The 126,641-nt window shown below is 38.0% G+C and overlaps 4 protein-coding genes and 1 long non-coding RNA gene across 23 annotated transcripts in view; 1 reads left to right on the plus strand and 4 right to left on the minus strand.

Annotated features, from left to right (window-relative positions):
- The window catches only part of ephb6 (eph receptor B6), a 143,190-nt gene extending 141,197 nt beyond the window's left edge, over positions 1–1,993 (minus strand). Inside the window, exon 1 of the mRNA XM_073925915.1 lies at positions 1,944–1,993. Coding sequence (XP_073782016.1) covers positions 1,944–1,980 — 37 coding nt within the window. The 5' untranslated portion in view covers positions 1,981–1,993. The remainder of the gene's footprint in view (positions 1–1,943) is intronic.
- Positions 1,994–6,395: 4,402 nt separating this feature from the next.
- On the minus strand, positions 6,396–22,743 carry slc2a3b (solute carrier family 2 member 3b). 9 transcript variants are annotated; one of them, XM_002667123.7, is made up of 12 exons: positions 22,693–22,743; positions 20,951–21,094; positions 14,295–14,396; positions 14,048–14,208; positions 13,722–13,962; positions 12,283–12,445; positions 10,291–10,478; positions 9,926–10,030; positions 9,647–9,748; positions 7,839–7,910; positions 7,508–7,708; positions 6,396–7,414 (listed from the first exon to the last, which is right to left on the minus strand). In XM_002667123.7, the coding sequence occupies exons 2-12, from the start codon at positions 20,972–20,974 to the stop codon at positions 7,169–7,171; spliced, it is 1,605 nt and encodes a 534-aa protein (XP_002667169.3). In that variant the 5' UTR covers positions 20,975–21,094; positions 22,693–22,743; the 3' UTR covers positions 6,396–7,168. The 9 variants fall into 9 exon arrangements, with proteins under 9 accessions (XP_002667169.3, XP_073782018.1, XP_073782022.1 ...); XM_073925917.1 differs by lacking the exon at positions 22,693–22,743 and adding an exon at positions 21,619–21,666; XM_073925921.1 differs by lacking the exon at positions 12,283–12,445.
- A 5,132-nt stretch (positions 22,744–27,875) lies between these two features.
- On the plus strand, positions 27,876–94,487 carry rasip1 (Ras interacting protein 1). Of its 4 annotated transcripts, XM_073924517.1 has the most exons (17): positions 27,876–28,091; positions 44,347–44,717; positions 49,207–49,328; positions 52,389–52,837; positions 59,297–59,557; positions 61,117–61,343; positions 69,810–69,971; positions 70,332–70,536; positions 75,692–75,990; positions 77,057–77,218; positions 81,590–81,630; positions 84,169–84,323; positions 90,338–90,450; positions 90,525–90,813; positions 90,913–91,076; positions 91,161–91,302; positions 93,923–94,487. In XM_073924517.1, the coding sequence occupies exons 3-17, from the start codon at positions 49,207–49,209 to the stop codon at positions 94,099–94,101; spliced, it is 2,970 nt and encodes a 989-aa protein (XP_073780618.1). In that variant the 5' UTR covers positions 27,876–28,091; positions 44,347–44,717; the 3' UTR covers positions 94,102–94,487.
- Positions 31,786–39,452, minus strand: cox6b2 (cytochrome c oxidase subunit 6B2). Of its 2 annotated transcripts, none has more exons than NM_200506.3 (4): positions 39,393–39,452; positions 38,756–38,882; positions 36,515–36,615; positions 31,786–32,365 (listed from the first exon to the last, which is right to left on the minus strand). In NM_200506.3, the coding sequence occupies exons 2-4, from the start codon at positions 38,859–38,861 to the stop codon at positions 32,312–32,314; spliced, it is 261 nt and encodes an 86-aa protein (NP_956800.1). In that variant the 5' UTR covers positions 38,862–38,882; positions 39,393–39,452; the 3' UTR covers positions 31,786–32,311. The 2 variants fall into 2 exon arrangements, with proteins under 2 accessions (NP_956800.1, NP_001269021.1); NM_001282092.2 differs by having other exon boundaries at positions 38,756–38,885.
- Positions 51,251–99,971, minus strand: LOC137487882 (uncharacterized). Of its 7 annotated transcripts, XR_012392040.1 has the most exons (9): positions 99,324–99,722; positions 96,882–96,967; positions 95,862–95,987; positions 93,106–93,263; positions 88,407–88,598; positions 84,147–84,298; positions 70,458–70,548; positions 59,242–59,487; positions 51,252–52,796 (listed from the first exon to the last, which is right to left on the minus strand). It is a non-coding gene; the product is annotated as an uncharacterized lncRNA (long non-coding RNA). The 7 variants fall into 7 exon arrangements; XR_012392041.1 differs by lacking the exons at positions 51,252–52,796; positions 59,242–59,487 and adding an exon at positions 88,788–89,030 and having other exon boundaries at positions 70,460–70,548; positions 99,203–99,333; XR_012392037.1 differs by lacking the exons at positions 88,407–88,598; positions 95,862–95,987 and having other exon boundaries at positions 96,886–96,967.
- Positions 99,972–126,641: the final 26,670 nt, after the last annotated feature.

Raw genomic sequence — 126,641 nt, forward strand, 5'->3', positions numbered from 1 at the left:
TTCGTATGATCTAATTCGTACAATTTAGTATGATTTGCTCATCCCCCAATTATGGTTGGGTTTAGGTGCCACACCTTTTTAAAAATCGTACAATTTCGTACAACTGAACTTGTACGAATTCGTACGAATTAGCCACTAAACTGGCAAAACGTAAAATGCTTATGTTTTCTTGTGAGATCAGGCTGTAAAAGCCGCTTACATGCACGGGATCGACAGGATCAGCAGGGTAGCGCTGAAACATTATTGAAATTACTGGGGTACATATTTTAAAGAAATGGCGCAGGAAAATGTAATTTAATGCAGTGCTTCTTGTTCAATCTGAGACCCACTTTATATCGTATTTCAGGCAGTGAAGATCGCTGATTTTTAAAGAAAACAGACCTTAAACAAGCCAATTTTGTAACGGCATACAGTTCACCAGAAGCGCTTGACCCAGGTTCTTGACAAATTGAAAGTCCTTCTGCATACTACTGCATATACCCTATGGCAGGGGTCAAACTCAATTCCTGGAGGGCCGAAGCCCTGCACAGTTTAGTTCCAACCCTGCTTCAACACACTTACCTGTAGGTTTCAAACAAGCCTGAAGGACTCAATTAGTTTGATCAGGTGTGTTTAATTAGGGCTGGAACTAAACTGTGCAGAGCTGCGGCCCTTTTGGAACTGAGTTTGACACCTGTGCCCTACGGGAAGGAGAGTATTATCAGATGTGACTCTGCCGTCTACAATTCATAAGCAAGAAGGTATTATGTGACCTACCTTTAGACACAATTTTGTTTTGTTTTTTGTTCTTTAAAGTAAAAAGGTTTTCAACACAATGCTCAAATCTGCATTTTGAACAAAAGTTGAATCAGATTACATATAATAAATATTAATAATAATAATAATAATAGAATGTCACAGTGGTGCAGTGGGTAGCATGATCACCTCACAGCAAGAAGGTCACTGGTTTGAACTGGGTCAGCTGGCGTTTCTGTGAGGAGTTTGCATGTTTGCTCTTTGCGTGGGTTTTCTCTGGGTGCTCCGGTTTCCCCAACAGTCCAAAGACATGCACTATAGGTAAATGCACTTTAAGAAACCCACGGGAACACGAGAACATGCTCCACACAGAAATGCCAACTGATCCACCGAGGCTCAAACCAGCAACCTTTTTGCTGTGAGGCGAACATGCTACCCATTGCACCACCGCCAGAAATACATTGTATGGGTTAAAATTTTGACTTATTTTATGCCAAAAATCATTAGATCAAAAAGCAAATTGATGGTTATATTTTGTAGATTTTATGCTGAATATATATCAAAATTCTTTTTTAATAAGCGTTTCTAAACATTTAGACAGCTTTTTCTCAATAGCCTGTTTAGTTTTTCTTCTTTTTTTTCTGAACCCTTAGATTGTATATGAATTAATGAAAAGGCATATTCATTCAGATTTAATGTCATGTATAAACCTTGATTTCCCGTAATTTACACTTATGACATTTTTGTGGTCCTCAGTAACGTGTGGAATATGCTTCCTTTTGGGTCATTAGTTGCAATGAACTGTTAAAAACATCTGTTTTCCTAATTTATCTGTGCAGTTAAAAAACAAATTTACTATTATAATTAAATGTACACAAAAGATGACCAAAAAATCTGTCAAAACGTATAGGCAACATAGAAAATTGTTTGTTTGTGTTGAAATTAGGTCTACACTATCCATAATTGAGCTATTTAACACGTCAAGCTTTTGAGTATGTGCTTTCATTAAATGTGTTGCACAATTAATTGTTTAAATGTTTTTGTAATTGCAATTCTCGGTGTAGGTCTAGCGTCAATTAGATGTGAGCTGATCGAAGAAGTTGCGCGAACTTTTAAAACTGTAGCAAAATAACCCCACACAAATCAGTCCTATTTAGAGTACACGGACAAAGTATTGCTCAATTTAAACGAATAAATAATGTCACTACCTTGAAACAAATGAAAGGTGTCTTGATTCAAACTCATCCAGTTTCCTCATGGTCATGGCAGGTGCGACGAATTAACGTAGATGGCAGCGCCCTCTGCTGCTGATAAAATAATCACAAAATTACTTTCTTGTAGACCTAACCAACGGCAATGTATTGGTTCTTTGTAATGAAAACGAAGAACGCATTATTATACGTATTTAATTAGTTTTAATTGGTGATACATTAGTTTGAGGCGTCAACCGAACGTCTCAAGAACAAAAAAGAAAGGGATCACTCTTATTATAGCCATACCATCCGGAAAATATTAACAGTTTGGTTGAAAACAAAATGAGGAGGAAATGTATTTATTCTGTCGATCAGGTTTAAAACATGCTTATTATTAGCTAAATAATAGCATGCTAGCACAAGATCAACTGTCACCTGTAATCTGTTTTATTAAATATCCTGTGGGAAGCTTGAGACGATATACGTATACGTGAACTGAAATGAGCAGGTAAAGTCACGAGCTGAAATGGATAGTTCAATCAAAAAGAAAAATTACCTCATCATTTATTTATTCTCCCTCATCTTTTTAAACCTTTATGAGCTTCTATCTTCCCTTAAAGACAAAATAAGATATTTTGAAGAATGCTGACAGCTGTCATCCAACTTGAAGTTACTTACTAAAATTACGGTGGAAATCAGTTGGTGCCAGCTACCAGCATTTTTTAAAATATCTTATTTTGTCTTCAACAGAAATCAAACAGGTTTTGAACATGTGAATGAGAGTTAATGGTGAATTGGAAAAATAATCTCTGACCTATCCCTTTAAATGAACAAGTACAGAAGAAAATTGTTCAAAAAAAAAAAAAAAAAAAAAAGATGAGATAAAGTATAAATCCAGCTTAAACCAGCCTAGGCTGGTTGGCTGGTTTTAGCTGGTTGACCAGGCTGGTTTTAGAGGGGTTTTGGCCACTTCCAGGCTGGTTTCCAGCCATTTCCAGCCTGGTCTTAGCTGGTCAGGCTGGAAAATGACCAGCCAAATCCAGCTAAAACCAGCTTGACAAGCCTGGTTTAAGCTGGATATAGCTGCTTTTGGCTGGGCTCCCAGCTTGGCTAGGCTGGTCAAGCTGGTTTTAGCTGGTCATCTCCCAGCCTGACCAGCTAAGACCAGGCTGGAAATGGCTGGAAACCAGCCTGGAAGTGGCCAAAACCCCTCTAAAACCAGCCTGGTCGACCAGCCAACCAGCCTAGGCTGGTTTAAGCTGGATTTTTCAGCAGGGATAATGATGATGTTGCTAACACTGTAAGTGTTAAAATGTTATAAACAGTTCTCTGCTGAAAAAAACAAAGCTGATTGGCTGGCTTTAGCTGGTCGACCATGCAGCCTGGTTTAAGAGGGGGTTTGGCCATTTCCAGACTGGTTTCTGCAATTTCCAGCCTGGTCTTAGCTGGTCATACTGGTTTTAGCTGGTCATCTCCTAGCCTAACCAGCTAAGACCAGACTGGAAATGGCCAAAAATTCTCTAAAACCAGGCTGTTCGGCCAGCTAAAACCAGCTTATGCTGGCTTTTTCAGCAGGGCTGTGATTAAATTGAAGAGCATATGTAGTGTAAACAATTTAATAGCCTCTCCTAAATCTGTTAATCACTTAAAATGCAATATCTCAAACATGACATTTCTGGATGATAGAAAGTGTCATGATGAGGAACAGGCCTGTCATACACATGACAGTTTTCTCATAAAAACATGCAGAACATATTTAGCAAACAGTAAGAAACACGTCCAATCAAATCATGTTTAATGAGAATATTTTAATCTGGTTAATCTCACAAAAATAAATATGTATCCAAGTTCTCATGGTATTACAAATACTAATAAGCAAATGTGAAATGCTGTAAGACATTTTAAAATGATAAATGCCATATGAAATATCCAAATATAAATACAAAACAATCTTTCACAAAGAGACATCTTTGGTGTGTACAAAAAACACGGAACATTTCAGTCATGAGAGTGCAAAAAAATATGTATAAAAACAATTGTAAACTAACAATACATATTTAGACAGTACAACCATACTCTTACAGTAAACCTTGTTATGTTTCTGTGTGCTTAATGAGAAATACTCTGTTGATGAATCACTCCATTTAGGCACTTGCAAATCACACTGTGATTTCGACATAAATACATGAATAAAAAAATGTAATAGGACTAAAAATAACAACAATATAAAAAATCCTAAACTAAAAATCTAAATTAAACAGCAAGATTACTACATTTAAGTTAACAATCAAATGCCTGACTGACCACGTGAGCTGCTTCGCACAAAATTACAGATGCTAACGGCCTGAATTGTAGCAATAAAAGCACAACAGGAGTCTAAAGGACAGCAGTATGAAAGGACATCAGCAAGTCTGATTAGCTTCAGTAAATTAAACTCAGAATGACTTGAGTCTTTGGACAATACAGACTAATTAATCATTTAAACACAAGTCGTAGCAATCAGTTTAACATCCCACATGATTATGGACAAGTGCTTAGTGCTCAGTAGAATTGATCTCAAAAATAAAACTATATCAAACTCAACATTCAGCAATCTATCATAGATGTGCACGACCACATGTAAATGACCACATAACTTTCAATAGTGAAAAGGCATTCAATAACATATGTTGCTGATCATGACCTCAGTGGTTTGTAAAATTTTCGAACAAAGCCAGTGAAACGACAATATAAATGTGATTATTATTACTATAAATGTGAATTATTATTATTATTATTATTATTATTATTATTACAGCAGCTGCTTTCTGTAACACTCCCACATAGTAACATTTTGATGTCAAAACACTGATGTGTAACAATTTTATCATCTACTAGATCAGGGGTGGACAACCCTGTTCCTGGAGAGCCACCTTCCTGCAGATTTCAGTTGCTACCCATATCAAACACACCTGAATCAATTAATTAGGACCTGAACACTACATGATAATTACAGGCAGGTGTGTTTGATATGGGTTGCAACTGAAATCTGCAGGAAGGTAGATCTCCAGGAACAGAGTTGGCCACCCCTGCTCTAGATAAATACTCCAAGATTTTTCTTTTGTAATTTATAGTTTTCACTAAACGTCACATTGAGGGCAAATCAAGGCTTTTGTCTATTAATTGCTATTTATTTGTCTTTTAACAAGTTTTTATCAGTACTAATGTAGTATAATAAAGAATAATATAAAAATAACACTTTTTTTTCTATGTAATTGTTGATTAAAACTATATACAAGTAAACAGGTCCATCCAATACACATTTTCCCATAGAAAATCTTTAAAATGGCTTAAATTATTTGTCTTAATGAAACTTTGATGATTGTTTGACATTTTGCTTTCTCTTTAGGCCAAAAACAGCTTGAAAGCATGGCCTGTTTGATGTGTTTACGTCACTTCAAGCGGGAGCATTATTAAATGTTTTCTGACAAAATAAAGAAATTAGAAGCCATTTGTGTGATAAGGCTTTTGTGTTCTAGTGCTAGTCTGATGTTTTGGTCCTAATATTAATATTTATTTGTGCAAAGCCTACATTAGAAACTGGGAAACCTGCCACAGCAATAATCAAAGTCTGCTTTATTTTGTTTGGCAATTAATGAGGATGAAGCCAGTTTACAGAACTGCATTCTCTGGAATCCTGTCAAGCAGTGGACTTCTACATTCCGATTGGTTGCTGACACACCACATCATAGCTCGTTACCATAAAGTAGAGTTGACCTGATTTCATCTCTCTTTGATGCCCACACTGCCCAATTCATTCTTGCTGGAGAATGCCGCCAACTCGCATTGAAATTAAATGACTTCTGACATCTTTGATGGCGGTGGGTATAATTGTGGGAAAAGTTTAATAAGATCGTTTTGTATCATTGTCTATTCAGCCCCACACATTAATTTGTGCATTTAGAAGAGTAAATATAAGTGAGATCCAAACACACCAAGATTTAGGATAAAATGGAGTAAATGTTGGAAATTAAATTGATTTCTGATTTACTTTGGAGTAATTAAGAAATCTGTCACTTTCTGCCACACTGCATTGAGTTTAGGCATGGGACGATAACCATTTTTAAGGGTATACCGCGGTTTGGAAAAGTCAAGGTTTTAAAACCGTCAACATTTTCTTCTTTATCGTTCCTTTGGTATGTGTATGATTTTTTTATAGACTTTTTCTGTTTGTTTTTTTAAGGACAACAGTATCGCCAGAGGAAGAAAAAAAAAAAAAATAAATAAATAAATAAATATATATATATATATATAAATAAATATATATATATATATATATATATATATATATATATATATATATATATATATATATATATATATATATATATATATATATATATATGCATTTTAAATGGTTAAAATAATATCTGTTTTTGAAATAAAGACAGCAGAAGTCAATAATTCTTTTAAATTATTTAGCCTGACATGTTTACTGTTCCAAAATATTTTAACTGTTTCTTAAAATAAAATATATTGTGTTTAAAAGGGGAAAAAAGTTGTTGTTTTTATGCCCAGACATTTAAATATATATATTTCAGAGCAGTAATCACAATACCGTAATAATTTTTATCCAAGGTTATCATACCGTCAGAATCTTACACCGGTCCATGCCTAATCCAGTGTTGACAGAATCGCTGGTGTTATAATGTTGTCATCTGTTGTATTGATTATTTTTAACTCATAAATCTAATATGCAGATCACATCAGTAAGACACTGTTCATTTGCTTGCTGTGACTTTGCTTTTAAACAAGACACAGGTGGACACAGTCATCAGTTGTGTATGTTTGAAAGAAGCCTATCACTTTTATGTAAATCTTTGCTAATATTATAAGTGGGCCTGAGAGAGTGTTATTAAATTTTAAAATAAATAGTTTATGACCCTTAGATGTTTATATTGTGAAATTATACGCTTTTTTTATTATATTAAGCCATGTTAATTTATTTTTTCTCCAAACATTATTTTAAATGTCTGTGTTGAGTTACTTCAATACTGCAACAGGTGCCCAAAACTTTTCTTCTTTGAGAAGTCATCTAAATATTAGAGGATTGAAATGAATGGAAACTTGTCAGATCTATTCCCCTCCATGTTTCCATGCGTCTAAAAACTTAGACGAATACCCATCATTTAGCTGCATCTGTTGTCTGTTGCAAGCGTCTGTTTAGAGTACTGTATATAGGTCATGTTCTGCACTTTTGTTCAGCTTTTCTCCTGTCCCGCCAGCTCAGTCATCTGAAACTTCTCTGATGATGGGGAAATTGGCAGAGAAACGGCGCCCTCTGCGGACTTGTAGTTGGCAGTGTTGGAGTCTGCGGCATTGGAAAATCCACTGGCTATGTCCTCGAATGTCCGACCTTTGGTCTCAGGAACACGGAAGTAGGTAAAAACAATGAAGACAACGAGGAGGATGAGGAATATGATAAACACGTAAGCCCCAATCTTTTTCTGCAAAGAAAACAAGTCAGACATTACATTTAGTAATAATACATTGAGTATCTGGGAATGTGATATTGTTGAATTCGATGACACAATTCTTACTGATAGTATTGGGAAAAGCAATCCAACAAGGAAGCTTGCGGTCCAATTGCAGCATCCTGCCACAGCCATCGCTGCTGGACGTGGACCCTGGGCGAATAACTCCGCAACTATGAACCATGGGATTGGTCCTGGTCCCATCTCAAAACTAGCCACAAATCCGAACACTGCCAGAATGGCCAGAACTTTGACTGTTGAAATTCCCTGATAGTCATGAATGGAATTTAAATCATTTGGGAGGAGAGAGAGAGAAAAGAAGCATTGAGGCAAGTCAGTGAATGAAAAATATAAGACATGCAAGTTGGCATTTATTAATGAGATCGCACACACTGACCTCTGACGGAGATGCAGAATCAATGATGGCAGTGCCGTTCTGAAGCAGTTTAGCCTTTTCTATTTCAGAGTCCTTAAAATAGGAAAAAGACAGAGTGAACTAAAAGTTTAACAAACATCTATTGCCTATTTTGTTATTTTCTTTATTCTATGGGTTTAATAGTTCAGCTAAAGAGAAATTTATGTTTTATTTTTCAAGGATTTGGTTGTATGAGGATAAAAATACGATTTATTTATTTATTTTTTTAAATAACTGATCCATTGAATAGAAATGACTGTCAGCAATTGAATGACTTGATGATGAAGAGATCATCAACTTCAGCTTAACCTCACAAAAACGGAAATGCTTGAAATTTCTGTCAACCCGACTCTACATCATAATCTTTCAATCCAAATGCATGGGGCAACCATTATTGCATCCAAAATGGTGAAAAGTCTTGGCGTAACAATTGATGACCAACTAAAAATCTCTGACCACATCTCTAGATTTGCTCGCTTGCAGATTCCTGCTCTATAACATCAGAAAGGTCCGACCCTTCCTATCTGAACATGCAGCTCAACTCCTTGTTCAAGCTCTTGTTCTCTCCAGACTGGACTATTGCAACTCTCTACTAGCTGGGCTCTATCAAACTTCTTCAGCTGCTCAAGAATGCAGCAGCACGAGTGGTCTTTAATGAACCCAAAAGAGCACGTCACTGCGCTTCTTATCCGTTTGCACTGGCTGCCAGTTGCTGCTCGCATCAAATTCAAAGCTCTGATATTTGCTTACAAAGCAACTTCTGGCTTTGCTCCTTATCTGCTCTCACTTCTGCAGATTTATGTGCCCTCCAGAAACTTGCATTCTGTGAATGAACGTCGCCTCGTATTTTCATCCCAAAAAGGGAAGAAATTACTTTCCCGAACGCTCGCATTCAATCTGCCCAGATGGTGGAATGAACTCCCTAACTGCATCAGAATGGCAGAGTCACTTGCTGTCTTAAATAAAAATGACTAAAAACTCAACTATTTAGTCTCCACTTCACTTCCTAATCTGCAATTGCCTCTCTGACTCTAACTGTAACTGCTAACTGTATTACAAAAAAATACTTTTGCTAGCTCTGGCTTTGCTTTTAAAAAAAGACACAGGTGGACCCAGTCATCAGTGGTGTATTTTTAAAAGAAGCCACTTACTTCCAAATTACGCTTTTAATTTTATGTAAATATCTTGCTTTTATTATAAGTGGAACTGAGAGAATGCTGATACATTTTTTAAATGGAGTTCATGAACCTTTGATGTTCATATTGTGGGCTTATATGCTTTCTTTTATATATTATATTTTATATATTGCCATGTTAAGCAGTTCTTACATTTAATAAAAATGACTGTCAGCTTCATTCATGTTGACTATTTTGAAACTACTTTGGACCATCAAAAATTGCTTGCATTACAAATTCTCCAAAATCATTTCGATTTGATGTATTTTATTATGTTACACATAATTAATGACCTGGTGTGAGTAAATTATCCAGAATTTTTGTTTTTGTGTGGGGAACTATTCAATTACTATTTACATTTAAATATCTATGATCCATCATGTTAAAAAAATGTAAAAATCATGTGATCAAAATGTTTGTAGTAAGTTGATTTGATTCAACTTAAATATGTTAAGTTGAGCATCCACTGATACAAATATATATATATATATTATTTTTTTTCTTTCTTTCTTATTGAAGCTTCCCGTCAAAACACAACTACAACAAGACTACACACCATAAAATCAATAATAAAAAAATTGACTTTTTCAGGAGCAATAATGATTTTTCACTCACCACAAGTTTAAGAGAAATGGTGACAAGCAGAACACAGAAAGTCATTCCAGTCAGTCCAATCAAATGCAGTGTTCTTCTCCCTGCTCTCTCCACCAGGAAGAGCTGTTGAGCAAAGCAGTGGAACCATCACTAACTGTCCATATTGCAAAACATTTCAGTAAACCCTTATATAAAAGGTAATTAACTTAGAGTATGACAGAATAAAAGGAATTGGCAACTCTTTCCATATAGTACCATATAGTTTTATATAATTATTTTAGCTGAGCTGTGCAAACTTACAGAGACGACAGTGAAGACAGTGTTGACTACACCCATTCCAATGGTGGCAAAGACCGGCTCAGTTATGCCTGCGTTTCTAAAGATCTCTGTTGAGTAATACATGACCTGGAAAGTTAACAAAAAAACTATTGTTTCAGTCAGTTAAAAACATTCAAATAAGCATGAAACATGTTAAGGACCATTAAAAACTCAAGGTTAACACAACCACTGGAGAAAACACCTTAAGCATTAATGTGTATTTATGTGATCATGTATTCCAATACAAATATATGAACATTTGGAAAACAACAAACATGTTACACAAAGACTGTATTTATAACAAACTGGTGTGGTGAATTGTGGCAAGTGTGCATTGTGAGACTCACAGCATTAATGCCGGACAGTTGTTGGGAAAGCTGCAGGATTATGGCAATAATAATGGGCTGTCTGTAGGCAGGGTTACGGAACAGCTCTGGGATAGACACCCTTTTCTCCATGGACATTTTCATGGCCTCATCCTTCATTTCACGAATGTCATCCTCCACATCTGAATGTCCCCTGAGACTGGTCAGCGCTGAGAGGAAAAAAGAAAAATAAGCATCATCATGTCCTGAAGTAAAGCAGAAGTGGTGTGTCTATAGAATCTATTTAGGCAAAGTTGCTTTATGGCAGGGCAGGGGTGTCCACACTTGGTCCTGGAGGGCCGGTGTCCTGAAGAGTTTAGCTCCAACCCTTATCAAACACACCTGAGCCAGCTAATTAAGCTCCTACTAGATAAACTAGAAACTTCCTGGCAGGTGTGTTGAAGTAAGTTGGAGCTAAACACCCCTGCTTTAAGGTAGTGATGGTGAAATGAAGCTTTCTGAACCAGTGACGCGCTCGACCCAATTGTATCGGAAAAAGGTTCGTTACTCGAAGCTTTCTAAATCAGAGCTTGATGAAGACCTCTTCTGGTTAACGTGTGGGAAAGCACTCTTTTGCAATAATGTCAAATGTTCACAACTGATCAACTCATTCATGTAGTAATACAACAACAGTAATATAAACAAATTACTCAATTACTGTAGTTTTAACACATAAGGTATGTAACATTACACCACCGATGACTGTAGTAAAATCCAAGGTATTCAAAATTACATTTATCGTATTCCAACTAGTCCTTCACCCACCCACTTGAACCAGCGGTTCCTGCATGGGAGGCGAATGCTCTAGGAGAAGGCTATGTGATTGATGCTTTCGGGTTGCATTTGCCAGCTGGTCTCTGTTAAACACAATACTGCGATATGCAGTGGTTTTCTTTAAAGATAGTTGTACAAAAATACACTAATACACTTTAGTATGGTTCAAAACCTTTTTACTGTAAATACTATTGTATTTTAATTTAATTACTGGTGTGTAGGAACGGTGCAGTGCTTTGAAACAGCAGAAATGTACGTAATCGATGCCTATCTCTCGCTATACACTTTACTAACCCATGAGGGTGTTTAAACCTTTGACTCAAAATTCGAAGCAGTGAAGTGGGTATAGACGAAAATGAAGCTTCGGACGTCACTGATCACGTGATGATGGCAAAATGAAGCTCAAGCTCCGGTACACTGCTTCACTGCGAGATGTATAGTTTTTTTGATACTTTAAGGCAAGTTATTTTAATATGTGAACACCTTTGAAACAATGGGGAATGAATAGGGAGACATGAAATTCTTCAAAACTGTTTGCCGCACAACTAAAACTCATATACTCATTGAATATCAGCGATGAAATTTAACAACAACAGGTCTCTCAAATTGCGTTTCTTAAAGTTTGAATAAAACTAAAGAGGTTGCACAATGTAATGCGCATGTGCACTCAATGGAGACAATATCATGACATCAGCTTCATTTATGGCTGTTAGTGGAGGATGTTATCAGATGTCATCCTGTCAATCAAACGAAAATACTGTAAGAATCAATAACTTGTTGCACATTATAATCCTCTGAATAATGCCTCATCTGACCATGTTTCCATCATGTGATCTGCATTTGAATGGTGGAAGCAGGAATTTATGAGGTCAGTACAGGACCAACAGTACCACACATTAGTTCCATTTGTTCAACATTTGTTTTTAAAGTATAGTTGGTTCATGAAAAACTTTACACTTCAAGTAGATAACTTTTTCATGTTTGTGAGGCAAGTATTCACTGCAATTCCAGTATGTATATTCCAACTCATAACAATAAAGCTGCAGAAACTGTCAAATGTCTGGACTGAGCCACTCCCCCAAAGAACTGTCAGTCAGTACTGATAGAAGATTGATGAGGGTGGGGTTTCCTTCAATAGAGCAGCTATTTTGACTATTATTGACACAAATTTTAGTCTCTGATAGGTCATAGTTAACTGACCTTGGCGGGCTTCATCCTCCTTGTTTAGGCTGATCAGCAGGTATCGAGGGCTCTCCAGGCAGAAAATCAGCATTATGCTCTGTATTACTGCAGGAAGTGCCGTCAGAGCCAGCAGTAATGGCCACAAAGTCTGAGATCCTAGCAGTGACTCCAGACCCAAGATCTACCAGAAAGCACACAAAAATGACTCTTTTATGATTATTTTCATGACTTTGCAGTGTATAAATCTATTAGTCCTGCTTTTTTATCTGCTGAGCAGTATATAGGGAATATTGATGTGATCAGACTTTAAAGGCCCCTGTATACTTAAAACATAGCTCTTTTTCATTCTTCATTTGAGGATAAAAATAAGTTTAACAAGGCTGAGTGAAGCTAACACTTCAATTCTTTGCATTTGTTGGACTTGTGTCATATTGCTTGCATTAACCTCTACCACAATGGTGGCTGAGAGTAAAGAACAGTTCCAGCTTCTCGCACACTAGACGAGAAGTCCCACCGCAGCGTGCCACATCTTTACAGACATATACTAATATATATTTGAAGTGCAGACTATTTCAACATATGTATTACACAGTGGATGCCCTTCCAGCCGCAACCCAGTACTGCGAAACTTTCATTCACACACACACACACACACACACACACACACACACACACACACACACACACACACACACACACACACACACACACACACACACACACACACACACACACACACACACACACACACACACACACACACACACTACCGCCAATTTAGTTTAGTCAATTCACATTGTCTTTAGACTGTGGGGGAAACCAGACACACAGAGGAAATCCTCGCGAACACAGGGAGAACATGCAAACTCCACACAGAGATGCCAACTGGCCCAGCCAGGACTCGAACCAGTGACCTTCTTGCTGTGAGGCGACAGCGCTTACCACTGAGCCACCATGCCACCCATATGCACTGCAGACATACACATAAAATCTCTCCTTGAGTGACCACACAGGTGCAGATACATCTGTATCAGCTCTGCTACTCAACTCTCCAGAGTATTCATGTTGTTTACTTAGTGTTGTTATGTTGGATGTTGTTTTCCTGTCTGAACTGAGGATATGAGAAACAAATCAAATCGCAAGTCAAAGAAAGCGAAGCTCCAGAACATACCCATCTATTGTATAATCACCACAGTTCAATGGTAGCTCAAAGATGTTCAAGAGCCAAAACAAACTTGCTTTATTGAGCTGTTTTGAACTGATGAAACAAACTCAAAACTTCACTTTAGCCAAATTTTGTCAAAGTCATTTCTGTTCATTCTTGATTTAATTTGAAGTGTATTGGGTCAGCCAAATTATAATAGCAAATGATAAGCGTGTAAATAATCAGAATGCTCACTTTTAAGCAAACTATCCCTTTAACGTATGAACTACATTCATCCAAAAGAAAATCTAACCTGTGCAACCAGGATGCCGATGACCACCCCGAGCTGGTGAAGAGTACCAAAAGCTCCTCGGAGTGCTGTTGGAGCAATTTCACCAACATACATGGGTGTCAGTCCAGTACTCAGGCCACAGAACACACCGATCACCAGTCGGCCCACTATCAGCAGCTCATAGGAAGAGCATATGCTAGATAAACCCATCAGGCCTCCACCAATCAGAGCCAGGATGTTGGACAGCAGCATGGACTTCCGTCTGAAAAGATAAAAAAAAAAGATAAGTCAAATCCAATATTTTAACAAATCCATTACATGTCAAAAGACATTTTGAATGTTCTCACCCTCCAAGCTTGTTAACCAGAGCTCCGACATTGAGAGACCCGATCATGCCCCCGAAATTAAAGATGGCAACAGCAACGCTCCACAATGTTGTGACTGTGTAATCATCCATCGGCTCTCCAGTGCGCACCAGAGTCACGTTCCTGAAGAAGTTCTGCACTTTCTGATCAGCAATACAGTGACACAGAGATAAGTGATTGTGTTTGTTTTTAATTTATTAAAATGCTACTCACTTAATAAGATATTTACCACATCAGGAGCGTTGATGACACCAATGTTGTAGCCAAATTGCAGGGAGCCAATGACGGCTGTGGACACGCAGAACATGAGGCACAATGTCACCTTCTTCCCCTAAACAAAAAGAAGTAATGCTACTATGAAAGGCAGTAAAAATATAAGAGTAGACAATGCACGTTTACTGGCTCCCAGTTGTGTCCAGAATTAAATGATCTTGCTGCTTTCTGGACTAATGGAATAAACCCTCCATATGGCTCAATTGGTGACATCTTATTATATCTTTAAATAATAAAAGAAATAAAAATCATGCTCTCTGTTCTTCTCTGGCGAATGGATTTACCAACTTCCTTTTTAAACATCTCACATCATTCAGGATGTAGACAAACCACTTCCGCTAGCACTTGCACACAACCTTTCACAATAAACCAAAGCACATGTTTTGGCAACAAAATGACTGAAAACACCTATTTGAAAAGACCAACTAAACTAAAAGGTACAAGGGAAGGCGATTTTTACCTTTAACTCAGTCTCAAGTTGCCAAAGAGTCATTCTCATTTCTTCAATATTCTCTTTTATCAGATTATTTGGCATTTTTGACATTAATGGTATTCACACGAGTACACTGGGGTAAACACACATTCCTAATATTTAATGCTGAGAAAGACTCTAACCTTGGAGCCTAGAAGGTGAACGGCACTCTCGCTGACCATAATGGATTAAGCTTGACCTGACTGTGTTTAGAGTTTTGGATTTTGTTTAAGGTTGGGGTGTGGTTGGATCCCCCTGTTCCCCCTATTACATGATGTCAAAATACACAAGACTATTTGTTTTTGGAGGGATACATCTTCACCACACTGCGTCCTTCCAATTAAAATGCACTCACACCTGCCTATTAGTCTCTTGTAGTCTTGAACACCTTGATTAGTTGTATCAGCTGTGTTTGATTAGGATTGCAGCAACACCGTGCAGAGCTGCAGACCTCCAGGAATCGAATTTGAGACTTAAGCTGCGGTCACACTGGGCTTTTCCTCCTATAGACTCCTTTTCATACGCACGCGAATGCATCAGACCAGAAACGCGGGGTCATGCGTCAAGTTTCCCTGCTTATGATGGTTGGCTGGTTTTAGCTGGTCGACCAGCCTGGTTTTAGAGGGGTTTTGGCCACTTCCAGGCTGGTTTCCAGCTATTTTCAGCCTGGTTTTAGCTGGACAGGCTGGGAGATTACCAGCTAAAACCAGCTTGACCAGCCTAGCCAGGCTGGGAGCCCAGCCAAAACCAGCTATGTCCAGCTTAAATCAGGAGGGTCAAGATGGTTTTGGTTGGTCACTTTCCAGCCTGACCAGCTAAGACCAGGCTGGAAATGACTGTAAAACTAGCCTGGAAGTGGCCAAAACCCCTCTAAAACCAGGCTGGTCGACCAGCTAAAACCAGCCAGTCATCCTAGGCTGGTTTAAGCTGGATTTTTCATCAGGGTTCGCAGGTTGCTGAAGTGCAAAGTTCAAGTTTGGTGAACTCTGACCTGTGAAATCGCATCACTTGACTGCGTGGACCAATCGAGGATCAAAACATGATATCTCTGGACAGAAATTTAAAACATTGAGCAATCGCTCTCTTTTTAATGTCTAATCATCTTGTTTAATCCCACCCCTTTTCACAATGCCACATACACAAACTCTAGTGTGACCGTAGCTTTATGTTTCTTCTGTTACACACAAAATTAGATTATTATAAAGCAGGGGTCACCAACCCTGTTCCTAAAGAGCTACCTTGCGGCAGATTTCAGTTGCAGCCCTGACCAAACACACCTGTGTGTAATTATCAAGTGCTCCTTTAGGTCCTAATTAATTGCTTCAGGTGTGCTTGATAAGGATTGGAGCTGGGGGAAAAAGTAGCCATCCATAGTAGAAACAAAAAATACTATGGAAGTCAATGACTGTAACTGACTCCACACAACTTCTTTTGTGTTCAACAGAAAAAAAAAACAGAAACTCAAATAGGTTTGGAACAAATGGAGAATGAGTAAATGATGACAGGATTTAACTTTTTTTCCTAACTGTCCATTTAAAGCTAAAACAAGCAGCACACCCTGGTGTACATCTCAACTTAACAGTTCAGTCAGAATTGATTTGAACTCTTAAAGACATGAATAATTCATTTTTAAAAGGCACATAAATCCTGATTTCACAATACAGTAATATCCCAGAGTTATATACGAAAGTGGAACAGCTGACATTTGATAGAGTAATATTTTTTTTTCTCCCTAAAATTATGTTCTGAAACTGTCTGTCAACTGAGACCTTGATGCCTGCTTCTCTCTTTCTCTCTCATTTAAAATAATGACCTGAAGTGACTGTCAGCTGCATATATTCTGTAGAGGAACATACTGTAACATAACCAGATCAGAGTTAAAATCCCTCAGACTTCCAAGTACATAATAGACAGAATAGACTGTCAGGTATCCAGAAAATCACACTTTCAGGTCAGATAAATAACTTAATCAAATAATTAATCTGCTGCTTTATTCCAACAATTACCATTGGTTTGAAGCTTCAGTAAATATTTCCTTTTACATATGAGCTACATTTTGACCATTGGTCATATGTGGAATGGTTGTGAATATTAATTATTAATAAATAATTAACATTAATATTAATTATTACACAAACATGTGATGTACTCTGAAATAAACAAGTGCAAAACAATCATACTTCATATTAACCTACAGTCTTTTGGCTTTATTGCTCTCCCTGCTTCTTCCTTTTTCAAAATAAGAGTCCCACATAATAAATTTTAAATTTCACTCCCTACATAAGCTTAGATAAACTAAGAAATAATAGCCTGTGCTTCGGCTGTTGAACTCATGCAGGTCTTGCGTGTGCTTATGCAGGTCTGGCTGACGTAAAACATAACCTAAAGTACATGCAAATGTTGAGGGTGTGCTAATTAATAGTACCATATGCATTGTAACGATTTGTGTTTTCTTCTGATAAGACTATTTTCCACCAGCTTTTTACAGGCTCATGGTTATAACATTTCCATGTAATGAACTCTTACTTTTTGTACTAAATATATTAATATATGGCACCTTTAATAGATTTGAATGGCTTTTTGTAACTAAGCCATTTCAATTAAGTGATTTTATGTAAAAGCATATTAAATCTGAATAAAGTGTCTTAATGTTTCAAATGAGAAAATCAAATGTCAAAACAAGGGTAAAATAATGTTTTGGTGTATCAGAAATGTTTATGAACAAAAAAAAACTATTTTGATCAGTTTGTAATAAAATATATAAACTAAAATGTGTTTTTACTGAATTTCAGTATATTTTAAATTATTAAAACCTTGTTAACAAATATGTAAAACCTACTGGTTGGCATGATAGTGACAAAGTACTGTATGAGGATTTTTAATTACAATTAATTTATGTTAATTGTACAATTCATGTTTAAAACACATTCGTTTTGGACACTTGAAGAGATTATTTGTTTATTTTTTGATGAGAGTGTTTTGTTTGTTTATGTTTTATGTCTTTATGTTCATTTGTTGTTGTCACTATATCTTTTGTGTGGCACTGTTATGAAATGAGGACTCTTCCAAACCAAATCCAATCCAAACCTAACCTAACCTAACCTAACCTAACCTAACCTAACCTAACCTAAACTAACCTAAACTAACGTTTTAATCATACACAACATAACTTTAGTAGACAATTTAGAATGACATTTTAGTGGGTGTCTGCGTATTGTGTTAATCAAAGTAAAAATGTACAATAATCATAGATTTTTTTTCCTCAGAAAAGAAATAAATACAATAAACTTGACTCATTCTATACAAGCAAATTAAATACAAATTAAATTGTTGCTGTGAATTATTGTTTGTTTGTTTTTTTACTAACTTTGACCCCATTGTATAATAAAATGCAACTCAATTTCTTTTAAACTCTTTGCAGACCAAAGCGTTCTACTATTAAAGCAAAAAGGAAACAGACACTGTGCGTATTAACCTGAGCATGTACATTTGTGCAATCTAATCTGATGTTATGATAAAGACTCAAACACATCCAAACATGCACAAACATACAGGTAAACAGAGCCTGAATCCTGGAGGACTTGCAGTGAACACGGATATGAATGTCAACAAGCGATCTTTAAAGAGACAGAGCCATATTTATATATCATTACCAGTCTTACATGGTCTCATATTTGGGTTTTCCTTTCTATCAGTCCATTCTAAAACAAGTACAAACCAGCTGAGATTCTGTTCATACTATATTCAAGTTTAAACATGCCATCTGAACCCTTGGCTTAAACATTCATTCCTGCTTTGCACATCTTAGTTTCTTACACAACATGGGATCCTTGTATTTCTCAATTTCGGATTGTTTGTAGGATCAAAAACACCAAAACAAGGGAACGATATTTTTATATACTTCCAAATCCGATTCTCTTGTTTGTTCTCTCGCACACTAGTTAGTCACCTAACATGGGTTTGTAGAGGTCAAAACAGATGCATACCAGATGGAAAGGGTAAAGTGTCTAGACAAGAACACATCTTACTGAATCACTGAAAATGCATTAGGGTTGTAAGATTCTGGGAAAATATGTGATATGTGATGTTTCCCCAAAATTAAAATTCTGTCAACATTTATACATTTTTTTCTTCTGTTCTTCTGAACAAATAAGAAGATATTTTGAAAAGCATTGGAAACCGATAACCATTGACTTCCATAGTATTTATTTTTCCAACTTTGGATGACAATAATTGCAGGTTTTTAGATTTCTTCTATAGGTTTGAAACCACCTGAGGGCAAGTAAATAGTCAGTACATTTCATTTTGGGTGAACTATACCTTTAAATAATATGATAAAATTTTTACACTTGCTTAACATTTCCCCAGAGAAATCCTATACACTGCAAGTCTTATACAGAATTTTGTCTTTCAAAGTTTCTCAAAATAAATATCTTAAATCAAGAAGCATTTTCTAGAACTGAAAAATATTGTTTTGAAAAAATAATAAGTTAAAATTGAGTGAGTTTATTTTCCTTAGAACAACTAAAGTAACATGCTGCTGGAAGGGCTTTTGCTGCGTAAAAACGTGCTGGATAAGTTGGCGGTTCATTCCGCTGTGGCGACCCTAGATTAATGAAGGGACTAAGCCGAAAAGAAAATGAATGAATGAATAAGAGCTTGGAAAAAAAATCTTATTAAAAACTCAAATCAAGATTATTTTATATTAAACATGCTTTTTGGTAGTAAAGCCATGGCTAATATTTAATAGGGGGTGGAACAAATAAACATGAATCAAAGTTACTGATAATACAAGTAAATTTAATCTATAATAAAAAACATATTACAACAATTTCAAATCATTACCTATTTGCTGAGTATTTACAGTTCTTGCCCAATTTACAGATAATTCAATTTAATTTATCTTTATTTGTATAGCGCTTTTACAATGTGGATTGTGTCAAAGCAGCTTTATAGTGAATTAAAACAGTGTCAGTTCAGTTTTCAGAGTTTAAATTCACTTCAGATAATTAATGTCAGCTTAACCACATGCACTTATTAAAAAAAAGATTTTTGCTGGTTTTTCAACCTATTTATTTAAAATAAGCTGAATCGGGTAGCTTTCCATCAGCATGCTGAAGTTTACGCTAAATGCCAAGTAAAGAGCCTTGACAAGTAGGTTTAACCCATACTCGAAAATGGTCCACTGCTTTTAACCCATTCACACACACAAACAGTTGATTCACTGCCCACCTTCAATTTCTACCGGGACCAGGAATTGAACCTGCAACCTTTCAATTATAAGTCCAACTCCATAACCATTAGGTCATATTTACACAGCACTATATTCAATTGTCATAAAATTAGCAGATTATATACACTACCGGTCAAAAGTTTGGGATCAGTTTTTTTTAAATCATTAATTTTATTTTTATTATTTTTTTTATTTTATTATTTTGAAATTATTACTCCAGTCATTATTTATTTTATTGCTATTACCATTAATAATAATAATAACAATAATAGTAATAATAACAATAGTAATAATTAATATTTCTATAATATTGTAGATTATTTTCATTCATTCATTTTCTTTTCAGTTTAGTCACTTTATTAATCTGGGGTCGCCACAGCGGAATGAACTGCCAACTTATCCAGCATATGTTTTAAGCAGTGGATGCCCTTTCAGCCACAACCCATCACTGGGAAACATCCAAACACACTCATACACTACGGTCAATTTTAGCATACCAAATCCACCTTTACTGCATGTCTTTGGACTTGTGGAGGAAACCAGAGAACACGGGGAGAACATGCAAACTCCTTACAGAAATACCAACTGACCATCCCGTGGCTCGAGCCAGTTACCTTGCTGTGAGGCGAACGTGCTACCCACTGTGCCACTGCGTCGCCTATAATATTTTATATATTATAATAATAATTTCTGAAGGATCATGTGACTGAAGATTGGAGTAATGAAGCTGAAAAATCATCTTTAAATCGCTGGAAAAAATTATTTAATTATGTTTCATAATTACGCCATTTATGATAAACAACATAATACTCAAGTGCCATTTCTGTTGAAGTTTTCTATTGTAGCCTTTTAGTACATTTATGCATCACTCACTGTATGACACTGGCAGAGGAGAAGAAGACCCTACCTTACTGTCTTTCATCTTCTCCATCTTGCTCTGTTGCGAAAGTCAAGCTATTGCGAAGTCTTCTGTTCTTCCTCTTCTTACAGCAAAACCAAACTAATGTCTTGTGTTTTCCGATTAATCACAAATCCGTATTTTCAAAAGGGTCTGGAAGGAATAAACAGAATATGAAAAATAGTGTTAGCTTTGCAACAGATTGAGAGAATCCGTCTTCATCAGGAAGCACCATAAATAGTTAATTTCATAAGGGCGGATGTCTGCTGAGGTAAGATGACAGTTTAGCAGCAGAATATTGTGCAAAGTGAATTGCGAAGTTTAAATGTGGAAGTCAAACACAAGTGCATCTCCATCAGCTCAGGACCGGCCTCGCTCTATATCACCAGCAGTGGTTTCATGGTTAAAATGAACAACCATCAGGATTTCCTGTAACTTCCATCTTAAAATAAACCACACTGACAACCAGTAAATACAATAAACTAAATGCTTTAGTTCTGTAGCAGCACTTATATTTTTACTTGATTCAATGCATTTGGAATATTGACTATTTTGGTGTTAGAGCTGCATTTATGTTTAATTGTTCACACAGACTATCAACTTTCATTTAAAATACTTTCGCAAAAACATTTAACTTTTCTTAAAGGGATAGTTCAGCCAAAAAATGATTTACCCACTTTTTACTCACTCTCAAGAAGTTTCAAACCTTTATGAGACTCTTTCTTCTGTTAAACATACAAAAAAATATATATATTAGCTTTCAAAGGGAAAAATATATAATATGGAAGTCTACATGTTTACATACATCTTCTGCGTTTAACAGGAGAAATAAAATCATAAATGTTTGAAAGTTACGAGTGAGCAGCCTAAATGATGACAGATTTTTGTTTTGTGAACTATATCCCTTTAACTTGTCAAAACGCTGTCATTTCACTGACAAGTTTCTGTTTTCTTCAGTAATAGATAAACTGCTATGGCAAGCCGTTTTAACTTTTATTCCTTCTCAGGATATGTATTCTTCATATCAACAATTAAATTTTTGATATCAACAATTAATATTCTTGATATCAACAATTCAGTTCTTGATATCAACAATTCAATTTTTGATATCAACAAATATGAATTAATTGAAATGAAATGAATTTTCACTAGTTAAAAGTCACCATAGGCTGCCATTCAAATTTAATTGTTGATATCAAGAATTGAGTTTTTACTAGTAAAAATGAACTTCTTGATATCAATAATTTAATTGTTGATTTGAAAAATATAATTGTTGATATCAATAATTTAATTGTTGATATCAAGAATTACATTGTTGATATCCATAAATAATTTTCAACTAGTAAAGATGCTCATTTTTGATATCAACAATTCTTTTTTCACTAGTGAAAATGTTAATTTCTGATATCATGAATGTAATTGTTACTAGTGAAATTAGTAATTTTAGATATCAAAAATGTAATTCTTGATATCAACAATTCAGTTTTTAATATCAACAATTACATTTTTGATATCAAAAATTAACTTTTTGATATCAAAAACTGAATTGTTGATATCAAAAATTGAATTGTTGATATGAAGAATACATATCCTGAGAAGGAATAAGTCAAAACGGCTTGCCATAGAACTGCATGCTTATAAATAAACATTCTAAGCAACAAATAAAGCAGCCATTGTATTTATCTAAGATCTCTCAAATTACAACATTTTATTAAAATAACCAGTCTAAAGAATAAAAGAACAATCTTTACTTGTATGTTTGCAGAGCTCGTGCGTGGTTCAGGTAGTCGCGGGTGTGTGATGAAACATGCCGGCGCTCGTGGGTTTTATTTAGATTGATGCATGACTTCAAGCACGTTGCGCTTTTTGTCGTCATGTCGTCAGATGCTCCCCCCTTCTCTGTAATAATCGAGTCATCGGATTAAACGGAAGTTCATTTCGAGACGCTCGCATCATTTCACTGGAAATTAAGACCACCTCTCAAAATTAGCGAGCGCACTACAAACATCTGAACATCACTTAACAAACAATGAGTGCTGATCTCATATGTTAATATTCGAACACGTCTGTGGTACCTGACAGAAAACCTTCACAAGGCATTCAGCTTTTGGTAAGGTTTTGAGACACGACATCCTCTGCTTTTATGTCCTTATTTGGTAACTCGCGCGTTATTCGTCACTCAGACTTGACGTGAATAGCGCTTCTGTTCCGCTCGCGCAGCTTCCCACCGGCTTCATCCCTGCCAAAAGTTACTGTCTGTCACAATGAAACAGTTCTCCTCATCATGTGAGCGTGTCTGTGAAAGAATGACGCCTTTTTGTTTGTAAACAAGCGCTCCTCTCTTTCGAGAATGGACAATTTGCGGGGTTTGCTGGCACTTCATTCAAAGTGTGTGATCTTGTGATAACAAATGTTTCGTTGCCTACACACTTATAGCTTTCGCTTGTTCTTTGAAAACTGGTTTGAGAGTATTAACAATTAATAGAAATTATTTCCTGTGGTGTATTTGATAGCCAGATACATCCCTCACAATAAGAAAGGTAGTGTTCAATTAATTCTGCAATATGGCAAAATATTTTTTCAATTGAACAAATGCATTTGAATGTTTTTGTGTGTATTGTTTGATACTTGTAGAAAAATAAAAGTTAATGTTTTACAACATTTGAAACGTGTGGTTTTTAAGGATTTAACACACTTAAGAACGAATAAAATCATGTTAGCATTACTTAAAAGCACAAGTTTCACTTAATACTAGTAACTTAAAATATTGTGTGGATTATTAGAATAAATAAGTAAATTTTACTTAAAAGGGGTTTGACAAACTTAAAACTACAAGTTGAAAATTGATAAAATTGAGTTGATGTTAATTGAAAGTGTAACTTGAGAACAGGCAAAGTCTAATAGGACAAACTAAAATGAAATGAGGTGACATGATGGCTCAGTGGTTAGCACTGTCCCCTCAAAGCAAGAAGGTCGCTAGTTCAAGTCTCAGTGGGTCAGTGGGCATTTCTGTGTGGAGTTTGCATGTTCTCCCTGTGTTCACGTAGGTTTCCTACGGGTACTTCAGTTTCCCCCACAGTTCGAAGACATGCACTAGGTGAATTGAATAAAGTAAACAGTGAATGTGTGTGCATTGGGGGTATGGGGGTTTATTTCCCAGTACTGGGTTGCAGCTGGATGGGCATCTGCTGTGTAAAGCATATGCTACTGTAAATTAGTTGCCAAGACTAAGAGACTAAGCTGAAGAAAAATTTATGAATGACAATAAATTGAGTTTGAAATGCTCTCTTTTGTTTCAGACATTTATCTGAAACAGAGCAGGTAGGGCTCTGTTGGTGCTGTCTTTGTCTTTTGCAGGTTGAAGTGGAGCAGAAGGACTCACAACCGGAAAGTTCAGCAAAACGGTGGAACTGCTTGAACAGACTGAACAGTTTCCAAAGAAATGTATTACGATTAATTAAAGACTTGATGGCTTTCTCTTTGACAGATTGGCACAGAGCATGTGGAGAAACAGGGAAACACACTTTAGTAATGACAAGTATACATCATAATTTAGAATTATATATTTTCATTTTTACAGACTAAGTTGGGTATTTCCTATACAGACAGACAGACAGATATATAGAAGGATGGATGGATGGATAGATAGATAGATAGATAGATAGATAGATAGATAGATAGATAAATAGATAGATAGATAGATAGATAGATAGATAGATAGATAGATAGATAGATAGATAGATAGATAGATAGATAGATAGATAGATAGATAGATAGATGGAAAGATAGATGGATGGATGGATGGATGGATGGACGGACGGACGGACGGACGGACGGACGGACGGACGGACGGACGGACGGACAGACAGACAGACAGACAGACAGACAGACAGACAGATAGATAGATAGATAGATAGATAGATAGATAGATATTGAACAAGCCGGTAGAGTTCTAGTGATGTTGTCTTTGTCTTTTACAGAGTGGAGACAGGGAATTTACACATCTCAGGAATGATAAGAAACTGATGGTCAGGTTTCACCTATTGATGACAGATGTGGGGGTGGTGGTGGGCTTAGATAGATGTTTTGTCTGTGCTAGGTGCTCATTTTTTAGGTATTGGACACACTTCAGGCAGAAGAAGGAAACTCACAAGAGCATTGGTGGAGATTCATCTGAAGAACACTGGAGAACAGCTTATGCATTACTGTATCTCAGCCAGCAAGTAGCTCAAACAAATAGGCTAATTAATAATAATAAAGCAAAAGTATTACAAGACTTAAAACATAATTTATTAAAACTGATGCGATTCTCCTCATTTCTAATTTCCGGTGATGCGACTGTAGGTTGGAGGGCAGATTAAAATCCTGAATGGCATCAAACATGTTTGATATGATCCGAGAGGCTTATGTTTCCCATCACAATCTGAGCACTTGCAGTCAATATACTTCACCTGCAGCTGTTTTTCAGTAATTTATATCCCTCATGTCCATGTCAGAGCTACAATTCACCAATGTTTTGTCCGTCTTTTGGAGATTTAGTCATTGGAGATTAAATATCAGTGGGTTAGTGTCTGCTTTTATATTTGGTGTCTGATTAATATTTGCTGGTAGGGAAAATCTATTTGTTCACTTCATCTAATTATACTTGGATTTGCATTTCTATTTATTTGTTTTTCCACTTAACTGCAAATTAGAATAGAAACTGTATAAAAAGCACACAAAGACACAGACAGTTTTACTGTACATCGTTATGGGTCAATGATGCTAATATTCTGCACAATTTCCTCTTTCTGGTCTTTTCTTTCTATGAATGAATGATGTAGAATGTGTCCATGCATGGTTCCTCCTCGGTTAGTAACGCTATATTTCATTGCCCAACAATTAATCTATCAGGCTTTTTGGCTAAAATATAGAAATCACGGTTTAATTTGTTATTATTAGATTGTTTTTAAATTTCACCTCTCCTGCTGTGCATAAGCTGTTGAACGGTCAGCGTATAAGGCGGTTAGGCTGACCTAGCTTCAATTTTGATTAAATTAATTTCTTATCTGTTGCGTATTAAGTCGTGAATATACTCCTGTAATGCATTCTGCAGTCCCTTTTTGTCTGGCTTTCTCGGATATCTCACCTGTTCACCAAAAATAAAAAAATAAAAAATAAAATGTATAATATGGCACATACATATTACAATAGACGTGCCAGGCACTAAAGCTTGACAGGCGTAGCAACAGTAACTAAGGGAAGCGGGCGTATCGAACGGTCAATTACAACTGACATTTTCTGAAAACAAAACAAATAAAATAAATTGCAAAGTTTTTATTAGAAATCTGGAAGAAATCCCATCAGAACTTTATAGAATAAAGCAAATATTACACAAATACCTAATAAATCCAGAGAAAGTGGTTTTATACACATTTATAGGAGTTTCTGGAATTTGATTGGCTGAAAACTGTGACGTCAGACTAGAGCTGCGTCCCAAATCGCATACTTATGCACTATTCTACGCCATTTTGTAGTATAAATAGTTTAAGTAGTGCGTTCACACTGAAAACTCTAAAAATAATAAGTGCACTTTAATTACCCGGATGATGCACTCATTCAGCCGCTAAAATGAAGTGTGTAATGCTGGACACTTCACGCACTCAACGACCGCAGGTTTGCTTACGTAGCGGAAGGGGAGGAGCTATCAGACGCACATGTTGAATAACTTTATTTATTTTGGATGGTGAAAGCAAAATTCTCCTACGAGAGTGATTATAGCGCCTTCCGATGGTGAATGCGGCAATACTCACGGCAGGTATTATCTGATAATTCGGTCGTTTATTTCACTGATTTCTCAACCGTCAAACGTCATCAGGGAAACGGTTTGAATTTCCGCTTAGTAAAAAAACATTAGTGTGCCATTTGGGACGACACTACATACATAAGGTGCGTTCGACATGAGGTTCAGCTGCAGCCGGTGATCAACGAGATTAGCCGAGCGCAGGCGGGGGAGGAGTTGAAAACGGAGCCGTCAAGACGGACAGCTGGACACTTCGGGACTCAAAGTTGCTGCAGTCATGATGACCGATTACATGGCGTCATCATAATTTTTTTGTTATTTTAGTTTATAACAACAAAACATTTACGAATAAAACAGAATACAGTTTCTACAAACTGTTGTTCCTTTTTAAACAATAAGAGAGAATTATGAATAAAATATATAACAAATGCATGAGAGAAATAAGAGGAAATGAGAGGTTAATATAAACATAAAAACGAACAGGTCTATTAAATACAAAGCAATACGCATAAATTCTAGGAGTTAAACATCAACCTTTAGGCTAATACTTCTTGTTTGAATATGCTAAAAAAGGGTTTACATATATGTACATTTATAGATAGAAAAATTTCCAATGTAAAAAGCAAAACAAGGTGTTTTGATTAGGTCTTAATAAATGACATTATTTTGGATAATGAATGAATTTTCAAAAAAGCATTTTAATCCAAAAAGATTGTGTTGAAAACAACAAAAGGTAAAATAAGTGAGCTATGTGGAAGTTTCCAAGAAAGAGCAGGTAACCTTTAAACTGCTAGACAGGAAATAAAATAGATATTTATATTATAATAATAAAACCATTTTATAATTATTTAATAAAATAGTTCATGGGGATGAATGCAGTAAATAGTCTGTATAAAAAAGTTAAAAATAAACCTGCGCAAACAAGCTAACCTTTATAACCAGATTATTTAACAAAAGATGATTACTGCAGTAAAATATTTGTAGTCTTTTAATAAGCAAGATGTGTACAGGATGGGTGTGAAAAGTGAATTGTTTGTTTTGAAACTTTTGAATCGGAATTTGTCCAATTATAAACCCGAAATACACGTGTTTGTTGTCATGTGGTGAACTCGGCCAATCATGTAATATCGGTGTCGTCATCAAAGCTCCTGCAGTCGCTCTTCAGAAGCTGCATGGTCTGAGTTTGCCGTCTGATCTCGGAGCGCTGTCGCGGTACTTTGATGCCACATGTGACAGTCACGTGGCGTCGGCGCAGCATCAATCCGGACAAGATTTCTAACCAGAATGCACCGCTTTAAGACAGATTTCGATCGATCTGCGCAGCTCTGCATGAAGTCGAACGCACCTATATACTACCCTGTTGAGTGTGTAAGTGCATAAGTACATAGTGCATGAGTGCATAGTGTATAGTGTGCCATTTGGGATGCAGCTGAGATGTCTGTGACTTACAAACAGGAACTTGCTGGAGGAAACACATTTACAAACTGATATGGTGTATAATAGCATCCTGTCACTGTTTTCTTTTTGTCAGTTTGAAAATTAAGCTTTAAACCCTTAAAAAGAACATTTATCATACCAACAAGAAAAGCTCTTTCAACTTAGTTTGTCTATTCGAATGTTTAACTGTAAATTATAGTTCAAATAAAATTCATGTTTACAGTGCATAAGTGAAATTGCATGTGAGAATGTAGGTGTTATATATTAAATGAAAACATCTAAATAAATCAATTGTAACAGGATGTGGAGCAATATATAGTATGAAACAAGTCACGACAGATGAAACTTGAATATGTATGTGTGTAATTTATATACTGTATAAAAAGTGTGTTTACTTGCCTGCTAATTTTTAACCAACTACACTTTATATCACAATGCCTGTTTATTTTAATTTTTCTTGAACTTTTACTTGGTTACCTTTCAGAAGCACAATTTAGGCACAAACAGTATAGTTCAACTGTGACCCAGGCCACTGCACTGGCAGTGTCAAGTTCACATCTTGATGCAACATTTCCTGTGCGTCTCTTAGCAAGAAACTTGACACCGTCGAACGTTTGACATCTTGCCCTCGTGTTTTACATCAGACAATTAAAAAAGATTTCGAAAATAAGGAATTTCTAGGTGCTGTGAGCAATCAGTATGTCATCACTGGGATTGCTACATTTTATCTATTGTAGCAATGGTTGCTATCACGATGCAGGCTACTTTAGCGCCACCTGCTGTTGAAAAAACGGGATTAAACAGAGCTGGTTTAATAACACAAGTTACCAAACTGGCACAATAACACTATGCTTATGTAATCACTGACCTCTTATGTCTTCCTGCTTGTTTAAACCGAATTAGCCTTTACGCCAAGCCTTATTTACGTACTAAATGTAGTGTTTTTAAGACTATTGATATTAAATTAAGCATGTGGAATGAAGAAACTACCCAGGCAATATGCTACAACAGGAAACACATTAAGATCTAGACCCACGGAGGATCTGAGTTATATTCTCATTTAAACTTGGAGTAATAAGTTATTAATCGCCATCTAACCATCTAGATTGGGTTGAATTAATATAGATAACAGTTATTGATCACTGTTCTCATTCTCTGAGAGACTAATTGAATACAATGCGTTTTGGAAAACAAGCCTGATTACAATACTTGTGTTTGATTGTTTTAAGGGTTATTGTCTGAAAGGTTTCCCCCAGTTTTTCCCCATATGTTTTGGACATCTCCAACATTCTGCTGCAGAAGGATCAGATGGTGAAAAAAAGTATTGAACATGATTTTTCCTGGAAATAGTAGAGAATTTAACCAGATTTTTCAGGAAAAAAAACATAAAAATTTGAAAGATTAGTTACCTGCAAAAACAAATGGAATGAATGACATTAAGTGAAAGTACTGAACTACTGAAATGTATTTAATACTTTTTGGGGATGGCAGCTTAAACACGACTCTAAAATGGAGAATGAAGTCACAGGCATTGCTCAGTTGTTGTTGTTGTTGTTGTTGTTGTTGTTGTTTTTTATCTTGATGGTTCTGAGGGTCTCATCTATCATACCTGGGGCCTGTTTCAGAAAGGAGGTTAAGTGAAAACCCTGAAATGAGAGAAACTCTGGGTTTTCCGTTTCAAAATAAAGCAGGGTAAGTCAAACCTGTTCTGAAAGAGAGGTAACTTTAACTCAGAGTCAGTTACTGTGGTAACTTACTTTGTGAATCTAACCTGGTCAGGAGCAGGTTTTATTCTCTAAACTCGAAGTTTCTGTCGGTCTCCTCCCCTTTTTAAAAGATGAAGCGGTATTTCTCGCATTAGCCTTACTTTTCCTCACACCTATTTTATAGCTCATTTTGGAGATGTGCATAAAAACGATTGATGGAAACGTCATGATGCACATAACCTTTGAAAATATGCATAAAAACATGTGCATAACTGAGTAGGATAAACTTCTATTTGATAAGAAAAGATGCGCATAAACTACGAAGGAAACACTTAACAATATGTGCATTAAAAAAAGGTTTGTTAAGAGATCATATGATGATGAAAATGTGTCTGAATGGACAAACCAGCAGGACACCTAAAATGTTGTTTTTTTTCATTCTAAAATTCCATTTCAGTATTAGTGTATATTATTAAATAATTACCTCAGAGCGTCTGGAGCGTGTCAAGAGTTTCCGCGTCTCATGGCTTCAAACGCCCCCACGTGTTCATTGTCTATCAACATATTCATCTGAGGCGCAAGTACATTAAATGAAAAAATAAAATAATTGACGCCGCCTCTTCTACCGCAGTAAATTCTGCTTTTACTGTTGATATTTGACGCATTTATGTAATATATTTGGATGGAAAATAGATATTGTCTACATTTTAGTCACACACAGAACAAAGTCACGTACAAGAATGGCTTGTCCTTTTTTCATAAATAATTAGCTCAAAAAAAAACTTTTTTAGCTCAAATTCACTGTCCTTTGACATGTACTGTAACTAGATTAATGGGATTATTATTCGTTCTAAAAATTTTAGTACTGCTTACCTTCTAAATGTTATATCAACCTCTATCACTTAATCGATAAAAAAGGCAGACACACAAGTGCACTTTTAAGTTTATTAAAACTGATAAACGTGTATAAAAGTTTAGAAAAGTGTTCATCACACATAAGATTACTCATTTTATTATACTTTAATATTTAAATACTTTAAACATAAAATTAGGCATTAACTTGAGCAGCTGTTTTCCCAGGCTAACTGTCTCTGTTTTACTGATAATTGCTTCTTTTTAAATATGCTCATATTTGCTATAACTTTGCATGAGCAGACCAAGTTCAGCTGGAGAAAGAAATGCTGATCGCATTTTTAAGATGTTGCCATGGTCACTCTTAATATCTGTGTTCCCTTGATAATGCCTTCTTATAGACACAGTGTGCGCGCTTAACTCTGAGTTGGACTACTCAAAATTTATTGACCCAACTCAGATCAGCTATTCTGAAACTGAACAGTTTTTAATCTCTCTGTAAATCAACTCAGAGTTTAAGTTTAAGCTCTTGAGTTGTTTGAACCAACTTACTAAAACAGGCCCCGGATCTTTATTTTCTATTTTTTTATCATAGGATTGAAGTCTGGTGACTTTCTAGGCCATTCCACAGAATGATTCTCTTTCCTTGGCTGTGTTTTGGATCGTTGTCTTGTTAAAATGTCCACCCTGGTGTTATCTTCATCATACTGCTAATGTAGATGTTGAACTTAAAAAGCTAATATTCATTTACAATGATGAAGGGCAGAGGGTTGCTGAAGAACTACTGAGAGGTTTTGGCTGCTGTCTGGACTTTCACTGCCTTTTCACATCTCCTTTTCTTCATGTGTTTAAAAAATACACTTTCCTTAAATCATTTCATTACACATAGCTTTACTTGTAAACCAATTAGTTTTGCTTTCTTTGCACATATGGAGTTCTTTAGTTGTTGCCAACATCTGGTGAAAATTTGAAGTGAACAGCACCTTCAGAAATATGTTTTCTGAGAAAACTGCTTGTGTTCAATACTTATTTTTCCCACTGTGTATTGAAAAATATGCTTTGAATTTTACTTTAAGGCCTGGAATAGTATTTTTTCCTCAACCAACCAGAATCTTTCCACCAAAAGGCTAATGTAGTAGTCAGTGACCTTCTGCAAGAGTATAACTGCTGTTGACTTGAGATTGTACACCAAGCAGCCTATGAATTTTTGCAAGTGTTGAAGCTTACTTCAGACTATTCTCTAGTCAGAAACTACTTTCTACAGTACATTTATGTTATTAAAAGTCTTTCTTCAGCCTACACTGTTCTCGTGTTTACCTGTAAATTCTGCTACACAAAAATAAACAAACATCAGTTGAAATTGTGCGCTTTTTTATTTTGTAAATTGCATAAGCAAGATGTAGAGTGACAGCTTAATGCTAACGTAGGACCTCAAACTGCTGTTGGTAAAAAGGTCATAACATTTCAATCTGAATGACCTTTCATCCTTCAGCAGGGCAAACCGATACTCAAGACATCAAAACAGAGTAATATATTATGAGGTACTCTACAAATAGTTGGGAGTTCATAAAATTCAAAAGTAACAGCGACCATTTAGATCTTTCCAGGGAAGCTTCCATCCTCGATCTGTGAATCCCATTTCCCCACCTGATGGAATGAAAAGACAAACATCAATTTTAAGTAAAGCTTTCAGTGGCTGGTCTTTTGTTTTATCAAAGTGAGAGGGCAAACACCACCAACAACAAATTGATTAAGGCCCTCTTTACACTAGTGAGTTTTAGTTTGAAAACGCCTAAGTTTTGCTACTGTTACGCCATCTGTCCACACTACGCCAGAGTTTTTGAGCGCCGAAAACGGAGCGTTTTGGAAACGCTGGAGAGGCTGTTTTTATTCTAAAACGCTGCTGCTTCCTCTCAGTGTGGATGAAGGAAAATGGAGACATCTGAAAATGGAGGCGTGTCTGCTGAGATTCGCTACCTGATTGGGGCTTTTGTGTCATTGCGTATCCTTCCCTTATTCGTCAAGCCCCTATCACATGACTGTAACACATGGCTTTATCGCTACTGGAAGACAGCGGCCCACCCTTCACTGTAAACAACAACATGGATACAAAAATGGGAGCATTGTTTGCACTACTGTGTGTTTTAGGCGCCATTGTGCAGTTATTCATTTGTTACATTTAGTAACAACTCGACCTCGACATCTGTCCACAAACATACCTCTCTTGCTTCCTTTGCCATCTTGTTCATTGTTCAACCGGCGTTTGTTGACTAACAATAACCAAATGCCGAGCGTGACACATGCTTTCTGTTTATACTAGAATGCACATGCCCAGAGTGCGCGAATGGTCACGTAATATACGTTTTTGGTGGCGTAGTGTGGACGGAGATATGTTCAGAAACGCAAGGTGAAACACTAGTGTGGATGCGGATGGTTTTTGATCTAAAACGCACTTGTGTAAACGGGGCCTAAGAATGCATTTCATTTGACTGAAAATTTACTTCAGTCATTCACAAAATCAAAATCAGCTTCTTTATTCGGACTATGAGGGTTATGTGCACATTTATTAACAGATCTTAAAAGGAGACCCATGTTGGCTGTGGAAACAATGAAATGTTTACAGTCATACTTTAGAAAGGCGATACTAGTGATAAACTTATGTCAGGGAAGATATTGGGTGTGTGACAAGAATGAAGAACAAAGAACTTTGTGCCAGTATGAGATTGAACTCTTGACCATACTCAAATCTTTCTCAGCATTTGGTGACTAATAAAATCTGGACACCATGCATCCAACGTTGACAGTAAATAATCAAAATAAATGAACCAAGAACAGTTTTTAGGAGCAATGATATTAACCAGCACTGCTAACAAATGACAAGAATCTGGTCATTTTTACATCATTCCCATATACAATGAATACCTCATGCTCAACGAGGATTTACAATGAAAGCAAAAAGAATCCATAAATAAGGGTGTTATTTTCTAATGTTAATGCATTAAAGTGGACTATGGCATAAATGGCAATGTTTACAAATTAACTAGTTCAGAGAGATTTCCTGACACTGCCTTTATTCTCAAAATTGTTTAAATCAAATATTTAATAATAAATTGTATTTGTAATAAGCCAGAATATATTTGAGTGAAGATCTGCTGAACAAAGTTTGGATGAAGATGCAAATAATCATAAGCAAATACCCTGAATTTGTATTTTTTTTAGCGATTCTCTGCTTTGTGTTGTGCTGGGATGCAACGATCCCTATACTTAAATCGGACATTCGTTCAACAACGCATATTTTTGCTGGATCGGGAATCGGCCAGCTGGTACCGATCCAAATCTGATCTTGCACGTGTGATAAATTGTGTAATTAATAAGACAAATGCCATGAAGGTAGCCTATTATAAGGGATTAGAAAGTTGTCATGTAGGCCTATTATATCCCAAATGTTCTGAAGCCTTTCTGTAGTTTGATGTGAAGCACAGATGAATATTGAGTGCTTAAATTCACAATACAAACAGGGACAAATTTATGACAATTCGAAAACTCTCCAAGACTATTAGTTCTTGTTAGTTTAAATATACAGTGGAGAAATGGAATTAGTTTTGCATTAAATGGGTCATTTTGAACTGCAGCAAGGAGTTAATTTCTGTTTCTATATCATGTTGAGATGCGTCTCAGCAGATCGCATTCGCAACACTAAAGAGGGTTATTGCCTGCTCTTCACACATAAAGTAGGCCTACCTTAAATTTTAAATGAGATAAGGCTCAATAATACATTGGACAGATAAGCCTGGTTTATACTTCTGCGTCAAGTGACCGTCGTAACCCACGGCGCATGCAAAGCCCATAGCTGTGCATTTATACTTCTGCGCGCTGTCTCTGTTGGTCTGCATTAACACTTCCGAAACGCTAGCTGGCAGCGAGGTGTAAATGTGTCTCTGTGTCAAGTTTCTTCGCTGGTATTTTGCTTTCCCTGAACACTTCCTGGATGTACAAGTGGCTCAAACTCGCTCATTTTGAGGCAGGAATCAGCGGACGTGCAACAACTTTAACTATGAGGTAAACACAAAACAAAACTTTCCATTCAGAGCTCCTTCACGGGACTCCACACTTGTAAACAATCGCTCGCGCCATTCGCGCGGCTCTCGCTCCCGCGCAGACTCGTCAGCGCTACCTAGCCGACCAATCACAGAGCTTGCGCTACATGTCGTAGCGATGTGTAGTTACAATTTATGAGAGGTGCACGTCAGTGACGCCGACGGCCATGGCGAAGGTCTATGCGTCAGCGCCGTAGCATATGCCAGCGTTTGACGCAGAAGTATAAATCAGCCTATACTCAACGCACTTTCCTTTGTGCAGCTAGGTTTTGAAAGTGTCTGCAAATACCGGAGGGCTGCGCGCTGTGTCTCTGTGATGCATCAATTGCTTCATTCATGCACCTACTAAGCAAACGCGATATGCGCTGCTCGATAAAATTATTCTCACAATGAGTTTGTTCTCTCATCCTTCCGACTGAGTTTATTCTTCCGAAAGGAATACTATCAGTGCTGCGAATAGTTTGTAAAGCCTGACTCATTGTGGTCAAAGTAGTAGATTAAATTAATAAAAGTGAAACTAACGGGAGCAATATGCATTGTCATTAACAGAAAAGGGAATGTTTATTAAATAAAATTGGCCTCAGACAGCATAGTTTAGTCTGCGTCACACCTGCAGGAAAATAACAGGCTTTGCTAAAATGCTGATAATTTTACCAGTGGTAGCCTATTACAGAATTTAAAAGAATCTTAATATTAAAAAAAGGAAACAAAGGCTGGACCACAACATATCAATGTCATAATGAATATTCAAATAATGTAGCCAAGTTTACAGCAAGCATCATGTTTTTAGTTATGCCATGTGTTATTTACAGTAGACCAATTTGTCGGTTATTTTTTACTAAAGATCTATTATTTGAGTTTATCACCAGAACTAAAAAAAAAAAAAGCACAGTATCAGGTTCAGATCTGTATTGGTCGATACTCCGAATTTTGGTATCAGATCTAAAAAAATGGTATTGGTGCATCCCTAGTGTTGTGGCATTGTATATTTGAGATGGAGAGAAAAATCTAATCCTGGAAAGCGTCTATTTGGGTGAGCAAAGGAGAAAGGAATATCTTTTTACTAGTCATTTTGTTCAAATTAGAAAAGTTAAAAAATTCAAATTGACAAACTATACATGGCTGAATTTTACATATACAAAGTAAAAACTAAAGGCTACAACTTTTTATTTCCAAGTTGATCATCATTTACTCAAACACAAAACTCTGAAAACTCCAGAACTCTTTACTAAACTGGAACTGATGACCATTTCCTCCCCCATTTTGATTTCTCAAGATAACATTAGACCTTTAGTTTTTCTGGACTTTCGGTGATTAAATTACAAGTAATAAGAAAGTTTGTCTAATTTTAAAAATAAAATTAACTATTTTCAAGTACACAATCCTTCACAGGCTACAACAACAACAACAAAAAATGTTAGGAAATGTGAATAATTAAATTTTTTCCACAAACATTGTTTTTCTTTGCAATTAATTTATTCATTCATTTACTGCCAAAAACATAACTATCTGTAATTTCTTGGTCATTCAATCAGATTTGTATATACACAAACAAAAACGGTACTTTCAAACAATAAACAATGGAAGGAAAGATCATTTACATGCATTACTATATTTGTAGAGATACATTCTCTATTTATTCAAACACAAGAAGAACATTCAAATTTGAAGAGAAGAGTTTGAAGTAGAAGAGACTCACCCAGCTAATTGGACACAGGCTCTTGTAGACTCTCTGATACCATTCACAGGGAGAGGTATCCTGCCCTTTGCTTGACAAAGCCTTATTACACCTGTGGAAGTCTGAGAGAAAGAAAAAGCATTATGCAAACACTGAAAGCTGACAGAAAATTATTTGACAAAAATCAAAATGATTAACTAGAGTATTTGTTCATCAGCAGGTTTGTAGGAAGAGTGGGGGACAAATCTGTTACTATGATATTATTATCTTGCTATGTAACAGATTTCTTTTTGACCTTCTGAAAATAGACAATGTAAAAATAGAAATAAATAACAGTGACAACAAATCAGTCTTGGATGTTTTCTGAGGTGTTTTGAGAGCATCAGTACTTTGACTGTGTGACCAGAGCCAAACATTTTGCGCTATGCCCTTGAGCACATGACTAACAGACATACACAAACAGAGATACATTTTAATCAACCCTGATTTGCTGCTGCGACCTTGAGAAAAAAAAAAAAAACGAAAAAAAAACTTGGAGATAGTTTGCCCAAAACTGAAAGTTCTGTCACCATTTACAAAGCCTTAACTTGTTCCAAAAACGTTTGACTTTCTTCTATTGAACACAAAATATATTTTGAAGCAATCTGGAAATCTGTAACCATTGATCAAGTCAGAGGTTTCAGGTTTTAATCTTTCTTCAAAATATATTTTATTTTCTTTTAAAAGAAACAAAAAGGTTTGGAACTATTTGAGGGAAAGTAAATTTAAATTTTTGGGGTGAACTATCCTTTTAAGTCCAGGCTACTCCAAGTGCAATATGACTTCACTATATTATACTATTAATACTCTGAGCTGGTTAAGCCTGAAGTGATTTTGTACATGCCTGTGTGAAAATCAAACTGCTCGGATTCATTTAAAAAACACATCTGCAAAAAGCAACTCAGAAAGCATCAGTGTCGACACTAATGACACAATTTAATACTTAAATTCTGTATACTGAAGACCTTAATAAAGTGCTAAAAAATAAAGTTCCTTGTTATATTCCGTTTTCTATAATTATCGTTTGTTTTTGTATTTTCGCTTTGAATATCTAAGTTGTATAATTTATAAATGTGTATTTTCTTTCTTTTTTGTTGTTGTTGTGAGATAACAGGCGATCATGTGTTTCGGAAGTGTACAAAACAGAGCACCTTACTGTAATGAACACTCTGAAGCACTGGGTGCTCAAAACATTACTAACTTAGCGTCAGCCTTTTTAATTTAATACTAGGGGTGTCAAAATTAATTGTTTCTTTGGTGCACCGCGATGCAGACGCGGACAATTCGGTATCGGTTCAGTAATAATCATAACCGGTTATTATGTACTGACGTCATTTATCTCCTATGCGCTCTATCGCGAGGGAGGTGAGCGCAGCATTTACAACACTCAGCCAACTCAGGGCCGGCCCTTGGCATAGGCACCATAGGCAAATGTTAAGGGCGCTGTATATCTAGAAGGGCGCCAGAAATGAGCGCGGTTCAGTTGGTTTTGTTTTCGATATTCTTGACACACATTCAGTTACAGACGGCAATAACTCAAAAACCTCTTACCCTAAAAAGATCTAAAGTGTGTTTCCTGTGTTTTTATGTTTCACAGCTGTCTTTTTTTTTTTTTTCGCTCCACACTAAGAGCACTGCTCCGTTTAAGCCTTCGCAATATGTGTTTAGCCGGGATAGCTCGCGCTGAGAGGAGCTCTCAGCAAGGGACCGTCGGAAAAGTGCTTCTTTTTTTGTTTTGGTTTTTCTGCTCCGCTCAGCGCGAGCTCTCCCTGTCGCGAGGGCTTAAGTGTGTGTGTGTGTGTGCATGTGTGTGTGTGTGTGTGCGTGCGTGCGTGTTTGTTTCTTTGGTGCTGTCTATGTTTGTTTATGTGTTTGAATGAGAGACAGTGTGGTGCTGTGTGTCTGTGTGTTTATACGGACAGCTTGTTATAGCCTCCCCTCTAATATATAACACTGTATATGGAAAGCATCGTCAATGCACCGTGATGCACCGAGGTATCGAATTGAACAGAAGGCATGATAATCGTAACCGAACCGAACCGTGAGACCAGTATAGGTTCACACCTCTATTTAATACAGTAGCATTTCTGGAGCTTTGGTGTTGCCTTTTTAAATATCTAATTTGCACATTTTCTAATTAACACACCCGGTTAAAAGTGTTGTGCTTTTCTACATTTTTTCATACTTAAATATAGATAATGTAATAATGTATTCTATACCCACCTAGATAATTCTGGTAGCAGTTCCTCGTCTGGTTGGTGTTTGGGAAACGGGCATCAAATGGAGCCGTTCTGTAGTTCTTGATCTTCTCCTCAATAACATCAGCCATCTTCAGTCAGATATAATGGTTCTGCTTGACATAATAAACATCCAGAGATTAACAACATGATCCATGTACTAAAATAAAGTGCATCGTACAAATGTCGTATTAGGAGTGCAATGAAGAAAATGCCTAAATTCTTACACAGACAATCTCAGTATGGAACAAGCTACAGTCAGTCATTCCAGGTCTCATACTGTGAGACCTTTAACGTTACTGTTATAATATTTTTTAAATACTTTAAACAAGCTCTTTCAACTTTAAGGAATTGCTTGTATATTGCAGTCAAGTCTGAATGCGTAAATTTAAGTGTATTACAGCCTTAAAACAACCCTGAAGTAACATAACCTTGATGTAACCGGTTTATGTAGCATGCCTGCTAACTCGCTAACAAACTCAAACGAATCATTCTCTTAAAACAGTAGTTGCTATTCTGTGTTTTTTGCAACAAGGTAAACGAAAAGCGACTATACAGACCTTTTAAGCTACAGACTATTCAACCACAACTTGCACTAAACAAATATAAATAGTTCGGCCTACCTCTGGCTGTGCCCTTATCGTAACGTCCTCTCGAAAGACTTGAGCGCAGTGAATTATGGGAAGTCAGAGTGTGTGGGCGGTAGTTTGAGGATGAGAGGAGGCGGAGCCAAAGACCACGAATTCTTTTATGATTTAATTTATATTTATCACAGTGTAATAATTTCTGTACGTTCAACATAGTTTACTATTCATTTATGCAACGTGAGGTAAATAACATTATAACACTATAGTGTACTATCATAGTAATAATAATGTAAAATAATATAATACATCTGAACAAAAAGCTGTAAACTAAAAAAGTTGCTTAAAAATATGATTTACAACATAAACATTAATTTACAATATTAATATAACCTAATATGTATCATTTATAACAAATTTGAATAACTTTAACAAATAATTTATTATTTTATGTGCTTTATTCACACATTCATTACATTTTTATGCAATTTATTTGAGTTTATACTGACTTGTTTGTTTTTATATTGATTTCTGTTATGTTTATACAGTTGAAGTCTAAATTATTAGTCCTCCTTAATTAATAACCTCCTTTATATTTCTCCCAGTTTCTGTGTAACACAAATAACATAAGAGTTTTTAATAAACTTAGTCATTCATTTATTTTCTTTTTGGCTTAGTCCCTTTAATAATCTGGGGTCACCACAGCAGAATGAACCGCCAACTTATCCAGCACGTTTTTACGCAGTGGATGCCCTTCCAGCTGCAACCCATGCCTGGGAAACGTCCACACACACACACACACACACACACACACACACACACACACACACACACACACACACACAATACGGACAATTTATCCTATACCCAATTCACCTGTACCGCATGTCTTTGGACTGTAGGGGAAACCGGAGCACCCGGATGAAACCCACGCAAACGCAGGGAGAACATGCAAACTCCACACAGAAATGCCAACTGAACCAGCCGAGGCTCGAACCAGCGACCTTCTTGATGTGAGGTGACAGCACTACCAGTGCCACTGCGCCGCCTGTTTTTAATAAACTATTTAATAATTTTAATATCTCATTTCTAATAACGGATTTATTTTATCTTTGCCATGATGACTGTAAATTTTCCAAGATACTAGTATTCAGCTTAAAGTGCAATTTAAAGGCTTAACTAGGTTAATTAGGCAGGTTAGGGTAATTGTCAATGTACAACAGTGGTTTGTTCTGTAGACAATCAGAAAAAAAATATGTATAAAGGGGCTAATAATATTGACCAAAATGCATTTTAAAAAAAAATTAAAAACAGCTTTTATTGTAGGGAAAATAAAACAAAGAAGACTTTCTTCAGAAGAAAAATCATTATTAGATACTGTGAAAAATTCCTTGCTCTGTTAAACATCATTTGGGAAATATTTGAATATATATATATATATATATATATATATATATATATATATATATATATATATATATATATATATATATATATATATATATATATATATATTTCCTGGAGGGCTAATCAAATTGCTGGGCAGCTAAAGTCATGATTTTTTGACTGACATATTCTTTGTCAAAGATTCATAATTTATTGATGTTGTGGCCACAGCAAATGAATACATAATTCTGTTTATTTATTTATAAATATATCATAAATGTCGTAATTGATACATATTTTGTATTTACATGCTTACTTTGCTAATAAACTTAACAAAGCATTTACCTGAAAAAAATATCATATGATCAATAAGTCATGACAACATATGTTTTTATGACTTAATCAGGTTTCTTTTTTTAAGTTAAACGAGCTGCCTTAGTCAGTTACATGTTGCGCAAGTTAAAATGGCCCAAGGTTCATTTAATTCAATTAAAAAATGAAATCAATTATGGGTAACCACATACACTGTAAACATTCTCCTTTACTTGATATTTTTTAGTTAAATCAAATGTAATCTTCATCTCTACTCACATCAGTCAAACTGACTAAAAATAAAGAAGTTAAACTTTGTACAACTTAAAAAAAATGTTAAAACCGGATTAACTTATTAAAACAAGTTCAAGTAACAATAGATAAAACATGGTTGTCATATATACATGTCTACGGTAAAAATATATTTGTCATATTTGTCAGCTGAACATCCATGATGTAAATCTACCGTTCCACCACATCCCAAAGGTGCTGTAATTGGATTGCGATCTGGTAACTGTGGAGGCCATTTGAGTACAGTGAACTCATTGTCATGTTCAAGAAACCAGTCTGGGTGATTCACGTTTTTATAACATGGTGCGATATCCTGCTGGAAGTAGCCATCAGAAGATGGGTACACTGTGGTCATAAAGGGATAGACATGTTTAGCAACAATACTCAGTAGGTGGCTTTGACACAATGCTAAATTGGTACTAATGGGCCCAAAGTGTGCCAAGAAAATATCCCCCACACAATTACACCACCACCACCACCAGCTTGAAGGGTTGATACAAGGACAGATGGTTCCATGCTTTCATGTTGTTGATGCCAAATTCTGACTCCAGCAGAAATGGAGACTCATCAGACCAGGCAACATTTTTCCAATCTTCTATTGTTCAATTTTGGTCAGCCTGTGTGAATTGTAGCCTCAGTTTCTTGTTCGTAGCTGACAGGAGTGGCATCCGGTGTGGTCTTCTGCTGCTGTAGTCCATCTGCCTCAAAGTTGGATGTGTTGTGCGTTTAAAAATGGTCTTCTGCATACCTCGGTTGTATCAAGTGGTTATTTAAGTTACTGTTACTGTTTTTCGAACCATTCTCTGTAAACCCTACGAAATGAAAATGCCAGTAGATCAGCAGTTTCTGAAATATTCAGAGATGCCATGTGATTGGCTGATTAAAAATGTGTGTGTGTGTGTGTGTGTATATATATATATATATATATATATATATATATATATATATATATATATATATATATATATATACATATATGAATGTATTACATTGATGTATTACAATGAATTAAATACATGAATGTAATGTAATGTATTACTATTAATGTATTACAATGAATACACTTAGAACCATCTTCAAATGCTCTGCAATAAAGGTGTTCGTTTTTTCCATTTATTTATTCCTGTGGTTCATTAGACCTGAATGCATCTCCAGGAGTCACAAGTATTCATTTTTGTTTTGCTTACATTTTTTAGACCTAAAATGCCAGCAACAGTTGACTTGCATTTTAAGAATAAGCAAAGACCACAGTTTCAGCAGCAACAACAACAACAAAAAATCTAATGTTTTAATGAAGAAAAATATTTGCATACAACAAGATGGCCTGAGGGTGAGCAAATTACCAGCAGATTTTTATCTTTAGGTCTACTATACTTTACTAAATTTCTACTTATTACCTGGACTACCTAGAAAGCAATTATAATGGAAGAGATTGCAGTTACTGTGCTTTGCCTTTGTAGGGCACTGCTGTCCTCCAAACCACCTTCTCCGTCCACAGCTGAAGTCGGAGTTTGAGAGATGATGTACAGTAAGAACCAGAGAGCGCGTGTTACTGTATGCGCATTTCATTCCAAACACATCCCCTCTGACCAGAAGCCAGCTTTCACTTACACACTAAAAACAAACATGGAAGGACAAGTCTGAATGACGCACACGAGCTTTCACAGGCTGCTGTCAGCGCTTCCTGTCTGACAGAACAACTGCTCACCAAGCTTTTGGGTTTTGGTCTGACATGATGCATGTATTTACATGTTATGCACGACTGCATGACGGTGTTAAATCTGGGAAAAATATTTTAAATAAGTGTTTTTGTCTATGAACATTTGCTAAACAAATAGGCTAATGGAAGAGCACAACCAACCAGACATTTGCTTGATAACTTTTTTTATTGTTGTTTTTTGCATTAATCTCACTACATGTAGTTAGATTTTAGTTTTAAACAAAAAGTAAACAAATCAGTGCATTCACTGGTAAAATATGTCCCATTTAAGTATTATTTTATGCAAGGAAAGTACTTTAAATGCAAATGAGCGTCTGTTTCAAGTAAAAAAATGTGCCTAGAATGATGTTCTATAATCATTCAAGCTATATATTTATGTAAAACATAGTAGTTAACATATATGAAAGAATAATTAATCATAGCCTAGAATTTTGCTAATCAATGTGCAAATACTAGTGGTTTGTAGAAGTCTTCTAATTTGTTTCTTGTTCCAAGCCTGACAAGATTTCTTAAATATATACTGAATGACTTTTCAATGGTCATCTTCCATAAATCTTGTATAATGGTCATTATGTTTTTCTCACAAAACTAAATTTACAGAAAAATTATTTTTATTGTTTATGCTGCTTGACAAACCCTGTTTGACCCTCATATAAATATTTGCATTGTACAAACTCAAATAGGATATATAGCTATATACACACATTCACATATGCGGATATACACATGGCTCTTCTTTCCTGACACATCATTCTGTTGTTGACGAGGTCAAAGGTTACAGGTGCCGCTCTGTCTTTGACATCCTGTCCCAGGTTTCCTGCTTCCTCTTTTTTTTCGAGACCCTCAACACAAACTAAAAACTGTTGGATAAAACATGCTGAGGCAAGAGTTAACTAGTCTTGTGCCCATTGTTGGTACTTTTTGGGTGGTAAACAAATATACTTTATATGATTTGCGAAAGTAAATATACTTAATTTCCAGAGTACATCCTGCAAGGTCAGTATAGTGCTGATAAGAATGAGATTGAAGTATTGATGGACAGACTTAGTGTGTGACAAAAAGTCTTTTTCAAAAAATCTGTGGCAAATTCAAAATGTCCTCCATCCTGACTCGGCCTACTGAGTTCTCCGACTGTCACACCATTTCCGGCTCTCTTCTGTTTTTGAATGGACATCCTGACTGGTGCTTATTCCATTTTTTTAGCCTCACACTCAATATGTACAACAGTGTCATTGACATGGCTTTATATGTATACTTCATATTCCCTCTCTCTCTTTTTCTCAGGATATAGGTGTTGTCCATTGGGGAGGAAGGAAATTCTGTCATTTAGAACAATGGGCCTGCTTCTCTATCTATAGACGCAGAAACGGGAGATCGAAGTGGAGGGAGAAATAGAAAGCAACCAAAAGAACCTTCTAGAACAACTTTACCTTCGAAAATGGAAAAAACAAACTAAAAACTGAGAGAACGAAAAGATACTGAACAGTGAAAGCAAGGCCCGAGGCAGAAAATGGACTGTTTAAGCCTAATACATCCGGAGTAAGACGACACAAATCTGACCTCCACTGATATTTTATCATCCTGAAACTTTCCGCAAACAACAACAGCTATTTTGAAGATTTATCCTGAAATAAAGAGGACGTCCATCACAGTGGGTAAGTCGCATTTATTTGTCTCCAATGATGTGTAAAGTCATTTTACCAATGCATTTTACAGATCTAGAGCTGCAGTCAGCACATCCTGAACGCCTTTCCCAACCCAAAGTTGTAAATTTTCTTTCTTGGTTGTTCTACATCCACCATTTACTCCGTAGAATGTGATGAAATCAATTATGGTCACCGAGTCAACATATAATAGTGAACTTCAGTTTTTTTGGAGGGACGACAGAGGGCAGATAACACTTAGGGGGTCTGCTCAGGGGTTTTCCCTGTCTGTCTGTGAGGATACATGGAGGTGAAGTCCACAATCAGGGCGGAGGACGAAAAAATGTATGTTATTATGTATAGCCGATGTTGAGCGCTTTTAATCAAAGGATGATATTCATAGAATGTGGTTTGGCTGCACGACGGATCCTCAGCAGTGATAGTTTCATGTCGGTTGATATCCTCGTCATGGCCTCTTGGCGAAGCCACTTGACTCTTACTTGACTTCCACCAGTGTGCTTAGCTCAGGAGCAACCGTGCCAAACCTCTGCTTTTCATTAGACATGTAGACATGAATGCGAAATAAATCTTTTTCTCAGAGCCATAACTATTCCCCGCCTGCACTGTCAACTTTGTGGCATCCGCTGCTAGTTGCACTGACGCTCTGTTACTCAGAGACTCTTAGATGACGAAGAAAGCATGACATTGCACATCCAGAATCAATGCGACATTAGCTTTCCCTTCCATTTTGAGATTAGATTTTAATAGGGTACACGTTACATCTTTGATTTCTATTGCTATTTATATGTATTTAAAGGAACATTAAGGAATTAATACAACTTCCGTGGAGTTAAACAGTTAGAGTTTTACCATTTTTTAATCCATTTAGCTGATCTCCAGGTCTGGTTGGAGCACTATTAGCGTAGCTTAGCATAAATAACTGAATCTTATTAGATCATTAGCAACTTGCTCACAAAATTGAAAAAAAAAATCTTTTGAAGAGCCCCTTGATTTAAAGAGTCCCTATTTTGCATTACAAAAGATTATATTTTGCTTTTGGGGGTCTCCAGCAACAGGCTGCTATGCATGCAAGGTCAGAATACCCTTTTACCCCTGCTGAAAAATACAACTTAAACCAGCCTAGGCTGGTTGGCTGGTTTTAGCTGGTTGACCAGGCTGGTTCTAGAGTGGTTTTGGCCATTTCCAGGCTGGTTTCCAGCCATTTCTAGCCTGGTCTTAGCTGGTCAGGCTGGGAGATGACTAGCTAAAACCAGCTTGACCAGCCTAGCCAAGCTGGGAGTCCAGCCAAAACCAGCTATATCCAGCTTAAACCAGGCTGGTCAAGCTGGTTTTAGCTGGATTTGGCTGGTAATTTTCCAGCCTGACCAGCTAAGACCAGGCTGGAAATGGCTGGAAACCAGCCTGGAAATGGCCAAAACCCCTCTAAAACCAGGCTGGTCAACCAGCTAAAACCAGCCAACCAGCCTAGGCTGGTTTAAGCTGGATTTTTCAGCAGGGATAATATGCATTTATTTCTAACAAATTATTCCAATGGACAGCTGATGATAGCCACAGCAACAAACAGCAGGAGATCGGTAAATTGGTAAAGGAAGAAGCATGCGTCACGTTTTCAAGTGGACGGGATATGTGAAATAGCCCATACAGATTTAACCTGAGAGATACAGTACAAGCACTGATCTGTAATAAATACATGATTACAAGCCGCGTGGATCGATTACAAGTTACAACACACAATTAAATACATATTTTGCAAATTACAGAAAATGAGGCAACCATTTTAATCACACGTAATGTTGTGTAGGAAGGAGTAACAGTTACTGACTAACTGCCATACGTCAATAGTATTTGCTGCTCCTTCCTTTAATAGCAAACGACCGGCGAATCCCGCGGTGCAGGGTAGGTTATTGAATCAATCAGAAAAATGACAGGAACAAACACAGCACACGGTTGGCTATACTGTGATGTTGTTGTGAAAATGAACTTTAACCCTTTATTTCCCACAGCCGGCTATCTCTCAGTGATAGTAATCTTCGTGTCATGATCAATCCATGATTCCTCACACTGCTAGTGTCTAAAAGAAAAGGCTCGTTCATGTTTTACCCGATCCACTAGTTCTTATTTGGCAATGTCCCCTTTGACGTCGATGTGAGCAGGCAAAAGATCCGAACAAAGGAAAAATCATTAATTTGACAACATTCGAGTCGACTTAATAGTATCAATAGTTTTTAACACGGTGCACTCTCATGTTTAAATCTCAGCTGGATTTTTCCATCCACTTAGAGCTGTTTCACACTGCATGGATGGCAATTTTCAAAAACCCATAATAGGGGCTCTTTAAAGCCTTATTTCTGTAGTTTACTAAGACTGACAGAAAATTAAAAGTCGCTTTTATCAAGGTCAATATGGCTAGAAAAACTATACCAAATTCTTGATTGTTATGCCAAAATGAGAGTATAGCTCCTAGCCATATCAGCCTAGACATGTAACTACAGAGAAGTCAAGTTTTAAATAGGAAGGTTATCAATTCGTTTAATTATTTAAAAGTAAGATGCTAATGGTCTAATCCAGTGTTTCTCAACCACGTTCCTGGAGGGCCACCAGCTTTGCACATTTTCCATGTCTCCTTAATCAAACACATCTGATTTAGTTCAGTAGCAGAGACTGAAAGACCTGCAGTGAGTGTGACATCCAAAACATGCAGTGTTGGTGGTCCTCCGAGGATGTGGTTGAGAAACACTGGTCTAATCCGATTCAATGATCTTATGCTAAGCTAAGCCAATAATGCCCCCACCAGACCTGGAGTTTGAATGAATGTTTAACTCTAGGAGAACCGTAAAATGAGCCTACTTCCAAAAAAAAAAAAAAAAAAAAAAGTAGAAAATCTTTTAGATGTTTATTTAAACTACTGTTAATAAGTTTGGTTAAGCCTTTAGATTGCACTTTAGGATGAATACTAGTATCTTGTATCTTGTGATATCATGGCAAAGATAAAAGAAATTAGTTTGTAAAAATTAGCTATTAAAACATTTATGTTTAAAAGTGTGTTATTGCGTTAAACAGCACTTGGCAAGTACAGTATACAAAAAAGAATTTAAATTTTACTGGAGAGCAATTATTTATTATTTAATTATTTGAACATATTTAAATGTTGAAATATAAAAAAACTAAATGGTTGAGCAAAATATGAAATTAAAATTTGTTTCTTTACACACTTTTCACTAAATGAGACATTAATGTATGTGTTCACCTGAATGCTATGTATATTTAGCTTTTTTGCTCTAACAATTCAAATATGGGGCAGAGCGGTGGCGCTGTGGGTAGCGATGTCACCTCACTGGAAGAAGGTCGCTGGTTCGAGTCTCAGCTGGGTCAGTTGACATTTCTGTGCGGAGTTTGCATGTTCTCCCTGTGTTGGCGTGGGTTTCCTCTGAGCGTTCCGGTTTACCCCACAAGTCCAAAGACATGCGCTATAGGTGAACAGGGTTGCGACTGGAAGGGCATCCTCTGTATAAGTATGCTGGATAAGTTGCTGGATGCTGGATAAGTTGGCGGTTCATTCTGCTGTGGCAACCCCAGATTAATAAAGGGACTAAGCTGAAAAAAACGAATGAATGAATTCAAATATGGGAAAAACATGTAAAAAAAAAATGGTTAAAAGGACAAATTCTGATCAGTTTAACCACGAAATTTGACTGTTTAAGCATTTTATTCTGGAAAAAGTCATAATCCATTGGTGTTTGAGTATCAAACACTGTTCAATCCTTTTGAGGCGGATTTCTACTGATTCCCAGGTCCTGCCTTTACTAACTGTCAGTCGATATGTACTGTAAGTGTGATTGGATGGTAATTTTGTTCATAGAATTATACTAAGACATGACACCGTTACCACTGATTAGCCTGTTTTTGTGTGACAGAAGTATACAACAAGGACTAATTTATTTCTCACAAACAGGAAAATTTTTCCCCACACTCTTTCATACCAGAAACAATGGTTTGAAAACTGTCACTGGAGTGGTACCTTTTAACACATTTGTAACTAAAGTGTCCTTATTAATATATCTCAAGGGTACACATTAGTACCTAAAAAGTACAAAAGTGTATGCCTACCTCTTGACATATTTAGGTGCTAACATATAGTTAAGTTACCGATATGGATCCTTTTAGTACAAATGTGTACCATTTGAAAAGGTACCACATCGCCTACCTTTATTAGTGAGAGTGCACAGTAAGTCGGTCAGCTATAAATAAGGCACAGCCTCAACAAAAAAAACTACAAAAAAATAAACAGTACGTCTGGTCAGCCTGAATTAATCTCCACCACACAAAACCTACTAAATGAAATCATTTAAAAATGTTCTTCTTGTGAATTTTCTGACTGTTAAGACATTTCCCTTTCTGGCTTTGTCCTGCTTCCCTTCCGATCCTTCCTTTCCCCATTTATTTTAGTCATTTTATCTTTCTCTTCTCTACACTCCCTCAGATGGAGGAGTCTGGCAGTCCCCGATTTAGGAAGCTCCATTTCCCAGTGGGCTTGTGGATTAATTCCCCACGGAAACACTTTGCCAAGCTGGGAGCTCGATGGCCCAGTGCTGCCTCAGTCAAGTTAGTACATTGAACCTGAATTTATTTATCTTGATCAAATAAACAAACCTGACATATACCCAAGGAAGTAAAGAGAAAGCTCATTTAAATCATGTACCAAGTTTTTAGAAATATATGCTTGATGTTTTGGTTTCATGACTCAAAAAAAAAAAAAAGAAAAAAAAAAACGTAATGTGATGTAACCAAGGATGAGAAACTAATCACAATGAATACAGGTGTATGCATCTTTGACTTTACTTTTAAAAATTTTTACATTTATTTTTAATACAAATCATGAATTCATTCACTTTTTTGGTTACTTAATGAATTTTAAACATCCATGAGGGCTATGTGTTAGAATGATCATTTATTAATATAATTTTAGTACATTGGTTTTTATTTAAACAATGCTTTTTAAAAATTAAAAAAAAATCTAAAACATGATATTTACATGTATCTCAGAGCTGTTTTTCCATTTTGACCTGTTTCCTTAACTTCTGTGATCTCACTGCTGACATTTTAATTGTTTATTTTATTTATTTATCAACAAATGAATCAGAATTTTGTTTTCAGCAGTGTACATTGCATGTAATGTTTCATAAAGTTACAGTGACTATAGAAATCATCATACCCCTTTGAAATAATGACTTTATTTGTCATACAGCAACAGAGTAACATTCAGTCTCATGCAAAGCCAATAACCTGGAGTTGAATGGAGGACACTTAATTGCCACCTGTGTCAGTAATAACAAGGTTTCTGAATTCTACATATAGCCCCTATAAGTGAAAGTTATTTTTAATTAATTCTGTTATAATTAATATATCATGTGCCGAGTGTGCTTTGAACAAAAATATGTCAAATTATGTGATACTTTAACAGAATTTTATTATTATTATTATTACTATATAAGAAAATGTAGGGATATTTTACATATTGACCATATTTCAACCCTTGCAAGTTTGTTTGTGGTGTTTTAAAACAATTACTACTTATTAGGAAATGATTCTAACTTCAAAAAACAAAAGCAAGGTCCTTTTTTTTAATAAAATCATCCTTTTAATGCAGTTTCCTTTTAATGCAGTATGATAGTAGGACAGTTGTACTTTAAAATTAAACAACATACTAAGATAGAATATATATATACATATATGAGCAATATGACACGAGTAGCAGTGCTATATGGCTGTATATCGGCACTGGTGGGAGGCGTGCGTTAGCACGAGGCCCCAGGCTGAGTGCCTTAGTGCCCCCACCAGTGCTGATATACAGCCATATCGCACTGCTACTCGCGTGATATTGCGTTTATACAACAGTTTGACGGCATAATTGTGTATATAAAAACAAAATCAAACATGGAGAGTCTCAAAAACCCTTTTGTATGAGGAACTACTTTCTTCCGCCTTAGATTCAAATCATAAGCTGACAATTAAACAGCTGAGCAAGCATCTTTTAAACTTTAGATCTGTAGTGTCTGCTTTTTGCTGGTTGTATGTGGGCGGAGTAATACACAAAGGGTAAAGAGGTTTTACGGGTGCTGATATTACTTTAATATATCATGGCTATCAGCCAATCAGATTCAAGAACAAGACAGAACTGTTGTATAAATATATATATATATATATATATATATATATATATATATATATATATATATATATATATATATATATATACTATTTTTCCATAATTAATAGAATTAAAATAAAATAAATTTAATTTTAAAATAAATATAATAATAAATTGTAATTGTGTTTTGTTTATGATTGAATTGATCTAGTAATAAAATAAAAGTAATTATATTGTCATTGGTCTAATTGTTCAGTACGTTTCCTATAATTGATTAATAAGTGACACAGGGTCTCTGTAATAACTACATTAACACTTCTTATAGGGATGGAAACGTTGTGGAAAGGTTTGTTGTCAAAAATGAAAAATGGACTTTCAGGCATAAACAAAATACTAAAGTTTAATGCATTTGCAAAACAGCTTTACTTTTTTCCTCTAGGCATTCAAATGTTTGATTTTCCGAAGCAAAAAAACAATGACTATAAAACACTTTTACACCGATTTACAGAAAACACTCGAAAATGTTCTTTGGTGTAACAGTTTATACACCACAGAATCTATTCTATTTATGTATCAAAGTGCTGCCCAAAAATACAAACTAATTGGAAATTAATTGAAACAATTTTAAATCATTACACTTTGCCAATGTCCTCCAAACCATCTATATGTCAGCAAGAAGGTCTTAACCATTTAAAGTGCAATCATATATCACACACTATTTTATATATTTTGAGATGTACAGGTAAGGGTAACTTTTTAAATTTGAGATAAATGTTACGCTGAACGACACTGAACCATTATTTTACCTATATCTTTCACATTTTGTTTTCACAAAATGTTTTTAAGCATTAAAATCAACACTTTAATATGTGTTCTATATAGAGTTGAGGGCTAATTATTAGCCCTCCTGTGAAATATTTATTCTTTTTTAAATGTTTCTCAAGTGATGTTTAATTGTGCAAGGAAATTTCCACAGTATTTCCTATAATATGTTTTTCTTCTGGAGAAAGTCTTATTTGTTTTATTTGAGCTCAAATAAAAGCCGTTTTAAAATGTTTTAAATCACTTTAATGTCAATATTATTAGCCCCTTAAGAAATATATTTTTCGATTGTCAACAAAACAAACCATCATTATACAATGATTTGTCTGATTACCCTAACTTACCTAGTTAATCCATTTAATCTAGTTAAGCCTTTAAATGTTACTTTAAGCTGAATACAAGTATCTTGAAAAATATCTAGAAAAATATTATGTACTGTCAGCATGGCAAAGACAAAATAAATCAGTTATTAAAAATAAATTATAAAACTATTATATTTAGAAATGTGTTGAAAAAATATCTCTCTATTAATAATGCTATCATAAAACTGTATATAATATGACTTTTGTAAACTAAATTTGATTCAGAAAAAAAAATGGGACCTTTCTTATCTTTGACCCACATACAGCACTGCATGTTTAGGTAGCTTAAAAGATGACAGATGTGGATCATCTTTTTTCTGTTGCCATCAGATCCACCACGAGCTCAGATGCCGCTTCACTGCACGAGGCCCCATCATCAGTCCCCTCCTCCCTCTCTCACTCCACCCCTTCTCTAGCCCCACCCTCTCCATCCCCTTCCCCCGCCTTCCTCCGCCCTCGCCCGGCTAATCAGCAATCCCGGGCCAAGCGTCTGTCCCACCTCTTTCTGAGGGGCCGGTCCAATAGCGACAGGGACCGGGCCATTGGAGAACGAGAAAGGGAGATATGGGCGCATTCAGCCACCCCTTCATCCCATCACTACCTGCCTCCGGCCTCCTCTAATGCTCCCGGGCTGGTCAAGATCTATGGAGATGCCCTGTCCAGTGGAGCCAACTACAGGAGCCTGCTGGCGAATATGCACTCCACTGCCCGCCAGCTCATTCAGCAGGTCATCACACGCTACACGGAGAGAGAGAGAGAGAATGAGAGTGAAGACACAGGTAAATATACAGTCATGTCAAATTATTTCAGTGTTCACAGCTGTCAAAACCTATATGTGACAAAAACATCATTAAAGTGCCAACCAAAAAGTGAAAATTTTGTATGTACACTGTAAAAGGTATTTGTGAAGTAGCAGTTTTCCATATTTTGTGATTCATGTTTTTATTTTTCCCCCTTTATTTATGCTTTTGAATTACATTTTAGGCAAGGCAAGGCAAGTTTTTTTTATATAGCACATTTCATACACAGTGGCAAAGTGCATTTCATTCAAAGTGCTTTACATTAACAGGAAGAAAAAAAGACAAGTATAAGAAAATAATAAAAATTACTAAAAAGAAAACTGATAAAAATGTATTTAAACAGGTTATAAAAGAATGAAAAAGAAGAGAAAAACTTAATAGTGCGATCTGTTGACCGTAGCACAGTGCTCATTCAGTAAAGGCACAGCTAAACAGATGTGTTTTCAGTCTTGATTTGAATGTGCCTACAGTTGGAGCACATCTGATCATTTCTGGAAGCTGATTCCAGCAGCGAGGGACATAATAGCTAAAAGCCAATTCACTCTGCTTTGACTGAACTCTTGGAATTTCTAGTTTATATGATCCTAAAGATCTGAGTGATCTGTTAGGTTTGTATTCAGTGAGCATACCTGTGAAGTATTAATACTTCAGTAATAATACTTTAAGGGTGCTTTCACACCTACACTTTTGTTTCGGAACGTGTCTCGTTTGCCCAGTTAGCGCGGTTCGATTGGCATATGTAAACGGCAATCGCGCTCTGTTCTGCGCCAAAGTAATCGCTCCGAGATCGCTTGAATGAGGTGGTCTCGGCTCGAGTGAAATGAACCCTGGTTCGATTGCAGTGAGAAAGCGATCCGATCTGAGCGCGGTTATATCACAGTGTTTTATGGATATGTAATAGGCTTACGGCTATATGAAGATAGAATTATGAGTAGGGCGGGAAGTTTCGCGAGTCTCTGGATGCCTGCAAACAAGTGATGATCTCCCGGTATTCTTGCGTCTCCCTCCCGGTCCTCAAATAGGCTACGTCGCGCACCCTCACCCCTCCCCACCGCGTCTGTCCTCAGACACGTCACGTGCGCGCACCCTGTCAATCACCACCAAACCATCACCTCTCCTGACAGCTTAGTGGGACACTGCAAAATAAACCCTGACACTCTGACCAATGTGAGGAGAGTTCACTCACACGTGACTTGTTTTAGCTCTTTTGGTCCGATTAGAAACTTTGCAGTGTGAAAGCGAACCGCTCCAAGAGCAAAGAGCAACAATGTAACAATTTTAATCTCTGTTTCGGAACAACTGAATCGATTCACAGGTGTGAAAGCACCCTAAAATCTATTCTGAACGTAACTGGGAGCCGGTGTAAAGACCTGAGGACAGATTTAATGTGCTCTGATTTCCTGGTTCTGGTCAGAATCCTGGCCGCAGCGTTCTGGATGAGCTGCAACTGTCTGACTGTCTTTTTGGGAAGGCCAGTAAGGAGAACGTTACAGTAACCCACCCTACTGCTGATAAAAGCATGAACAAGTTTCTCGAAGTCGTCACTGAATAAAAAGCATCTGATTCTTGCAATGTTTTTGAGATGATAGTATGCTGATTTACTAACTGCTTTGATATGACTATTGAAACTCAGATCTGACTCCAGAGTCACACCAAGATTCTTGACCTTATTTTTTGTTGTTTGACCCTTAGAGCCAAGGTATGCATTCACCTCGAGAACCTCATCTCTGTTCCCAAACACAATGACTTCAGTTTTTTCTTTGTTTAACTGAAGGAAGTTTTGACACATCCAACTGTTCATTTCATCAATGCACTGGCAGAGGGGGTCAATAGGGCGGTAGTCATTAGGCAGTAAAGCTGTGGTCACATTAGTGTTTGAGCATGCAATATTCTGTCATGCGGTGCTGCGAAAAGGGACTGGATTAAACAAGCTCATTAGACATTTAAAAAAGTGAGCGATTGCTCCATGGTTTCTGTCCAGAGAGGTCATGCTTTGATCCTCGATTGGTCTCACGCAGTCAAGTGATGCGATTTCGCAGGTCAGAGTTCACCAAGCTTGAACTCTGCACTGCAGCAACCTGCGAAACTTGACGCATGACCCTGCGTTTCCGGTCTGACGCATTCGCGTGCGTATGAATGGAAGTCTATGGGAGGAAAAGCCCAGTGTAACTGCAGCTTTAGGCAAAGTAGATCTGAGTGTCACCAGCATAGCTGTGGTAGGAGATTTGGTTCTTTCTCATAATTTGGCTCAGAGAAAAGGATACAAAGGTTGAACAGGAGAGCTGCTAGAATTGAGCCTTGTGGGACTCCACATGTCATGGGTGTCCACCTTAACCTATGGTCACTCATACTGACATAGTAACCTCTCCCTTCAAGGTGCTCATTAAGACCTTAATCTTTCTTTCAACAATTTTTAACCATGAAAAGTTTAAAAAAAGTGACTTATGAACATTTTTAATAGTTTAAAGTGCTATATTGTCTTGGTTGGTGCTCTTTATTATGGTAGAAAAACTTTGTAATAAACTGTCAACAAGGGGGTAGAATTGCCACATGGGTACATGTCGCTACCAATATCCACCAATTACTGAAAAATCCCCACCAATAATTGCCTTTAAAATAAAATAATGCTCTGTCAACCCTTAATAACCTAGAGGTGCTCAAAGGATTAAATCCATAGACATATATAATAGATAATAGGGATAAAAACGGTTCCATTTCATCACATACCTCTCTAAATTTCTGCACATTCATATCTCCTCAAACCCAGATTACAATAAATCATGTAAATTGACTTTTGCAGCATAGGACATGCTAAATTAATTGTTATTTGTATTATTAAGTGTTTAAATGTTTTTAAAAGCACAAAACAGAATTTGTGCTGTTAAGCACATGCGCTCTAGGGACGTACGTCCCCATCAATATTAAGAGCAAATCTATTCCTAAAGAAGTAAAAGCTCCCTTGCTTCTTTACATATTGTTTCATATACATTATATTATTTCAAACTACTAAAATGTCAATAAAAGTCACTTTGTAAAACTGTAGAGTTGAATTTTCAACATCAGAAGTCGACAGAGCAGAGATTAAGGTCCCATAATGCAGTTCACAACTGTAAATAAACAGAAAACACTTGTGAATCACAAAATACGGAAACTGTTAATTAACAGATATATTTAACAGTGTGCGTCACGGTGGTGCAGTGGCTTGCACAACTACTTCACAGCAAGAAGGTCGCTGGTTCGAGCCTCAGCTGGGTCAGTTGGCATTTGTTTGGTGTTTGCATGTTCTCCCTGTGCTGGTGGGGGTTTCCTCCACAGTCCAAAGACATGCACTAAAGATGAATTGGGTAAGCTAAATTGTTCGAAGTGTATGTGTTTCCCAGTTTTGGCGTAAAACTTATGCTGTGTAAAACATATGCTGGATAAATTGGAGGTTCATTCCGCTGTGGTGACCCCTGATTAATAAAGGGACTAAGGCAAAAATGAATGAATGAATTTTATAGTGTAGCTATGTTTCAATCCAACTATTGTATGGACATTTAGCACAATAGCTTAAAAAAGGCTAAATGGAAACACCAAGATGCAAACACATTTTGAAAATGTATGTAAAAAAAACTTATGTGCACAACTGAGTTGGATAAACATTTTATCCAATAAGTGAAAAGTACAAAAACTACAATGCAAACACATATACTGAATAAACTCCAGCATTCCATTCAATTACACTCAAGCTTATTTGAGAGGGCTTTTATTTCAATCTAAATCAGAACGTTAAGGTGTTGTGTATAGGTTGGACAGTATATAGTCATTCACCTGCAGTATACATAGTGTCATTTTCAGAAAGATGATATCTGCAGTGTGTGTATAATATCTTTTAATAAATATTGTGTTTTCCATGAAGTATAAAATTTGCATAAAAGTAATGTGATTTTGTGAGTCACATAACCGTAGCTAATCTATACTACACAATGGTAATCTGCTTTCATGTAGGAACTGGGTCAACATTAAAGAAGACCTTTTATGTTAAAATAATTTTTTTAAGGGGTTTAAACACAGTTATGTGGCAACAGTCTATGAACATAACCAGCTTCTAATAGTAAAAATGTATTCATTTTATTTTTTATAAATCACACTTCATAAAAACAGAAACAATTTGATTGACCTTCTCCCTTTGTACATCAAAGCAGGAATGTACACCCCATTAGTGACAATCTCTTCCTTATTAGCGCAGAACGTTAGTCTTGTTTTTGAATCTACCGCATAGGCATTTGTAGCTCCGCCCTCTTTTAAAAAGAACACAATCTCATTTAAATTTAAAGCGGCAGACACCAAATGGCACTATTAGGATCAAAGCCAAAAAAGGGGCAGTTCTTAAGCTTTATTTTGAAGCTTCTCGCACACTCTCTGGACCTCAGAGATTATTTGAAATATTAAAGAAAGGGGCATGATATATATGGACACACATTGTAAAACATCTGAAATTTAGTTTTGATCATCCTGAAATCTCTTAGTTAAAGTCTCATTAAAGAGGTTTAATATTTTACCTCCCATGCTCTGTCATGAGCATCTGCGATCCCAAAGAGCATCTCTGTCACGTTACAGTGATGAGATGAGGACAAAAATTTCCAAAAATAGGATTCAGGTGCAATTTTAATGATACAGTCTTCTTGGAATCTTAAAAGGTATCAAATAGACTAACAGAAAACTAATGAGACTCCACATAAGAAAACATCCACATGACATACAAAGACTCTGTGATAAACTTAGATAAGCAAGATAATTATAGTATAAATCCTCCTAAGACCCAAAGAAAAAAAAAATCTTATTTTTTTCTTATTTTTTTGTGATTTCTTACATCCTTTGGGTTAAAAAAAAATTCTAAAATTTAGAGTATTTACATTTTGTTTTTATTTTTAATTTTACAGGATGTCCACTGTAGTGGATCACAGGACCATTTTAATTCGAAACGACCACCACTCAAAACAAAACTGTACGGGTATGGCTGTAAAATAATATTAATTCAGTATTAATGTAACAAAAACAAAACAAAAGCCATTTTTTTCCTTTTGTATTGAAATTCCAGGAACAATTTAGTCTGAAAAAGAGCCAAACTAAAAAAAAAAAAAAAATGTTTATGGATGTTAATCCAAAATGGATGTTAATCCAAAACAATTTTTTTTGTTAATCCAAAAAAAATGAACATATAAGCGATTTAAAACTGATTGTCATTCTCTAAATGTCTGTAATTCTCTAATTGTCTGATTGTCAGACTCTAAATCAGAGTCTCCCTCAATTATCTTATAAAGAATCCTCTCTGCTTCAGTTCTGCCTCCTACAACATACAGTCATTAATTACATTAAGAAGTCCTGCTGTCCATTATAGTGGAAAAAAGGATGATTTTGAAACACAAACAAGTAAACAGCTTTAAAAGCTAAATGTATTGTTCCTGACACTTTAATAAACAAATATACATGTAATAATAATAGTTAAAAAAAAAACATTTAAAAAGCTAAATTTTACATGCCTCTCTTCTTCCAATAAAATGGGTTTTTTGTATGTCGGCCATTTTGGATGCAGTGTAAGAAGTGGTTCCTAGCATGCCAGCCAATCAAATGACAAATCACTAGAAAGCCCAGGATGTCCTCTGAACAGTACAACAAGACTTGACAGTGTAGCTCAAAAAATTTAAAGAAAATTCTTGAAAACGCAATGTCCACTACAGAGGACACAAGTCAACTGGCGGGGTCTCAGGAGGATAAAAGTAAAAGGCCAACAGTGTCTTCTCCGAACACATCGATTGTAATTCACAAATGTTTTATGCGATATTCCAGTTTTGCACATATACCTAATTCACATCTTTGGATGGAAACAGAGCTATTGTTGACTCACGCTCAACTTGTTCTATACCTGTTTGAGTCTCTTTTTTTTATGTTGAACCAAAAAGAAGATATTCTGAAGAATGTCAGAAACCAGTAGCCATTGACTTCCATAGCCATAGTATCTTTTTTATAGTATGGATAAAAAGAGTTCTGGTTTCCAACTTTCTTTAGAACATCTTCTTTTTGGTTCAACAGAAAAAATAACTCAAGAGGGTGAGTAAATAATGAGTAAATGTATAGTTTTGGGTGAACAATCCCTTGAAGGAGACACTTACTCAACACAATGTTGTGTGTTTTGACATTTCATCTTTTTAAAATCCATTTGATGGTGCTTTTGAGGTGTTTGAATTGTTGTTGTCATTGGTTTTGGAACTTTCATATAATTATGCATCCTAGGATTTATCTAAATCTTGTATTTCTGAAAAATAAAACATCAAAAGCAAGCCCCAAATAGTCAACATGCATTCTGAAACGTAACAGATTAGCTGAAGGAAGCTAGGCTTTACCCGCTCATTGTGCCTTTCCCTTCTGAATGTCCCGACTTCCTGTTCACCTGGTCAGCTCTCCAGAAATATTTCCCCGAGGACTTCCTGTTGTGTGATGTCATTGGAAAGCCCATTCACCAGGCAGATGGAGCTGTTAAATGGCAAACGGAGTGCCGGAGGGGTGTAGCGTCCTGGGAATGTCCCTTACAGCTGGTGGATATGTGGAGGCCCAAAGACGGTTTCGAGCGACGCTTCGAGATCCAGCGCCTGGATGAGTATGAGAGGGAGGAGAAAGAGAAGGAGAAGGAAAGAGAGAGGGATGGAGAAAGCTATCAAGGTTAGAACATCTTAATACACAGTCATGGTCTAAATTATTGGCATACTTAGAGAATGACAGCAAAAAATAACCATGCTTTCAAAAAAAAAAACATTCATTCAATTGAAACAATAGAAAATGGGATGCCTTATCATGAAATAAATACTTTTCTCTAAATCACATACACATTTTTGGCAGATCTAAACATATTCAATAGTGAAATATCTCTGAAGCATATTTACGTTCATTGTTTGGGTGAAAAAACTCAAAAGTGTTCATAGCTCTGTTTCTCAGGAATATAAATATAAAACAGAAAAGACAAATTCTGTTATTCATCCTCAATAATGAGTAAACAAAAGTGTACAGTTCTGATATGAAGCAGAAGATTGTTGTGCTTCCAAAATTTGAAAGTGTTTGACAGAATAAGCAGAGGTTTGAAAATTCCATTTTCATTGAAATTCCATTGAAAAAGCATTCAATTAAATCAAACCAATCCAATGGAAACGTTATGAATCTTTCGAAGTAAAGTCAACTAATTGCTTTGAACAGTATTTTGTTTAGATCACAGCAGCATCGCATTCTATCAAATACCAACATAAAAGAAAGCCTGAAAGCCTAATATGCTAGATGTCTTATAATGGCGAAGCCTTGATTGAATCTCTCATAATGACAATGATAAAAAAAAATATTCTCACTGTAAAAAATTAAATGACAAAAAGTCAAGACAACAATTTTTTTTGTTACTTTAACTTATTTTAATAAGTTAATCAGGTTTCAGCTCAATTGTAAAAGTTGTACCTTAATTTAACTTAATATTTTGAGTCAGTTTCATTAATTTAAGTTGAGATGACTAGAAAAGTACATTTGAAAAAATTGTGAAGAAATGTATATCAGTGTGCCATTAGCAGGCCAGTCTCCTTATTGGAAAAAAGCTGGAGAGGACCTGAACAACACAATCTCACGGCAATTAGTAACTTTTTCATTTAGTGGCTAATTCGTATGAATTCGTACGATCTAATTCGTACCATTTAGTAAGATTTGCTCATCCCCCAATGACGGTTGGGGTTAGGGGTGGGGTTAGGTGCCACGACTCCTTTTTAAAATCGTACCATTTCGTACGACTGAACTCGTACGAATTCGTACGAATTAGCCACTAAACTATACTTACGTTTTCTCGTGAGATCAGTCTGAACCTGAAATATAAGGATGTGAAGAGATGCTGTAAAGAAAAATGCTCTCTAATCTCTTTCCAGGTTTCCTCCAACAGGCATTTTAGGAAAACACTCAGAGATGTTATCAGGGCAAATGGAGGTTGCAATAACAAACAAACAAATAAACAAATAACAAAACAATTTCATCCAATATGTACTAGAATTTGTTTTAAATCAAAAGAATTGATTTGCACCCATTTTCATTTGTTTTATTTTAATGAATGATTTTTTGAGTATAAATTAAAAAAAGAGATTATTTAGCTCATATTTACCAAGGAAACTAATAACTGTGACTGTTGTGATCTCTATGTATGTACAGTATAAGTCAAGTCCATAAACAAACAAATGCGAGATCTGCTGTGGTGACAGGTGTGCGCTGGAGGCAGAGCCGCATGTCTTCTGGGGGCGGAGCTGAGGAAGAGCGAGGTCATCGAGGGCGGAACTCAGAGCTCAGGAGGAGCATCAGTGACATGAACCTTAGTCTGAGGCGCCGACAGGGAAACACTGGCAATGACCCTCGCCGCTCTGGCTGTGCCCAAAACAATGGACAGGACAGGAAGAATATAGTGAGCATGATCGCAACTGAAGGAGGAGAGGTAAAAGAAAAAAACAGGGCCACTTTTCAGCATGTCGCAAGCTCAATAATGTGAAACTGAACTGACAAGACTTATAAAAATAAAAATTAGTTTTGGTTCAGATTTGTATTTGCTCTTATGTCATTTAATTATAATAACAACATTTAATTTTGCATTACCTGTAAAATCTTACACATCAGAAGTTGAATCTTAAACTTCAAGATTATTTCTCATTAATTTTTAATGTTTACACAGCATGAACTAAGGTTCCCCTTCGGTTGGGGAACTTCAGTGCCATGAATGGGAGGATTCGGATCAGAAGCCGCTTATCTGGAGAGTATTGAGCGGGCCAATGAATGAAATTAATTGGCAGCGTAAGCTTGCGCAGGTGTGCGACATCTGCAATTATCTCAGCATATAAGCACACCTGAAGCCAGCAGACGCCATCCTTTTCGCTTCAGATCCTTTCTGAGTGAGTCGATGAGGGTTCCTCTTGCTGATCAGCACTTCAGAGCGAACGAGTGTGTCTCCCGGTCCAGAGTGGGTCTTCGCGGTGGCAGACGGTCGAGCTGGGTTACTCCCTTGCCTGCGGTTCTTTGGGTCCGGTCCTCCAGAGCGGTGCGTATAGTTGCAACTTTCCTAAAAGAGCAACACAGTCGTGCAGCACGTCCTTTTCAGGATGGCGCTCCGACTGTGCATTTCTGGATGCGGGGGTTTCCTGTCTCCGCATGATGGACACGATCACTGCATTGCATGTTTGGGGGTCCAGCATGTTAATGCGGTGCTCGCGGGCGGTTCATGTCGTCATTGCGATGCCATGACCGTTGCACAGCTAAGATCGCGGCTAACTTTCGTAAGAGAGCGAGCCACCCCAGTTGCCTCCTGTTCTAAAAAAGCAGCGGGCGCTCGGGCAGATCTGAGGGTTTCAGCGGGAGCTAATCCGCCGCCCACGGGCTCGCGGACCTCTCGCTCCTCACGGCGCTCCATCCAAGCTTCGGGTGGTGAGAGTGATCCGTCTAACCAGATGGTAGCTCTCACACTCGCTGACACCGGAGATCAGATGTCCTCCGCGGCATCGGAGGGTGGGCTTTCACTGTCCGACGAAGATCCGGACCCGCTCGCCCCCTCCGGGCAGGTGAGCGCTGTCAAATCGGATCCTGAAGCGGACATGTTAGCCGTGCTTTCCCGGGCTGCTTCGGCCGTGGGGTTGGAGATGGTTTATCCCCCAGCTCCGCGGCCGGACCGACTAGATGGGTGCTACGTATAGGGACCAGAAGGCGAAGCCTTCGAAGCCTCTCGTCCCCTTCTTCCCGGAAGTGCACAGTAGGCTCACGCAGTCCTGGAGGGCACCTTTCTCTGCCCGTGCTGCGAGTGCCTCCGCCCTCACCGCCCTTGACGGCGGAGCTGCCAGGGGGTATGAGGCGATCCCGTCAGTGGAGCGCGCTATCGCGGTCAATCTTTGTCCGCGCGGCGCCTTTACGTGGCGGGGTTTGCCCCGCCTCCCGTCCAAAGCCTGTAGGTTGTCTGCCTCCCTCGGAGCCAGAGCTTATAAGGCTGCGGGCCAGGCTGCTTCTGCTTTGCACGCGATGGCCACCTACCAGCGCTACCAAGCGCAGGCGCTGGCTGAGCTGCACAAGGGCGGGTCCAACCCAAGCTTATTACATGAGCTGCGCACCGCGACCGACTATGCTCTTCGGACTACTAAGTCCGCCGCGTGTGCGCTGGGGAGGACGATGTCCACACTTGTGGTTCAGGAACGCCACCTCTGGCTAAACCTGGCCGATATGCGCGACGTTGACAAAGTTCGCTTTCTTGACTCGCCCATATCCCAGGCTGGCCTGTTCGGCGACACCGTCGGTGAATTCACCCAGGAATTCAAGGCGGTGAAAGAGCAGTCGGATGCGATGGGCAATGTCATCTATCGGCGTGGCCGTAAGCCCGCTCCGCCCGCCGAGCCATCCACCTCCGCTGTTCCTCGCCGAGGGCGCCCGCCAACGAGTGCTGCCCCGCCCCCGCCTGCGCCTCCGGCCAAGCGGGCGCGGCGTTCACCTCGAAAGCAGGCAGCCCCTCCTGCCCAGGGCGCCGTTAAGTCCGGTAAACGAACCGCGAAGAGTCCCTGAGACAGGCCATCCGGAGAAGAGGAAACTTGCTCTTTCCCCGCTGGAGGGCGGGGCCCCGATAACAACGGTACTTTTCAGTGCCACCAAAACATCAGTAAAAGAGCACTTTTTCCCTTCCCCGGATGTGACTGCACGAGTTCTGCCAGTCCGGGACGCGCTGCCTTCCGGCTCGCAGACTCTACGTGCTTCGCCAGTGGCTCACGAGCGCTGGGGGGACGGTCTCCCTTCCCTCAGCCCTCCAGCCCCCTCTCCGGAGTCAGGGTGCGGAGCCAGAGCGAATCGCTCTCCTCCAGCTCTTCCGCGGGACCCTCGTGCTTCCCGGATCAGCACACCCACTCCGCGCTGCCCCACCGCTGGTACGTCAGCGATTGTAGCGATGACTCCATTAGCGAGGGCTCTGCCTGCCTGGTTAGCGCGGGCCAGCCCCTCGCGGTGGCTCATACGCACAATCAGACTCGGTTACGCGATTCAGTTCGCGAAACGGCCCCCCAAGTTTACGGGCGTGTATTTCTCCAGGGTCAACCCCCTGTCCGCCCCTGTCTTGCGAGAGGAGATTGCTGCCCTCCTGGCGAAGGGTGCAATCGAGCCGGTTCCTCCAGCCGAGATGGAGAGTGGGTTTTAAAGCCCATACTTCATCGTACCCAAAAAGAGCGGTGGGTCACGGCCAATCCTAGATCTGCGCGTTTTGAACCGCTGTCTGCACAAGCTGCCGTTCAGAATGCTCACGCAGAGGCGCATTCTCCAATGCGTTCGTCCTCGGGATTGGTTTGCAGCCATAGACCTGAAGGACGCGTATTTCCATGTCTCCATTCTTCCACGCCACCGCCAATTTCTGCGGTTTGCGTTCGAGGGTCGAGCGTGGCAGTACAAGGTCCTCCCCTTCGGGCTCTCTCTGTCTCCGCGGGTCTTCACCAAACTCGCGGAGGGTGCCCTAGCGCCCCTTCGGCTCGCGGGCATTCGCATACTCAGTTATCTCGACGACTGGCTGATTTTAGCCCACTCGCGGGAGCAATTGATTATGCACAGGGACGAGGTGCTTCGGCATCTCCGCCTACTGGGGCTTCAGGTCAACCGAGAAAAGAGCAAACTCGCCCCCGTGCAGAGGATTTCTTTTCTCGGGATGGAGCTGGACTCGATCACCATGGTAGCGCACCTCTCCGAGGAACGCGCTCGCCTGTTGCTGAACTGTCTGAGGGAGCTCGACAGCAAACTAGTGGTCCCACTGAAGTTCTTTCAGAGGCTCCTGGGGCATATGGCATCCGCAGCCGCCGTCACGCCGCTCGGGTTGCTCCATATGAGACCACTTCAGCACTGGCTTCACGATCGGGTCTCCAGACGCGCATGGCACGCGGGCACACACCGGGTCTCGGTTACTGCGCTGTGTCGCCGCGCCCTCAGCCCTTGGAACGACCCCTCGTTCCTACAGGCCTGTGTGCCTCTAGGACAGGCGTCCAGCCATGTTGTTGTTTCAACAGACGCTTCCAACACGGGTTGGGGGGCCGTGTGTCGCGGGCATGCGGCTGCGGGCCTCTGGAAGGGTGCCCAGCTGCATTGGCATATCAATCGCCTAGAGCTGTTGGCAGTGTTCCTCGCTCTCCACCGCTTTTTACCGGTGCTGGAGCGGCAACACGTGCTGGTCAGGACGGACAGTACGGCGGCGGCGGCGTATATCAACCGCATGGGGAGTATGCGCTCTCGCCGCATGTCTCAGCTCGCCCGCCGTCTGCTCCTCTGGAGTCACCCGCGGCTGAAATCGCTGCGCGCCATTCACGTCCCAGGCACGCTCAATCGTGCAGCCGATGCGCTCTCACGACAGCTGTTACGCCCTGGAGAATGGAGACTCCACCCCGAGTCTGTTCAGCTGATATGGGCGCGATTCGGGGAGGCCCAGATCGATCTGTTTGCTTCCCCCGAGAACGCTCACTGCCAGTTGTTTTTTTCCCTGACCGAGGGCTCTCTCGGCACGGATGCACTGGCCCACAGCTGGCCTCGGGGCATGCGCAAGTATGCGTTTCCCCCAGTGAGCCTGCTCGCGCAGTTTCTGTGCAAGTTCAGGGAGGACGAGGAACAGGTTCTGCTAGTTGCGCCCCTTTGGCCCAACCGGACCTGGATATCAGAGCTCTCACTCCTCGCGACGGCCCTCCCCTGGCGGATCCCTTTGAGAGAGGACCTACTCTCTCAGGGACAGGGCACCATCTGGCACCCTCGCCCGATCTTTGGAACCTCCACGTGTGGTCCCTAGACGCGAGGAAGACTTAGGTAACCTACCGACTGCGGTGGTTAATACCATCACTCAGGCTAGAGCCCCCTCCACGAGGCGCACCTACGCCCTGAAGTGGAGTCTATTCCCCCGAAATTGCCAGATTAGTGTTGTGCTCTCTTTCCTTCAAGAGAAGTTGGACAGCAGGCTGTCGCCCTCCACTCTCAAGGTTTACGTGGCCGCCATCTCCGCTTATCATAGCGCGGTAGCTGGCGGCACCGTGGGAAAGCATAACCTGGTCATCCAGTTCCTTAGGGGTGCTAGGCGAATTAATCCATCTCGCCCCCCTCTCATGCCCTCTTGGGATCTCGCCCTCGTTCTCACGAGTCTGCGATCCGATCCCTTTGAGCCACTCGAATCAGTATCTCTAAGATTTCTGTCCCTGAAGACAGCTCTGCTGGTTGCGTTGGCCTCCATCAAGAGGGTCGGGGACCTGGAGGCATTTTCAGTCAGTGACTCGTGCCTGGAATTCGGGCCGGATTACTCTCACGTTATCCTGAGACCCCGCCCCGGTTATGTGCCCAAGGTTCCTACCACCCCCTTTAGAGATCAGGTAGTGAACCTGCAAGCGCTGCCCCCGGAGGAGGCAGACCCAGCCCTTTCTTTACTTTGTCCAGTTCGCGCTCTGCGCATTTATGTGGACCGTACTCAGAATTTTAGATCATCTGAGCAGCTCTTTGTCTGTTATGGCGGTCGGCAGCAGGGAAGTGCCGTATCGAAACAAAGATTATCCCACTGGATTGTGGATGCCATTTCACTCGCTTATTCGAGTCGAGGTCAGCCGTGTCCCCCAGGAGTACGTGCACACTCCACTCGGAGCGTTGCATCCTCTTGGGCGCGTGCACGCGGCGCCTCTCTAACAGACATCTGTAGAGCTGCGGGCTGGGCGACACCCAACACATTTGCAAGGCTTTACAATCTGCGAGTGGAGCCGGTTTCCTCAAGGGTATTAGGTAACCCTTTGGTGATTGAGGAGACAACTCGGTAGGGTGTTGAAACACGCTTGCGGCGCCATTCTCCCTAAACACGGAGGTACGTGCGCCTTTTTTATCTGTCAGTAAAGTTCCCCGTCAGGTGAGCCCTGCAGATTCCTCCGTGGCCCCCAGCACTGACTCAGCGGAGGAGTCACTTGCTGGCCCACTACGTTGTAGGTCTGCCCGCTGGTCAGCCCGCGTTTTGGGTATAGGTGCCTGCTATGCGTGATCCCCACTAGGCGATCCCATATGCTTATTCCGCCACGGTTAAGTCCCCCCCCCTGGGCGGACCCGTGTCTTCCCTCTCCGCTAACCACTCTTTTGCTATGCGTACTCCCCCTTTTTAGGGCTAGTCCATAGGTAAATTCTGCCATCTATCCCCCCCTTGGGTAACGGATGGCCTCCGCAGCGTCCTCCCTATCGGGATTGCACGGTTCCCAACGTACTGTCGTATTCCTAGAATTATCTAGATGCTCACGACTTCCCAAAAAATATATCTAAATCCGTAAAACTTCTGTTGAAGTAGGATAAATTAGGGCCAGGGACACGTTGGAGGACCGCGCCCCCCATGATGTGGGTGCGTCACGCTTGCTTGACTATCTCCTCATCGGGGGTGTTGGTAAGGTGCAGTCATTATGGCGCTTTCCATATTCTCCCATTCATGGCACTGAAGTTCCCCAACCGAAGGGGAACGTTCGAGGTTACAGAAGTAACCCTTCGTTCCCCGAGGAGGGGAACGGAAGTGCCATATTCCGTCGCCATAATGACTGTCCCTTAGCTGTTTGAAAGTCTCTTCAGCTTAAAAGGATGGCGTCTGCTGGCTTCAGGTGTGCTTATATGCTGAGATAATTGCAGATGTTGCACACCTGCGCAAGCTTACGCTGCCAATTCATTCATTGGCCCGTTCAATACTCTCCAGATAAGCGGCTTCTGATCCGAATCCTCCCATTCATGGCACTTCCGTTCCCCTCCTCGGGGAACGAAGGGTTACTTCTGTAACCTCGAACGTTTTCTTGTTATAATTTTTTTCAGAAAACTTATTACTTTCATTTGTACTTTCCCCTCCATTAGTTCTCCATAAATATACACATTTTACATTGCAAATGTTATTTTTAAACTCAAGCATGTACAAACACAATATTTTAAAAAGTCAAGATCAATTTTCATAATTTTATAGTTTACACATTTTTTGTATTTTATAACCTGAACTAAATTTGTTTTTGTAAACTTTGACCTTAATAGTTGATAGTGCACTCTTTATTTTTCAATAGCATAAAATCTTAAAATATCTTTTTAGAAGTGTTTAAAACACAAGCTTATTTAATACTTTTTGCACATAGTTTTTTTTAATAACTGTAAACAATTTATTTATTGTTCTAATTATTGTATAAGTTGTTCTAATTATAGTAATTTAACAATATATACACATAAACACATAATACATATTATTTTCATTAAAAAAATCTCAAACAGAAATATATTCATAATCACAAATACATTCATAATCACCTCAAAAAACTCATAGCTGTATTAGATCAAAGCAGGGTTTCTGCAGGGTCTTAAAAAGTCTTAAATCTGAGTTAAAATCCAAATTTTAGGCCTTAAAAAGTCTTAAATGTCCTGAAATATTGAGATGTAGGTCTAAAATATTTTTTAAACAGGTCTTAATTTTCCTTTCCATGCATCGCTACTAAATCTGGCCAAAACCCATACAATTATCAACAATCATCTCAATAAAACTTTAAACTTTTTATATTTTACAAGGTATTTTTTTATTTCATTTATCATAATGGTTTAATTATTTTCCTTACAATAACATTTTTTTTAAAAGGTTCTCCATGTATTTGCTGCTGAGGAAACTGACCTGGACAGATTGTTGTCCATAGATTTAGTTTATTATAGTATTTTAAAAACTTTTAAAACATTTGATTATTTTTCTTTTATTTTAAAGAAAGTTTATATTGTAAAATGTGTATTGATACAACTGAAGCTTGCTTGCTTTTACACAATATTTAAAATATTTTGCTAAAAAATGTAAAGTAAAATATTTTACTTTTTAAAATAATAATGTATTATTGAATTATTAAATGTGGTAAATTATTTTTTAAAAATTTCATGGGGCAAAAAAAAAAAATCTTTTCCATCTGGGTGATTTATCTTAGTATATTAGAATATCTTAGTTTTTAACCCTTTATGGGTCTAAAATTCCATTCATAATGGTCTTAAAAATGTCTTAAAATGTCTTAAATTTAACTCTGAACTCTCTAAATGGTGCTTCCACTAAATACAGAACAAAGGGTCTAAATACTTCAGACCATGTGATATTTCAGTTTTTCTTTTTTAATAAATCTGCAAAAATGTCAACGATTCTGTGTTTTTCTGTCAATATGGTGTGCTGTGTTAAGATAAATGAGGAAAAAAAAAAGATTTCAGCAAATAGCTGCATATAAGAGTAAAAAAATTATCTGAATACTTTCTATACTCACTATATATCTAACTCAGTGTGTCAAACGACAATTCCATTAACAGCCCATGAAACTCCAATAGGGTATATGCCGAGCTAGTGTTTTTCCCATACTGATACACCTCCGGTGACCTGTTATTGTGAACTTTTTTACATTTAATACATTTCCTTTTACAGCATCGATGTTGTAATGTCATTAAAATACATTCAGTTAAACAAACTTTGGCATTCATTTAGTTGCTCAAGCGTAAAACGGGTCAAAAAGCCGTTTACTCGCACGCGCCCGTCAGAATTGGCAGGCTAGCGCAGAAGCTCCATTGAATATACAGGGGTAAAATAAATGCTCATATTATAAAGACATGGCGGGGGAAAATGTTATTTAATGCAGTGCTTCTTGTACAATCTGACACCCACTTTATATCAGATATCACTCAGCTAGTGGAGATCGTTGATTTTTAAAGAAAACAGACCTTAAAACGCGGCCGGTTTTTGCATTGGCATACAGTTCGCTGGAAGCGCTTAACCCAGGTTACTGGCAAATTAAAAGTCCTTTTAGCATGCTTCGGCATATACCCCATGGCAGCCTCAAACTTTAGTTAAACACCATAATGACACATTTTCATAATACATGATTAATGTCCCCCATTCTCATAACCCTTCTACTTTCAGGTCAGCGGGTCAAGAGGAGGCGTCAGCGAGTCAGACAGACGCACCCGCGTGGCAGAGGAAGACAAAGACACCTGCGACCTGGAAGTGATGTCGCAAAGCCTGATCCTTCCACCGACAGACCGGCCTTACTTCCTGTTACTGCAGGGCTACGACCAGAGCAAGGCTAGACATGCATCAGCACACTTATCTCACCGCCATCCCATGACATCATACCTGTATTCCTCTAATCGTAACATACCATCGATGCCTTTATACCTCTGAGTGCAATAGCCATTGAACATGCATACAGAAGCTCTATATACACACGCGGGACGGACAATACCAACACAAGCATGCTGTGTCTACCTCAATGACCTCACACAAGCACACATTGTCGAAAACTGTAACACTCTTCATTCCTTATCATGGCTGTTTTTCTGCAACTTAAGATAGGAGATGGCACAGATTGTCGTGAAGACCACAATAACAGCTTTTTTTGCTCTCCCATTCTCCTTCTCACTCTCTGGTTTATAATCTGTTTAGGACTTTGTGCTGTACATCATGGCGGGTCACACTCATGTTTTTGGCCGGAAGCCGACGTTTCGTGAGCGCGAGATGGACAGGGAGAGGGAGAAGAAGGGGAAGAGGCCTCTAAAAGTGGACACGTACCTCTCAGCTCCTGACCTGCTCGCCCGACACCTTCTGATCAGAAGAGACACAGCCGTCCCAGAGCAACCACATGGTCAAGGTAGCCTGACATCTAAGACAAAGAATGACAGCACAATACAACAACATGAAACAAAATTAAATCTTTGGGGTTTCTTTTGATGAAATTGATCTTGTAGTCGTAATACCTTTGGCCCAGTATATACCTGGTATTGAATAAAGTGCATTTTTTCTTAATCCAATACCAATTGTGACCACAAAAACAATCTTATATTGCACCGTTAAAGTAAAAACTGCATAGTTAGGACCAAAAACTATTTAAAAATTTTTTATGCCAACAATCATTACAATATTAAGTAAAGACAACATTATTTATGAAGATATTTTGCAAGTTTCCTTCTGTAAATATATTAAAACAATCCTCTCAGTATTTCTGAACCCTGAGATTTTTAGATTGTAAAATAATTAATTCTCAGCTAAATACTGTCCTACCCTAACAAAACATCCGTCAATGGAAAGATTATTTATTTGAGATGATGCTTAATTTCCAAAAATTGACACTTATGACTGGTTTTATGATCCAGAGACACTGGATGATCATAAAGCAGGGGTGTCAAACTCAATTCCTGGAGGGCCGAAGCCCTGCACAGTTTAGTCCCAACCCTGCTCCAACACACTTACCTGTAGGTTTCAAACAAGCCTGAAGGACTCAATTATTTTGATCAGGTGTGTTTAATTAGGGCTGGAACTAAACTGTGCAGAGCTGCGGCCCTTTTGGAACTGAGTTTGACACCTGTGTCATAAAGCAAACGTAAATGCAGTCTGAAATGTTTTGAGCTTTTTCACCATAATGAGCTTCTAAAGATTAAAAAAATTCCCAAAAAGAAAAATGTAACACTTTACATTAAACGGCCATATTCCAAACCGCCAGTGGTGTAAAGTAACAAATAACCATTACGCAAATGACTGTACTTGAGTAGTTTTTCTCAGAAATTGTAATTTACTAATTAGTTTTCCCTTTGATTTTATCTTGCAACCCAAGCTCATTCTGGAAACGTAGCCCCGCTGACGTTTCTGGAGGCCGCGATTTACGTGGCCGGAGGTACGTAAAGGCCGCGTTTGGTTTTTTTCGAGCGAACGCTGCGGGGCGGTGTGGCGCCGCTCCGCCCCTCCTTTTCGCGCTCGCCGGCCGACGGCTCGCCTCCGAGTGGAGGGCTTTCCCGATGCAATCAGTTTGTCCGCTTAGCTCACAGCATTGCGTCGGCGGAGCGGAGGCCCCGGACAAGGAGGAGGAGGAGCCGGCCGCGGTGGACGATGACTGGGATCGAGTCCGGGGAACAGCAGGTTTCGGAAATCAGGTAAGACAAAAAACGGAATCCGAAAAATAAGGGCGAGAACGCGGCGGGATCCGAAAACGCAGTCGAAATCGAAGACGAGGGCTTTGCTTTTTTTTTTTTTTTTTTTTTCCGATCCGGCGGCTTTTCGCGCGAGAACGGCGCGGGCGCTAATGCCGCGCGCTCCCGAGAGGCGCCCGCCCGAGACGCAAAAAAGCGCGCACAGCGGCCTCTCGCGGATCCGCGAAAACAAAAAACGCTCGAATACGTACCTCCCGGGACGTAAATCGCGGTCCGCAGAAACGTCCGCAGGGCTACGTTTCCACAATGAGCCCGGGTTGTTATCTGCAGTATGTTTTTAGTGCTGTACTGGTACTTTTACTTCACTACTTTCCTTCAACCTGCAGTCACTACTCAATTTTTCCTCGTCTATGGGGACTAAAAAAATCAGTCTTGTGATTCATGTTCAATCAAATTGCATAAAAGGTAAATTACACCATAATGAACTACCTCAAGACATGGGTGATTTATAATTGCAGCAAACTGTTTTGAAGCGTCAAAAGTGTCCCAGAAGATGTACAAAATCGTCACATGCAATGATTTAGAGACTGTTTAGATGCATGTCACTGATGAGATGACGGATGTCTACTGTATGATGACCAAAATGGCTTTAAACACCCAGCAAGCACGACATCAACATGATGTTAGATTGAAGTTGTTCCCCAATGTCGTGGGGATGTTGCGTTTTGTTGAAAATCGGGTTGACATCAGAAGTAAACAGGTTGACACCAATGTCCAACATCCAACCTAAAATCAACCAAATATCAACGTCTAATGATGTCACAGCTTGATGTTGTGTGGATGTTACCAACATATCTATCAGACGTTGGATTTCGGTTGCCATACCTGATGAATAAATGTTAGTATTTGGCGTCAATATGATGTTGCTTTAAGATGTTGGTTCGGCGTTGGATATTAGTCATTTTCCAACATAACATAAATTGAACCAAGTAATCTGACATTGTTATTGGATGTCAAAATAGCATTATCCTTAGACGCAGACTACACAATGAATTTTGGTCACCGGACATCACAACCTGAAAATAACCTAATATTAATGTCTTATGACGCAGTGTGCCTGCTGGGCAATGACTACAGTAAATGCACTACAGAATGATACGTTCACACACATGTAAATTACATGTAAATGCATCAGCTTTTCACAGCGTAATACTGGCTACTCACTACTCTTGAGTGCTTTTAAAAGGTCTCATACTCATTACTCATACTTTGAGTCATATTTACAACAGACACTATTACTCGCACTACGGTTAGGCAAATAATGGTACTTTTACTTAAGTATGATTTTTCAGCACTCTTCCCAGCACTGCAAACCATACAGCAAATGTTTAAACATACTACACTATCATCTACAGACCACAAACATGTGATGAGACAGTAGTAAGATGGACGATTTAAAAAGATTATTTATTCAGCTTGATTATTTATTTCAGATGATGCTCATTTTTAAAAAAAATTGACACTTGTGACTGATTTTGTGGTCCAGGGTCACAAATGTCTGCATACATCTGTGGTATGAAATGTATTTTTTTTACATGTGAATTCTGTTAAAAGTCCAGTATTTTGATTCGTTGTCTATTATCTGTTTAATACAATTTCAAATTACATAATAAGATCTTAATCTCTACTCTGAGCTCAACTTTTAATACTGGAAAGTTTAGCACATTGACTTTTATTGACAATTTTAGTAGTTTGAAATATTATTTGGAGTGGTCATGTGAGTTATGGTACAAAAACAGGCAATGAGCTGCCAGGACATGTTTTCAGTATTTTTTATGGATCATTTATTGTATATCATATCCTTTAAACTGCTAAAAGTAAAGGAATTAAAATTTAAAGGGCCACGCAATCCTTCCTGTCTAAGAGGGTGTTTTCACACCTTTAATTTGAAAAAAAAAAAAATTCAGAAAATTGAGTAATTCCAGCTTTAGGTGGGAGTGGCAAGTGGTGAAAACGGGAAGAGTTTGCATGAAAAGGGGAGTTTCATTACATGCACTACAGCTGATTTTCACACTGACAACACAAACACAGATGCAGGGGAGTGTTTGGGAGAGCAGCATTTACAGTGGATCTGAGAGATGTGTGGAAGTGGAGGATTTTCAGTCCATAATATTGTAACTATACTACTGTAAACTTAGTAACTAAATCATTTTGACTAAAGTATGTCTTTAAAAACTGAAAGAGTACTGCTAACAATACTAACTAACTCTGCCATCTGAATAAACAAAAAACATTGATCACACACTTACCAAATCCGTAGACAGGACAATCAAAACAAACTGAACCCCGCATCTTTTTCTTAAAAGGAGACGAGCGACAAATCCAGATTTCACCATTTCCAGATTCCAGCTCTTGAGTAAAAATGTTTCTTACAAACATATTTGTGTTGCATGTTAGCAGACCACTGAATTCCACATATGTGGCTTCTCATGTGAGCTGTGCTCTCATCGCGGTGAAATGGAAACAAAACATTCATTGAGGCACATTTATAAAGGCAACACTGCTGACCCATGTCTTCTAACAATTCCTCTACTACTTGTTTGAATTACAGTTGGCAACACAATGCGCCGTCTATCTGAACAACTATATCATGCCATACCTTTCAACCCTCCTGTTTTAACAGTTCTATTATCCCCTGAAGGTATTTCCCGTATTTCTCCTGTATCTTCAATCTTTCTGTGAAGGTTGGCAATAATACACGCAACCCATACCGCCGAACCACCAGAGGGCGACCCTCACTTTTAAATGCAAGTCTGTTCTGTGCTTTCATTTTATTTAGGCATGAAAACACTTTAAAATAATTATAAAAACGGCATGATTCCCTTCCTTTTCATTACTAGTGCTGTCACACCTCCTATGCAATCCTTAAAACAGTCATATAGCGGTGTGTTATGGTGAGCATTATCCTTAGCTTCACATCCCAATGTTGACAGGTATGTATCATGCATATTAATGAAGTTGCATCTCGTTCACAATAGAATTAATATCTCTTTCTCATAAATTAATGCACAGATGTGCTGAAAACTCAATAAAGTCACTTTGTACCAGCCAGTACAGACATCCAATCTCCACGCTAGAATTTACACAATGATCTCAACGCCGTGATGCAGCTTAAATTTCTTTTCAAACCAGAAGAAATAATTTGCACGAAATAACTCAAAAACAACCAATTTTCATATTTCACATTTAGCAATTTTTAGCTAAATATATGTGTCCTTATAGGATTTTTTAGCAAAGTGTGACATACATATGGACTGTGAAGATCTCAAAAAATGTGTTTTGGTGTTTTGTGACCCTTTGAACATAAAACATTTCGCAAAAATGCAACTGCATTTTTTTACACTACCAAACTGCTTTAAAAATAACAGTAGTCTGAAAGTTGTGTTGTGTGCATGTGTGTGTGTGTACACAAAAAGACCAGCAGACATTTAAAATAACACTACTAAGAGTAAACTTGCATTGCCAAATATATAATTATGCTAGCATATGGCCAATAGCTATCAACAATATTGCTGCAGCAACAATGCAGTTAAAACGTATCAAACAAGTATAGAGTGTTTGGCTGTACACTATAGGCTACTAAATTACTCCTGAAGTATACTGGAGAACCCAGCAAATACCTTTTCCAAATTTTGATTTATTTAATTATTAAAGGTTGTCTATTAGAGTTGAGTATTAAAACACATCAACTTTGTTAAATAAAAGGAGATTAATGGTACCAGCAGAAGGGACTACCTTTATAAATTTTGGGTTTTCTTTATTTACATAACCATAACATCATATTTTGAACTTCATATTCTTCCCTCACGCTTCTTTCCTCAGCCCTGGCACGTCCATTCAGAGGAGGACAAGCTACTCTTAATGGAGCTCCACTCTACAGAGAAGCAGTCTTAAAGCCAGGAGACCTTCTTGGTCTTGGCAGCCACTTTCTTTTCCTGTACCGTGACCCGCGTGTGACTCCCGTCCCGCCACTGGCACTACCGCCACCATGGCAAGGTGACATGCCGACTTCCTTCGGGCCCGGCGGGATGACAGACAGACAGGAAATGCTTCGGCTGTATCTTGGGTCCACAGAGTCCCTGCTGAGATACCAGGCCAAACATGCTGATGCCCTGCTGCAGGTAAACACTGATAGAATCTCATTTATCTGCCGTAAAACAAACACCAGTGCATGCCAATACACAACTCCCCTATCAAAACAGCCGTTTAAGGCAAAACTGTTTTGTCAAGCACCTGTCAGTTTTGACATTCTGTGCTTTTTATTTTTTTGGTCCGATGTGAAGAAGCAAACACGTTTAAGTGTTTCTTTTGTCACAGCTTATCAATTTGTTTGTGTATATTTCAAATTCAATGCATATTTTTAACAGTAAATTAGTTTATTCTCTAGCAATGAGCCACAAATCTCCACTTCAGCAGCACTTACATACAAAAAAAACATCGGTTTTAATCATATTCTGTTGTGTTTTTTAACTGAGGGACATAATCTCCTGGACAATGAAATGAAAAAACATATTTTTTTAAATTATGAAGTAAAAACATTTCCAAAATCCTCACTGTAAAACTTCCTCCAATGTATGGATTTGTGTGCTACAAATGTACACTCATCGGCCACTTACTTAGGTGCACCTTAGGTAACCCTGTTTGCCTTCAGAACTGCCTTAATCCTTTGTGGCATAGATTTAACAAGATTTAACACCTTTCTTCCCCATTCTGATGCTCGGTTTGAACTGCAGCAGATCGTCTTGACCATGTCAAAATGCACTGAATTGCTGCCATGTGATTGGCTGATTAGAAATTTACGTTAACAAGCAGTTGGACAGGTGTACCTAATAAATTGGCCGGTAAGTGTATACAAATATTTAGTGAAATAGTGGCCCATTTGCTTATGTGGACAATTAATAAAACTAGTAATACAAAGTTTTATGCAGATCTTAACGAAATCAATCAACAGAGTAAATAAGGTAACAGTTATTAGCTATTTATATTTACCGGCAGTGTTTTGCGTTCAAAAGTCAGATCAGCCACAATTTTTGCATCATCGTTTAAAATATGTCATGATTCATGTACAATGAGGAAAATATTATCACTGGTAAACTGGTGTGAAAAATACTGCAGTAGTTTCAGTTTTGCCATGGCTTCATAATATTTATTTAAATAAATCAGTTACTGCTTCTGCTTTCATTTCAGGAAATTATTTTAAAGAACACGAGCCCAGATTCAGGGGGCGGAGCTTTGGCACCTGCATATCTTCTGTCACTCATGATTGACTACGCCTCTAAACATCTGGATCCCGAATTAACACCACAGCTGCTTTTAAAGGCAGCCAATCAGATCAAAGGGATTGTTTGGGTGAGTATCTGAAAGTCTAAAGCGGTGAATCACAACCAAGGCTTTACATCTGTGATTTTTCATGTCATTTTTCATCCCACTAAATGTCTGCCAAACCAATATAAACTAAATGGAATAATAACAAAAACGTGGGACTTTTTTTTCACTTGAAATAAAACATTTTTTTGCATTTGTTTTAATGAATAATTTAGTCTAGAGCAGTGATCCCCAACAATCAGATTTTTCTTTATACCATTTATCTTAAACATACAAAAACAATAACAGTTTTAAAATGAATATATAAAGTAAGTATTAATGATTTATATTAAATTTATTACTTTTAAATCTTGTGCTTTTGTTAACTCGCAACTTTGCAAAATAAATTTGATCACTTTTTTATTTCTTACATCTGTCTGCAAAATCAATATGAAACTAAATGGAAATACAGCTGCAAGCAGCAATCAAGGGGCCAAACAGTTCATGATATGTGAATATGTTCGCAAATTAGATCTTTTTTGTCAAAAATCTAAATTGCAGACGCCTAAAATGGCTGACTTGGGAAAACCAGACAGCATTCAACTTGGCATGCTCTGTCGGATGTGAAGAGACCAGTTTTATGAGTTTTAGACAAAAGGTTAAAAAATCATAAGCAAAAAGGCTATTTTTGTGTCTCCAAACCACTAGGGGGCAATGCACTGAAACGTGGCAGATAACCTCAGACCATGGTTGTCATAACACACACCAAGTTAGATGTGAATATGTCAATGTGTTATGGAAATATTGCCTCAAGTCCTTTTCGCAAGCTCTATGTTAGATTTGTTCACAAGTTAAACAAAAACGGTTTGAATTCCATAACCTTTGGTCACCATGTTCTGTAGATCATGTGTTTAAATTTTGGTGAAAATCGCACAAATGGTCTAGGACGAGTTAGGTCAAATAGCCTTTGCGAAAATTAAAAAATATGAAAAAAATTACATTAAAAAAATGATGTCATAGGAAGTATTTTGATTGTAGTCCATTCGGTTCAAAAGTTTTAAAGATAAACAAAAGTGAAACTTTGGACAAAACATTGTGCCAAATTATACAACTTTCCTCTATATGGTTATACGGGCTACCATTCAAATCTGGCGAAAAAGAATCGGAATAATAATAATAATAATAATAATAATAATATTAATAATAATAATAAAAATAGGAACGCTAACAAAAATAATAGGTGCCTATGCAACTTTCCTGCTTGGCCCCTAAATATAATGATACTATATGGGACTACATTATTAAACATAAAATTCTTTTATGAAATTACAGTATATATTAAATGATACATTAAATACATTTATTTATACATAAATAAATACAAATACAATTAGAACATAAGTTTTTTTTCACCAATAGTACATTTAAAATTAGTTTTTTCTAAGAGTAATTGCAGCAATAATTTTAATGCTAATGTTAAATTTAATCCAGGATGAGTAAAGTCTGGAAAGTTCAAGAAGAATCCCAATGTCCTAAAGTATGAAATCACCGGCTTTAGGAGGAGTAAAGTGGTTTGGCTGTTTTATAACAACACTGAGACAGCTCTTTTTAAGTTTAGCCAAGACTGATCACACCAGTTCTACTGTATGCATCATACGCCTAACAACATCCATAGAAAACCAGATTTCACAAGTAAAGCATTATAAAATGATCAATATTACTTATTGTGCGCAGCTGCAGCCAGATCCACTGCAGCTCTGTTTGCTCTCCTCTTTGCAGGGTCTTATTACGTTTGTATACTGTATCTACCGTAAACAGCACCACTAATTATAATTGATTGTACTTGCTTTTGGCGCAACACAATGCTGTAGTCAGGGGTAGGCAAGAGTTATGCTGCGTTCACACCAGACGTGGATGAAGCATCAAGCGTGAGTGATTTACATGTTAATGATGCGATTCGTGCAAATGTAGCGGCGCAAGATGAGCGTTTTGCACGAATCGCTCGTGTTGAAAATCTAAACTTTAGTGGACATTCACACCGCGTTGACCAATCAGGAGCTTTCTCTTGTATGGGGCGTGATTATGACGTAGCACCTGTTGTTAGTGTCCTGAGTGGGAAAATCCTCTTGCTGACACCGGACAACAGTTCATCAAACAGGGCTCGGCTCAGTCGGAAGCAGTGTTGCCAGATTTAGCTGATACCAGCCCAAAAAATACGCTTAAAAACAAAAAAAAACCACCCCGGAAGTAACGTTAAAGGGTGAGGGTTACATTGCAAACCCGCCCAAAAATTTTCTATACCCGCATATGTCATTTTTGACCCACACGATTGTGTTTAAAACTAGTCGGAAGCACCGCTGAAAGCCTCGGTATAGCTTCCGGAGGAGTTGAGGAACTCACAGAGCTGGGTGCACCTCTGAAAGGATCTTGTCTAGTAGCCTCGGACACGGTGCCAAATGAATATATATGCTGTTTTTAGCCTTCCCAAAGCACACAAACACAGCCATTCTCTCAATAAAATCCATGTTAGTCATTTAGCGATGAAGCTAGAGTCACCGGGCAGACAGAAGCCCTGCCCATGACGTAAATCTGCGTCTATTGTAAAGTAAATTTGACGCGTGAATAAAGCGAGTAGACTCAAAATGTTCATGTGTCTATTTATGCATTAATATTGAGATTTATTTTTGCGCTCCACATCTGGTGTGAACAAAGGATTAGTTACTGACTAACTAAACGTCAATGGGTAGAGCTGGTGCTAGTAGGCAACGTCTATGCAAATATACGCTTATTTCAATCGGCCGGAATTTTAAAGAACCAAAGCGAGGCTTCAGTGGGAAGAAACCCAGAAGTATAGGTGCAGAACTGTAAACATTGCAGTAACATGCTGTGGACAACAAACCTCCAGCTGTTGCCGAGATTTCAAAATGCAGTAATGATGTAAACATCACTTAAATATCATTCAGTAAGTTTAATTTAAACAATTAAAAGCAATTTAGCATCAAACAACATCTGTAAGAGTAATATGCTCAAGTGTCCTCCTGGGTTTCAGTTCATGGCAGCAGGAAAACACCCTGGAGACACTTTCCGGCTTCAGCCTATGTAACTTGGTGATTGATAAAACACTGCAGTCCTCTGTAGCACATCCTCGTGTTGTCTGTAATACTGTTATCCTGGTACTGAAGTTTTAATACCGTCTTTTTCACGCTAACATTGAAGCGCCGCTGAGCGCAGATGACTCGACTGATCTTCACGGCTGCTTTGCACTCCAGTCTTCGTGTATCTGTGTTTGCACTCAGTTTACTGCTCTTCACCCAGTGCAAACATAGGTACACGGACACTGGAGCGCGAAGCAGCCGTGAAGATCAGTCTAGTCATCAAGCAGATCGCTTGTCTGTGTTTGTACATGGTAAACAGCAGAGGGTGAACTGATGACCTTCTTGGGCAGTCACAAGCAATTGTGTTAGGTAAATAAAAACACAATGGCAAATCAGCGCTGTTTTAAGAAAGCCATCAACTTGCCTTAAATTTTAGCGGGAAATTGAGTTTTTTTCTTTTTATTCAGAATCGTGACACATCTAATATAGTGAAAGAATCAGTTCATCAACTTGAGTCTGATAAATGCCATCTAAAACGTGTTTTTAGGAAAGAAAACGTTAGCTATCTAGTGCCATTTCTCTTAACCTAGCTGAAAATGAGCTCTGATGTCCCTTTTTATTTTCACCTTTCATTCAGAACAGACCTTCGGGTCACTCGGAAGGCGGTAAAATTATCAATTATTGTCACTTTCTCTTTGCTGATAAGATATACAGCCAGGTACACAATGTTCCTATGTAACTCCCAACGATACTTCCGGGTTTCTTCGCACCACAGCCTCGATTTCGCTTTTAAAAATGGTGGCGCGTGAAATCAGCCTATATGCACTCCTGTGACATCACATTCAGCTTCATTGGCAGACAAGTCACTTTTACAGCTTTATTAAATAAATGCTTGGTTTATAATGAGGATGTTTCAAGAGTTGAACCCTGCAGGATGTTTTAATGTGTACAAGTGCACTTATTTGTCAAAAGATCAAGGTGAATTTGAATTCTCATGTCATGACGCCTTTAAAACAGCAGCAGCAGCAGTAATGGTTTATCTACAAGGCTTCAGACACTCTCTCTCTCTCTGCACGGAGCGAGTGCTGTGGTGGAGGAGCCGCAGCTGCAGACACAGATGGGCTTTCACTGGAATTTCGCCGTAGTTTGTAAACAGAGGTTGACTGATGTCATTTCCACCCGTTTGGAAAATGTGCTGTCATTGTCCGGACACATCAGCCAAACACTCCCGCCCATGCATTCATCCGAGTCTGCTTTAATCTCAGTCTCTCTCTCTTTCTCTCTCTCTCTCTCTCTCTCTGTTCCATTATTCATCTTTCAGGACAAAATTAAAGAGTTCGGTGACAAACATCCAACACAAAAGTAAGAACCTGCACCACCTCTGCATGCTGCACTACATCTGTATACACTGTTGAAACACTGTTGCTCAGTGACAGACCTGTAAACAGCAGATTCCTCTCACCTTACCAACACTGAGCTTGAGTTATGCCATTCTTCACTTAATCCTGCACTCTGAAATGTCTGAGCATGCATGCCTTGAATATGTACATTCCAATAATAAAATAAATTATAATATATTAGATATAAATTAGTTATGGTAATTAGAAATTAAAAATGAAATACTGAAATATAATTGGCTATACTAGCTTTGGGTGGGTTAAAGACACCAAACCCATATATATATATATATATATATATATATATATATATATATATATATATATATATATATATATATATATATATATATATATATATATATATAAATATATATTGTTCTTATTGTTTCTTTTTTTAAATATTTCCCAAATGATGTTTAACAGAGCAAGGACATTTTCACAGTATGTCTGATAATATTTTTTCATCTGAAGAAAGTCTTATTTGATTCATTTCGGCTGGAATAAAAACAGTTTTTAATTTTTTAAAAACCATTTTAGGGTCAAAATTATTAGCTACTTTAAGCATTTTTTTTTCTGATAGTCTACAGAACAACCCATCATTATACAATAACTTGCCTAATTACCCTAACCTGCCTAATTAACCTAGTTAAGCCTTTTATTGTCACTTTAAGCTGTATAGAAGTGTCTTGAAGAATATATAGTCAAATATTATTTATTGTCATCATGACAAAGATAAAATAAATAATTTATTAGAAATAAGTTATTAAACTATTGTGTTTAGAAATGTGTTGAAAAGTTACTTTTAAAAGTAATGCATTACAATATTGAGTTACTCCCAGAAAATTAACTAGTTGCATTACTTAATTACTTTTTATAGTAAGTTATGCGTTACATTTCTTTTGAGGTACTTTGTGTTACTTTTTCATACCTGGCTGATGCTTGATCTCTCTTAGAACTTGCAGGGATTTTTTCCCATTTTTTTATATATAGAGCTCTGCAATTAACAACATACTGTATAACCTTCATTTACTAAAAAAAACACATCTTTTTTTTTTTATATAAATAAATAATCTTCTGACTAAGTCCTGACCAAGAGCTATACATGTCATATATACAGATTAATAAAAGTTTAAGAAATGTGTTTTCTACTTTTAAACTTGATTACTTACTAGTTACATAAAATAACTGTCCATTAAGACAATCCCCTTTTCCTTTTTGTCGATGCATTCAGAATAATGAGAATACTTACATTGCAGAAATTTCAGGCTCAGCCATCTTCGTTTGTGGATGGCGCATTCTTCCGTTGAGTGCGGGATTCATTTATAATTCAGCCATTTTTTGAGATCATTAATTAAACAAACTAAAAAGCAAATCGCACTACATTTAAAAAAAAGTAACTCAAACATTATTACTAATTTTTTAAAAAGTGATTTAAAGTTACTTCACTCATTTCTTAGAAAAGTAATATTATTACGTAACTCCCTTTAACCAAACACTGTATAGTGTCCATAGATTATTTGAAAAAAGTGAAAACAATTATATATTATATTTGTGTAGTGTACACAAAACTTTATATTTAAATATTTTAGAATAACAAATGTCAAAAGTCAAAACAAAATTGACGAGTAAAATACACTAATTTTCTACTGTGTTTATATTAGATATAAATTAGTTATGGTGATTAGAAACTGAAAATGAAATACTGAAATATGATTGGCTAAACTAGCTTTTGACGGGTTAAAGACACCAAACCCCTATATTATTAGCCCCCCTTTGAATTTTTCCCAAATGATGTTTAACAGAGAAAGGACATTTTGACAGAATGTCTGATAATATTTTTTTCATCTGGAGAAAGTCTTCTTTGTTTTATTTCGGCTAGAATGAAAGCAGTTTTTAATTTTTTAAAAACCATTTTAGTGAAAAAATTATTAGCTCCTTTAAGCTATTTTCTTTCAATAGCCTAAAGAAAAAAACATTGTTATACAATAAATTGCCTAATCATCCTAACTTGGCTAGTTAACCTGATTAGTTAAGCCTTTTAGTGTCACTTTAAGCTGTATTAAAGTGTCTTGAAAAATATCTAGTCAAATATTATTTACTGTCATCTTGACAAAGATAAAATAAATCAGTTATTAGAAATGAGTTAATAAAACTGTTATGTTTAGAAATGTGTTGAAAAAATCTCTTTTTTAAACGGAAATTGGGGAAAAGAACAAACAGGGGGGCTAATAATTCAGGGGGCCTAACAATTAAGACTTCAACTATATGTTTTTTAGTGTATGATTTTTGATCCCAATGAGACTTTGAAAACATTAGAACTAGAACTGTCCATATAACCTAAGCTTTTTTTTTTTTTTAGCCACAAACTAAAAACTTCAGATGTTGTCCAACCATGTATCCATATTTTAAAAATATGTATGAGAACTGCGCTTTAAACAGCTGTGTGTGGATTTCGTGCACCATCCTGAGGTTTTGTACCATTTCTCTGATGTGTGTTCAGCTCGGCAGATGCTGAGGTTGATCTTCCTCCACCGAGCGCTCAGAAACTGTCCTCTGACCTCCGGCCTCTCATGTTCTGGATGTCCAACGCCACAGAGCTCCTCAACTTCTTCCAGGTCAAAGTTGAAGCCCTGGAGAAAGAGTGGGAATTTGAAGGTGAGCAAAAGAGATCTTCACAATGTGCCATATCTTCTGCTTTCAATATCTTGTGTATGTTGTTAGACTAAATCAGTTTATTCTCATCTTTTATTATGACATCTTTTTGGCAATCCAGCTAGTCTAAGCAAACATCATGCCCCGCAAAATAGGACTTTATAAGCTTTAACAAGATTTATAATATGTTAAAACTACTTTATTACTACTACTTTTGTTTCATAAAATTATATTTATGGGATATAAATTGTTTGGGGCTTTGTATCTAAAATTTTACTCACTCAACTTTAACCTCATTTGTTGAACTGTTCTATAAAAGTAACAATTTCATAGGAAATCATTGATTATTTGTGAAAATTGCATTCTATTTTGAGTGATATTATATTACTTAACTGTTTCATGTCTTAATAAGATAAAAATCAACCCAAACTATAATTCTAACAGCATTTCGATTCATTGCATAGTATATACTTGTATTTTTCAAAGTAAGTGAAATACTCAAATTAATCTCACACATTATTAAATATATATGTAACCCCACCGGTCCTACGCCACCCAACCCGCTCTGAGCTGAGATTAAACCGACGACCTTCCACATGGGAGTCGATTGCTGTACCAAAGAGGTAGGGCTGGGCGATTTTTCTGATTTTTTCGATTAATTCGAATTTACGTTTTAAGACGATTTAATTTTGAATCAAATCGAGAAATCGCGATTTAAAAAAAAAATAAATTGTTATACATTATAATGGCACCAATGCGCTTTGGTTCACTCTATGAAGCAGGAAGCACACCAGAAGTGCCTCTCAGCGACGCACTGCGCAGCACCAGGCAGCGCCATGGATTTTAGAATTCTAAACAGGTTTCTATACACACACCGGCCCCGCCCAGCCACGATTCACGAAGCAGTTCATATGTCAGCCTCGCCACAGAGCGCCATTTGATTAGTTTCATGGTTAATATCATGCGAATGTGCGCGTTTGGTGTGTGATAGTTTAAACTGTCATGTGCGCGCCATGTCGCGGCGCATCTGGTGTACGACCTGAATGAGTCATGTCTGTATGGATTGTCAAGACATTCCCTCATCCAGTCGATAAACTCGATCTCAACATGTATGAAGGACGCGATGTGTATGAAGTATGTAGACACACATCTGGTGCTTGTATTTGCTCCTGCTATACGTCCACAACTTCACACATTTGGTTAAATTAGGCTTTACAGTTTCCATGTTCAGTCCTTTACTTCCACTGTATTTTTTTTTAAGAAAAAGGCTGCAGCTTTACAACCTGCCATTTAATCAGAAGACAAAGTCAAAGCCGAGCTGACAGCCAATCTTTCCTGGCTCAGCAAAACTTGCAAAAAATACCTCTGTATTCCTGCAACTGCAATATTTACACAAATATTTCTTATTCAAATCTTCAGCAATGATATTTAACTCGTGAATTTGTTTTACATTTATTTACAACTTGACCGATTTTTGTATGACATGGCCATTAAAAATACAATGTTCCTTAACCAGATGTTTTTTTAAGTTACTTTTAATGAGAATGTTACTTCAGTCATGTTGTTGTAATGTTTTGAGAAGACTAGTAACACAATAAAAAAAAAATCGAAATCGTGAATCGGTCAAACTTTATAAAAAACCTAGATTTTTTTTTTTTGCCAAATCGCCCAGCCCTACAAAGAGGCTATACCCATACAACTTCTTTTTGACCATGGCCTCTAGTGCCTGACCATGGCCTCTAGTGCCTGTCGCTAGAGCATCTTTAGAGGTCAGAGGAGTGAGGTTTACCTGCATAGCACTCACTAGCTGGCCTCCGTTACACTCACGCCCCTAAACCTCACTCCCATCCGGGTCACGGCACCAATATAACCCCGCCGGTCCTACAACCACCCAACCCGCTCCGAGCTGGTATCGAACCGGCGACCATCGGCATGGGAGTCGGGTGCTCTACCAACGAGGCTAAAGACTATGGCCTCTAACATCTGTCGCTAGAGCACCTTTAGAGGTCAGAGGAGTGAGGTTTACCTGCACAGCACACACTAGCTGGCCTCCGTTACACATACGCATTGCACACCTACTTGGCAACTAGCAGTTGCTAATCTTTCGAAGATGATCTTGTAAAATAATGCATTTTACTGTCAATAAATACTAAAACAAACTCATCAGATCAACAGCTCATTAGCCGAAACAAAAAGAAATGTTATGGGTGTGACAGACAAAGGAGATATTCAAAACATGGGGTCCTGCAGGAACGTGGTTGAGAAACACTGAACTAATCTTTTTTTTTTTTTGTAAAATTTGCAGGAAATAATAAATTTGTGAAAGTACAATTAGAAGTATACTGTCTAGTAGATTTGTTTTATTATGCAGTTCTTTTATGCTGTTACAATTTAGGGGGTTTTACGCCTTTAATTTGAAAGGACAATTTTGGGATTGGGCAGCATGGTAGTTCAGTGGTTATTATTCCTTATATATATTCCTTATATATTATTCCTATATATATAGCGCTTTTTCTGGGCACTCAAAGCGCTTTACACATAGGGGGGAATCTCCTAATCCACCACCAGTGAGCAGAATCCACCTGGATGACGCGACAGCAGCCATTTTGCGCCAGACCGCACACCACACACCAGCTAATTGGTGGAGAGGAGACAGAGTGATCAAGCCAATTATGATATGGGGAGGATTAGGAGGCCATGATGGACAGAGGCCAGTGGGCAAATTTGGCCAGGATGCCGGGTGAAACCCCTACCCTTTTTCGAATGACATCCTGTTATTTTTAACGACCACAGAGAGTCAGGACCTCGGTTTAACGTCTCATCCGAAAGACGGCGCTCACTGAGCGGTATAGAGTCCCCATCACTATACTGGGGCATTAGGACCCACACAGACCGCAGGTTGGGCGCCCCCACTAACCCACTAGCCTCACTAACACCACTTTCGGCAGCAACCTAGCTTTCCCATGTGGTCTCCCATCCAGGTACTGACAGGATGCAGCCCTGCTTAGCTTCAGTGGGTGACCATGTGGTAGTTGCAGAGAGCTAGCTGCCGGCTAAAGTTAATTAAGTGCTGATTACCACTGTCACTTCACAGCTGGCTGGGCCAGTTGGCATTACTGTGTGGAGTTTGCATGTTCTCCCTGTGTGTGTGTGGGTTTCCTCTTGGTGCTCCGGTTTCTCCCACAGTCTAAAGACATGTGGTATAGGTGATCTACAGTAAATTGGCTTTAGCGTATGTGAATGTGAGAGTGTATGGGTTGTGACTAAAAGGGCATTTGCTGTGTAAAACATATGATGAATTAGTGGCTGCCTCATTCCGCGGTGCTAACCCCTGATAAGGGACTAAGCCGAAGGAAATTAATGAATAAATGAGTTTTGAGATTGACAGGAAAACATGGGGTGCTGACAGGCCAACAGCATCGGTAAAGGACTTCGAGCCAGAATTTAAACTTGGGTTGCAACAAGAACCGTAGCACTATATGTCAGTACACTAACCACAAGGCTACTGACGCGTACTGAAGCGTTCTTAGTGTGCTCTTAGTTAATTTGTACTTTCTAGTAATTAGTGCTCTCCATGTGTCTTTACAAGTGCTCTTTTAGTGTACTGTTAGTTAACTAGTAGTTTTCTAGTTTTATGATGCAAGTGTACTTAACAAATTTGTTTCACTGAGGTAGGCTTTAGTTAAATTAGATGTTATTTTCCGTAAAAGTAGCTCAAACATGCATTTTAATCCAGGACTTGTCTTTAATCATTGTCTATGAAACCATGGATGTAGCCTATGTCATATTATGCTGGGGAAAAACATCATAGGCCACTAAAACAAGAATATTCATTAGATTTATATATATATATTTAAATAAGTGGTTGTAAACAATTTATATGGGCTGAATTTAAACAAACAAAATATGTTGAACATAAATTTAATTTGTTTATCTAAATTCACCTTTCATAAATTGTTTGCAACTACTAAAAAAATTTACAAAATCCGATGAATCATTTTTTTTCAGTGTACATCTCAAGTATACTTACTGTAGGATATATATTTATACTTTTAAGTCAATGAACAAGAATAGGCCATACAATACCTGACAAATGTAGATCCCAGTTGTAAGAGCGACAAATATTAACTTGACTTCTAGTTGATCATTTGGAAAAGTGGCAAAAGCTAGATTTTTCTGATGAATCATCTGTTGAACTGCATCCCAATCATCACAAATACTGCAGAAGACCAATTGGATCCTGCATAGACCCAAGAGTCTCATACAAATCCGTCAATTCTGGTGAAGGAAAAATCATGGTTTGGGGTTACATTCAGTATGGGGCATGCAAAAAAAATAAAAAAATCTGCAGAGTGGATGGCAACATCAACAGCCTGAGGTACAGTATTAAGACATTTGTGCTGCTTATTACATTGCAAACCAGAGGAAAGGGCAAATTCTTCAGCAGGATAGCGCTCCTTCTCATACCTCCACATCAAAATTCCTGAAAGCAAAGAAGGCCAAGGTGCTCCAGTATTGGCCAGCTCAGTCACCAGACATGAACATTACTGAGCATGTCTGAGGTAAGATGAAAGATGAGGCATTGAAGATGAATCCAAAGAATGTTGATGAATGCTGGGAGTTCTGCAAGAAATCTTTCTTTGCCATTCCAGATGACTTTATTAATAAGTTATGTGTCCTTGCAGAGATGAATGGATGCAGTCCTCCAAGCTAATAAGAGTCATACACAATATTAATTATTCTTTTACTGCACCACGACTTCATATTATTTCTGTTTAGTGACAAGACTTTTGTCGAAGCAAAGTCAGACCTTACTGTCCTAATTAAATAATTCAAAATCAAGGCATGATCATATTTTATTTTGGTAAAATAAGCATAATCTAGAGGCCTTTGCCTTTCATATAAGCCACTTCTGAATGATCAACTAGAAGTCAAGTTATTATTTGCTGTTCTTAAAACTTAAATATACAACAAGACTGTCAGTGAGTGTATATACTGAAAATTTACTGTTAGTGTAAGTTAAGCACACTTAAAGTGATAGTCTTTATTCTGTTGAACACAAAAGAAGATATTATGAAGAATCTTTAAACCTGTAACCATTGACTATTTAAGTCAGTGGTTACAGGTGTTCAACTTTCTTCAAAAAAAAAAAAAAAATTGCTTTTGTCTTCACCATAACCTAAAACATTTGGAATCACCCGAGGGTGTGCAAATAAGAGTAAATGTTCATTTTTGGGAGAAATATCCCTATAGGTGTGATTTTAAGCATATTTCTGAAAAGTACCTAAAATGTAGTCTGAAGTAAACCTTCTTATTTTTTGTTTAAAAGAAGTATATTGATAACACACTTGAACAAAGTTCTTTTTTATAAAGAATATTCACTTTCTCAGTGTAATTTTATAGCCATCTTAAATTATTTTCTATTGAGTTTGCTCATTAATCATTAAGTCCATCTGAACACTGAAAACCCTTATGAGCTGACTGAACGAATTTAATCGAGTTAACTCGTTACCTCAATTTAATTGAGTAATGGAGTCTCACAAAACTTGCATATTTAAGTTTATTTAACTTGTCGGTTTGGTAAATTACACTTAATTTGTTCAGTTGAGTGTGTGTGTGTGTGTCTGTGTGTGCAATTATATACTATGAAAGAAAAATGTTTAAAAGAAAAATAAGTAGCCATTTATTTCCATTATGGCGAATAATTATAAATAAAGCCTTGTTTTTCTGATTAAAAAAGGACCTACAAGGTTGCACATATTAGAATTTTACAGCCAAGACTACATTAAAAACCACCTATCTTTTTCAAAGGATTAATTGTGATTTTGAGCTTACTTGAAATCTTAAGTTTATGCAATTTCATTGTATACAAGTTAAATTAACTCTAAAATATTTTTAGCTGGCAGGACTAAAATGTTAAATTGAAGTAATGTTCAGTCAATTTTACTTGATTGTTTAGGTAAAGACAACATTAGGGTTTACAGTGTCTTTTTGCATGTCTAATCATAAACCTGCAGCTCCTGGTGACCCTGTTCTCTCGGCTGACATGGACACCTGCTCTGAGGCTCTGGCTCAGCTCGATGACGTCATAATGCACACCTTTCAGCAGTGCGTTTACCATCTGACCAAGGTGAGAGAATGTGCATCTGTCAGTGCGGCTTCGGCAACACAGGATTTATGTGTTTACATGTCTGTCTCTTTCAGACTTTGTACTCCTTGCTCCCTGCACTGTTGGACACAAACCCATTCTCCAGCGAGGAAAGGAAGAAAGCAAAAGCAGGAGTGAAGGACAAGACAGGTAGCGGAGGGGAAGGAGACGAGGAAGAGGATGGGTCAGCTTTGCCACCCACTGTAGCAGGATTGGTCGAGGTGTATCGCTGCTCTCTCCAGCTCTCCAGAGAAGCTTGTCTCTCTCCGCCGCTGACCTCCCAAACATTTGGCTACCTCTTCTTCTTCACAAACACCTCTCTTCTCAACACACTTCTAGAGAGAGGTCAGTCTTTTTATAAACACAAGAGCTAAAGATCTAATAGCAATGAGTTTATATTTGGATGTGGTGTTTATAATGATTTGACTGCTCTGTTTTCTACAGATAATCTTTTCTCTTGGTCACGCGCGGTTCAGATTCGAACAAATCTGGACTTGGTCTTAGACTGGCTGCAAGGAGCTGGTCTTGGAGATATTGCGTCAGAGTTTCTGAAGAAGCTTTCAGTTACTGTCAACTTCCTGTGCATTCCGAAAACCCGCCTTATTCAGGTTAAAAAACAAACAAAACCTTGCAGTCAATATGTAAATAAACATGTTATTACAACTGAATTAATTTCCACTGTATCCATTTAGTCATCCTGGTCAAGTTTACAGGAAGAGCACCCCCTGCTAAGTCCATCCCAGCTTCACCATCTTCTCACTCATTATAAGCTCGGGCCAACGAGAGCCCCGCCTTCTTCATGGGCTCCGCCTCTCGGAACCGAACTTGGAGGGGGTGAGTAAAAACATAAAATGATAGGGTTTCTGTAATAAAGCTGACTGGCTTCCTGGCCATTGGGAAGAAGATGGTGGAAAACCAAGACATCATTCATTTTCTTTTCGGTTAAGTCCCTTTATTAATCAGAAGTTGCCACAGCGGAACGAACCGCCAACCTATCCAGCATATGTTTTATGCAGAGGATGCCCCTCCAGCTGCAACCCAACATTCATACATACTCATTTACATACATATACTACGGACAATTTAGCTTCCCCAATTCCCCTATAGCGCATGTGTTTGGACTTGTGGGGGAAACCAGAGCACCCAGAGGAAACCCACGCCAACATAGGGAGAACATGCAAACTCCACACAGAAATGCCAACTGACCCAGCGACCTTCTTGCTGTGAGGTGACAGTAAATAAAAGTAAATAAAGCATAAGTGGCAGCCCCTCATAAATCACTGGCACTTTCACGCACACACAAGCACGTGGTTCCAGGCCCATATGTCATCCCTTATAAGTCTCGCTTGTCGACAAGCAAGGCAGGCCAATGATTGGGCCCCAGACCAGAAGGCTGACCAACTTTGAATCACTAAAGGCAGTGATTTCAGTCACAATTTGGTTATTTGAGACACATTTGGGAAATCCTAAAAGATTCCTATAATCCCAGGCTGTGGGTTTGTTGGTTTGACACATTCATTGACTCTCGATAAATAGCTATTGCAATCAGATTTTAAATGCAATGAAGTTCTGGCAGATTTTAGACACTTTCCTGCAGTGTGACTCCAGCTGTGATGACTGTCAAATCAAGAACCAATAGGAGCGGGGTTAGATATAATAAAATATAAAATATATATATAATAAAATAAAAACATTCATTCATTCATTCATTCATTTTCTTGTCGGCTTAGTCCCTTTATCAATCCGGGGTCGCCACAGCGGAATGAACCGCCAACTTATCCAGTAAGTTTTTACGCAGCGGATGCCCTTCCAGCCGCAACCCATTTCTGGGAAAAAATAAAAAACACTTAGTATATATATTCACAAATGTGTGTGTGTGTGTGTATGTATATATATATATATATATATATATATATATATATATATATATAAGCAATATCACATGAGTAGCAGTGCAATATACAGTCATATCGCACTGCTACTCATCTGATAATGCATAAATTTAGACAACAGTTCGACAGCATAATCGTGTATAAAAAATAAAATCAAACACGGAGAGTCTAAAACTCTTTTGTATGAGGAGCTACTTTCTTCTGCTGTTCATTCACAACTGCAGCTGACGTCAAAACAGCAGAAGTCATTTCTAATTCACAAATAATGTCATTTCAGAGCTAGTATTTGAATGATTTTCTAGCGTAAAGTGATGACAAAACAAGTGATTTTGCTCACATTTTAAGATTTCAAGGCTGAACGGCATGAAATGACATCAGTCTACAGAGATATTGCCCAGTATTTCTCTATTGCAATTGAGAGATCACGATAATTCCCCCCGAAAAAGCTAAAGCAATGCAAACACTATGAGATTGTTATGTTTGTGATAAGGAAAATTGCATGCACAAATTTCTTTTTTCTTCCTTTTTACTGAACTAGTCTGCAGTAATGAAAACAGGAGATGCATTAGAAACAAACAGATGGCCAACCAAAAAGTAACTCAAGGTTATACAAACAGTGGCCAACACAAAATACATACATTCCTGATATATGAGTCCCATCTCACACAATGCACTACAATTACTATGGTATAAATACAGCACTGCAACATACAAAGGAGAGAGATCGACTTAGAATGTCACTCACCACTGTTAGAATGTTTTGATCAGCTGTAATTTGAAAATACGCCGATCTTTTCTCCTCTAAGGGCTTATTATTTGGTCTCTGTCGACATCTTGTGGATGGGCAATGTCAACCGTCTTGCTCTGCTCAATGGCAGGCTGATGAATGCAGACGTGTTGTATCTCAGAAATTAAAATATAAAATAGACCCTATCCTTATAAATAGCCTGCATAGATGCTTTTAAACAACTAAATTGTCGACTAAAAAGCCTCAAAAGTGCATTACGTTGTTCAACGGCTGCAATGTTTGTCAAACTGTAGTGAGTTTATAGATCTGCTGTCATTCTATGTGGGCAGAGTAATACAGAAGGGTGAGGAGGCTTTAGGAGTTCTGATATTGCAGAATACTGCACGGCTATCAGCCAATCAGATTCAAGAACCAGACAGAACTGTTGTATAAACTGTTGTACTTGGAAACACTCTCACACACATACACTATGGCCAATTTAGTTTATTCAATTTACCTTTAGTGCATGTCTTTGGACTGTGGGGGAAACCAGAGCACCCAGAGGAAACCAACACAAACACAGGGAGAACATGCAAACTCCACACAGAAATGCCAACTGGTTCAGCTGGGACTTGAATTTGCTGTGAGACGACAGTGCTAACCACTAAGCCACCATATTTATTTGGATTTACATTTATATATACATATATGTTGAGCATTAAATAAAAATTATAAATAAAGTTTAAAGAAAATCTCACCAAACCCAATTGTTTACTATATATACTATTTTTTATTATACATAATAAATTATTTTCTTTCTTTAATAATTGATCAGATATTTTTGAGAGTTTCCTGGACCATCCTCCTCTTATCCTGCCTAATGAGACGCCTCGCCTGGACCTGACTCAGCCAATCCCCAGCCCTGAGCTTCAGAAGGAAGTGACACGCCTGCGAACGTTCCTGTGGGGGCTCGACCAGGATGAACTTCCTGCTAATCAGCGGACGAGACTGTAAAAATGTCTTCACCCCATTTGTAAAATTATGACCATTATCTACTTTATCTACAAACTATCAGCTTCACGTAGAATACATTTCATCTGACATTCCTTCTTTCCTTGCCTATCAAGCACACGTTTGACTTTAATAGACATAAACTGGATCACTTATAATTATGTATAATTCAATGCATTAGTTAACTTAAAGGTAACTAATATGAGATTCATTGCCTGGTTGCAATGATAAATGAAATTTCCTCTTTTGTATTCTTTTAAATTAGTTTTTTTTGTTTTTTTCAATTTTACACATCTAAATATTCTACTACCATAAACCAATTTAAATGTTATGATCAGGCTAATTGATTATATATTTTCCCATTTCTTTAATAAATAAAATAACATACATCCTGCTGTCAAGTTTTTATTCATGAATTCTCATTCCCTTTTGCAGGAGAAAGTGTTGACCACCTGCTGTTCTATTAATCAACACTGGGTGGCATGATAGCAATGGACTAGTTAGTGAAAGCCACCAGTGGTCAGTTGAGTCAGACTAAAAGGCAAATCACTCACCATGACTAATATACAACATGTATCAGTATCCTGAAAATTTATTTATGTTCAGTTCTGGAAGGGATGTGAATTCTAAACACTTTATGGGGCATGAATGTGTTTTTTTTATTATGGAAATGCTGATACTTGCATGTGTGCTTACACATTTGCATCTTAATCCACTGTTACTATAGTTATTGTTACTACTGAACCATAATATATTAGTATGGGATTTAATTATCTTCTTTTCAACTTCTTTATTTGATCATGGTTTGACTAATGCCTAGCAATTCCAATTTTATGGCAATGATACCTCTAGTTTACATAGTGTTTTGGTGGAACCTATGGTTACCAAGGTAAATATTTGTAAGGGCAATGGAGCATTTAGATATGCCTACTAGTTCCACCCCTGGGTAAACCCTGAGTAAACATAATTAAGGTTATCTTCTTCAGTGTCTCATACTGTTGACATACATGTTAAATGTGCATTACTTACAAATAAAGGTTCTTTAATTGCATCAATGGTTGCTTGAAGAACATCTCCATTCTACAAAAGGTTCTTTAAAGTAGGAAAAGCTTCAGTGTAAAAAAAAAAAAAATAGTTGACTTAAAATTTTAAAGCAATTGTTTGTTTTTTTTACTGTTTTTTATTAAGTAAATTATCTGTGCATAATTAAAATAAGTTACAACCGATTTACTTACTTTTTTAACTAAAATTACCTTGTCCCTTTTTAAGGCAACTGTTTACACATTTTTTTTAAGTGAAGTAACTAAATGGTTTTATAGTTTATACAATTTTACAGCTCTTCAGATTATTTAAATGATCTTCACAGCAATAAATAAATCCTCCTTTTAAGAAATAGTTTCAGAAACATTTAATGTTGAACCTTTTTTTTTCTATGACATTACTGCAAAGAACTGTTTTGGAACCTTATAAGAGTGTTGGATAATTAGTCTGTGTTAGTCATATTCCTGACATTTAAACCAATGATTAACTTTCTTATTTATATTTATATGAGGGCAGCATCCCTCACTAGTATATAGTACTCTATATAGCAGGTATAAGAGCGCATCTAGATCTATTACTTACATTCATTCAAGTGAAAAAACAATCATCTAGATTACATTCCTTAAATATATATATATATATATATACACACACACACACACACACACACACACACACACACACACACACACATATATATATATATATATAAATACACTCACCGGCCACTTTATTAGGTACACCGGTCCAACTGCTCGTTAACGCAAATTTCTAATTTCAGCCAATCACATGGCAGCAACTCAATGCATTTAGGCATGTAGACATGGTCAAGACGATCTGCTGCACTTCTACGTGACTTTAAATGTGGCATGATTGTTTGTGCCAGATGAGCTGGTCTGAAAATTTCAGAAACTGCTGATCTACTGGGATTTGTAAGCACAACCATATCTAGAGTAGAGTGGCAGTTCTGTGGGCACAAATGCCTTGTTGATGCCAGAGATCAGAGGACAATGGCCAGTCTGGTTTGAGTTTATAGAAAGGCAACAGAAACTCAAATAACCACTCGCTACAACCGAGGTATGCAGAAGAGCATCTCTGACCGCACAACATGTCCAACCTTGAAGCGGATGGGCTACAGCAGCAGAAAACCACACCGGGTGCCACTCCTGTCAGTTAATACAGGAAACTGAGGCTACAATTTGCACAGGTTTACCAAAATTATACAATAGAATATTGAAAAAATGTTGCTTGGTCTGCTGAGTCTCCAGTTCTGCTGCGACATTTGGATGGTAGAGTCAGAATTTTGCATCAACAACATGAAAGCATGGATTCATCCATTTCACTGTACCCCCATTAAAGTTTATACAGGACTACTATGTGTATATCTGTCAGTTCATGAAAGGATGAGAGCCCCTTTTGCACCTGTTATGCTGCCTCGATGCACACTATCACAATACACTGAGGAGAGCCCAACACCAGACTACCCCACAAACAAAGAGGTAATGAATGTGATAACTCATAAAACAGACTTCAAGGGTTTTGGGTGGCATTTAAGATTGGGCCTTGGTCTTGTATTTCTAGGACTGGGGCCTTATCCTAAATGACACCCTGAGCCCTTGAGGTCTTCCCCTGAGTACACACTGGTGGCACATAATGCTACTTTGACTGGCACATGGCCTAGATGTCTGCTCTGGCTTCAACTCGGCGTATTCTCATCAGAAGTATGGGGTACAGAAGTGTACTCACGAGCAACAAGGCGGTGGATGTTTTACCATGTTTATCTATCGCTGGAAAGGTCACCATGTGAATATGCTCTGGCTGTATTATTCTGAAAGAAAAAATAAATACAGATAGTAATGTCTCACGGTGTCTTCAACAATTTTGTAAGATATACTAAATACAGTCCCAAAAGTACATTTTTAACAGGATAAAAAATAAATTGAGGCATTTAAACTACCGGTCAAAAGTTTAGGGTCAGTAGGATTTTAAATGTTTTACAATAAGCTTATCCTGCTCACCAAGGGTGCATTTATTTCATCAAAATTACGATAAAAACTGTAATATTGTGAAATGTTATTGCACTATAAAATAACTGTTCAACAGTAGCCTATAATTTAATTATTTGTTCCAGTGATTTTAGTGATGAATTTTAAGCTTCATTACTCCAGTCTTCAGAGTCACATGATCTTTCAGAAATCACTTTAATATTAGTTATTACTATATTTATTTTTATTAATGGTGATAATAAAATAAAAATAAAATAAAAAATAAAATAAAGTAATAAAAGCAACAATGACTGGAGTAATACTTTCATTTTAAACTACATACAATAAGAAAGCAGTTTTAATAAATATACACTATACAATAACAATTAAACATTTTTTTTTTACATTTAATAAACACCGCCTTAATGAACAGAAGAATTTTCTTAAAAATAAAACTAACTTTTGAATGGTAGTGTAGTTGATGGTTAAACAGCTTGCATTAAAGTGCCTTGGACATGCAACATTTTTCCCTTTTGATGTAATTTTTATTCTATGTAGATTTCAAATTAGTCTTACATGTTTTGTGGTCTGTGCCAATTTAAACTGCACATGCAATCTGCTTTCTGTTATTAAGTCTAGACTGCAGAAGTTTGTGTTCCACTAACTTAAAACCAGACTTTATTCACCCAAATGGAAAGCATATTTACACAGTCTGATTTGCTTATCTCATTAATAGTGCACTAGTTGCACCACTCTGCATAAATAAAATATAGATAGTGTGAAAAATTCACTGATTTAATTGCTGTACTTGTATTTATAGTGTAGTGGACAAAATCAAGTGAGAAGCTGAAGTGCAGAGTGCTGTCATATCATTGAACCACTTGCATTTATACATGAGTTTTAGATGCAGTTCTCTATTAACTGTTTGATTTTAGATATCTGCCCTTGTTTTGGTGGAACAATTTCTAATAAAACCAAAAAATTAAAAAGTTTGATTTTTAAGACACTGATTTGACTTTCGCATAAGCCCGTTCAAACAGAATGCTAAAACACTGGTAGCACAATGAAATATTGTTAGTTCGTTGTTTTTTGTCATGGGACGCACATACTGCTGAAAAAAAAGATTAAACCAGCCTAAGGGACATTCTACCAGAAACATAAATTTTCACTTATAATAAAAAAGTTTGACAGGGCCTGACTTAAGCTTGTTGTCCTTCAAAAAATCATACAAAAACAAGCATAAAATCATACAATTCTCCTCCATCAAATGATGTCACTTCCAAGTCATAGCCTTATATGTGTATTGCATGCATTTCTTTGTTCAGTTTAATGCTAATGCGACACAGGACTGACCAAAACATGGGGACAATTGTAAATGTATTTGTATTATATATTTGTAGTATTTATTTTCAGAATGTATTTATAGTTTCATGTTTTCAATCAATTGATGTGAATGAGAACAACTTAAACTTGCTATTTCTTAGTTTTTTTTCTTCTAAATAACAGTTTTTTTTTAGCATAACAAAACTATTAAAGCTGTAGGTTCAATTGGGCTGAGGACAAAGACAATGAGTGTTTGTACATTTGCAAAGTGTTTTTAATGAAGGAAAAACAATCTGAGAACGAAATGAATGACATTTACAGAACAACCCACACAGCAATCAACCATCAGCCCATTTTAATCATTTTTGGGATGAAATTCTTTTTATTCACTGTATTCGTATTTTTATGTCAGGTACGCTTCTGGTAGAATGTCCCTTATGCTGGTTTTAGCTAGTCTGGTTTTAGAGTGGTTTTGGCCATTTCAATTCTAGTTTTAGCCATTTCCCATTCGGTCATAGCTGGGATGGCCATCTAAAACCAGACTGACCAGCCTGGTTTAAGCTGGACATATCTGGTCATCTCCTAGCTGACGTCCATCTGGAACGTTTACATTATTAAAATAAAAAATAAAGATAGGCCTAACGTTACGCGCTACATATCACTCAAAAACAAAACAAAAAAAGTGCTTATTTCAAAACCCAGGGCTGAAGTAGTGCTAATAAGCCCTCACATGTGTATATTTATTTTAGACTCACTCAGTTATCTGTTAAGAAGTGAGGGAGAGCACACACTTCGCCGGCTGCTGTTTGTTGAGTTTCTTTTTCCCTGATAAAACACATTTCTCACTCATGGTGACGTTCGAAAATAAACACTTACAGTCATGGATGGAAGTGGCGTCAAGTCCATCCTTGCTACACATTTGTTTAGCTGTACATGCTTTTGAGGATATGAAAAAAAATTCCCAAGACGCGCACTGACGTCAAATCAAGTCTTTAATCCACACTTATTGTAAAAGCGTGTTTTCTTTTCCGCGTTGTCTCTTGACAACGTGCCAGATCTCCATCCCTTCCGGTCAACTGTTTCATTCCGCCGTTTTTACGGTAAGAATGCGATCCCGTGAGAGCTGTTTACATCACCGCGGATTTTTAATTTCGTCCAGCCAACGGGCACCAGCCCCAAACCCCCATCATCATCATCATCATCATCATCCGAGCCATGTCATCGTCTCAAGTCGGTGGCAGATTGGTGTGAGTCACCATTCAGCCTCCCTCTGCTGGAAATTTAATCAATTAAGTTACTATATGACTTCTGATTTGCAAATCTGTGCGGTTTATGAGCGAGACTGTCCAGGGGCTGTTTTGAACTTGTCATCCGTTCATCATGGAATAATTGATGATTATTGTTTGAGTAGCAGTAAAGATGTTTTTCAGCCATACTGGTCTGGTAATACAGCTATGGGACAGTGATGGCAGTGTTGATTTGAACAGTCAGCCTGAACCCCGTCCTTTTTCTGTGTCACTGTCTGCCCTTTCCTTAAAACTGTCTGCATTACACTTAAACACACACACATACGGGCCGAGCACAGATATACACCCATTGCTCCAGGTGCAGCTTCACGCACCTGTTGAAGCTCCTCTCTGTAATTAGGACAACACAATTATTTTTTAGGAGGCGGAGGGCTGACAAGGTAGACAATGGAGCACTTATTCTTGCTTTGCTTTCTTTTTCTACTTCTCTCAAGTAATGATAGATTCTTGCCTCTTCAAAGCAACACAGGTTTCCTTCAAAACCGCTGAGTCAGTAGAGAGGGAGAGAGAAAGATGTGTCGGGATGTGTGTTCACACTTGCGCTCTAATCATGTTTCTGAATGTGTACGGGACATTTCCTCATTGGAAATATTGTATGATGCGGATAAGTTTTCAAAATTCTGATGCAAGCACCTGTTGGACAGTCTTAATCTTCTTTGTAATGAGTTCTCTGTTTTATTACACAATTTGGGGCTTTCCAGGGCCATGCCAAGGCCCAAATCACCTGATCCTTCAGGCTGCCAGCTGCTCTTTAGCTTCTGAGAGTGATATCTTATCTGTTCTTCAAGGATATCAAAACACAGTCCTCAAGTACTCTAAACAGAATTCACAAATCAGAAATTAAACAAAGTTGTCAACCAATAAAGGAATCGCTACTTGCTGACATTGCTGAAAACAACACCATACACTGGCTTGAATATTTGTTTCTGGCTGGTGTGTTTCTGGCTGGTGTTTATCGAGATGGTGGATTAGCCTGTTAATCAGCTGACCAAGCAGCATGGTTTTTTTTTTTTTTTTCTGGTTAAGCCGGATGACCAAAGATGTTGTTGTTAGGCTAGTTGCATATTTCTAAATAGATTAGCGGTAAATGTATTTGGCTTTTGTTTGTAAGAGTTGAGGTCAAAGTACCCCATTGATTAAAGATAATTAATAATAATGTAATTCTCTGTTTTTTACTCTGTAGTAAAATCTATCAATCAATCAATCAATCAGTCAATCAATCAATCAGTCTGTCTGTCTGTCTGTCTGTCTGTCTGTCTGTCTGTCTGTCTGTCTGTCTGTCTGTCTGTCAATCTATCCGTCTGTCTGTCTGTCCGTCCGTCCATCCATCCTCATTCTTTTAACTTTCTGTTTGTCTGTCTATCTATCTATCCGTCTGTCTGTCTGTCCATCCGTCTGTCCATCGTCTGTCTGTCTATTTCTCTATCCGTCTGTCTTTCCGTCCGTCAATCGTCTGTCTGTCTATTTATCTATTTATCTGTCTGTCTATCTATCTATCTATCTATCTATCTATCTATCTATCTATCTATCTATCTATCTATCTATCTATCTATCTGTTCATCATCTATCTATCTATCTATCTATCTATCTATCTATCTATCTATCTATCTATCTATCTATCTATCTATCTATCTATCTATCGTCTATCTATCTATCTATCTATCTATCTATCTATCTATCTATCTATCTATCTATCTATCTATCTATCTATCTATCTATCTATCTATCTATCTATCTATCTATCAAGCTGAAGGACAGTTGTGCTTTTGACAAAATTAGATTGATTTTAAAATGAAAAAAACTTTGATGTAACAAAACGTAAGGTTTTTGAAGTCTTATTTTTAAATATTTATTAACACTGTCTTTACTGATTTAATAAAAATTTAATAAATTTTTTTAACATGTACAACAGAAATCAAAATTAAACACACAAAATAATAAAATTAATAAATGAAAAGTAAAACTAGAAAACTTAATAGAAAAAAATACAAAAAAATAAATAAAAATGGTAATAATAAAAAATATACAAATATATAAGTAAACGTATGTACTTACACATACAATGTAAAGGTACATCATATAACAACAGCGGTATATCAATAGCATGCTATACAGAGAAAAGATTTGTAGCTTCCTTTAAGAAACCTACAAAGGGATTCCAAATTTTTAAAAACTTAAGAGTTAATTAAAAGTTAATTTTTCTAAAGCCAAACAATAACACAATTCCCGCAACCATTGTCCAAAATGTGGGCTTTCTGCATTTTTTCCAAAAACAAGCTATTATAAGTAAAAAGTTTCTTATCTAAACCTATAACTTGCTTGTAATTGGCAAAATATTTAGAATACAGTTTTGGACATTTGGGTATACCCTGTTTTAATACTATGGGTAAAAAGGTTAGAATTTTCTCCCAAAAATGTTCAACCAAAGGACACTTTTATAAACAATCACATAGAGTTCTTATCTCTTTATTGCAGATAAAATATTTATTGCAGTTTACTCATTGATCATTAATGTTTGGATTAAATGGTTAATTTGGTCCAACAAATACCGAACCAAGGGCAACAAATTATATATTGTAGCTTTTTTCTGTCATTTTTGGGTCCTTTTCACATTTCACTGATTGATTTGGTCTGAACCAGTTGACAAAATCCCTTAATCCCAGTCACTCATTGGCCAGATGCTATTAAAGGTATTTCCTAATCTGCTTTTCGATTGGTCAGAATTAACGTGTTGGGAAAATGCCAATAGAACTCCCGCAAGTAAACAAAAGATGGGACATCGCATCGGACTAAGGCAACTGGATTAGTCCAAAAAGGAGCAGTACTTTTTGCAGTTGGGTCTGTTTTAGTTCATATCATGTTCTCACCACATATTAACCGATTCAGGGGGTCTCTTTAAGGAGGTATCAATACGCTTTTTTGGTCCTCTTTTGGTGCACACTCGAGTGCGATTGCTACATTCACTCCTGCCTAAACGAACCACACCAAGATAGAAAACCAGCTCTAGTGCGATTCAACCAAACTAAATAAGGCAGGTGTGAAAAAGCCATTGAACATCATCTTTCTATTCCATTCCTGTGCATTATTTTTATTCCTAAATTAAAATTGCAATTTTACCTTAACTAAAGTGAAGTTAAAATTGAAATCAAAATTAAATTCTGATTAAAACAGATTGGAAAACCTTGGAGTTGTCCTGATAAACAGGTGACAGTTTTGTCTATTTTACAAAAATGAGTACAGGAATAAATGCAAGTTTGAAACTAGTATTAATATTCATTCATTTTCTTGTCGGCTTAGTCCCTTTAATAATCCGGGGTCACCACAGCGAAATTAACCGGCAACTTATCCTGCACGTTTTTACGCAGCAGATGCCCTTCCAGCTGCAACCCATCTCTGGGAAACATCCACACACACACACACTAACACACACACACTCATACACTATGGACATTTTCGCCTACGCAATTTCCCTGTACTGCAGGTCATTGGACTGCGGGGGAACCAGAGCAAACCCACCCAAACACAGGAAGAACATGCAAACTCCACACAGAAACGCCAACTGAGCTGAGGTTCGAACCAGCAACCCAACGACCTTGCTGTGAGGCGACAGCACTACCTACTGCGCCACTGCGACGCCCCCTAGTATTAATTTTGCAGGATGATATTTAAAGGGATAGTTCACACAAAAACGAGTATTTCCTTACAATTTACTCACACTCAAATGTGTTTCTTTTAAATGTTACTTCAAGAGTTCACACTTAGATATTGCTTGACAACTGTTAGCAGGTTTGGCATGCTGTCCCAGGAGAGAACCCTGAGCTCGGAGATAGTTGAGCCCAGGGCTCCCGCCAGGTCCATAGAGCATCCGAGGGGAGTACGAGATCAGGTGGTTCTCGAGAGCTCCCCTTTTGCAAAAAGGAAAGTAGGAGAAAGGGGTGGATGCGGGGTTACTTTGGAAAACGAAGATAACGGAGTGAATCTAGCTAGGCTACTTATGATGAGTTACGATAGATCTGATTGGCTAACTAATGAATGTAGATGGAAGTCAATGCCAGCTGCAGTCAATTATATCACGTGCTCCTCTCGAAATTAGTTTGAAAAACTTCACTTTGTTTTAACAACAGAAGTCGATGGCTGTTTTCCCCCAACATTTTTCAGTATATCTTTGTGTTCACCAGAAGAAAGTGGAGGTTTGAGTGAAGGATGACACAGTTTCATTTTTGGGCGAACTGATTTGATTTTAGAATATATTTTTAATTTCAAATGTCAAACTCTGCTATTTTCCATCTGATGCATTTATCAGGATCTTAAAGAGTATGTTTGGTAGTAATTAACAATTGTTTTTTTACTTCAAAATATTCTGCACACTTAGTTCCACACATCTATTTCTGAAATTGTCTTCATTATGTTTGCAGCAGAAGATGGCGAATAGTATAAATGGAGACGTGTGTGCGCAGTAGATGTGTCTGCAGCCGCTGCGGTCACTGAGGTTGAGCTGCCCTGAGTTTCCTACCCTGCTCTGAAAAAGTCTGTGTGTGCGTGCGTGTGTGTGTGTGTGTGTGTGAAAGAGAGAGAAAATCTATCCTTGCATATTTGCGTGTGTATTTCTATTCGTGAATAGCAAAGAGGGAGTGAACGCGTGTCAATGTTCATTTACATTCTCACAGAAGCAAATCCTTGATGTCCAATATGAAATGGTCTGTGTGTGTTTGAGTAGTCAGAGTGTGTGCGTGTGCGCCTGGGAAAGAGCGGTTTGGGGTTAGACGCGGGACGAGTGAAACACTCGAGCTCTCCTCCAGCGCCGATTCACTTTCTCCTGCTGCCAGGCGCATTACGTCATCGCTGCCCACCGTATTAGAAGAGCCGCGTGATGTCATAGCAAGAGGTTATCCACCGGCGTCTGTCTCCAAACATGTCCCTTTTACCTCTCATCTCTCATCTCGCTGGGATCACTCCACCCTAACCTTTGCTCTGCATTTCTTTCCCCACCTTTCCTCCATTTTATATTTGCTCTCATTCAGGTTTGCCTTCCCTGGGAGTCTCCGCTCTGGTCTCGGGTTTAGGGGTCTGGTCCAAAACGCACACCACACCCCGAGTCCAGGCTCAAGCCCTTCGGCCGTCCCGTCTCATCTGTCCTCCGCGCTCCTCTCATCCCCTCGTCTCTCCTCTGGACGGGGTCAGCGGTGCTGCGGGTTGGGGCTGCGTTCCGACAGACCTGCTTTTTCTGTCGTGCTTTTGTTCCGTCCTGCGTCATCGTGTTGACTGAGCGGACCCCACACTTACCAGGCAGTTGCGCGCCCGGCCTCGGCCTAACACTGAGCCATGTTAGCGGCTGTAATCTGATGGCGGTGTTTATTTTATGTAGGCTCTCTTTGAAGGCGCTGAGAAAGTCTTTGGCCTTTTTGTCCAGCTCTTTGGCTGCCTTCTCAGAGGTGCTTGCAGTGGTAATAGTCAGGAAGAATAATATTTGCATTTGTATTCACTCAAAACATGGTTTTTTCCATATTAGTGTCAGAGAGGGGAGAAAGGGGACAGAAGGGGAGCTCTCGCTCTCTTTCTTTCTCTTTTCGGAGAGAGTGTGCACGGGGATCTCTGGGCCCTGGTTGTGGCGTCTACTCCATCAACCCTTATTACGCCTCCACAATCCCATAATAGGTACTTAACCTCTTCACTGTGTTTGGAGCTCATGGCATCAGTCACTGTCTGAGAACAGCCGCTTGGACTAGCTCTCTTTCTGCTTCTCTCTCTCTTTCTCTCTCTCTCTGTGTTTTCAGTTGAGGGAGCTTTAATGGCTTGACCAATCCAAAACAAGCATCTCAACAGCAGACGTTGTTTGCGTCCAAGTCGCAAATTAAATTTTTGTCCCTCCCAAACAAAATAATAGAAATGTTGCAAAAACATTTTGTAAATTGAGCAGATTGACCATTGAGAATTGGTGGAAAATATAAATAGATGTCATAGCCACTGGGGAAGCCACTATTACATTAAATGTAAGAAATGACTTTTGGTTTAGAGTGGTTGACAGAGTTCACGATTGCTTGGTTGCAAGTGCCTTACTTCTGGCACTGACCGCGTATCAGATTGTTGGCCAAGCCAATATTAGGATACTGTTGTCAGGAACACATTATTAGTTGAATCAATCAATTCGTTTATATGGTCAGTAATCAAATTATTTGCCTTAATCTGAATAAGATAATGACATGATTAAGGTCTTTACATGAGTTGCTTTTTTGAATGTTCCTTTCATGATCCTATTGTACATGTTGCACATAATTTGTTTAATGTTTTTGCGTCCGTGCGCTATCCACATTTCTTCCAGAGTTTCATTTTGGGTGTTTCATTTTTAATTTGTAGACTTTCACTGCAGTTTGGCACCTTCATTTTCATTCAGGAACATTTTATGCATGTCCCCCAGTGACTAACGAGATATTGGATGCGAGTATGGACTGCTGGAAGAGTGTTGTTTTAATGGAATTTGGTGCCGTAAGGTGAAAATACATCTGCACATTCACTTACTCGGTAGGTGCAGACAACAGTGTCAAACAACCGTGTTTATCCTGTCGCAAAATGCGGCAAAACATAAACAGCAATAAAAGAGACAAGTATGAATAAAATCAAAACAATTCATATAAAAAAAAAACAGATGAAAACAGCGTAAAGACAGTTTTTTTATATCCCAAAGCACCGGTGTATCATATTTTTTCATTTTACTCTGGCACTTCCCCATTCTGGTGATTAGCTGTTGCCAAACATAATGAAAGGTATTTCAAGGTTTACTTCAATTATGACCTCAATTGGATTAAATAATTCAAAAATCTCTATTTACATGGTAGACTCTTAATCAGAGTATTGTCTTAATCGCATTAAAATCTGATTATTGGTGTCCATGTAAACATACTCAGGGACTAATTAAACATGCAAACACGATACTGTGTACAAGTAAAATGTACAAAGTATCATTTGTGAAACTAAAATCCTCAAAATATGTTTGAACAAAATGTAAATCCTGGTATGATAGTGAGAAAAAGTAATCCTTCAAATGTACATAAATAAATAAAAAAAGTCTCTATTACATTTATGACACCTATATTTTGAGACCAAATATTGCTTGGTAATTTGTAGTACACAAAACCAACAATCTGTCTTTATTACTGTTGTAATAATTCCCAGTGTCTTTCTTTCATGGCGTACTTAAAATCATAATGATCGCATAAAAACAGTAAAGCTTGATTTATATACAGTAACTTCTATGTGAGATGAGCTAATCTGCACATTTACAGGTAGCCTACTCTTCATCTTTGTAGAGACAGCCAAAAAACCTGTGTGTACTTGTGTGTTAAACAGCATTGTTTTACAATCTATCAAAGATCCCTTCAATAGGTGTCTTTGTGAATGGCAGCATGCAATAGGGTGTGTGTGTGTGTGTGTGTTCACGAGCGATATGTTGGAAAGCCCTCTGACATCACCTGTTAACTCCAGTGATGCATTCTCATTCAAGTAAATTACAGCTTGCCATTTGTAAATCATTCTGTAGGCGGAGTTTGACACCGAGCCAAATGACAGCTTTCTCTCCACATCAGTGGCTGCTCGACTTAAGAAAACATTAGCGATCCTTCATTCTTGCTTTCATCCTTTTTGTCTTAACAGGAGATGACATAGCTGTTTCTTCCTCCCATTCTGTTCGACGAAATGCATTATCTAAAGAGGGTATGGAAATTTATGTCTGCGTTTCTCTCTTACTCACTCCTTACATTTATCCAGTTGAACCACAATCATACAGCAGCTTGAGCTTGTGCTGTTCCGAATCAGTCTCTGTCCTTTCCCAGGCTCCTCCCAGAACTGATTCGGCCCAAATATAGTGAGACTGATGCCTCTTTTGTCAAGACTGTGTGTGTTCTGGGTGGGAGGCATATGGCATGTGCTTGCTTAAGGCCCGGCGGAGTTCAAATGATGATGTAACGTCAGGAAACAGGGGGAAATCAACTCTGGCGGTCCTGTAATCCGACCCCTCTTTTTTTTTTTTTTTTTTGGGTTTCATTCTTGCCCATGTTTTGTAGGTTTATTACATTTACATTTACATTTAGTCATTTAGCAGACGCTTTTATCCAAAGCGACTTACAAATGAGGACAAGGAAGCAATTTACACAACTAAGAGCAACAATGAATAAGTACTAAAGGCAAGTTTCAGGTCTGTAAAGTCTAAGAAGGGAAGTGTTAGTAGTTTTTTTTTTTTTTTTTTTTTTTTTTTTTTTTTTTGTACAATTAGTGTGATATTCAAAGAGGCAATTGCAGCTTAGGAAGTGAAGTGGAGACTAAATAGTTGAGTTTTTAGTCGTTTCTTGAAAATAGCGAGTGACTCTGCTGTTCTGATGCAGTTAGGGAGTTCATTCCACCAACTGGGCAGATTGAGCGTGAGCGTTCGCGAAAGTGATTTTTTCCCTCTTTGGGATGGAACCACGAGGCGACGTTCATTCACAGAACGCAAGTTTCTGGAGGGCACATAGATCTGCAGAAGTGAGTGCAGATAAGAAGGTGCTAGGCCAGAAGTCACTTTGTAGGCAAACATCAGAGTTTTGAATTTGATGCGAGCAGCAACTGGCAGCCAGTGCAAACGGACTAGCAGCGGAGTGACATGTGCTCGTTTAGGTTCATTGAAGACAACTCGTGCTGCTGCATTCTGGAGCAGTTGAAGAGGCTTGATAGAGTTAGCTGGAAGCCCAGCTAGTAGAGAGTTGCAGTAATCCAGTTTGGAGAGAACAAGAGCTTGAACAAGGAGTTGAGCTGCATGTTCAGATAAGAAGGGTCGGATCTTTCTGATGTTATAGAGTGCAAATCTGCACGATCGAGCAGTTCTAGAAATGTGGTCAGAGAAGTTTAGTTGGTCATCAATCGTTACTCCAAGTCTTTTCACCATTTTGGATGCAGTAATGGTTGCCCCATCCATCTGGATTGAAAAGTTATGGTGTAGAGTCGGGTTGGCAGAAACTACAAGCATTTCCGTTTTTGCGAGGTTCAGCTGAAGATGATGATCTTTCATCCAGTGTGAAATATCCAACAGGCAGGCTGAGATACGAGCTGGAACCGAGGGATCATCAGGATGAAAAGAGAGGTATAGCTGGGTATCATCAGCATAGCAGTGTATCAATTACTTGACACTTAAATATTTAGTTATCATCCAAGACTGATTTATTTAAAAATAAATGGAAAATGCAATTTATATAACGGATGAAATATGGCTTTGAAGGGAATGATTTGTCCAAAATAAAAATTTAATGTTAATTTACTCCCCCTCAAACCATCTAATACGCATGTTTTTTTTAGTAGAACATTAAAGAAGATATTTTAAACTCTAGCCAATAGCTATCAGCACTTTGAGAGTCCAATGCCCAATCCCAATTCTCCCCCTTAGCCCTTCCCCTTACCCAATTCTCTTTAACTTGAAGATGTAGGTCTAAAGGAAAGGGGCAAGTAGGCTACAGGATGGGAGGAAAAAAAGAAAATTGCAAATTTGTGGTCTTTGTTTGGATACATTAGATTTAAACAAGAATCAAGATTTAAAACATCAGATTTAAACATCAGAAACAAGAACATATGTTCTTCACCTGTGTGAGAGGATGTATCTTTCCATACCTGCAGATGGCTGTAGTGTGTATGGTCAAAGTCTTTTTAAGTCATGTCACTCAGCGGCCATCTTTGAAACGCCTCTTGGGCAGTATGCCAGGGCATAATGTCTAATTGGGGATACATTAAATTCACTAAAACTGTTTGCCAACCTTATGATTACATGACATATTCGGAATCTCCAATAAAATTAAATGATAGCAAATCTCTCCAGAAAAGGCAGCGACTCTTTGTTTACAAGTTTGAGTAGGTGCTGCTGTCATATGATGTGCGTTTGACAGGACAGACTGCACCTCAAGTTCGTTCTTTTAATACAGATTACAAAACCAAAAAACTTTTGTTTTCAAGTGCACTTTGTTCATTTAAAAGCACAGATTTCACGCTTTATTTGGATCTATTTCTTATGTCTGTGAAGCAAGTATTCGCTTAGATTCCAGTGTGTTTGTTGACCATCGTCTGCTAGCAGGGGTGGGCAAACTGGGTCCTGATGGGTCGGTGTCCTGCATAGTTTAGCTCCAACTCTAAAAAAAACACCTGAACATGCCAATCAGTGAATTCAAAATATCTAGAAATCTATAAGCAGGTGTTTGATTTGAGTTGGAGCTAAACTGGACACCGGCCCTCCAGGACCAAGTTTGCTATAGCTATCAATAATTGGCTCCTGAACTAAAAGGTACGGCTTCATTTGCCATATTGGCCATTACATTTTTCTTCATTCAAAGCTATACGAGTGACATGTCTTGTATATTTTATGGTCATACTGTATATATACTTTATATATTTTATATTAGGCTATGTATAGATAGTAATAGTATGGTCTCCCCAAGAAGGGAAACCAGAACTAGTGCTGCACACATACAAACAGTAAACAAAGCAGCATTTACACACCATTTCTACAGTACTTTTCACTCACCACGGAGAGATTCGCAAACACAAATATGTCTGATAATCTGACCATTTTTATTGTTTGCAAATATCTGAAATACAAAACGACAGCTTGCTTCTGTGTGTTCCATCTTGATTTGCGATATTTGGTCATACTACAAAAAAATTCTCGGTTGTTTTAGCCCAGTGGTTCTCAAATCCGGTCCTCGGGAGCCACCATCCTGCATATTTTATGTCTTCTTAACTCCACACACTTGATTTAGATTATCAGTTTTTTAACAGAGAGATCTATGAACTGATCCTTGTGTGTCAAATAAGAGAGACATACAAAATGTGCAGGACAGGGGGTCTCGAGAACCGAAATTGAGAGTCACTGCTGTAGCACAACGTTAGGTCAAATATGGACAAACCCAACCAGTGGGTTAACAAGTTTCATTTAAAATGAATGGCAAGATTCAACCAAACTTTGGGTTTGTCCATATTTGACCCAACCTTGAGTTTTGACAACCAGGTGTTTTTTAGTGCATGGTTTTTGTACTTACACTGATATTTTGTAGCTAGCCAACCAATCAGAGCACTCCCTGTCAATGTGAAGGCACAAACACCAACTCTACATGCTGGATTTGACACTTTCTCTGACATAAGCCTGTAGATACATTATTCATTCATTTATTTTCTTTTCGACTTAGTCCCTTTTTAATCTGGGGTCGCCACAGCAGAATGAACCGCCAACTTATCCAGCACGTTTTTACGCAGCGGATGCCCTCCGGCCGCAACCCATCTCTGGTAAACAACCACACACACTCACTCATACACTACGGACGATTAACCCTACCCAATTCACCTGAACCGCATGTCTTTGGACTGTGGGGGAAAGCGGAGTACCCGGAGGAAACCCACACGAACGCAGGGAGAACATAAAAACTCAGATACGCCAACTGAGCTGAACCAAGGTTCGAACCAGCAACCTTCTTGCTGTGAGGTGACAGCGCATCACCCATAGATACATCATGTAAAATGAAATACAAAAGTTAGGCCTCCAATTGCTATTGTCATTTAAATGAACAGCCAAAATTCATTGTTTGTTAGTTCAAAATATTTTTCCCCCTTGAGTTTAACACAAGACCCTAAATCTGCGTGATTCCTCAGTGAACTTGAGGTCAAGAATGAAGATGTGAGTTGCAGTGAAAGTCCAGTAGACTGTTTGTTTCAGGTGAAATCTGTGATCTGACATCACCAGCAGCCCGGTGACAGACAAACGGAGCTGTCACTGATCTGGGATTAGTTGTGGTTGAGTCATGCTAAGGTCGGTGTGACTGAAGTGTTTGCGTAATGCTGGCCTACTGTACCACTGAGTGTCTGCTTTCTTCATCAAAGGTTGATTGGCCTCTCTTTCCCTCCTCACCCCTGCCCTTCCTCTAATCCTCCATTCCTTTCCCCGCTGACTGTCTGTCTGTGTCTTCATGCTTTCTTACATGTCTGCTGTCCCTCAGGGAATTTCCCTCTTTCTATGACTCTGCCATTCCTCGCATTCCCTTCATACCTACAAGGATAAAACGATGAAATGTGCTGGAGCATGTGTGTGCGTGTGTGAAGGGGTTTAATGGAGCGTCTCGAGAGTTAGTGAATGGGTGATATTTAATAGTTTAAGAATGGGGATGTTGTGCTCCATTGATCCTCTGACTGTAGGAGGCTAAATGACCATGTAAACGTGTAAAAATAGAGCGGTCATTACGACATTCAGTGACAAACCCTGAGAGGGAAAGTGAATGAGCAAGATGGTGTGGGATTTTTCACCTTCGTAATGTGAAACTGACCATTCGTGCTGTGAACTCCTGACTTCCAGTTGACCTTTTAAATAATACGGTTGTTTTTCAAGGCTGAAATTGCTATGTGTATATTCACTTTTTTAGTTCAGAGGGCAATTTTTTTAAATAAAAGCTGAAAGATTGCTGTTTTTCTATTAAGTGTCTGTTACATGAAAACTTTGCCAAAGAGATTGTTAAAGAAATTAGTTTTTTTTATTTACTGAGTTGTGTAAACAGTTCATTGCTTTCTCAATTTTTCCATTTAACTACAGCATTTTAAGTGCTTTTAGGATTTTGCTTTATATAAATTATTTATTAAAGCAACCCAGCACTGGGAAACACCAATACACACTTGCATTCTCACACATACACTATTGCCAATTTAGTTTGTTCGATTCACCTATACCGTATGTCTTTGGACTGTTGGGGAATCTGGAACTTACTTACTTACTTATGCCCTCCACCCCTTTCGGGGCATGGGCCGCCAAAGGTAGATCTCCAGAGGTTCCTGTCCTGGCCCATTCTTTCTACTTGTCCCCAGGTGTAACCCATCCTTGTGATGTCTGTGTAGAGGTCGCGTCGCCAGGTGTTTTTTGGATGGCCTCTCTCCCGCTTCCCTTGGGGGTTCCATCTGAGAGCCTGTCTGGTGATGCTAGTTGGTGGTTTGCGTAGGGTGTACCCTATCCAACCCCATCTTCGCTTCCAGATTTCTGTTTCTATCAGAGGTTGACAGGTCCTTCTCCATAGGTCGTTGTTACTGATCGTGTCAGGCCAGCGTATGTGCAGAATCTTAACCTACCTAGGCAGCATCATCGACCAGCAGGGTGGAACTGATTAAGACGTTAAGGCAAGAATCGGCAAAGCAAGAGCTGCTTTTATCCAGCTTAAGAAAATTTGGCCTTCGAGAGAACTTACCATGACCACAAAGATCCACCTGTTTAACTCTAATGTGAAATCAGTATTGTTGTACGGGGCAGAGACCTGGAGGATAACCAAAGCTTCCACCTGAAAGATCCAAACATTCATCAACACCTGTCTCAGAAAGATTCTGAATCTGGAACACCAAGGGGAAAACTAGATTCAACAAGGTACTGGAAAATTTTCTCTGAGATTTTGGTCCATATTAACATGAAAGCATCACACATCTACTGCAGATTTGTCAGCTGCACATCCATGATGCAAATCTCCCGTTCCACCACATACCAAAGGTGCTCTATTGGATTGAGAACTGGTGACTGGCTAGTTTGAGTACAGTGAACTCATTATCATGTTCAAGAAAGCAGTCTGAGATGGTTTGCACTTTATGTTATGGTGTGTAATCCTGCAGCCATCAGAAGATTGGTACACTGTGGTCATAAAGGTATGGACATGTTCAGCAAAAATACTCGAGTTGGCTCAGGTGTTGACACAATTTTCAATCGGAACTAATGAGCCCAAAGTGTGTCAAGACAATATCCGTTGATACAAGGCAAGCTGGACCTATGTTTTCATGTTGCTGTCCTCAAAGGTTGGACGTGTTGTGCATTCAGAGATGCTCTTCTGCATACCTTGGTTGTAGCGAGTGGTTATTTGAGTTACTGTTGCCTTTATATTAACTCGAACCAGTCTGGCCATTCTCCTCTGACCCTTGTCAACAAGGCATTTGCGAACACAGAACTGCTCACTGGATATTGCCAGTGAGATACAAGGCAACACAGATTAAACGATGTGGCTTGTCAATTTTTTTTATCTTAAAGAGTAATATCTGAATTTTGAGTTTGCATGATCACTGTGTGAATAAATTGCAGAGTTCTGTTTACTACACAGAGTTCCTCTTTGATTATTCGGAAAAACATAATTTAAAGAAAAGTTTAGCATTTGGGAAACAATTAAATTAATTTAATACATTTAGGATGAGCTCTATGTGTCTAGGTGTGTAGCTAAAACTATATATAATTTTCTAATACGCAAATAAAAGCCTTAATTACATTTTCATTATATTATGTTTTTTTTTTTGGAGAACACAAAATTAATTATTTGAACGTTTTGAAATGAAGCACAATAAGGCCCAAAACAAAATAAAACTGATATTCACTGTTTTCATTCCTGTCAAAAAAATTGGTGATGTCAGTCATATGTATAATTAATCTCATGTATAGGCACATATTTTAAAATAACTTATATTGTATTTCACAGAAGAAAGAATGTTTAAATGTTTTTGGAGCAGTTTTTACCCTTTAACATACATAGCACACTAAATATGAGAAAATGAATATGAATATAATGGATTTATAGCATTTTAACTGCAGGAGTTCTTGCATCCTTTAGTAAACGCTTTTAACTAGAAGTGAATTTTTCCATTTCTGAATTCTGATGCCAAGTAACCGATGTGCTTAGTGAAATCACTGATTGACAGGTGAGTCTTTTGATCTTGTCTGTACTGGATCTCCCTCAGAGAGCTAGAAGATGAGGAATGAAATATCTGAGTGCAGCTAGTGAAGAAACACATCCATGTTCATCATAGAGAAGAACTGGTAAATCTATGGCAGCACAGGCAATGATCCAGTACCACCATGAGGGTGGCATCAAGACCCCACAGGATTACAGCTAGCAAGACAAAACACAAGTTACCAAACAATGAGTTGCTGACAGCCTGGTCTACCAAAGACTCTATAATGGTGCCAATGAAAAGACTGGCCTAAGAGGCTGCTGTCAAACAGGTTGTAGCGGTACAAGAGCTGCCCTATAATACTGGTACGACTGCTTACTAAAAGATGATGTGCATGATATACATTTCATACATGTTGTTTTTAATTATTTGCTGTGGTTTGGGTTATATTAAAGGGTTAGTTAAGCCCGAAATGAAAATCCTGTCATCATTTACTAACCTTTGTGTTGTTCCAAACCCCTGAGAAACGTGTTCATCTTCAGAAAACAAATGAAGATATTTAATCTACTCTGAGAGAGTTGTGTCCTTATAGATTCACCAAAAGCTCTGACAGTTTAAAATCTTCATTATAAATTGAGAAAAAGAAAGAATATTTATATTCTAAACAGCTTTTACCTGGGCTTTTATGCACATTTATCAAAAAAAAAAAAAAAAAAAATTCTCTAATGTGATTGGCTGAGAGGTATTTCTATTTTTCAACTCCAATTTTTCTTTACATTTTCTGATAATTGAGATCCTGGGGCAGTTCTGCCAACAGGAGTCTGCCGAGAATACTTACCGCAGACACTTTTTCTGGAATCTACTGCTGACTCTGATGCATGTTTCTATAGTGGTTGAACATCGAATATAATTTGGTTATTAATTCTTGGTATATCGAACCATCAATCTTTAGTCTCATTAATCTGTTCTGTTACAGAGAAAAGTTTTGGTCGAAGACAAAAAAGTATGTATTTTGTAGTATTAATTAATTTCAGTGTCGATTACTTTGGCTGCATTTTACGGCGGCCGGGAAGTGCAAAACAACATTACAAAGTTTAAAATACTTTTACAAAGCTCGAGGCAAATTTACATTTTGAAAAACATTTTTACTTACCATTAGACACAATTACATAGAAAAAACAATTTTACCAAGGACGAAACAAATTTACATTTTAGAAAACAAATTAACAAGACGCAAAACACTTTTACAAATCCCGAAACAAATTTACAATTACAGATTCCCTACGAAAGGGAATGTACCACATCCCAGAAGTGACGTAGAATGTAATACACACCGGTAGTGATGCGGGGAAAGTTGTTGTTGTTGCTGGTGAGCGCGGTAAATTTGCGCTGTGGAGTACCTGGCGTAAACAAAGTTTATGGTGACCGAACATGGACAGCGGTCGAGGGTTGTTTTGCCCGTTTTGTGGCAAACACATGAGCAGCTTAACACGGTTTTGCTTTGCGTGTGGTCGGTGTTTAGAGTTTATAAAGGACGCGGACCAGACGAAAACACCAGACATGCTGCATCAATATGTTTAATATTTTTAGGAGATCCACTCGTACGCTGTAATCGTGAACATGATGTCAAGTCTACACGGTGTAAACCTCAGCTTGAGGACTCTTAACAGTGTACTGAAGGAAGCCTGTGTTATGGTTTAACTGGTGTCCGTGTTAACTGAGGCCCCTTTTCAGATGTGCAAACTATTCACGTTTGCAGATTGGCGGATTCGTCACTTTTTCACAGCAACAAAACATGCCCATACCAAATAAAGATTCTTATTCACTTGGTATCAGTGTATCATTGTTGATTTAATATTTGTGTGGCAGAACAGCATAAACCAAAATTAATCTAAAGAAATAATTATAATTGACATGTCATCAACGGGATTCGAACACAAGTCAAAAGGTTCTTCCCGAGTATCAACCGACTTATCCAACTGAGCTACTCCGGTGTACAGGTTGAAATCGGTTTTGGTATCTTATCAGTCAACATGTGCCGTGCTTCAATTTATTCCATGTACTTGCATTTACATGTTTCTATGCACACTCACGCTGATATTTTCTCAAAATAGCTCTAATATGTTTTATCCCAGTTAGTCGAACCATGATTTAGACTGTAGACTTGTGGAAACCTGTCTACAAAGTCACACACGAGCTGGATATTATTGATATTTTCCAGTGTGTGTGTTACATTCCGGTTCACTACCGGTGTGTGGTACATTCTACGTCACTTCCGGGGTGTGGTACATTCCCTTTCCGTAGGGAATCTGTAATTGTAAATTTGTTTCGGGATTTGTAAAAGTGTTTTGCGTCTTGTTAATTTGTTTTCTAAAATGTAAATTTGTTTCGTCCTTGGTAAAATTGTTTTTCCTATGTAATTGTGTCTGATGATAGGTAAAAATGTTTTTCAAAATGTAAATTTGTCTCGAGCTTTGTAAAAGTGTTTCAAACTTTGTAATGTTGTTTTGCACTTCCCGGCCACCGTAGCATTTACAGTGGTTAACCTGTTGCATCTTTCCCAAAAAGACCCATGGCTGTATTAGATCAAAAGGGTGCTTCCACTAAATACTGAGCAAAGGGTCTGAATACTTAGGACAATTTCAGTTTTGTTTTTAAATAAATCTGCCAAAATGTCAAAATTTCTGTGTTTTTCTGTCAATATGGGGTGCTGTGTGAACATTAATGAGGAAAAAAAAAGTAAGCGTGGGGTAAGCTCATTGTTTATGAAAAGTTGAGGGGGTGAAGAAGCACAATGTTTATGAAAAGTGGGGGGATGAAGCGCAATGTTTATGAAAAGTGTGCCCCTGGCTACAGTGTCAACAGAGAGAGAAATAACAGTGTTTCAGGATGCTATACATGAAAACTAAACCCTTCAAACAGATTGAATAAAGCATTGGAGAATAAAACACTCTTTTACTATCACAGCTGTCAGCCAGTACCTGTTTTTTTTTCTAGTCAGTGTGTCTTTGATCTTCAGTGTAAATGTAGGTATCTACCGTGGCCGAGAGAGCTTAATGTGTAACAATTTAAGAAGGCACATGCAATTACAAAAAACACCAGCAAATAAAGAAACAATCTTCATCAGTATGACAGAACACGTGTTGCAAACTCTCACAACACAAACAACTGAAGAAACGCACAGCAATTGGTCACAACAGAAACAACTGAAGAAACTAGCAGCAATTGGTCACAACACAAACAACTGAAGAAACGCACAGCAATAGGTCACAACACAAACAACTAAAGAAACACACAGCAATTGGTCACAACACAAACAACTGAAGAAACGCACAGCAATAGGTCACAACACAAACAACTAAAGAAACGCACAGCAATTGGTCACAACACAAACAACTGAAGAAACGCACAGCAATTGGTCACAACACAAACAACTAAAGAAACACACAGCAATTACTCACAATGCAAACAACTGAAGAAACGCACAGCAATTGGTCACAACACAAACAACTAAAGAAACACACAGCAATTGGTCACAACTCAAACAACTAATGAAAAGCACAGCAATGGGTCACAACACAAACAACTGTAGAAACGCACAGCAATTGGTCACAACACAAACAACTGAAGAAACAGACAGCAATGGGTCACAACGCAAACAACTAATGAAAAGCACAGCAATAGGTCACAACACAAACAACTGAAGAAACGCACAGCAATTGGTCACAACACAAACAACTGAAGAAACGCACAGCAATTGGTCACAACACAAACAACTGAAGAAACGCACAGCAATTGGTCACAACACAAACAACTGAAGAAACAACCTGCAAATAGTCACAACACTTATCCACACTTATTCAGCCACAAGCAAATATCCACATAACACAACAGAAATGTTTCAAGGGGACCCAAAACCATGACCGACCCTGCTGAGATATGGATGTGTTATCATGTCGTGACTGTTGCTCAGTGAAGTGATTGGTGGTCTTTGAAAGGTGAGTTGTTTTTAGATAAGTTATTGTGTATGGCCATACACTTGAAGTGCTTCACAATCATGAGGGACAAACCACCAGTGTGCAGCTTTTACTTGAATGATGCAACGGCAGCCACAGGACAACAGTGCCAATGCGCTCACCACACACTAGCTATTGGTGGAGTAAAGAGACATTGATAGAGCCAATTCGGTAAATGGTGATGATTGGGAGGCCATGATGGGTACATTTGGTCAGGACACCTGGGTAAACCCCAATTTTTGCAAGACTACTATGAGAAAGATTGCTTTACATATTCAACCTGATGTTTTATTCTGAGGATGATAGTGACCTGAAAATGAATTGATCATTCTCTCTCTCATAAATTATACTCTAATCTTACCTTGTATTCTTTTATAACTAGCTGTTGTGACAAATAAATTTGCAATGGAAGCTTTTTTGAAGTTTTTAAACTAATGTTTTGTATTTAAACTTTTGCAAGAACCAATGAGGTTTGATCTTGCATGTCAACTATGTATGGCTGAGCTTCAGCAAAAAACAATAGTCAAGTCTCTATGGATAACTTGTATTAAATGTCTTAATTATAATGTTTTTTTTTACTCTTCTCTTAAATGCTGTGTGTGTAAACATATTTTACATTGAAGGACAGGGATCTCCCAGATTAGATTATAAACTGTCAATTCTGCTTCAAATACGAGCAAAAAATTTGGACTTCGGAATGCAATGAGGTAGAGTAAATGTTTAAACACTTTCACAGAGGTGAACTAATGCTTCAGGTGAATTTAAGTCTCCTGGAAATCTCTTAGACTGGAAAAATCATTGCTTAACAGTACAACGGAAAAGCCCACATTATTGGAAAGTGGAGATTAGAGGTCTTTGTTCTTTGAGCCGTCTCAAAGTGGGACTAAATGGCAGATTTTTTTCAAGCGGGACGGATGTTGGTTGGCATTAGTCACACGACCGAGAGCATGAGAATGCCCTCCAAAGGTTTTGTCTCTTTCATATCACTGGGGTCACGTTGAAAACCCAGTCAGTGGGACAATCCGATGACGCTGGAGCATTCCAGGATCTTTTGTCTCCTCTGTCCGATACTTTCACGCCTTCCCACTATCGCTCCGTCAGCCGTCATCAGCCGTCCATCGTATCTCATCCTGCTTCACGTCTCTCGCATTATCTTTACTTTTCCTTTCCTCTGTTTTTGAGCAGTGAGATTCCTCCCTTAGAAAACACACAGCCCTCCAGTTGGCCCTCTGTGACGCAAAGGGGAGCAAAAGGGGGTCCAGTAAGAGGAGGGTCCGGTGCGTGTGTAACAGAAGGACTCCAGTAAAGGGGAGGGTGATGAGTTTGGCCTTTGGCCGTTTGTGACGCTGCTCTCTTTCGAGCTATCAGACGCGACTGACAAAGACATTGAGAATGCCTGATGTCTCCTGGGTGTCTTTTTTTAGCTACAAAGAATGTGCTAAAAATAGCCCCATTCACACTAGTTGTTTTTTATTTTCCTTTTGTCCCATCGGTCTTTCTTTTTCAGCTGCCCTTGACGGCTTCTCATAAATAGAGAGAAAGAGAGACAGACATACCATACAAGTGACCAGACCTGTTTACATATTTCACTCCTGGTTCCATCCGCTTGTTTTTGTTATTGTTTAGCAGCCCCCGGTTTATGTTTAGCCCTCTTCTCCAACACCTACTCTTCCGTCGAGATGAAGAGATAGAGAGAGGAGATATACAGTAGATGGAAAAGAGATAGAGGTTGCAAAAAATTATATACACATATAAGATTTGACCATGAACATGTTTGGGGATGTACATTTAACGGAGCGGTTCATCCCAGAATCATAGTGTCGCTTTCATTATGGAGTATGTTATTTGTTGTATTGTTGACAACCTTATGCAATGTTGCAAACTGTTGCGCTCATTCATTTTTAGGCCAAAATCCTAATAATGGGAGCACCTCCATTATCTGACCCTGATAATGGAGCATCTGCTTACTTCACGCTCAAGAAGTTCAATGACTTTAATGTCATCTGGTGGTCAATTCTCTTTCACAGCCTGATGAATCTTGACATTGTCATCCTGGAATATGACTATGGGCTATATGTGGTTAAGATATAAAAAGCTACACACTGCATCACTTATGGTTAAAAGAATTATTGGCAAGAAGAAAACATGCCAGAAACATGTCAATCAGTGCTATAAAGATCCAAATTTAGACACGGATAATGGTGAACTTAAATATTTGCAGCAGATTAAGTGGCCAGTGGATGTGTAAAGGGGCAGATTTAGTGATTCGGTGCCCCCAAGCAATTCCAGTCATGGAAAACAAAACCCTTTGTATTTATTTGTTTATTTGTTTTTTTTTTATTGCTGACTTTTTCTTATGCCACTCAATCTTCTTTTCTATATTTTTCTTAAAATAATAATAAAAAAATACAAATAATAAATTGATTAGTTTTTAAAACTAAATCTTAATCTGATTTGACCGCTGGACTGCTCCATTATTGGGGCTGGGAGACATAATAGATGTAGACGTAATAATTACAATGCAATTTTATTTATTAGACAAAATATGATAGAAAATGTTGTATATAAATAATTTATAGGTATAATTTATACTTCTAAGTATTTATATGGGGGCCCAAAGCTCCCTGGGGCCCTAAGCGACTGCTTACCTCACTTATTGGTTAAATCCTGGATGTGTACAGATGTAAAAAAAAATTAAAGACTCCCAATTCTCAGTCTTCCAAACAACAATATTGTCATTTAGGCCAGCACGGTGGCTCAGTGGTTAGCACTGTTGCCTCACAGCAAGAAGGTCACTGGTTTGAGTTCCGGCATTTCTGTGTGGTGTTTGGGTTTCTTTCGGGTGCTCCGGTTTCCCCACTGTAATGTGAAGTGGGACACTAAAAAAATACAGGAAATTCAGAGTCGTGGTCGATAAAACAGGCAGATGGTCAAAAGGCAGACAACAAACACAACAACGCAAGGTTCAAACACAGAAGGCAAGGAAACCGCATCGTAATGTTTACAAGCAGTATAACAAGACTGAGCCATAAGAGTGTCAGTGAGCCGTATACATGTGTGTGTAATCAGTCCATGAGCAGCATCAGCTGTGGGAATGTAATCAATGAAGACTTGGAGCAGGTGTGTGTGTGTTGCATGACTGGACCATAGTCCTTATACCAGCAGACTTGTCCTATGTGATCTGTGTGTTTACCAGCAATCTGTAAGAATTAGATCACTGGTGACTGTGACACCCACAGTCCAAAGACAAGCCATATAGGTGACTTGAATAAACTACAATGGTCATAGTGTATGTGTGTAGATTGTAGAGCAGGGGTGCTCATTCCTGTTCCTAGACATCTACCTTCCTGCTGATTTTAGTTGCTACCCATATCAAACACACCTTAACCAATTAATTAGGACCTGAACACCACTTGATAATTACAGGCAGGTGTGTTTGATATAGGTAGCAACTGAAATCTGCAGGAAGGTAGATCTCCAGGAACAGGATTGAGCACCCCTGGCGTAGAGTGTGTGTGTGTGTGAGAGAGAGAGTGTGAATGTGAGTGTGTGTGTGGGTGTTTCCCAGTGCTTGGTTGTGGCTGGAAGGGCATTCGCTGGGTAAAACATTCCGGAATAGTTAGAGGTTCATTCTGCTGTGGTGACCCCTGATAAATAAGGGACTAAGACGAAGGAAAATAAATGAATGGATATTCCTATTTAGAGCTTTCCCCCCCTGAAAATGACAATTGGTTTCAATACCGAGTCACAACATTAGCGCTATTTGACCAAATACTGATTTCTTAATTATTTGAAGTTAAACCATTGGTATTGTGGTAGTACCTTTGGTAAGACTTTCTTTTGATGGTCCTCTTTATGACATGATAGCTACAAGTCAACTAGCAAGTATTATTAGTAGTCTGTCTGCTTAATGTCTACTAACATTTTATTTTGCTGGTCCTCAGCAGACTTTCTACTGTGACTATAATTAACTCTGACTAACTGTCAGCCTAACCAAACTAATACTCTAGTAATACTGTAAAAAGGATAATTTGCATGCAGTTTCAAATGTACTAATAATCGAAACCCAGCAGGCACACAACATCATAAGATGTTATGATAAGATTAGATTTAGGTTGTGATTTCAGGTGACCAAAATTCAGTGTCTAGTCACCGTTTAAGGGTGTTATTTTTACGTCGTCAAATTAAGTTGATATTTGGTTGATTTTAGGTTGTGTTAGAAAGTGACCAGTATCCGACGTCAAGCCAACATCTTAAACCAACTTCATATTGAGGTCAAATACTGATATTTATTTATCAGGTATGGCAACCAAAATCCAACGTCTGATAGATGTCATAGTGGTAACATTCACACAACGTCAGGCTGTAACATTATTAGACGTTGATATTTGGTTGATTTTAGATTGGACATTAGACATTGACATGGCTCTGATGAATTTTATTTAAACAAAATGCAACGTACCCACGACGTTAGGGAACAACGTCTATCTGACGTCATGTTGATGTCCTGTGCCTGCCAGTAATAATGTCCAAAGTGGACACTCAGAATAAAGTATACCCGGATGCTTAGTTTTTTCTTCTCCTCCTTTTTACTGTAAAACAAGAGGGGGGAAAAAAACATGAGCAAGAAATATGATTTTGGAACCAGACTGGGAAAGTGATACAGACAAGACACATACAATGACAGGTGAGGAAAGAATGTTTAAGCAGACTAAAGTCGGGACGGTCAGCATTCTTGTGTTTGTGTGCGTGCGCATTAACAGACTGAACTGAAGTCTGCAAAATGTTAGCATGCTCATGAGATGGACAGATGAGACGCAAGGAAAGGGGGAGTATGGAAAGACTTGCCCACCCTGTAAAACGTTCCTTTTCGCGTGGGCTGTCCTCCATCCTTATTCTGTTCGCATTCTTTCTTCTGCTCTCCCTTGGTCTCTCTCGGGCCTGTTGGAGATTTGTTATTGTATCTAAGATGTATTTAGTATTGCTCATGTTAAAAAAAAATAGTATGTGATAAAGTAAATAAACGGAAATCAAAGCAAATACACAACCCCAATTCCTCTTTGCATTGAAATGTTTAATTTCACCTACTGACCTGACCACAACACACAGTCATTCACTTTTCTACCGTCTTAATGTCTTCCAGCACAGCAGCTTGCATCAGAGCGTGTATCTGTGTGCGTCAGGGTAATATCTGTACACTCCTGCCAAGGTAGGAACCGGAAGACAGCTACTGCCTCGAGTGATTTACAATTACTTATTACCATTTAGGAGAATATTCATAACCAGATTGAGCCAGTGTTTGCAAGTGCGTGTTAAGGAAATAGAATATCATCTGGGCACTCCAGTATGTCTGATTTTTTTTTCTGATAAACTTTTCAGTTAGCCGTAATTCAACTCTTAGGGTATGTGTGTGGGTGTAAGACACCTGGCTCATGCACTGTTCATTGTCTGTGCGTTTGTAGTGACCAATTCTGATAAATTAAAAGCTGTATAGCGGCTGAAGTACACAGATTAAACTTAAGACAGACACAGATAACCTTTAAAAATATTACTAGAGTAAAGGTAGTAAGTTACCTCTTTCAGTTAGTAAAAGTGCAAAAGTATGTGATTTTTGTTAATGTGATGTGTTAAAATTAGAAACTAATGTTTATTTACTACCCAGTAGGCACCTTGATGTATAAGTGACATCAAAAACACATTAAAAATGCTAATCTATTTGATGTCAACATCAAAAAACATCAAACTGACATCTATCATTAGCCTCTAAAAGCACATCAAAAATCGATTACAGTTCTTTTTGACATGTTTTTATGCCAGTGTTAGGTGATGATTTTTAAAATCAAGGTCTTCAAAATATCCTCTCTTGTATTCAACCGAAAAAAAACAACTTAAATAAGTTTTGAACAAGAAAGGGTTGAGTAAATGATGGTAGAATTTAAATTTGTGGGGGAGAACTTTTTAAACTGAATTAGCATACACTGTAAAAACTGCTCGGTTCCACACAATTACTTCATGTTGTCCTAACACAAAATGATTGAGTAAACACAGGGCCAGACTGGGACTCATTTTCAGCCCTAAAGTTTCAAGCCTTAGACCAGCCCACCTCAGTTCATGACTTACTATATTAAAATAAGGTCATTTCCAATTCAGTTTCTAATGACACTAACACGTCTTTTTCAATGAAACAGTTGCTTTAGAACCTCAAATGTTTTTTTTTTTATGAATATGAGAACATTAATGGGTAGCTAAATCTCCAACATTATCCTTTAAAACATCACAGTGTCCTTTTCTGCAATATCTGAATATATATTCTGTGCAAAATTCTGTATAGATATCCAGTCCTTTGTAATGGTGGTCACACAAAACTTTAAATAAAATATGTACACCTACATAAGTAACCCAAACAGTATTATATGTCTTAACATTCAAAATGAAAAAAATAAATAAATAAATACTCAGGTGAGGTTTGAACTCGGATCAGCAGTACCGTAACACAACACACCAACCACTGGACCACAATGGCACTGACATCCTGGTTTGTTTGGAATAAAAAATAAGTTTCGCACTGTCATCTGCATGACTCTTTTAACCACAGTATTACTTTCTATTGATGGCTTAATCTTTTTCTCCCCTTTTTAGATTTCTGATCAAGTTATGTCAGATTTATTAATGTAGTGAATTGTCTGATTTTTATTGAACAGGTGTAATATTCATTAATATTATTTATTCGAATTCTTATATTCACTAAGGTGCTGCTGTTTGGGGTTGAATGATAGTTACATTAGTCATCATTAACCCGCAGGCTGGCTGCATTTTGCTCATGCATGGGGCTGCGAGAAAATAAATAAAAAGAGCGGAGTTGCGTCAAAATAATGAATAAAAAGAGTGAGGCTATTGTTAAAATAAATAAATAAATGAATAAAAAAAGTGTGACTGCTGAGAGCGCAAGCAGCTAGGAACACCAGCCCTCGAGAGCAAAAAAAACGGACCGGCCCACCAGGAATTCTCCCAATCCTCCTGATTAGTCAATCCGGGCCTGAGTTAACATAATTGTTTTAACAAATTTAAATGGATTGAACATAAAACAAATACGCAGTCCCAAATAAACTCAAGAATTGTTGCTTTAGCTAATTTCAAATAAGTAGTTTGAACAAGTAGCAGCGATCTTTTTTTTTTTTTTTTTTGAGTGTATTTTGATGTAATTATTTTCCTTTTTTTATATATTTATATGCAGGAAGGCATACATGTTCTCAGTACAAATTTATTAATCATTTAAAGTTGAACTGTCTCTTTAAAAAAGGAAAGTCATTAATGTTTTTGTCGGCTTAGTCCCTTTATTAATCCGGGGTCACCACAGTGGAATGAACCGACAACTTATCCAGCACGTTTTAACGCAGCGGATGCCTTTCCAGCCGCAACTCATCTCTGGGAAACATCCACATACACACACACACACACACACACACACACACACACACACACACACACACACACTCATACATTACAGACAATTTAGCCTACCCAATTCACCTGTACTGCATGTCTTTGGACAGTAGGGGAAACCGGAGCACCCGGAGGAAACCCACGCAAACGCAGGGAGAACATCCAAACTCCACACAGAATCACCAACTGAGCCAAGGTTCGACCTAGTGACCTAAGAGGGATTTTTTTAAGAAATTTGTTACCTGGTGTGATGTATTCGATCAGTTATTCATTCATTCTCCTTCAGCTTACACTCCAGTCTTAGAGGTTGCCACAGTGGAATGAACCGCCCACTATTCCAGCATATGTTTTAGGCAGCGGATGACTTTCCAGCTGCAACCCATACACACTCATTCTCACACACTGTTATAACCATATTGTTGTCATGCCTCTTCTGTCTCTCTGATCTGCCTAGAAAACATCTAATTGGCCACTTCTGACTTGCTGGCTCCTGATTGGCCTACAGTATTTTGAAAGTGTTTGACTTTTTTTGCCTGTTGACATTGATTTTTGGATTGTCCTTTAAATGTGGTTGCTTGTTCTGTAAATAGTTTGTAAATAGTGTACATACTATTGCGATAGTAAGAAGCTTGACGCCATTTTATTTTGCAAAACCTATTGACCTCTGTTTTTGTATTAGGTAAAGTAGTAATTTTTGATCAGGTAAGGTGGAGGTTTAAAATAAAGACATTTTTGTTTGTTATTTT

This window comes from Danio rerio, chromosome 16, assembly GCF_049306965.1.
Source record: "Danio rerio strain Tuebingen ecotype United States chromosome 16, GRCz12tu, whole genome shotgun sequence".
Taxonomy (NCBI): domain Eukaryota; kingdom Metazoa; phylum Chordata; class Actinopteri; order Cypriniformes; family Danionidae; genus Danio; species Danio rerio.

What these genes read in the sequence shown, in the direction of transcription:
- slc2a3b (XM_073925916.1), bottom strand. Translation starts at nt 14,992, where the DNA reads ATGGTCAGCGAGAGTGCCGTTCACCTTCTAGGCTCCAAG. An exon ending in TCATCAACGCTCCTGATGTG is followed by an intron (nt 14,209 to 14,294) that starts GTAAATATCTTA and finishes ATTGCTGATCAG; the next exon opens with AAAGTGCAGAACTTCTTCAG. An exon ending in GGAGGATGAAGCCCGCCAAG is followed by an intron (nt 10,479 to 12,282) that starts GTCAGTTAACTA and finishes TTTTCCTCTCAG; the next exon opens with CGCTGACCAGTCTCAGGGGA.
- rasip1 (XM_073924517.1), top strand. Translation starts at nt 49,207, where the DNA reads ATGGAGGAGTCTGGCAGTCCCCGATTTAGGAAGCTCCATTTCCCAGTG. An exon ending in CCCAGTGCTGCCTCAGTCAA is followed by an intron (nt 49,329 to 52,388) that starts GTTAGTACATTG and finishes TGTTGCCATCAG; the next exon opens with ATCCACCACGAGCTCAGATG. An exon ending in AGAGCAACCACATGGTCAAG is followed by an intron (nt 70,537 to 75,691) that starts GTAGCCTGACAT and finishes TTCTTTCCTCAG; the next exon opens with CCCTGGCACGTCCATTCAGA.
- cox6b2 (NM_200506.3), bottom strand. Translation starts at nt 38,861, where the DNA reads ATGGCTGATGTTATTGAGGAGAAGATCAAGAACTACAGAACGGCTCCA. An exon ending in CTGCTACCAGAATTATCTAG is followed by an intron (nt 36,616 to 38,755) that starts GTGGGTATAGAA and finishes TCTTTCTCTCAG; the next exon opens with ACTTCCACAGGTGTAATAAG. An exon ending in GCCTGTGTCCAATTAGCTGG is followed by an intron (nt 32,366 to 36,514) that starts GTGAGTCTCTTC and finishes TCATTCCATCAG; the next exon opens with GTGGGGAAATGGGATTCACA.